We start from the raw sequence: 121,456 nt of genomic DNA on the forward strand, positions 1-121,456 counted from the left end.
AAGTTAGGATAAAGAAAGGGTAGTTTAGGATTTAATTGAATTTGAGGATGGAAAGATAAGTATTTAAACACATTAGGATGAACACCTAAATAAGTAAGGTAAAAAGGATGGCTAATTAAATTCCCCAAAAAAAAAACAAAGTGTGAATTTTTTTCCTCTTTTTGTGTAGAAAGCGTTCGAATCGAATGAGTTGTTAGAATATAAATTTGTGTTGAGGATTGAAAAGAATACATAAATTCGTGTTGGGATCATTAAGATATACGTATTACTCCCTCCGTCCCTTTTTTAGAGTCCAGTATTTCATTTTGGGCTGTCCTTTAATAAGTGTCTATTTTGTAAAGTTAGTGGGTAAAAGTTGGTGTATTGTCTATTTTATCCCTAAAAGTAGATTTCTTTTTAAAAAGTAAGTGAGTAAAAGTGTAATGATGATGGGTAAGTAGGGAAAGTGGAGAAAAAAGTTGATGTGAAAGATATAATGATGATGTCTTTTTAATAAGTTGAAATTACGAAGTAGGACACTTAAAAAAGGACGGAGGGAGTAGTTCAGATTGATTCTTTTTGAAATTAAAATTGAGCTTGACTATTTCTAAAAATTTGTTAAGCTTTAGAACTAATTTCCGCTAAATAATTTAAGATGTTTATTAAAAACTTAAGTAACTGGAAATGAATTTGTGATTGACTAGATTGAAACTTATTTGTGATTGACTTATCTCGTAAAGAAGTTATGTACGAACATATTTTTCGAATTTGTTGAGTTTTCTAATTGAACTTGAACACTTTGTTATTCGCCTCATTAGAGTATTTCATCGATCCTCAAATTTGAAGAATAAGTTCCTTCCGAATCATTTAATGTTGAATAACTTTTTCCTTTAATGAAATTTTTACTTTTGAAATTCATGTCTACCACGTAAATCATTATAGCGCGAAAAACAGAGATCGTATTTAGAAAAAATCTCAATAAAGTTAGTAAAACTAAAACCCAAAGAAAATTAGTCATTTGTCTTAAGTCACTATTTAAAAATATTTTTTGTCCTCTAAAATATTAGCTCCCTGTCCATAACTAACAAGTGAAACTTTCTTTAAATTCGAAAAAAAGAAATGTGAGAAACTAACTTTTTTAAAAAAAAAAACCTCATACTGATCGAAACTTTAAGATTTGATCATCAAATACCTTTTATATGTATTTTTTACCATAAAATTATTTCAACAAAGTCCTACTTTTGAATTCTCAAGTATTTGGTAAGTTCTTGAAGGACTCGATGGAGGTAGATTTGGGCTCCATTTGTTTGAGCGTAAAATATTTTATCTATTTTTTGGTGTTTGGTTGCATAAAAAATTAGGAAAATATTTTACATGTAAAACATTTTTCATTAATTGGATGAAAATTACTTACCCTTAAATTTTCCGTAAGTTATTTTCCGAAATGAACCATCTATTTTCTACTGCAATTCTCACTACTCAATTTCCTCGATCGTCAATCCTGAGCCATGTTCAATTCCAATATTCTCAAATCTCTCCACTGTTTAAGCCCCCTTCTCTCTCTCTACATTATTTTGTTGATTTTTGAAATATTTTTCAAATACCAACTAAATACCGAAAAATAGAAGTTTGAAGTTTGTTTTCTAAAAAGCCATTTTACATGACACCGAAACAAACGGAGCCCTAATTGTAGGCCCGTTGCTTAAGTTTCATTCTGATACTGGATTTTCCAACTCTAAAATCATCTTGAAGAAAGGTAGTAAAAATAAAGTCAGATCAAATTTGAAAGCCAAATCAACAAAGTAGGGCTGCTCGCGGTCTGGTTTGGTTCGGATTTCTAAGAATTCGAGGACCGAACCGCTAGTCACGATTTTTACAAAATGAAATCTGTGTCCGGACCAAAAGTCCTACGGTCCGGTTCCAATCCAATCCGTGACTCACGGATCGGTTACGGTTTTGTCCACGGATTTTAGCGAAAATAAAGCTCAAGCAAATATCCTACACCAAAATGAAAGAAGGTTACACTCAGAATTAAGTTTAATACCACCAGAAAGTATTTGTTACATAAACTACCAAAGGTCTACTTTAGAAATCAGATTCAAAAGAATCTAAATACTAGTAGATTGTATCATTATAGTACAGAACATAAAACCAAACAAAAAAGAAAAAAAAAACAACGGGGGACAACTATAACACCAAAGAGATAGAATTGTATCTTCCATCCAAATGCAATGCACGGCAACAATTTAACATTAAAATACTAAAATTGGTGGAAAAAAGTTTTAACATTCCGAACTATTAATTATATAAATAATATATGTGTGTGTGTCTATATATATATATATATATATATATATATATATATATATATATATATATACATATTTATTTATTTATTTATTTATTTAAAATAAATATCTCACGGTCCGGTTCGGTTAATCCACAGTTTTGTAATGAAAATTCGTGGACCGAACCGCGAGCCACAGTTTTCTAATTTTTCAATCCGTATCCGGACTATTAATCCACGGACAAAATCCAAAAGGTACGGATCGGTTCGGTCCGGACCGGTTTCGCGGTTCACCGAATTTTTTGAGCAGCCCTAAACAAAAGGCACTTTTTCACTAGTAATGTAGGGCATCAGTTGATCGGGATCTTGACCGTGGGTCGGTTTTAGTTCTGTCATCCGCTGCTCCGCGCGCCCGCCATCGGACTTGCAACAAGTCACTAGGGCTGTGGAAGCCCAGTGACCCTCCAACAATCAAGTTAGATCTAGAGATGGTGAATAGGTCTAGGGTTATGGTAGAATATCATACCTCTCTAAGTTAGAGTCTCTTTGTATTTATAGACCTTACTTTGCTTGGAGTATGCTCGGGTGATGTCATAGGCGATGTATGGAATAAGGCGGTTTACGGAGCACACGGCCACATCAGCCCCAATGACGATCCTCGTGCTGTAACTATCTTGACTTACGTCATGGTGACGCGTATGCCCGAGGGTCCACCGAGGAGGGAGATCGTATTCGAGACACTATGCACGATCACTTCGTGATGTACCAAGTAGCATCTCACCAGGTGCCCGAGACCTCTAAGGACATTGCTTGGAGCTATGCGCTAAGGGGCACCAGGGGCCAATCGGAGGCACGCAGCGGTGACTGCCTCGGGGTCGGCCCGAGCCCGCTTGTTCCAAGCCACTACAAGTAGTAAACTTGTTGCATCATTTTCGATACAATTATAAATGACTTTTCAAATTGCACATCATCAGATAATATTTATGATAAGTGCATTAACTAATTAGATCTGAACCAGGGCCGACCCAAGGGTTTTTAGTGCTCAAGGTCAACAAAAAAAGTGTGCCCTTAAAGAGTTAATACTTAACAATTTTTACAGCAACAATCACAATACTATAAAGCCAAACAAATATAAAGTTCTACTAATCATTACATACGAACACAAAAATGCAAAGTCTCCAAATAGACAAATACATATTGTCTCAAGAACGCATGAGTATCACTTGAATATTACTCATCTTTCATTTCTAGAAGCAAAAGTATCAATTAAATTTGTATAATCCACCTCTTTCACCAAGTCATTTTTAATTGATAACATGGCTAACTCATTTAGTCTTTCTTGTGACATGGTTGATCGAAGGTAATTTTTGATTAACTTCAACTTTGAAAAGCTTCTTTCTCCCGTGGCAACACTAACCGATATAGTTAAAAGCACTATATACGCATTCCATGCATTTGGGAAAGAGTCTGCCATAAGTTTGATAAAACTAAGCACTTCAATTGGTTTCTGCACTCCTCTTGGCAATACTTGTTTCAAGCATTTCAACTCCACATATAAATCTCTCCCATCAATATCAGAAACCCTGCCATGTTTTAAAATTTCTTTAAGGTTGGTATAATGATTTTTCAAGCATTCATCACTCGAACTCACCTTTTCCAAATCAAACAAGAAATCGAAATTTTTCTCATACACTTCAAATTTTTTGAACCTATTTTTGAAGAAAGAAAGAGCTTTATCCACAATTACCAAGAAGTAATTCACTTTCATTGATTCTTCAGCAGAGTGTGTCACCTCGTCCCTAACATCTTCATCAAATTGCTTCTTTCTTTGAATGATGCGCTTTTCAACAAACTTAGGTTCAATCCTCATTTCATTCACCATTTCGGTAGCATCAACCATTGCCTCCGCAAAAACCAACTTTTCTGTAGTTCTCAAAATAATCAATAAGGCCTTTTAACTTCTCGATAGCAAAGTCTATGTACATGTCTTCACTTTGAAAAAACTTGCTCACGATGTTAACAGCAAACAACAACTTGTACCAAATAACCATGGCAAACAAGAACTCAAAATTCTCAAGTTCGTTCTTTGCAAGGGATTTAACTTCACTTTGTGCTATCGACTTTGTCGTGTCATTCACCAAGTCTACCAAAGCATCTCTTAGTTTTGAGAGATGTATCTTATCGGCTTGATGCTTTCAATGCAACTTTCCCAATGTGTTTGTGACAATGGCTTAAGCATGAGACCTTTCACATCTTTCAAATTGTCTTTTAAAATTGCCCACCGTGGGATTGGAGAGGAAAACAACACATATAGATGTTGTACCACTCCGAAAAATATTTTTGCTTTAGGATTAGAGTTGGCCATATCACAAAGAACAAGATTGAGACTATGGCAACCACATGGCGTATAGAATGCTCTTGGATTTACTTCAAGTACCCTTGTTTGCACACCATTATTTTTCCCTTTCATGTCAGAGCCATTATCATAACATTGTCCCCTTAAGTCACCAATATTAAGCTGAAGGCTAACTAATACTTCTTGAAGTGCACAAAATAGTCTCAATCCCGTCGTGTCATCCACGTTCAAAAATTTTAAAAAGAACTCATTCACACTCACCTCTATTGCACTTGTTGTAATATCCACAAATCGTATGACAAGGGACATTTGTTCTTCATGACTTACATCTGAGGTACAATCAAGTATAACTGAATAATATTTAGCGTTTTTTATTGTTGCAACAATTTTACTCTTCACTTCCGCCGCTAACATCTATATCAACTCGTTCTGGATTTTGTGACTAAGATAATGGTTATGAATCTCACCCTTTTCAATTCGCCTCAAGTGCTCTTGCATTACTAGATCAAATTTTCCCATCATTTGAATAAAACATAAAAAATTCTCATTATTCCTTTGGTAAGACTTCTCATTTTCTCCACAAAATGGTAGATTATTCTGCGCAAGTGATTCCACAAGAGCAATTTGTCTCAGTAATACCCCTCTCCAATGTTCCCTCTCTTTAATAACTCGTTCTTGAACACTTTTGTCAATTATTTGATTCTTCTGAAATCTTCTCTCCTACTCAATCCATTTGTTCATCCAAGTGAGGTGCTCCCAATTAGTTTCATGACCTTTAAGCCTATCACCAATATTTTTCCAGTCTTGAAATCCATCATTAGTCAATCGAGTCTTGTTTCCTTCATTCTTAAATAATTTACAACAAAAGCAAAATACTTTATTCAAAGCCTTCGAGTATACTAGCCATTTTTTATCATGTTTCTCTCCATTGGGTAAATGGCGAATATAGTGCACAGAAGAGAAATGTCTACTCTTCTCATTGTCATCCTTAGGAAAAGTAACATCACCATTTTTTCTTACGGGACATCTTTGAACCAATAAGTCCCTTAATTTTTGATCCATGTTATCTCAATTACATGGATCATCAATGTTCATAAGAGTGCATTCAACATTCAAGTCTTCATTTTGATTGACATCCCTCGAACTTTCATTGTTGCTCTCATTAATACATTGATAGGCTTCCTCACTCCCCAAATCCCCACATTCTTCTTCTACTTGTTCTTCATTCACCAAGTTTTCAGCGACATCAATCACCCAATTTTCGTGTTCTTCGACTGAGCTTTGTACATTTTCGTTACTTGAAAAGAACTTTTTAATAGCCCATTTTTGAGAATTTATTAATGCTTCTATCTTTTGCTTCTTTATTCTTTTCTAGATAGTCAACTAAATCAGCACAAAACTAAGCACCACCAGCCAGGGTTCTGCATTTAACAACATAAGTACAAATCTAAGCACCACCAGCTAGGGCTCTGCATTTTACAACATATGTACAAATCTAAGCACCACCAGCCAGGGCTCTCCATAATAAGAGAATACTTATGAATTTGAAGCCTTGCAAGTTGCAAGCGAATGGAAGAGATATACTCTAAGACTCCACTATGTGTATTATACTAGTATATACTAGACTTGCATTTCAATTTCGAATAAGCTTAAACACAAATCAAGTGGAGAATAAAAAAAGCCCTAATATCACTATCACTACTCAACTGAACTTAATTAAAGAGAGTCTCACTTCTCATAAGCAATATTAAATTACAGACTTCAACATTTAAGCAATATAAAATAACCAACAAACCAACTGTTGAAAGCTCCGACCAGAAAAAAAATTACCTCGAAGTCTCGAACACAGTGCCCTTCCCCCTTCGCTTGGTGAAAGTGACATCACCAACAGACCAAGTCTTCAATTTCAGGGTAAAACGTGGGAGAATCGTTTGTTCGTTCGAACGAATCGTTCTTCGAATCTTCGTTCTTCGTTCTAATCGTTGTTTGTTCGAATCGTTCGCTCTGCGTTCTTTGTTTTTTCTTCAGTTTATTTTTTTGTTTTGTTTTGGGCAAATGGGCAAAACGTGAGATGGTGAGAAGAGAAGGGTTTGAATTAAATGGACCATTTAGATCTCTTATTTACAAAAGTGCCACCGAGTGTGATAGGCTCGTAAATGTTCACATATGTGCCCCCTAATTTATCCTTGCTAAGTCCGTTTATATTGTTACTCCGAAACTTAATGCTTAATTTTTGTATTGTAGGTATTTTGAAGAATATATTGGAATACATTCCTAGTAATGGTTAGAGCTACAAGGATTGGGCCTTAAAAATGTTCTTACTATGCACATGATCGTGGAGCGCGTTATTTGTAGCAGAACAATACAAGTTATCCATGTTTTTGGTGGGCCCAAAGGGCTACTACTCATTACTTTATATTTGACTTAGTCTTTGACCTGGCAAGAGTATGAGACCCAATGGGCATGGCCCATGGCTTTGACGAAAAGCAAAGGAATAGGGTTTTGTATTTTAAAAGGAGTACAGCAGCATATATAAAAAGGGGAGCTGCGGTATATATTTTTTTCCCAACAGATTTTACTTCTGGAGGAACGAACAAAAGGAAGGAGGCTGCGGTGATACCTTCTTGGGTCTCACGCACAACTTTATTTCGAGCTGATAGAAAAAGAAAAAGAACGGGGGCTACGATCAGGAGGATTTGGTTCCGAATATTGGTTATTTTTTTTCCGAGTTTTCTTCTTTGAAGTTTTCAATGTTTTGTTCAAGTATTCAAGCATTCGATAACTAGTTTCAATATTTATTCTTAATTAAAGTTATTCATTGGTATTCAATTAGTTGTTATCTTCCGTTTATTTTCTTTCTCCGGTTAAAAAAAAACATGATTAATTCTAGGGTTTTATTCTTTTTATTTTTAATAATGAGTGAGTAATTTTTCTGAGGTCTGGTCGTTGGGTAAAGGCGCACCGCGACCCAATTAGGATTCATCTTGCAGCTCTTCCGTTCATTAATTTAATTAAATAATTTTAGTTGGTGAAAACGTTGGACGAATCTGAGGCATTGCCGGGACTCATGTGAGCGGGAACGGGGGACCAAAACCTGTTCACTGCTGTGTACGGGATCGGCGACTTTAGGATTCGCATCCTTCGGAGTTTCCAATTCTCCCCAAAAATTTAACCATTTTTAGAACCTTGAAAAGTGAGTGAATTCTGATTGGGTAGCGAGCGTCGGATTCCCTACGACCGTGCATCTCTTTTTTATCATTTGAGCAAGTTATCTGTTAGTATTAGTTAATTAATCAATTAAAAGACAAGGGGTGGCTACCTAAGAGCTAATTTTAATACTACAATCCGAGGTTCCACAGCACACACTTCACCGTTCTTAGTGGATTCGACTCCGGTCTTACCAGGTATTGTACTACATCGGTCTCAGCCCTACGTTTGGGGCAACCCATTATTTTAGGTTTAGGAATCGGTCAAGCAAGTGTTTTTTGGGACCTTATTGGATCTGTGTGGGCCACAACCGGTTTTAGCTTAGAATGGGTCTCTCTTTTTTTTCTTTTTATTTTCCTTCTATTGGGCCAAAAAAGACTTCTACTCAAACCCAAATAGAAAAATTAGTAAAGTGCCCCTAAAATTTGACCATTTTAGAATGCCCAAAGTCCAGGCCTCTTGGGATTGGGCCAGCCCTAATCTGAACCACCAAAATTAGAGACAACTCCACCAGCGGCGACATCCACGACAACAATTATGACTGATGATGATTTTGCCAACCAAGAATATTCCATTGAAAATAGAATCACAAAGTATGTTTGACTTCTCCTTCAAGGTATAGATATGGAGTTTTTTACACACTTTTTGGGACCCGAGGGTGCTGTAGTGCACCCCCTTATTATACAAGTAGTGCGGTCAATTCGATCGTCCATCTCAGCAATGGACGGCTCGGATTTTCATCCGAACAATAGACATGTAGAATTTGTAGAAGTTCAAATTATATCCAAGCTGTCCGTGCCGAGATGGACGGTCGGATCAGCCACACTACACGATGTAGTGAAGAAGGTGTACTACAACCCCTCCCATTCTCACTTTTTCTTTTCTTTTCTTTTTTTATTTTATTTTATTATTTTTTTTTTTTTTTTTTTTGGGGGGTGGGTGGGGGGGAATGATCTTTTACAAATCCATAAGATCCTTTCATTTTGTTTACTCTTTGTTTCACATCATTTGGCTATTCATTCATTTTATGTTCTTCTTTCTTTTATGGATTTTTATGTTCTATTTTGTGAGAGGTTTGCAAATATGTCTGATCAAATTGTTGGTGATGATAAGAGAAATTTTGATTGGAAGCCAATTAGCTAAAATTTAGCATGCTATTTGATTTAAAAGACAAGGCACATGAGTTCTATAACAGGTATGGAGGGAGAGTTGGGTTTAGTGTAAGAAATGATAATGCTTACAAGAATAAGCATACCAATGAATTAATTTCAAGGAATGTTAGATTTATTCCATTTTTGTTGACTAGCATATTTTATTTGTGTTAAAAAGTTTTGGATTACTTCGACTATCAAATATATCGGAGTATTTGTTTAGATCCATTTGGTTAGTGATCACCATTTTGTAATGGGTTATTTTGATGCACCTAATTTTATTAGTATATAGTCTTGTTAAGTATGGGCTGGTGTTATATGTTTAATTTGGGTGGGGGGGTTCTTCCCGACCGGTCCTATGGGAGTGGACTTCTTCCCTTCAAGTCCTAGCGCACAAATAAAAAAGGATGCATAGCTTACTAGGTCCTGGCCATATTTTGTTGTGCGCTTGTTTATTGTGAAGTTGTAAGGAAGAGAGAGACGTGTGGAATGGGAACCTAGAAAATTAGGGTTATTTTCTCATTAACGTGAGATATGTATACAACACAATAAACTAATTGTACTATGGTCCTAGAGAATGAAACTAGTTACACAATAGAACAAATAATACACTAATTACAAATATACCCGTAATCTAACACTCCCCCTCAAGTTGGTGCGAAGATATCTATTAAGCCCAACTTGAACACAATAGGGTGAAAACTCTTGCTACCAAGCCCTTTTGTGAATATGTTAGCTAACTAATTTTCAGACCTCACAAACGGCATACATATCAAACCCTCGTTCAGCTTCTCCTTGATGAAGTGTCTGTCAATCTCTATATGCTTCGTTCTGTCATGCTGAATAGGATTATGAGCAATGTTAATGGCAGCTTTATTATCACAGTAGAGTTTCATAGGACCATTATCAGAAATTTCCAAATCACGTAATAAGGTTTGGAGCCACAAGAGCTCACAAACATCATGTGCCATAGCTCTATATTCAACTTCTGCACTAAACCTAGCAACCATAGATTGCTTCTTACTTCACCAAGTAACCAAATTGCCCCCGAGAAAGGTACAGTAGCCAGAAGTAGATCGTCTATCATCCACAGAACCAGTCCAGTCGGCATCTGTAAATGCTTCTAACCGTAGGTGACCATGATTGGAGAACAGAATTTCTTTCATGATTGGAGAACAGAATTTCTTTCCCTGGAGCTGATTTGAGATACCTTAAGATATGATAAACTGCATCCAGATGTGAAGTATGAAGGTCATGCATAAACTGACTAATAACACCCACTGCATAAGTAACATCCGGTCGGGTGTGAGCTAAGTATATCAGTCGACCTACAAGTCGTTGATACCTCTCCTTATCAGTACGCTCCCCCACATTTCCATTAAGATGATGATTCACCTCAATAGGAGAAATTACAGGTCTACAACCCAACATACCTGTTTCTTCTAAAAGATCAAGTATATACTTCCGTTGGGAGATAAAAATACCTCTATCAGACCTTACCACTTCCATTCCAAGAAAGTATCTCGGTGGTCCCAAATCCTTAATTTCAAATTCTTGAACCAGACTTGACTTAAGATTGAGAATCTCAGTCATATCATTGTCTATCATTATTATATCATCAACATAAACAATAAGGACAACAATCTTACCAGCACCTCCCTTGACGAACATAGTATGATCTGCATGGCTCTGTTTATAACCAAATCTCAACATAGCCTTTGAAAAACTGTCAAACCAAGCTCTAGGTGATTGCTTCAACCCACAAAAAGCGTTCTTAAATTTGCACACCTTTCCCTCAGTCTCAGAAGAAGAAAAACTTGGTGGTACATCCATATACACCTCCTCCTCTTACTCTCCATAAAGGAATGCATTTTTCACATCAAACTGGTGAAGAGGCCAATTCAAATTGGTAGCACAAGAAAGCAGAGCTCGCACACTGTTCTTCTTTGCTACTAGAGCAAACATCTCCTTGTAGTCAATACCAGAGGTTTGAGTAAAACCCTTGGCAACAAGTCTTGTCTTGTACCTCTCAACTGTACCGTCAACATTTTGCTTGACAGTGAAAACCCACTTGCCTCCTACTGATTTTTTTCCCTCTGGGAGTGACACCAGCTCCCAAGTGCCATTCTTTTTCAAAGCCGTCATCTCCTCTACCATAGCTCATTTCCACTCAGGTATCATGAATGCATCCTGCCAATTCTGTGGGATAGATATAGAAGAAAGAGACGAAACAAAGGCATGATACAAAGGAGGTAAACAATCATAAGAGACATACTGGGAAATGGGATGTTGAGTACATGACCTAACACCTTTCCAAAGAGTAATAGAAAGATTATCAGAATGAATAATAGGAGGCTCAATAGGAGAAGATTCATTACCCGATGAGTCAACTGAGGAGTCCGGAACTAAAGCAGGGGATGGTGATTGGCAAGGTGGCAGTGCACTTGAAGATTTATGTTTGCCTTTCTTTTGATATGTTGCCAAGGTGGCAGGCCATTCACCAGGTCTACACCTGTTTCCATCCACTCATCCACCAATGTCCTGTTTTGCACTACCAACAGACACTAGTTGCACTCCAGACTTCTCCTTCTCCCCCTCACTACGAAAAGGTAGTGATAGAGACCATGATTCTTGATTCGGAGATGTAAACACCTCTTCCTCCCTCATCTTTTCTTGACTAACATGCTGCTCCCCCTGAAGAAATGGAGTGGAGGAAGAGTAAAAGGGCTCGATTTTCCAAAAAGTGATATCCATAGAGACAAAAAACTTCCAAGAGTGAGGATCATAACATTTATAGCCCTTATGGGTAGGAGAATACCCAACAAACACACATTTATGGGCTTTAGGACCTAACTTTCCACCCGAAGGATGAGGAGCATGAACAAAACATACACAACCAAAAACTCTAGGCGGAAGGGTCAGGACATGAGAACTGTTAAGGAGACACTCAATAGGAGTTTTAAAGTGGAGAATACTGGATGGCATACGGTTAATAAGATAAGTTGCAGTCATAATCGCTTCTCTCTATAAATATTTGGGAACATTCATGGTGAACAAAAGAGAGCGAGCAACCTCAGCAAGATGACGATTTTTGCGTTCAACAACTCCATTTTGTTGTGCAGTGTCAACACAAGTTTTATGAAAAAGAATACCATTTTCATCCAGAAAAGCCCTAAATTCCTATCGATATACTCAGTGTCATTGTCACTACGGAGAATTTTGATATTCGTGTCAAATTAAGTACGCACCATTGCATGAAAAGATTTAAAATAAGAAAAGACTTCACTTTTTGACTTAAGTAAATATACCCAAGTAACACGAGAATAACAGTCAATAAAAGTGACAAACCACCGAAAACCTTTAAGAGAGATAACAGAGAAAGAACCCCAAATATCAGAATGAATAACCATAAAAAAAGAGACACTTCGTCTATTAATAGGTGCATAAAATGAACGTTTATGTTTTCCAAACTCACAAGCTTCACAAAAAAACTGACTCCTAGAATAATGCTTAATTAAAGTAGGAAAAAGTTTCTCTAAAATCCCAAAAGATGGATGACCCAATCTACGGGGCCATTGATGTAACATAGAAAGAGCTGAACTCGTATCTGCTTGCACAGCAAAACCACATGACATAGGTGAACGAGGTGCAGACTCCAAAAAATAGAGGCCATCTTGTGCTTTACCACTGCCAATCACTTTGCCCGTGTCCAGTTCCTGAAAAACACAATGAGTAAGGAAAAAGGTCACTGAACAATTTGCAGAACGAGTAAGACTACTAACGGACAAAAGGTTAGTGGCAAAGTTTGAAATATGTAGAACGGAAGAGAAGGAAATAGAGGGAGAATAACGAACGAAACATTTCCTTGAAATAGCAGAGAATGATCCATCTGCTTTTATGACCTTATCCTTACCATAACAAGTAGAGTAAGAATCAAATACAGAGGAACAACCTGTCATATGATTTGAAGCACCAGAATCTATAATCCAAGGAATCGCAGAAGAGGCAGTAAATGCACTAGTCGAAATACTTGTGTGAGCAAAATAGGATGAAGTGGACCTGCTGTAGAAGTAGGAGCTATAGTAGATGGACAATTAGCCCGAGCCATTAGGCGCCCGAGAGCTTGCATCTCCCCTTGAGAAAAACCACTAACATGATCAGAAGACGCCTGAACCCCAGTACTGAACCCAGAATCAGGCAAAGTAGCAACCCATGTAGACTCCGAAACATGAGTTTGGACCTGAGAACCCATGGGACCACGACTGCGACCACCACGTCCACCCTCTTGCCCACGAAAGGGACGACCATGTAATTTTCAACAAAAATCCCTGGTATGACCGGTGTTATGACAATGATCACACCGGAGTGACTCACGATCAATATGCCCACTGCTAGCACCAGACTGTGATTTACCACTCTGTGGAAACAAGCCCACCACTAGAATCAAACTGACCCTGAGGAATGGCAACCAAGGCAGAACGATTAGAAGTAGGAGTATTCACCATAGCACCCCTCCTACTAAACAATGGCATAGGCCTCTCTGGAAGACGAAAACGAAACACAACCCAACACTTGCATTCTAATCGGATTATATTCCACATCAAGACCAGCAAAAAAGTCATAAACACGCTCTTTCTCTATCCTCTTCAGCTAATTAGCAGCATCAACAGCACAAACAGCCTGAAACCCCTGATAATAATCAAATTCCTGCCATGCTCCACTCAAATCAGCAAAATACACAGCGACGGATCGATGATTTTGTTCCAATGTACGTAATCTTTTCCTCAACTCAAAACACTATGCATCAACCTTGCTGAGAATAGGTTTGGGCTGCAGTAGTTCAAATCTGATGTGGAGTATCAAGAAACAGAAAAGTATGGCGAATATCAGCTCTCATAAAGTTAAACAACCAGGTCATGACTAACGATTTCTGAGATTTAAACTTTTTGAGTTCAACCGCCTCAACAGCTGGAGTAACAGGGCTCTCAATGAACTCTAACATCCCTTTGGCCTCAATTGCCAAAGTAAAAGTACGAGACCAAATCAAATAGTTGGTACCATCCAACTTAATGTGGCAAATATCCAGAGAATAGTTATCCATAGTCCCTACACAACTCAACTCGTCCTTTCCACTAGCAAAAGCCTCTTTTTTATCCTCTGACATTGTGACAGAAAACTCCGCCTTGTTTGTGCTTAGAGTTTTATCTTTATTTTTCAGCCAGTCCCAAGCCCGGATAAAGGAGGAGGATTGTGTGTTAGGTAGCTGACAGCCAGCACGTAAAAAAAAACTCATCAGATCTTTATGACATGAATCCGAATATGATTACGAGACATGCTAGGGCATTCCCTTTAAGCGACGTGTTGTGCCTGCCTTCGGGTGCTTCAAAAAATGAGTAAGGGGCGCCACACCGGTGTCCGGGTGTAGTGATAAGTGAGCAAGGGTTCTTGCGTGTGCCTAGACGAGCGCAGGTAAAGAAGCTAGCTAGCCCAGGACTATAGGATTCGTTTAGCAACTTGCAACTTGGAATATAGGGACATTAACGGGTAAGACTAAGGAGCTAGTTGACACCATGCTTAGGACGAGGACTAGTATAACTTGCCTTTAGGAGACTAAGTGGGTAGGGGAGAAAGCTAGGGAGATAGAGGACACATATTATAAGTTTTACTATATGAGTAAGGATAAACATAAAAATGGGGTAGGTATCGTAATAGATAAACACTTGAAAGATTCGGTAGTTACAATAACGAGAAAAGGAGAATGGATTATTTCAGTTAAGCTTGTGATCGGAGAGAGTATAGTTAATATTATTAGTACTTACGTATCCCTAGTAGGCCTGGATGATCTTATTAAAGAGCAATTCTGGGAGCAAATGGATGACGTGGTTCAAGCGATACCTTTTGGGGAGAAGCTATTTATACGAGGGGATTTCAATGGTCATGTGGGAGTGCATAAGCAAGGGTATGAGAAGGTGCATGGTGGCTTTGGATTTGGTGACCTTAACGAAGGTGGTAGGAGGATTTTAGATTTCGCGGTAGCTTTTGACCTTATAGTTGAAAATACTCTCTATAGGAAGCAAAAGGAGCATTTAATTACCTTTAAGAGTGGAGCCAATGGAAGCCAAATCGACTATTTTCTTGCTAGAGGTGCAAACCGCTTGACATGTAAGGATTGTAAGGTTATTCTCGAAGAGTGTCTAGTGGCACAACATAGACTTTGGGTGTTAGATATTTGTCTTAAGGGTAATAATAGAAGGAGAAAGGAAACTAGATGCCCACGGACTAAATGGTAGGGCCTAAGAGGGGAGAAACTAGAGGTATTCAAGGAAAGAATGTCTCAAGAAGTACAGTGGGGAGTGGAAGGCGATAGTGACAATATGTGGAATACGATAGCTGATGATATTAGAAGAATATCGAAAGAAGTTCTTGGCGAGTTGAAGGGAAAATGTCCAATTTCTAAGGAGACATTGTGGTGGAATGCCTAGGTTCAAACCATGGTAAAAGCAAAGAATGAGTGCTTTAAAAAGTGGCAAAAGGACGGGAATGTGGAAATTTTTCAAGGTTATAAACAAGCTAGCAAGAAAGCTAAGAAAGCCGTTAGTGATGCTAAGTTGAAAGCCTATGAGAACTTCAACGCTAGACTCCATAGTAAAGATGCAGAAAAGATTATTTATAAACTTGCTAAGTTACGAGAAAGGAAAGCTAGAGGCGTTTCTCAAGTTAAGTGTATAAAATGTATTGATTCGGTGGTGTTGATGAAAGACGAGGTGATCAAGGATAAATGAAAGTCATATTTCGATAAGTTGTTAGACAAGAAACATGAATGAGGCTTTGGTGGAGGGAAGTGTATGTACCTGGCGAGAACATAGAATATGAGTTTTATCGGAAAATTACAAAAGTTTGAAATGGTTAAAGCTTTGAAAAGGATGAAACTGGGTAAGGCCATAGGACCAGATGGTATCCCTATTGAAGTGTGGAAAAGTCTAGGTGACTTGGGGGTGACTTGGTTGACAAAGTTGTTCAACAAGATTATTATGACTAGGAAGATGCCTGATGAATGGAGAATGAGCACCTTAGTACCTATCTATAAGAATAAAGGGGATATTCAAAGCTACAACAACTATAAAGGTATTAAATTGATGAGTCATACGATGAAGTTGTGGGAAAGAGTTATTGAGCATCACTTGAGGATGGTGACTACGGTGTTAGAGAAACAGTTTGGGTTCATGCCTGGAAGATCAACCATGGAAGCTATCTACCTATTAAAGAGATTTGCAGAAAAACACAGAGTAATGAAGAAGGATCTCCATATGGTTTTCATAGACTTAGAGAAGACTTATGATAAGGTGCCTAGGAACATCATATGGTGGGTTCTGGAGAGAAAAGGAGTGACCAAAGGGTATATCGAGGTGATTAGAGATATGTATGAAGGTGTCGTCACTACCATTAGATCACCAGCAGGGGAAACAAATGAATTTTCAATCACCGTAAGATTGCATTAAGGGTCAGCCCTGAGCCCATACCTCTTTGCCTTAGTTATGGATGAATTGACTAGATAATTTCAAGAGGATATTCCACCGTATATGATGTTTGTAGATGACATTGTCATCGTAGATGAAACTACTAGAGGTGTTAATACAAAACTATAAATTTGGAGGGAAGCATTAGAGTCAAAGGGTTTTCGGATAAGTATGAGTAAAATTGAGTATGTGGTGTGCAAGTTTAGTGGTACCAGTAATGCGCATGAAAAAAGAGTGATGATCCAAGACTAGGAGATACCAAAGAGCGATCATTTTAGATATTTAGGCTCAATTATTAGTAGAGATGGAGAGATTGCTGATGATGTGACCCATAGGATCCAAATGGGGTGGCTCAAGTAGAGAAGCGTTATTGATGTACTATGTGACAAGAGGGTACCCACAAAATTGAAGAAAATTTTTTATGGAACTGCCATAAGACCAGCGATACTTTATGGGATAGAATGTTGACATATTAAGAAATAACATGTGAGCAAGATGAGTGTAGCGAAAATGAGAATGTTGAGGTGGATATGTGGTAAGACTAGACGAGACGAGATTAGAAATGAGACAGTTCGTGAAATGGTAAGTGTAGCACCTATAGGGGAGAAGTTGAGAGAAAATAGACTAAGGTGGTTTGGGCATATTTACCGTAGACCAGAAGATGCAGTAGTTAAAAGAGCGGATATGATAGATCTAGGTAGTAATGTTACGGGGAATGGTAGGCCTAAATTGACATTAGATGCTGTAGTGCACAAAGATATGAGTATAATGGGTTTGTGTGAACAAGTGGCCCTTGACAAAACTCAATGGAGGAAATGGATTCATGTAGCTGACCCCAAGTGATTGGGACGTAAGGCTCGGTTTGGTTTATTGAGACAGTAGAACAACTCCAAAATAAACAATAAATCAAATTCCCAGCAGCTTTAGATCTCCAAAAAAAAGAATAAACAAAGATTCCAATAGCCCTTGTAGTTCAAACACCAATTGAATACCTCTGGAGCACCTTCGGATCTGACTGAATACCTTCAAAAAACCTTACCCAGTCCAAACCGACTCCAATCCGAGGGCAATCAGCCCAAACCCAACTCCAACTTATACAAACCTAACTCCAAACTGTGTATATTGACCTTTTCCAAACCAAAAAGCCACGAAATCACAGGGGTCAGCCACCACGAAGGCCGCCAGAAGGTTACCTTAGAGTCGCGAAGATCGCCGGAGGCTAGGTAATGGTTGGCAATGGTCGGCAATGGTTGCTGGACGCTAGGAGATGATTGTTGACAATTGCAAGATGTTGGGCAATGGTCAAGAGAAGCTGTTGGCAGTTAGAATGAAGGTAACGAGGAGCAATAATATGATGTTGGATCCATATGCTTTGATACCATGTGAAGTTGTAAGGAAGAGAGAGACGTGTGGAATGGGAACCTAGAAAATTAGGGTTATTTTCTCATTAACGTGAGATATGTATACATTACAATAAACTAATTGCACTATGGTCCTAGAGAATGAAACTAGTTACACAATAGAATAAATAATACACTAATTACAAATACTCCCGTAATCTAACATTTATTATGGCATTATAGGTGCTAGAATCTAAGATATTTTGACCCAATCTTAGTAGACACAATGTCTTGAGCAGACACATGGATCTTGTGAAAATTGATGTGATGATCACCTTTTGTATATTTTCCACACCACACTTTCATACTACCATCTATGTCATGGGTTGTAAGTGTTTTGTTGTGTCCTTTGCATCTAGTTGATGCATTGATTTACATGACCGGATACTTATGTACCCCTTATGGATACAGGAATGGTTTTGGGTGCTGACTCACGTTTGATAGTCTATGTTTATTAGCCAATTCGGATATATGTTTGCATATATCATTATAAAGCATTTTTGTGTCATACATAATGACATATGTTGTCCAAGTGGGAGAATGTTAGATTTATTCCAATTTTGTGGACTAGCATATTTCATTTGTGTTAAAAGGTTCCGGATTACTCCGATTATCAAATATATTGGAGCATTTGTTTAGACCCATTTGGTTTGTGATCACCATTTTGTAATGGGTTATTTTGATGCACCTAATTTTATTAGTATATAGTTTTGTTAAGTGTGGGCTGTGTTGGGAAATCGGAGCGTCGCGCTCAAACTCACAACGAACAAAAAAACACTTCAGGATCTTGGGATACTATCGTCACAGAAAACAAACCAGAGAAAATGAAGAGAAAGAACAGAAAAAATAGATCACACGGATATACGAGGTTCGACAACTTGCCTACGTCCCCGGGAGCCACACCAGTCCACTATGAACGAAAGAAAACGAAAGATTACAAGTCTTTTCCTTCCTCTTTGAGAAAAGTTTTCTCTTGCACTTTCTCTCATTAGAAACCCTCTCTAGAAATTTTCTTTCTGTATAGCTTCTCTAGCAAACTGCTCAAAAAATAATGAATACAACAACTAATATTTATAGGCAAATCCTAAGTGATAGCTGGACCCGACCAACCAACTTGGACCGCGGCCCACGGCCCATCTCAGCCGCGAGCCTGACCGCGCGCCTACCTGCCGCGAAACTTTCCGCGCTGGTCGCGGACCACTTGCCACGGAACCCTCCGCGTAGGTCGCGAACCTCTGTTGCTGAAAGTTGTCTGCATCCCCAACAGGCTGGTGCTATATGTTTAATTTGGACCCATAATGGGCTGAGCCATTTTATTAGGCACAAGAGGAGATCCTACTCTCATCCTATATATATGTGTTTGGCCCACTGAAACACATAACTCCAAAACACTAGGAGAGTGTAGTTCTTCCCACCTCTCTCTCTCCCTTTCAAAGAAAGGGAACGACGTTGCACAAGTCGTGCTTTTGGTCCAATTGATCCACAAAGAAAGGTTAGCTGTTGCACTTGAGGAACATGGCTTCTTCATCTCTAACAGGTATGAGATTAGGATTAAGTTTATTTCACATGCCATGGATTGGAGCAAGATATTAGGGTTTGTTACATTACTATGTAAATCTAACATCTTTGTATGTTACAAGAGGGCGTTCACCTTCCTGACAAGCGAGATCCTTTTAGTATTCAACCGAGGCATGAAACAAGAATTGGACGTTGTGAGGCTTGCGACTTGCAAGAACTGGTTGTGAGGGTCACGACTTCGTATCAAATTCAATAGGTCTTGTAGCAAATACTTGGTTATGTGTTTAATGAGGAGCACAACCTTGTTCTTGCAATATCAGAGTGCACATATATATATATATATATATATATATATATCTGTGTGTGTGTGTGTGTGTTGCGATCTTGCCGAAGAATATTCGTTGCATGTACAAGCAATTGAAGTAGAATTGGCTGAACAATCTAGCTAGGATTTCTCGTGGGCCTGCGTATGAGCTCAGTAGAGTAGACAAGCTGGTGGAAGGGGTTCTCTTGTGTTCTTAAAATTGGATCAGAAAATTAAAATTACATTCGATCTAGGAGAGGAAAAGCTTTAATTAGCATATGGGGAAGCTAGTAGTATATTTTGAACTACTTTCAAAGAGCCATGGAGAATCCATCTTCTTCTTTTTTTTTTTTTCCAGGCAATCCAGTATTCCAGTTAGATAATGAGGAGCAAAAAACTACTAATTAATTAGGAAAATCATTCAATGCCTCAGGGCATTGCCACGTGGTGTCCTACCTCATCTTCTCACCAACATTTGTGTGGCCCCATTACAAACTGTATAAAACCGACACAAATGTGTTTTGGGGAGAGAGATAGGGCACCACTTGCCAATCATCATTGCCTTTGGGGTGCTAAATAATTCCAATTTCAGCTAATAGTAGCTGGTGCACATGCTATTTATAGAAATGAGAGAGAAATCCTGTTTGGCCACAAATAAAAGAAAAGAAAAGAAAAGAAAAGAAACGAGAATAATCACAGTCCCGTAGAATAATGGCAAAGTCGTAGCGTAACGGGTGGGGGAAGTCTTTCGTGAGAGACTCGTGACTAGGGAGGGAAGTTTCCAGATATAAACAAACAAAAAAAAACACGCCGCGTGATTGCATTTTCCATTTGCTATAGAGAGAACTGATCGAGAAGACCTTTTGTTCATGGGAAATTCCACTCTCTTTCGCCCTACACGCGCTTATTTACGCAAGTTCCAGCATACAAACACCAACCCTTTTCTCTTTACATCCTGTTTCTTTGTTTTCTGTGTAGGCGGAGAAATTTTCAGAAAATACTCTAAGGCTGCGTTCTTATGAACTTAACTTAACTTAAATTTAAGAATTTATTTTTATTTGATTTTTTTTTGCATTTTTTAGTTTTGTATCAAACTTTTTTGAGTTATTGATTCGTTTCGGGAATTGGAAAATTAATTTTTTTTTGCTAAAAAGTGGTCATTTTTCAAAATACTTGGGTAAAAGTAAAAAAATTTATTTTTCCGATTCCTCTAATCGAGACGAATCAATAATCTGCAAAAGTTTAACGCAAAAATAAAATGTAAAAAAAATTCAAATAAAGACAAAACTTTCAGATTTAAATTAAATTTAAGTTAAGTTCACACTACAAGAAAAATTGCATTGGGTGACGAATGAAAATCATCACAAATTGTATGTTTTTCGTCACAAATAATATAGGTGACGAAAAAAAATTTGTCGACTAAAGGTTGTCGAGGATTCCTACCTGGTGACGAAATCTATTTTTTGTCACCTATAGTGCCTTTTGGTGACGAAAAATGACTTGGTGACGAAATTTTCTTCGTCACCTATTGTGCTTTGTTGATGACAAAAAATTTCATCACAAATTATTCCCTTTGGCTCGTCAAAGGTGACCCATCGGTGACGAAATTTTTCATCGCGAAAGACATTGTTATATGTGAAAAAAATCTCACTTTCTTGCTCCTGCGGGGTTTCGAACCCGAGTCTCCTAAGTTTTGCACGCAAGCTTTAACCAACTACACCACACAAACTTTTCAGCATATGTTCGAAATATCTAATATATAACACATACATTGAACATTAAAATATATTTTGAACGGCATTTTGAACTATTAAACATTAAAATTAGCAATTTTAATAAACATGAAAGTCGTAGCTCTTTATGTTATTGTTCAAACCCAATTTAAATTATCTCAATCGGAGTTCTGAGCAAAGAGTTATGCCCGAAATATATTTGGTGACAAAGCGTAATTCATAAATTTCATTACCAAAGGATAAATTTTTCGTCACTGAAAACGTAAAAAGAAGACGAAAATATTTTTCGTCGCCAAATTGGTTCATTTGGCGACAAAATATTTTTTCCGTCACCGAATAGTTATCTTTGGTGACAAAAAATAATTTCGTCTTCTTTTTTACTCTTTTGGCGACGAAAATTTTATTTCGTCGCCAAATAGGAGCCTTTGGTGACAAAAATATCTTTTTCGTCGCTAAATAGTTATAATTGGTGACAAAATAATTTCGTCAAGGAAGTTATCAAAATAGTGACGAATTTATTTTTTTGTCGCCAAATATACTCATTTAGCGACGAAATTAAATTTTGTCGCCACTTTTTCGTCACTAAACATACTTTTTCTTGTAGTGTCATAAGAACACAGCCTAAAACAAAAACAGAGAAGAGAAGAGAGATCTTTGACTCCAGTCATCTCAAAATTTAGTCCGAAATCAACCCATTTTCATCACTTGTTTCTCTTTTCTCTGAATTGGGGATTTAGGGCGTGTTTCGATGTGGTGAAAAGAAAATGATATGAATGGAAGAGACTAGAAGCAAATTTGTTAGAAATGTCGGCTATTTTCCCTTCACTTTGAAAAATTATTCAATGCCCTCGTGGCGCATCATGTAGCGATGCCTAAAACTCTTTCTCCACTACATATTTGTACAATCCTCACCACAAAGTGTGTGAAATCCACATAAATATGCGGTAGAGAAGCATTCGGTGGTGGTGTCCCAGGGCCAAGAAATATTTTCATTGGAAATTTTGAACCATGGACATTACTCAGGACCAGGTTAATTAGGTAGCCCAACGGGTGGAGCTTCAAACCTTCGATCACAAGCCCTACCCATAGAGATCGGGTGGGGCCTACGCCCGGGCTGGTGATGTTTACGAGCTAAGTAATTCCTCGATTTTGATTTATGGACTGTGAATTATAGATTCGGGATTTATATTGAGATTTCGTAAAAGTGTTTCAATGATTTTTGAAGAATAGATTTTGTAAAAAGGTTTTGTGAGTGAAAGTAAAACTAGATCCCAAAAACTCCTTCAGATGTGATTTTTGAATTATGCATTCGCTAATTTGTTTCTGATAATATATTCGTATAGAATTAATTTCATGATCGGGGCCAAACACCCAAAATGTGAAGTATGTGCAAAATCCAGAAGAAAAAAAAAGGAGGGGGCCAAACATTCCAAATTACAAACCATAGTCTAAATAGAAATGCTATTTTTTTCCCCACCCACTACTCAGTTTCAGCTTTCAACTCTAAGAGCATCCCCAATGGGGATGTATTTTAGAAGTGGATGAATAGTTATTTTAGATGTAAAAAGTGGTTAAAAGTTAGTTGGATGTAAAATAGAACACATCCCTTTCCAATGGTGAGATGTAAAAAAGGGATGGATAATTAACTAATTTTCCCTCCTCCTTAATTTTTCCCAACTTTCTTAACCCTAATTCAAATACTACTTCAATTGAAAAATAATTTTGATATCCGGTAATCGAGGACTTACAAAAAAAAAATACTTTCGTCCCAATTTCTTTTTTTTTACTTCTCATCCAATTCAATTACACTATTTACTTTCGAGAAAATTTTTGTTGTGTAAAATTCTATTCAAAAAACACATTTATAGGTAAAAAAAAAAAAAATTACCGTTGGTGTGTCATTTTGTGATCCGTTGGCTAAGCCAACGGTGATCCTCATAATAAAAATAAATAAAAAACCCCAACGGTTGGATCAAAACAGACGCAACTTTACTCTTTCTTTTTCTTTCTCTCTCTCTCTCTCTCTCTCTTTCTCTCTATACGAACAGATGAGAAGAAAAATCCCCCTGAACCCAATTACTTTACTCTCTCTCTCTCTCCTTCTACAAATCACCATCACCGTCGCTATCTCTTCTCTGGTTCTACGACCAGCCCGTCTCTCTCTCTAGTTCGTAGAACCCCCCCCCCCCCCCCCCCCCCCCCCCCCTCTGTGAACCGAAGGGAAATCACAGCCGGAAGGGCACAGCAACCGAGGGTTTCAGAAGGGCACAGCCGGCAGCATGCATCTGCGCCGTCCATGGATCATCAAGAATCAGGGTCGGAAACGATGATCTCCGGATTCCGGCGAGTTCTACAAAATTCCGACGTGTTCTTCCAATTTCCGACGAAATCAGGTAACCTTCGGCTGTCCAAAATTCTAGTAGAATTAGTTGGGTGATAACCTGTCAATTATAGCTGTTGTCAAATGGGGATGGAAATATCCATCCCCTTTTCCATCTCAGCCATTTTACATCTCTGAAATTGCTATTTTACATCCCCATTGGAGCAAGTTTTTTTAACATCTGGGTTGTATTATGACTATAGCACCTGGTTTACATCCCCATTGGGGATGCTCTAAGAGCATCCACAGTGGAATAAGCAAAATAAAAAATTGTTAAAGTTAGCAATGTTGGATCAAAAAAATGCTTAGAGCATCGGCAGTGGAATAATCAAAACATGTCACATTAGATTTTGATTATTCGTTTAGAGGTTGCTAAAGTTAACGATGTCAAATCTCACATTGATTATTTTTTGCCCATAATCAAAACCAATGGACCCTCCAAACTTTTTCTTTTCATTTCACGCATTTTTTAAAAAAATCCTGTTTTTGAAGGAAAAAAAAACAGTTTATGTTAGAAACAGTTCAAAAAAAATAGTTTTTCGAAACAAAAAATAGTTTTTCAAAACACACACACTTTGTTCACTTAAAAATTATAAATACAATTTTGAGAAATTTTGAAAGAATTGTATTTACACAAATAATTTTGAAATTTTAAAAACTATAAATACAGTTTTTTAAAAACAGATTTTGTGTAAAAAACAGTTTTCTATAAAAGAGTTTTGAAATTTCAAAAATAGTTTTTTGAAAAACACACTTTATTTACTTACTGTTTTTAAAATTTTTGAAAAAATTATTTTTTGTAAAAAAAAAAAAAAGTTTCTGAAAAAAAATCTGAAAGTTAGTTTTTTAAAATTATTTTTTGAAAATATTGTTGTGAGAGAGAGAGAGAGAGAGAGAGAAGATTTTTTTGTAATGTTGGTGTACTTCATTGAGAGATAAAATTTGGTTATTGACAAAATATTGATAGCTTTTATTATTGAAGAGCCAAAATTTGATGAATTGTTAAGAGGTTGCTAGGTTCCAATGTAAACATTTTTTTGATCCAACATTGCTAACTTAATTTTGTTCCCTTTTCCAAATTGGAGTAAATCAATGCTGCTGATTTTGCCACTTCCTTTTTTGTTAACGCCACTCTCCTGCAAGTGTATTTTTGCACAAAAAATACATGTAATGCCCCGATTTTTCAAATATTTTTCAGAGGCATTAAATATTAATATAAGAAAAAGTTTGCTTTATTAATGACGAAAACAGATAATTTGTCATAAGAAATTGTTTTTTACAACCGAATGTGGAAATACTAAATTTGACTGTGGTATTGAATTTTGACAAAACTCAGAGCTAATTCCTAAGCTTGATACGGATCCCAAGCATACACTAGCTCAGTCTCCATCTCCATATTCACTTTAGATAGTACTGCCCTCCTTCAGGGTCCTGAGTCTCCACCTGATTTTGTAAAATCTGACACGAATGCTAGACAATTCGTGCCTGAGTGAAAGAGTTCACTCCGTAGTATAATCCAACCCAATCACCCCCCTTACATTACAGCTAGCAAGTAACAATATATTATCAATGCAAAAAAAAATAAAGTAGAAGTAGCTCACATAAACCTATTCATTACTGACCAATAGCCTAAGGGAAAGCTAGTCATGCCCGGACCATAACTAGGGTTTGCCTGCCTTAATCACCACATCAAAATCACCACCGGACTCCCACCAATTCTATCATCACAAAATATCACTGGACCACCCGCCAGGTTTTATTATCGCAAAATCTCACTGGACCAACCGTCAAGTTTTATCATCGCAAAACATCTCTGGCCTATCCGCCAGGTTTTATCAAGTACAAAACATCTCTGGACTACCCACCAGGTTTTATTATCACAAAACATCACTGGACTACCTGCCAGGTTTAATCATCACTGGACAACCAGCCAGTTTCAAATCACATTACTAGACTACCCGCCAGTTTCAAATCACTTCACACAATCTGCCTGCAGACATCTTCTAACATCTCTTTCTTCCAAATAACTATTGCCTAATAACATCTAGGTGAAATCCTATTTGTGAACCACCCCATGTATTAAGGGTCCAATCTACCACAATAAATCAAGAGTCGGAGAAATAAACAAATAATCAAAGTGATAATTGAAATAAATAATGAGCGGAACAATCACGTAATTTTTTATGAATGGGCCGTTGCCCTTAATCTTGTATGGCCAATAAGTTAAGTTCAATGTAGGAAAATTTATCTAATAAAAGTTTTACAAAGAAAAATAAATCTAGGCTTGTTTTTATAAATCTATATTGATTAATAACTAAATTGATTGCAAAAAAATAGATAAACATGTTAAATAATTGACATGACCTTAATGGGAGTTCTTACGGTCCTACGCAACATGATGGAGTGTCAAAAATCGGGTCCGGATGGTCGCGAGATTATTTTAAATGAAGATATTACCAAAAATTACCGAAAGTAAAATAATTAGATAATAAACAATCTAATAAATAAAATATGTGGAGGTTAACAAGCTAGGTTTTATCCTAGGAGTGTAAAGAGTCTAAAAAAAATTATTCGGGCATTAATAACATGGTTTATAAGGTCGCAAAGTCATTTCAATTGAATACTTTATAAAATAAATAAAAAATAGATAATTAAATTAAAAAAATTTGAAATTAACAAGATATCATCTATAAAGTGCGACGAGTCTAGGAAAAATAGTTTGGGTGTCAAAAATGTTGTTCGAATGGTCGCAAAGTCAATTCGAACCATTTTTAATGAAAACCAAACGTAGTTTGCGGCCGTAAGGGTTGACTTGGTCAACCTTGCAGTGGGAGCTTCTACCGCCACATTTTCTCTGGACCTTGTGGCCCGCACCTCGCGGCTGTGAGGTTGAAACTGTTTTTTTTTTTTTTTTGTTCGTTTGCTTCGGTTTTGATGCATGGGACAATGGGTGTAACGACCCGGATTTTTGACCTAATTTTTTTTCCTAAATATAATATATTATTAGAATTATTTTCCTTAATGCAATTCTTTTTTTTAAATGCAATTATGCATGTAATATATACATGCATTCTTTTTAAATTTTTTCTACACACATATGCGTGCATGCACACTCCTTCTTCTCCCTCACCTCAAACTCCTTCCGTCTCTCCATCTCCTACTCAGTCTCTACTTCCTCCCTAACCCTAAAATCAAGTCCAATTCGTCCATTCCAAATCCCATGAACCCAACCCCATTAAATTCACTTTTATCCTCTTCCACCAAAATTCTCCTATAAATACCCCACCCCATTGACCCACGAAAATACCACGATATTTCCCACACTCCACCGACCAGAAAAGAAGAGAAAAACAGAAGAAATCCAAGCTCCAATCAATGGAGTTTTAGAGAGAGAAAGTTAGAGTAAGAAAAGTAGGTTCATAGCTACGTTTAACCGAAACCCAATTCTCCCGTTCCAATCACTTCCTACAACTCCAAGCATCCCTAAACGTCATCCAATTCGGCCCCAAGGTTCCCCCTCGACAAAACCCGAAGTCATCTTCTCCAAATTCAAAGTTTCGGTTTTTGATCTAATTCTACCAACTCGAGATATTATAATCCTATTCAACCTCTTCTCCAAGTATATTAAGTGGTTATATGCTTAACTCATTGTCCCGAACAAAAAAATATAGTGCACGGCGCGTTTTCTGTCGTGTCCATCTATTTGGTACTCCCTCCGTCCCATTTTTATTGTCCATTTTCGTTTTTCGTGTCATTCTTTCAACGCTTATATCTCTCAATCTACAATGTTTTTCATAATTTTGAAAACTTTGTATTATATATCTAATCGAGAACTATCAAACAAGATCCATATTGCATATTTTTGGAGATTCATATTGGAAGATATAAGCGTTGAAAGAACGGCACGAAAAACAAAAATAGACAATAAAAATAGGACGGATGGAGTATTATTTTTGAGCCTGACACTTTAATTGTAATTATTGACGAAGAAGATGACCCTTATGCTATTTATTTTACAATCATTTTGATATTATTATTATAAAAAACTACTAATGTGATATTATTTTCTTACAGTGTAATATCATATTAGTATAAAATATATTAGTTATATCAGTTTAATTTATCTGGTAGATTGAGTTATTTTTAAATATTTCGAAACAACTTCGCGACCTCCCGAACACCATTTTTGACACTCGGACTATTTTTTCTAGACTTTTCACACCTCAAAGATCATAACTTGTTAAGATCATATTTTTTTTATTTAATTACCTATTTATTAAATTATTTATTAGTTATCTTTCAAAGTTTACAAACAAAAAATCTTTGCGACTTTCCAAACGACGTTTTAACACCCAAACTAATTTTCCTAGACTCCTTGCATCTCAAAGATGATATCTTGTTAATTTATTTTTTTTAATTTACTATTTATTGTTGTTTTTAAAGTGTTCCAATTAAAATTACCTTACGACCATATAAACCATATTATTAATACCCGAGTAATTTTATTTAGACTCCTTACATTCCAAAGATGAAACTTTATTAACCTCGTCCTATTTTATTTATTAAATAATTTATTATCCATTTATTTTACTTTCGACAACTTTTGTTAATATCTTTATTTAAAATAATTCCGCGACCCTCCGAACCCAACTTTTGACACTCAACTGGTTGCATAGGACCTCTAGGACTCTTATTAAGGTCATGTTAATTATTCTAATATTTTTACCTTATTAATGTATTTAATTAGTTTTTAATCAATCTAATTACTTATAAATAATTAATGAGAGCCTAGAAAAGTATTTTTTTTAAATTCTTTTAAAAAGGTTCTTACTTATTATCATCATGGCCATACAAGACTAAGGCCAACGGCTCATTCAAAAAAGGTTGAGTGATTGCTTTGCTTGTAATTTGTTTTAATTATTATTCGTTTTAATTGCATATTGCACCGATACTTGATTCGAAATGCTAGATTGGACCCTAGAGACATGGGGTGGTATGCGAATAGAATTCACCTAGATGATATTAGGTAATTGATGAATTGGAAAGTTTTATTTTAGATTGTCTGCAGGCGTGATTTTGAGATGTGATGGAATTTGTGATGAGATTGAAACTGGCGAGTGTCTAGTGATGAATTGATAGACTGACGTGTGTCCAGCGATGATTGTGAAGTGATTGTGAAGTAGTATATAAGATAGGCGAACCCTAGTTGTGATTCAGGCATGATAAGCTTTCCCCTTGTTGTAGTTATTGGGGTGCACACTCGGTATATAACTTAGGTGTACCTGCGACAGCAAAGGGAAGTGACCTCATAGGACCGAGCATGGCTAGCGGTTGGGGAGGAAAGATCTCGTGGAGAAATCTTAGATTTCACATCAAGTTATGGATAGTAATGAACTGGCTTATGTGAAAGATATCTGTTTGGCTTCTTCGATTCAACATTATCTTGTTACCTGCTAATTGTAAAGTAAGAGGGGTAGTTGGGTTGGATTATTCTACTGGGTGATTTATCACTCATGGATACGTCTGTATCCTGGCAAATCATTTGCTTCGGCAATCAATTTGCCAGAGGGCGCAGGATTCAATGGAGATGATTCAAAGATGGTGCAGTTCGACACGAAAAGAATATCAAGAACGAAGATCGAGTATGCTTCGGATTTGTATCAAGTCTAGAGTCAACTCTGAAGTTAATGTATTTTGAATCAGTAAATTTATCTTGTGACTGTAATAGCTAAACTTTATTTTGAAAAATTATATTTATTTAGCAAATTTTCTTAAATTTTATTTTATATTGCTTCCGGAAAATCGGAGCGTTACAATGGGGGAACCTTGGTTAGGCTTAAAAACACTTCAATATACTTAGAGAAGAGTTAGATAGGATTATAATATCTTGGTTTGATCGAATTTGTTCAAGAATCGAAACTTTGTTTTTGGAGAAGATGACTTCAGGTTCTTTGATCCGGTGACCTTGGGATCGAATTGAGGCTTGCTTGGGGATGATTTTGGTTGTAGGAAGTGATTGGGATGGTTGAATTGGGTTTTGGTTGGGTCTAGGCACGAAATCCACTTTCTCTCTCTAGAACTCCATTGATTGGAGCTCAGTTTGACCACGGTTATCTTTTTTTGGCTCAGTGGAGCGTGGGGGGAATGGTGGTGTGCTCGTGGGTCAATGGGGAGGGGCTTATATAGGTGAATTTAGGAGAGGTTGGATAAGAACGAATTTAATGGAGGTTGGGTTCTTTGGATTTGGAATGGATGAATTTGGGCTTGGTTTTAAGATCAGGGAGGAAGTAGGAAGTGGATAGGAGGGAATTGAATTCGGATTTTCTTGGGTATGAAGGAATTTTATTTTTTTTGGTTTGTGTGAGGGAATGAATATAGTTTTTCTTGAAGGGGAAGGAAGAGGAAGAGAGAGTGAGCTATGGGAGAGGGAGAAAAAGAGACTGCAGGAGAGAGAGGCTAAACGAGAGAGAGATGCATGCATGCATGCCGTGTGCATGCATGTATATATGTACATATATATTATATGTGAAAAATAATTAGAAACTAATATGAATTCTTTTAATAAAATTAATGTTATTATTATTATAGCAAAAAAAAAAGGGTCGAAAATCCGAGTCGTTACAATACACTTGCAGGGGAGTGGCGTTAACAAAAAAGGGCGTGGCAAAATGATTTCCCTAAATCAATTGATTGACCCTGTTCAATAATGTAAATGTTTTGAAACGTTTCCGAAATGTTTCTCTGTTCCATTTTCCAATTGATTTTCCCATTTTCAATTGATTTAATTTCTACAACTCATCACCACGTCTCTCTCTCTTTCTGATTCAAATGCAGCACCTTTCGGAAGTTACCACAACCATCGCCACCAGCACCATCGTACAACACCACAAACCACCGTTGTCAGCAACAACAGCCACAAGTCCTTCATCGTCAGTCATTTTCTCAATTAGGTTTTTTTCTTTATAGATTTTTTTCTCAACTGTAATTTTTTGGGTGCTTTTGTAGTAATCTGCAGAGAATGTTTGATTCACTTAAAAATACCCCAAAATAAGTATTGATATGATAAGTTCAACCTTTTCTTCTGGGGATTGCATTGTTCTATTTTGAGTAGAGTTATGTTGGTTTCATTAGAGATTTATTTTGACCATAATATTTATTCAGAGCATTCCTCTCTCATTTACTCATCCGTGTTTACCAATGTTGGCTCCTCCCCAATTGGAGCCACAGACCACAGCTCCGAATAAACAATAACTACTGTGGTATCTATAGCAATTTTGACTTATTCGTTGAATCCCACGTTCTCTCTATTTATCTCACTGTTTGTCTAATTATGAGTTTTGTTTCATTTTCTTTTTAGTTTGGAAGGCACTCTACTGATGGTGGGAAAACTTTTTCATGTAAGTTATTAAAGAGGGTTAATAACTCTTACGAAAAGGTTATATCCTTACCCTTTTTTTCGGTAGGCAAGTTTCACGACCTCTCTGCATTGATTTACCTTTGGTAGAGTGCACAGATTTAGCGACGGCGTTATCCGTGAGGTTTGTGCCTGAGTTCTCTAACTCCCTCACTCAATCCCTCTCTATGACAGCGTTGTCCATGGAAAAATCACTCACACTAGATCGATCCATTTGTATACGTCGTATACTCGTATAATACCTCACTGTTATATACTCCATTAATTTTCTTGAACTCAAATCTAAATGCAAAATATACAAGTAAAAAAGTGACTTTTCGGATTTTTACTACCCTTCGAGACTTTTTGTTATCTTTAACTCATATTGTTGTGCCGATTAAAAAAAATGCTAAATACACATTCTATTCTTCGTCTACCAGAAATGAATGGAATCTCTTAGTTTGGTGATATTTGCTTATGTCCTGCTTCTTGGGTGGTACTTTAGACATAATTCTTTTGCAAGTGTGTTGGGCTTTTCATGAATGAAAATAAGTTTCCCTTTGATAAAAAGTAAAAAACTACAATCATGAGTTGTGTTGAGAAGGGCCAGATATGTATCTGGATTCACATTACTCTCCAAAATGATATGGTTTCAAAAACAAAAAAGGAAATGGAAAAGGAGGTATTATAACCAACGACCTACATCCCAAATTTTATTTTTGATCTGTTTCGTTTTACTACCTGTTAGTATTCCCATGACATATTTGCTTATGTTTGAAGTATTTTTACTACAACTTTTATACATTTTTAAAGGGTATTTTGAATTGATGTATGCCACGATTATTTATGTAGTTGATTAGATAAACTATGTTTAAACATATTTAACTGTTAGTCAGCTTGGTTGGCGAGGTGGTCAGCAACATTCATTTAATATATGGAATTTTTTTCAAGTACTATTATGCATTATGTAGTCGCCGTGAAAAAAGTTCATGCATGTTAACCCCAATACAACTTAGGATCGATGTATAGCACAGGTTATTGTGTATTTTGAATTTTGCGAATGGGGTCTTGGCCTTCAAGAATTTAGAGGGACAAAAGTGAATAATTTGTTGAATACTAAAATTGAGCCGTGCCTTCAGACACGAACATGCACTAGTATATATATATAGTTTCTGCAGAAATTGAAGTATTTTACTTCAAAGAAAACTTGAATGGGCGGTCGTCAAATTATATTGAAATAGTTTGACAGGCGAATGCTTTAATTTTTAAATAAAGAAACTACAATAATTCTAAATATTTTAGACTGTGGATAGGGCGGTTGCTCAGACTCATCATTTTCTCGATCCATCTTTGTTCGCAAGGTTGACTTTGAGATAGTGAAAGAAAAAGTCTTCCTACCACAAATTAATCTCGTTTTTGGTAAGTACTTCCTCCGTCCTAACTTAATTGTCCTTTTTTAAAATTCGTGTCACTTTTCGATTGATTATATCTTGTAATTTAAAATATTTTAGGTGATTTTGAAAATATTGTATTATAGAACAAATCAAGATCTATCAAACAAGATCCATATTAGATATAAAATTCATTACCAATTTAAAGATATAATTAGTTTTCTTATCCAGTTAGGATAAAATTGAGACAAGTAAAATTAGAACAGAGGGAGTATAAGTATTATTATTTAGGTGGATGAAATCACAAAACTAACTCGAAAGCGTCATGACAACTCTCCCTATGTTTAGACGGCAGGAATCACGGATCACCAATGGATTCCTCATTCTTTAGGAATCAATCATTCCCAACTATAGAATATACTCCTACTTGCCTCGGTATTTTATTTTAACCATTTGATAAGGCAGTAATGCATTTTTCTTTTTTGTCTTAAACACCCTTCTCGGTATTTTGCATCCGCACCAGAAAATCATTAAGGCCTCGTTTGATTCGCGGACTGAAAATGATGGGATTAATAGTACTGGGATTAATAGTCCCTGGATTATTTGTCTTGGATTAATTTCATCCCTAATTTCACCCAATCCCATGTTTGATTCGTGTGGGATTAAATATGGGATAAGAAATAGGATTTTTTCTTAAAAAAATTTCAAAAACATTTTTCGAAAAAATAAATTTTTGAAAAAGAAACATTTTAAAACAAATTTTTTTGTGAAACATTTTTATTACAAAACAATTTGGAATTTTTTTTTCTTTTTTGAACTAATTTTTGAAAAAAAAATTTCTTTAAAAAGTTGAAAATCAATTTTCTGAAAGAAAAAAAAACTAGTTTATGAAACTTTTTTTTGAAGAAAAAGGTTTTTTGAAACCATTTTTCAAACAAAATAGTTTTTGAAATCATTTTTTGAGAAAAGAAAGTTTTAAAAAACATTTTTCGTATTTTTTTAACAAAAATAATTTCTGAAAACATTCTTGAAAAACATGAAAGTTTTGAAAATATTTTTTTTAAAATTTTTTTGTAAAACATTTTTGAAAAATAAGAAAGTTTTGAAAAATATACATTTTAAAAAAAAAGTTTTTTCAAAACAATTTCTGAAATTAATATTTTTTTTAAAAAAATTTAAAAACATTTTCTGAAATTAAAATTAAAGAAAATAATTCTGAAAATACTTTTTGAAATCAATCTCAATATCATCGAAATATTGTTGAAAACAATTCCTCATTTGTTAATCCTACGTAATCCCACCTCCCCCCCTAGGATTATTTAGTACCCCCCATATAGGGATAAAATTATTCCTGGGATTAATAATCCCGACAGTCATTTCGGGAACCAAACATGGGATAACTCAGGATTAAGTACATTTAGTCCTATCCCAGGCAGTTAATCCGCGAATCAAACGAGGCCTAAAAGTATTTGTAATTCGTAATGCTTGCTTCTTTGCTCAAGGTTTTTTTTTTTTTCCTTTTCTTTTTTAGCAACTGAAATCCAAGTTGTGGTTTTATAATGTATAAGCTAGCTATGTGAGTGATTTTAATTAGGAGAAGTTTAGAAACTTGTTTGTTGCAATGCAGCGTGAAAATTACAAGAATTTCATTTATTTATTGAGAATTTGTATTGCAGGATTTCAAAAGGAAAAAAGGGGTCAAGCTCCAGTCCAGTACAAGTTACTATCCAGTCCGTGCTAGTCGCGCATTTTCCGGTTCACATGGGTCTCGTTCAATGATTGGAACCGTTCATATTATAGAACCACTCCAAAAATTATGTCCATCGCATATCGTTCAATACACGTTTGTGATCTATTTATTTTGGAAAAAAATACATGTCCACACTGAATTGAAATCCTTTCATCTATTTGACCAAAATATAAATGAGTTCCGATCATGTATTGAATGATATCTGATAGACATGATTAAAGATATACTGTACTTACGCGGAAAGGCACCCTCAATCCATTGGGAATACCGTGAAAGAAACGCGCTAACATGACGCGTGAAGAACTCCCGTCACACGGCCAGTTAAAAAACAAGGAAAGAAGGACTCTAAACCTTAAACCCGATGACTTCGTCTTCGGTCTGTAGCAAAGGTGAAACCAAAACACAACTCCCCCAAACCCCAATCTCTCTCTCTCTAAAATTCAACCCAATTACTCAACCCTCCGGACAAACCCCATCCAACAATGCCCAACCCATCGCCACCCGATCCGACCCCCACAAACCCTAATGACCCCGCCGCCGGAGAATTCGACCCCCTCCCAATCCCACCCCTCGACCCCACCTTCTTCTCCTCTGACGCCTTCGCCGGACCCTTCGACGCCGTCGACTATCTCGACGATTTTGACTTCAACTTCGACAATTTCGATCTCCCCTCCGATACCGAGGAGTTCCTCAATTACCCTCTACCCTCCCCGGTCGACCCGATCGATTCGGACCCGCCAGGTTTCTCCGCCGATCCGGTATCCGACGTTACTTCCGGTAGGTCGTGTGAATTCTCTGGGGATCGGTGCTCGGATGTTGCCAAGTTTTTGAACCTTTCGTCTGTGGAGTGTTCGCAGGAGTCTGGAAACAAGGGGTGAGTTTTTATAATTATCTGGCTATAGTTATAGGAATTAGACTTTACTCTGAATCCATATTGGTGGAGTTTAATGGTGATGCAGTGTGACGGGGCAATATTCCCTGGCGGAGGTGCAGGGAGGTGACAGGGTACCTCCATTTGGGGCCTGGTCTTCCTAACTGTTTTTTTTTTTTCTGTATTATTTGATTTTCTTAATTTTTCATTTAGCTTCCTTTGTAATTTTTTCCATTATTCATTTGTCAGGACGATAAGAATCAAAAAAGTATAAGAAAGGGTCGGACAAAATTGAAAAAAGTTCATGTAGGACAAAAAAGACGGTTGGTATTTTTCAATGTGTAATTTTGTTTTTTTTAGCTGGTAAATTTTACTTTTCGGACTCTTTCTCGTCGAGATTAATAGCCTATCCAAAAATTTTAAGGTGAATCTAACCAAAATTTGGAAAGGTTGAAATTAATTTCTAAAAATAAATTTAGGAAGAATGGAGATGTTATGTGAAAATACTTGATGTGAATTGCTGAATCTCAATGTCAGCTTTATTGGTCTGAGCAAGATGCTGTGTTTTTCGAAATTTGTAGTTGAATTTCACAATTCAGGAAAAAGGGAGTTTTTGGGTGGTATTCGGCTTATTCTTTAGTTACTTACCGTGTCAAATACCGGGTTGGATTTTGTAGGGTTTTGGATTGTCCATCACCAGAGTTGGAAACTCAACACCGGGAAGTTTCTGGGCCGGAGTCGTCTCAGGGTTCTGGCAATTCTGGATCTGCTGCGTCGGAAACTCTGAGTTATCCGTCACCAGATTCGGGTAATTCACCAACTTCTGCTAGCAACTCGAAAAATGGTTTTGGTGATCAGAAGATTAAACTGGAGGAAGAGGGCAACAATTGCTTGTTGAAAAGGAAAAAAGCGAGTGAAGATGTGAACTCTGAGTTGAGGACGAGCAAGTACCGTCGGTCAAACGCTGTGGGGAATGCCGACCCACCTTCTGGTATGGATTCAACTGGTGATGACGAAGATAAAAAGAAGGCGAGGTTGATGAGAAACCGCGAAAGCGCCCAGCTTTCTAGGCAGAGGAAGAAGCATTATGTGGAGGAGCTTGAGGATAAGGTGAGATCAATGCATTCCACTATTCAAGATTTGAACTCTAAGATTTCGTACATAATGGCTGAAAACGTGAGTTTGAGGCAGCAGTTGAGTGGTGGTGCCATGTGCCCACCACCCCCCGTGCCGCCTCCGGGCATGTACCCGCATATGCATATGGCACCCATGGGCTATCCATGGATGGCTTGTCCTCCTTATGTTGTGAAACCACAAGGTTCTCAAGTTCCATTGGTCCCAATACCGAGATTGAAACCACAGCAACCTGCTTCAGCGCCAAGAGCTAAGAAGGTTGAGAGTAATAAGAAGGGTGAGGGTAGAACTAAGAAGGTTGCAAGTGTTAGTTTCCTGGGTTTGTTGTTCTTTATCCTCTTCTTCGGTGGATTGGTACCAATGGTGAATGTGAAATTCGGAGTAATGCAGGGAAGGGTTTCTGGTGGGTCAGATTATTTGGGCAGTAGGTTTTATGAAACGCAACGCGGGAGGGTTTTGACTGTTAATGGCCACCTAAATGGTTCTGACCGAAATGTAGGAATTGGACCAACCAATGGGATGTTCAGTGGTGCAAGGGGTCACCTTGGGAGAGCCAAGGCAAATGTTGTGAAGCCAGGAAATTCTAGTGAGCCTCTTGTTGCCTCGTTGTATGTTCCAAGGAACGACAAACTTGTGAAGATTGATGGCAACTTGATTATTCATTCTGTCATGGCAAGTGAAAAGGCCATGGCATCTCATCAAGATCAGGGAATGAAGAATAGTAAAGAGACTGGACTGGTAGTTCCTGGGAATATGCCTCCAGCTATCCCTCTTGGAGGAAGGAATAATGGGAGACATCCCAACGTATACATGAGTCCATCTGAACAGCGTAGGGCTCTTGGTCCTGGTTCTGCAGATACAGAGAATTTGAAGTCAGCAGCGGCTGATGGTAAACTGCAACAGTGGTTCAAGGAAGGTCTTGCAGGTAATGATTGCTCACTCTCACAGTATTATTCGACTGGTTTTCTTTTGTCCATTTGGGAAATTGGCTTAACTGAGAGGTGTAAGTATTTACCTGTAATGTCGGAATCATCCTGGTGTTCTCATTCTAAGCCATGCTTGTTGAGTGTTGACGATTATGCAAATGACTGCGGGCTACTTGGATATGTGTTTACTTTTGGACATCTAGAACAATCTAGGGGTCCGGGTTGTTTTCGGTTTAAGAGGCCATGAATAATGATATTCTATTTTCCCCTTGATCCACATTCTTTGGTTGCCTTCCTTCTCCATTAGCCTTCCTTTAACTTGAATGAAGTCATACCTTAGGCCACATGGTTCATGGTTATCATTGTCCTTCATTTGACAAGATGTAAGATGACAGTTGGTCCCCACTCTAGCTTCCCATGAATGTATCACTTGCATCCACATTCACACACATAGACACCCGAACATGCATTATCGTTCGGCCCATAGTTAGATTTTATATGGTTTCTCAAGAGTCCAATTTGATACCGAAATTGGCTGGCCTTGTATCGGACCTTAACTATCAGTAACCTAGCTTATGTCAAGGCTGCTAAATATATGACTTGTAACAGTTTCTGCAACAACATTCAAAAAGTAAAATAAGTTGCATGCGTTTTTCTAGTGTTTTGTGTTCAATTCCTACTTGTGAAAATCAAAATAGTGTTGTAATTAGAGATATTTCGCATGAGATACATTATGGTTGGTTTTGCGGCATTACTGTCTGGTCACTGTACCCAAAACCTACATTCAAGTTAACATATGTTTCTTATGCTGCTTGTAAAGAGACTCCTCTTTTTTTACCCCCTCTTTCAGGAACTGATGGAAAAGACTTCGTCTTATGTTACTTTTTTTTTTCTTTTTTTTTTTTGAAAAAGATCCCTATCTAATTTCTAAATATTACAATGATTGTGCATGTGGCATACTGCTACACTTTTTTCTGTGCCATTTACCCATTTAGGGCACGTTTTAGTTAACAAAGGTCGTAACTATGCCTTTTATTGTTTACCAAAACTACTTGGTGAGTATTTATCGTTTCCTATGAGTCTATCATTTAGGGCACGTTTTAGTTAACGAAGGTCGTAACTATGCCTTTTATTGTTTACCGAAACTACTTGGTAAGTATTTATCATTTACTATGAGTCTATGACAACATTGGCAAGCAATATTTACGTGTTGCACTTTTGGATGAAATCTGGTCTTGAGTGTTGGACGGGGAAGATTAATGGGACAATACAGTTTATTTCATTGTACGATACAGGTAACATTGTTTACAAGGTCAAAATCCGTTTTACCTACCTGTGTTTTGCCGCATTTTATCAGAGTACAAAAGAAGTTGAGTCAAAGTCAAACTCATAAGCAAAAATACCATCTTAACCTTCTCTCTCTCTCTCTCTCTCTCTCTCTCTCGATTTTCCTCGATTACTGGGCTCCTCGGCAAATCAGAACTTAAGACGGGTCAGACCTCGGCGCCTAAATCACACTGGAGGTGGGTTGTGGCGTTGATGGCCATAGTTGCGTTCAATGATGGAGCGCGAAGAACTCCACAGCACGTCTGTGTGTATGTATTCATGGATTTTTGCTTTTTTGGCATATATGTCGGTATGTCTCAGTTTATGTTTTTGTATATATGCGACGAGAATGAAAACGAAGAAAATAACAGGGTATTATGGCTGTTTTCTGTATTCCGTTAACAGAGTTACAATTTTGCTTTAGTCCCAAACCATAAGAGGATCATTTTGCATATTTCCAAGTGATAAGGCGTAAGTCGCACATGAGGCAATGGATTTTGCCCTATTATACAATGTGTACAATGAAAATTATCTTATTACTTTGTCCAAGCTTTTGCAAATATGACTTTCTGAGATTTGATAATAGACATGTAGCAATGAGTAGTGGATCCTCAAATTTTGCATTTACTTGGGTAAAAATTATCTGCATGTAATAATTCACTCCATTTATTAGACACTATTAGCATGATTATGTTTAGGCGCGTGTGCGGGGGGGGGGGGGGGGGGTGTGAATGTTTTTTTGATGTTATTTCTATTCTAGTTTCAGTAGTTCAAATAAAAACCAGTTTTGTATTTAGCGTTGGTTTTTTGTATCTGTCAAAATAGTGTTTAGAAGGATTTAGTATGTGATAATCCATGTTCTGCGCAGGGCCAATGTTAACTTCTGGTATGTGCACTGAAGTTTTCCAGTTTGACGTCTCACCATCGCCAGGAGCCATAGTTGCTGCCGCCTCAGTCATGAACATTTCTGCTACACATCCCCAGAATTCTACGCACCCCATTTTGAAGGGACGGAACAGAAGGATCCTCCATGGTGTCCCCATTCCCCTTGGTGCTGCTGGATCTCACAACGACTCCACTAAAGAACACCGGGATAGAAATCCAGGCAAAGAAGATAGCTTCCGTGGGAACAAGTCTCGTTCGTCTATGGTAGTATCTGTGCTTGTTGACCCAAGGGAGGCTGGCGATGGTGAAGGTGATGGTGTGATGGGACCAAAGTCGCTCTCTAGGATTTTCGTCGTCGTTCTAATAGACAGTGTTAAATACGTCACATATTCGTGCATGCTTCCGTTGAAGGGTTCCGGTGCTCTCATTTAGTGTGACATCTAAAGGATGTGAAACGATGGACTGAAACAGTATCCATAACGGGATCCAGTTTTGCACATAGATAAGGTTTCTGTAGTTCTTATAGAAGTAACAAAACAATATCCCTTCATGTCTCTGGCTTTATGAAACTGCCATGAGTTTTGACCAAGATGGACTAAGTTATCAAGGCAATACAAACATGGACTTCATTGTCACTCCATGTGGAGGTGTCTTAACTTTTTACTCAGCTGTTATTTTATAAAATGATCATGAAATATTTTGGACTTTTACTAGTGGCAAGGTAAGGACACGAACTTCACGGTGGCATCACAAATTGTTTTTATAACTTGGTCTCGGGCCCGTGGACTTATTAATTCTGGGACGTATTCTACCTTCCACTAGTAGGGGTTCATTTTAATATACTCGCTTATTACCTTTCAACTATTGCGTGGTCATGGTGAGCAAGGAATCCTCTATCTCCTTATCTCGATGCCTCTGTCCAAATCAAACACTGCTCTGCGCAAGTGTGGTAAGTTTTGAAGGCATTGGAGTGAAATTCAGAAATGTGACCTGCTGTACATTTACAAAAATTGGTGCCCTTGTCAGCTTAATAAAATATCTGGAGTAGTTTTGGGATAGCCGAAGTAGATTTGGGCCTTTCGGCCTTTTAAATTAGACCACAAGCAACTTGAAATGGTGTCTCGGTAACAAAAGGTATTGATCAAAAGTATTTTCATTTTGGACTTTTACTCAAACTTCAGGGTCCTGATTTTTACACAAAATTTGAAAGCTTAAAGAATAATGGCTTCCCGGGCTTTAGCTCAAGGTGATCCTACATTCCTACTTGACGTCGTCCTCTACAATCATGCAATCAAAAGAATTGATTTTATTGAAAAATCGATGTCTTACTCCATAACTTTGAGGGAACAAGAGAACAATAACTGGACAAACGGTCCGGGCCTAGGCAAATTGAACCTTCGCTACTTGTATTCATTCTCAATTTCTCGATAAAAGGCCCTTTCGAAGAACATCAAAGAAATTTTCTTTTTCCTTCGGTTTATATTTGATCTTTCCAAACCTGCTTTTGCGGAAGCGGGGGCTGCTGCGCCTATGCATCACCGTTTCAAGCAAAAATTTGAACATTATCTCATGACTTTAATCCTTTTTCAAAACACACCATGTTTCATGATTGTGGGGGGCCTATTTTGTGTCCCAAAAAATGATTCAAACCGCAAATTATCTTTATAATATTTTTCTCTGAGCTCTTGTAAAAAAATTAGCTCAATTCCATATCTGTAAAGGTTTTTTCAGCATTCGTGAAGACTATGAATTCTGAAAAAGCCATAGACTAACAACCAAACACTCAATTTTAGATTATGGATTGATTAATTTTTGTTGGGATCCATTTCGGGTACCACAAAGATAACCGCTCATTTCATTGGTTCCTTGGGAAAAAAAAAGCTCAATTCAATATCACTAAATTTTCAGAAGTCATGGGCCCCAACGGATGCTTAAAAAACCTTTATAGATATCGAATTGAGCTAATTTTTTACAAGAATCCATAGAAAATATTGCAAGAGTAATTTGGGGTTTTTGAATCATTTTTTTGGGACCCGAAATTGGCCCCACAAAATCATGGAACATCGTGTGGTGTGAAGGGTTAAGCACAATGCCAACATAGGAGCACAAGATGAACCAAAATGGCCAAAAACACTTCTTTTGAACGTAATTCAGCTTCAATGCCAAAAGTGCCTCACATTGGTGAAAAGAAGTGAAACCCCATACTTATTACAACAATCTACTGCATCTCCGTCTGTAATGCTTCCTCCAGGCTCTGCCGATGGGCAAACAAATTCCAAATTAGATATGGAAAGAAACCATCATGTGATTTGATTAGCAATAAGTGATTCCCAGTATGTAGTACTATAGCTACTTTAAGACATGAACTAATAATATACACCAAATGGAAAGAATGCATCACTAGCCAAAGCTGCTCCCATGACTTCGTCTCCTGCTTTCCTTAAAGCAATACTCAAACTCTCCAAGCGATTTGGTTGTCCACTTCCCATACCCAACATACAGTTTTCCTGCACAGTTATGACTACCGTAAAATGCTATTTTACGGCCTCAAATTCCACATGAAACAGTTTTCTTTAACGCGGAGTCAAGAAAAGTGCTAACCTTAGCAATTACAATGGCGTTGCTCTTGACATGCTTCACGCATAGCCATGCAAATTTCGCATCAGAAAGCTCATTCTCTTGCGGAGTCTTCTCAGAAACTAAATTAAATTCTATATCTTCTGGTGTTAAATCATCTGAATCCTGAGCTAGCCAACCCCCACCAACTTGTCTCAGAGAAAGCTTTCCTTTCTTATTCTTGCTTGCCTCAAGGATTCTCAAAGTCTTTGACTTTCGGCAGAGGATCTCAATTCCCTTTCTCACCGTCTGTCGGACTTCTAAACTCTCGTATTTCCTTTGCAAGATCCTTCAAATATTGCAAAAGGGAAATTAGTTTCTTTTCGAGAAAAGGAATCCATGATAAAAGAGTAAACTTCTCCTTGTGTTGGCTTCTTTAAGAAATCAAAGCCCACCAGTTATTGTATTATATTAAGGCATAGGGAAAAGCTTCTACAGGTCATTGATGAAACAAGAAGTTCCACAGAAAATAATGCTAGGCTCATGCTTTTTCGTGGAATACAGTAGTTATTTAAACTTGATGAGATGCAAAGTGATTTCCAGCCGTAACATACTTGTGAAGATCGAACTTTGGATGTAACTCGACGGATGTAGCTCGACAAACAAGAACACAATACAAATATAAATCAATGAAAAACAGAACCAGTTTTTTTTTTTATCTGCTAAAAACAGAGCAGAACCAGTTTACCTCATCAACTTCAATGTTGAAGGCCTATGTAGCACCGACATTCCAAAAGGGCGCCGTGTCCACGTATTGGACGCGGGGACACAGCGGGGACACGCCCAAATACGTATTGGATACGCCACGTGGCGTGTCCAATAATTTTTATTAGTTTTTGATAGGGGTCACGTGGGGGACACGGCTGGGGGTCAAAATATAATAATATATATTTTTAATTTTGAGGGGTTAATATGAAATTATTCAAAAATGTTTGGGTTAAACTGTAATTATGCCTTTATTTGGACCATGGTAATCTTATACATTCATATAGGACATGTCTTCATCAACAAACATGGAAGAAAAGAAAAAATATATGCATATATGTATTTATATATATTTATTTATTTATTTATACACGTGGCGTGTCCCCCGCCGTGTCCGTGTCCCCATTTTTTTAGAATTGCCGTGTCCCGTGTCCCTGTCCGTGTCCGTGCTACATAGTTGAAGGCAACAATCCCACCAAATGCACTGACTTGGTCCGCTTTTACAGATAATTAGTAGGGTTCAATGATATCATCACATGAAGCAACACCAAAGGGATTTGTGTGTTTTACAATTATGCAAGTAGGTTTATTAAACTCGCCCACACAATTCCAAGCTGCATCAGCATCTAAATAGTTATTGTATGACATATCCTGCACCAACAATGGGAAAATGTGAGTGATTTTAATCCAACATCCATGAAACTCCCTCCATGTATGGAAGAGATGCACCTGTACTAGAACAACTACTGAGGACTGAGGAGCAACCAACAAAAGAGCTGATCCTTTATTTTCTTTTACAAAGTAGGGAGTAATGCCTCCGCAGATCTCTACTTTACAACAATAACAATTTACAAGAATAATGCAGAATATTGAAACTTTGCACCTTGTGCTAGTAGCGGTAAATCAGACAAATGAGCATAGGCAGCCTAAAGCAAAGGTATATGATTCGTATATGATTCCCATAACGCATATGATTCGCTAACTTAACCTTTAGTTACAAGTCAGAGTTAGATATACTTTTGTAGCAGCTGCTGAATTGGTCGTGTAGAAAAGAAAACTTCGTAACAACAATAACCCAGAGTATAGTTAACAGAAATTAAATATATCAATTTAATTTAACTACTAAACTAAATTATGTTTTCTTAAATAAATAAATATATATGTCTATCAATCTTGTCCATTTGCCATTCTGTTCAAAAGAATCAAAACCACCTTAGTAGGTCCAGCACTAATAAAAGAAGTTAGGAGAGACATTTTAACCAGCATTATACTAACAAACAGGGCACACGTACAGATTAATGGTAACAGCAACTACACGATCCTGTGTGAAACAAAGTTGAAGGTATGCCTACCCACTATCAAGACATGGAGTTAACTACCTTAACACACCCATACACTTAATAAGAATCTTGCAGATTATATTCTCTATTGGAACCTCAAACAAACATATCATTGGCCATAAAAACATATTGACAATGTAGATATGGCCTGGAAATCTTTAGATGATAAATTCTATTGGTATTGCTCACGCACCATCCCATGGTGTTGAATAGCAGTTGCAATCCCACCACCATTAACCTCAGATAGACTTTTATCAACATAAAATGCTGCCACTTGATGAGGATTTTCACCATAACGCAGAGAACATTTGAGGTAGAGAGGCACAGTTAAGCTGGAAGGGAAATCATCTTCCAACGTAGAGAACGAACAACAGCAATTCAGGGATTAAAGCATTAGGAAACCACATGAAATTGATTTTTTTTTATTTGATGACATAGAATTCCAACTGATAACTGACATCATTTCATCAACATGCAAATTTCTCATTCAATAGTTGCAGAGTGAAGCTAAAACAGAGTTGAAGTGCGTGCCTACAACAGTCTGCTTCCGCAGCCACTCTGAAACTGCAGAATCATAAGAAGCAACATGTTGAACAGCCTTGGCAGCGAGCTTCCTTCGAAACTGCTGGTCATCCTGGTTGCGTTGCAGAAATCCTAGGAGTTCAGGATAGTCTTTTGAATCAACCACAACCAAGACATCATTGTGATTCTGATCAACAGCCAGAGGTTGGTTACTTAGCTGGAGATAGAGGCACATTAACAATACCAATGGTCGTAACAGAGAAAATAATAACATACATATACAAGTACCGCAACAGGGTTATGTTTCTCGTGGTGTTTAACTGAGAAGCACCTGACACATCTATTAAGTTGCAACTCCAAGAGGAGTCAGACACTCGTCCCAAGTTCTGAGACTGGTTTACTATTTTGTTACTCCTGTACTTTTGGAATCAGACAAATGGTGACACACATGAAATAACTAAGACATAGATGAAACACATTATAAGTTATACAAATAATAATAATAAGTTGAGATATATAGTTAATATGATGTCAGGCTTGAGGGACAATTTCTCCCATAGAAGACATGGTTTATTTGATTTTTGGTGATAGAATGCAAGTACTGTGTACGATCTAGTGGTGTTCAAGTCATCATGTTTTGAGTTTGTTAATCTTAATTAGTGTTACCGTGCACATTTAAAGCTCTACGAGTAGAGTACACAGGTGACATTCCCTTAATGGCTCATGCACTTTTTATCTTTAAAAAAATTTACTAATCAAGAAAAGAGTATAGTTACCAATACATTTCATGTAAAACTTAACACATGCGTGTTTACTCGGCGTGACAGGATGCTTACACTGACACCATAGGATTCATGCAGGCATTGCCTGCAAAATTCAAAAAATCAATTGAAATAGATTCTCTACATGCTTAATATTAGAGTGGTCCAGAGGACAACATAAGCTTGCCAACATGACTAATGTTGGGTCAAGGATAGATAGAAGTGTAATGTCTAAGGATTTAAGATATTAGAGTTTAATGAAACAGTTATAGACGATAAGAAATGTGTGACTGTAATGCACGTTAGGTGTCACACTGTAATGCACGTTAGGTGTACAGAAACAACTGTAGAATCATGAATAATCAATAGTATGTTCCTCAAACATCAACCGTAACATTTGATTAAGAAGAATAACCTCTGCAGCAGCTCTAATCATGGCAGGACCACCAATATCAATGTTCTCAATTCCATCCTAACGCTATTCCTCCAGCAGAGGAAACTTTGTCATGGAAGGGATACAAGTTCACCACCACTACATCAAAGGTACCTGCAGGAGCACTGCCTTAGAAATAGCAAAGTAACAAACTAAAGTTAATAACAGCAAACTCTGGCCAAATTTGTTCCGTGAACTTGGTATAGCACCCGATAGGATGTACATCCTACTGCACATGGATTGGTTGAAAGCTCTTAGTATTACCAGGATATGAAATTCAAAGAATATCAAGATGACCCATATGAGGAATGATACAGTCAAACAATCACTGGCTAACTTATTTCCAGAGGACTTCCACTCCGTCCATCACTCATTATTGAAAGTTGCCCACCCAGTTATGATGGATTATTTCACCTTATCCTCATATGTCACTCCCAATAATCAAAGTTACTAGGGATTTGATTATCAGTTCAAATGCCACCAATGCTTCAGGGTACTGCACTTCCATAAACGTGAAGTCTTGAACTTTTGATACTTACTTTCCTGCTTTAATATCCTAACATCTTTTTATCAATGAGCCTTGTTGTGAAAGTGTTCTACACCATCACTCTTAAGTCTAGAACGGCATAGTTGCTATTAATCCAATAGCTTTAAATTTTGATTTTACCCTTTGTGAGGGAATTTGCTCAATTGCCTGTACATAATTGAACTAATACTACCAGTTACTATGTCACAACTACTTTTATTGTCTATTTATGTTCCAAAAGGTATTTACATTCATACCAGATACCACCAATTGCTGAAAATACTTGTATGACAAACAAACTTCTTCAAACTACACCCATGGATAATCCCTCTAATTCCAATCTTTCCCTTTAACAACCAATTTTGATATAACTGAGATCAAAATATACTACTTAATTCCTACCCATGTTAGTGAAATTGTTATTCATGTGCCTTTATCGTTGCTTCCGCTTATTTTTCCTCTTTTCCATCACGTCTAATTTCCTGACTTCAATTTACGACTGCTGTCTATATCTTATGATTCACAATAAGTATCTTCAGATTCGACTTGTTCAAAGGATAAAACCGATTTCTGGATAAAATATCGAGAAGCACTTTATATCTTATGGAAGAAGATGATGAAGAAGGTGGCGAAGGTATGGAGGAAAATTTGGGAAGAGATACGTCTCTTGAAGCGTATCTTAAGCTTAAATAAATCTTCAATCCACATGTGATAGTAACATGATGTGTATCTTACAAATCAGCACATTCGGCGGTAAAACCAATATGTATCTCCAATCGTATCCCACATCAAAATTAAATTCTCTCGCAATGCTCTTACAATCCCTGTTGCGATACACAATACATTACAGGTGACACGGTGCAGGAGTAAAAGATTAATTTCTTTTGTAGTAAGTTGGACTTATATGTGGAGAATTCATATCGGTCTATCTTCTCCATAAATATCTATCCCTTGTTACCAAGCATCTTATGTAATTCATTGGTAGCCACCCAAATCTAACAACTTTAAAACAAGAAAATCATGGGCAAATCAGTTGAATGCTTAAAATCCTACATAGAAACCAAAAAGACGTATTAATACATTTAAATTGTGGATGAAGAGCAAACTTGATCATCAACAGTTCAACATACACTTGGTACTTTGCTTTCTTTATCAATTTTAAGTTTTCTCACTAGCAAATATGTTAAAAATATTATAAAAGATGCAAGTCAGGCAGGTATGGTTAAAATTTGGATTGGAAATACTTTTCTTACTAGATCATGTTATGTGGATTAATTCTTCAAATTCTGTATCATCAAAGCTTATTTTCTAGTTATGCTATACATTTTGCATTTCACAAAGGGTATACCGTATACCTATTTTTTTTACTTGTTAATTTACTTTTGTTAACTTATTTTTCGATATGCTATACCTATCTCAATAAAATATACACACCGGAATAAATGATACAAGACTGTATCCCATTTTGACAACCTATTTGTATATCCCATTTAGTGAGGAGCTGGGGCTTTTCTAGGAAGACATTGAGAAATAGATGATGTACTTGAAATCCTACAAAACGTTAAACAATTCTAACTAGTTAAACTTAGTCTACCATAATGTGGTTAATCTACCTAGCAAACTAGATGGTCAATTGATCAAAAGACATTGTACAGAAGGACCAATAATTCATTTTTATCATGCCTTGCTGATGAGCGATAAGTAATAGAGCTCACCAATTCCATGCTTGCTTAAAGCTTCCATGTGGTGCTTTTGGTCTCTTTGAGCAAGAATACCTCCATGTATGCTAGGATGCAATGTTTTTACATGACCATCAAGCTGTAATTAAATAGAGAAAAATAATGATCAAGGGAACAACAAGAAACCCTATATAAAGAATGCTGACTAGAACAACCTAGCATGCATCCGTCAATTTTAAGAAGTTGAACAGAAAAAGCTTTATACACATTTGATTGGACTTCGGAAAATGAATCATGGAAGAAACAAAATGATTCTTTTCAACAAGTTAAAGTTTGAAGTCTATAATTCAAAGAAAAATTACAAGAATAATACAACATTATACCAACTCCATTTGTCAACCTAACTAGAAACAGAATCGGAAAACAAAGTTTGCATGCAGAGATCAATGGAAAATGAACTATGTGCAGGATAAAAGAAATTGAACAAAAACCAGCTTACCATTTCTGGAAAACCAGTAAGCTGTTCCACCTTGGTGACAGAGACACCAGCATTCTGTAATGAAGATGCTGTCCCTCCAGGCTCCAGTTGAAACAATTGTGTACCTACATGGTTAAAAGAAACGTCATCGGTAAGCAGTGAACACAACTGCATGTGTGCTGCAGGATAGCCAACTGAATGAAGATGACATATCTATTTGCCAAAAAATAGCATCAAATAACTCTTTACTTTTCAATATTAGTATGATGTAAGATGCATCATACAGACCACCAAGAATAAGCCAAAAAGAACTATCACAGAATCTGCACTGCAGACATCTTTCAAGAAAGAAAGAAAAAGCTGACCTTTCTATTGAGGAACAAGAAAATCCCATGAAATGTTTTGAAAACTCACCCTAATTCCTGAAGCCCATTGCCAAGGAAAGCCAAATCCTTCTTGTCGGACAATGATATTAGTGCTTGTTTGCTGCCTGAATCAAGTGACCAATAACATCAGAGAAATTCTAGTGCGGAACAGAGGAATGATGAGAAAGAAAAAGGGAAAGCACCCACTGCACGAGATAACTGAATATGAAACCGTCAATGAAAGCTTAAGTTGTTAAAGAGAGGGGCAACATTGTTATTTACACCTTCAACAAACTTCAAAGACCACCTCAACCCACTACCTCTTTTCCCAATTAACCATGTTAATCGATGCCATTACCAGCAACATAGTTAACTAAAGCCCAACACATACTTAAACATGCACACAACACAAGCTTAAACATGCACTCATATTTTCTTACATATGTATTCATCTATACATACCTCTATAAATATGCACATATAAACACCCCCACACACGTAAATCGTGTTAGGCAAAAAAGATGGAAAGAGGAAGATCTTGAATGGAGATTAATCTTTAACGAAATCTGGGAGAAAAGAGGGGAGAAGAAGTCAAAGATGGCACTTTTATTCTCTTCTTGGCAGTGTTTTTAGGCAGTTAGACAAGGGCGGCTTCACTGTCACCTGAGAGGGCTCATGTGAACCCCCTTGGGTTCAACAAACGCACTAACTTTTGTATTATTTTTTTTTTACTATAATTGGGTTTTTCTTTAATACTATCGGCACTGGATCACTCATATCTAGCCAAAGTAAATAAAAATTGACTTAAACTTGTGAGCAAGAAGATAATATAACTCAACAAAACGAAATAAATTAGAGCCCAATACGTTTTCGACCAATAAATATGCCCATTTTTCATGAAGTTCCGTATACAAAAAATTTCTTCACGCTTTGCTAAACTAATTCTAGAGCAGCCCCTGAGTTTAGGGATAAGTAGCGTGAGCCAACCTCAAAACTGAGGTTCAGTGTTACCTTATAATAGTAGTAATATTAGACAATAGATTGAACCAACTCATCTCAGCATAATGGAACTTCTGAATCAACTTCATCTCCTACCTTAATCATTTCAAAACCATAACTTGGGAAACTTTTTAGACATAAATCCTCATAGAGAGGAAAAAGAGAAAAAAGTGTGACAACTACATTTTTGTCATGAGAGAGAAAGAAACACTACTACCAGAACCAGAGGCTTGAGAGTCAGCCATGAGAATTGAAACTGTATCAGCATCTGCCATAGCTTTATCTGGATAATACAACTTTGAGCCACATGACACTGTAAACTGAACCGACAAAAAAAGATTAGCAAGATATCAGGAAACCCAAATGGAAAAATTTATGAAATTAAAATGAGGTGCCTCAAATATATAAAGAAACCCAAATGCAAGAATGGTACCAGGTGAATGTTGTAACTCCTATGAAGAAGACGAGTTGGGATGTGAGCCGATTTGATAGCGGTGGTCGAAACGGCGGCGTTGGCAGAGGTGGTTGTGGTGGCGATGGAAGTCTGAAACCCCAACACCATGTTACAACTTCGTTACAGTGTTGGTTAGGGTTTAGACTCCCTGTCCCTGTCTGTTTTTGGAGTTAGGGTTTGGACTTCAATGAGAACATCGGCACTGTAGAGAGTTGATATACCTGAGAGAGAATCCCTGTTGCAAACTACTTGTCAACTCATTATGCCGTGTATAATTAGAAGTCAATTATTTTTAAAGTTAATACTAATATTTGTGCAAAAGATGGCTTATAATCAAATTTAATAACATTCTTATAAATAATTAAATTTTAGGTTTTGGATAACCAAAATTAGCAATATTTTTCAATAATCAAAATTTGTCGACTCCACATCACATAAGTTAACTAGTTTCAAAATTTGTATACACGCATGTTTCAATTGGTATTTTTTTTTTCTTCTTCGCAAACTCTATATCTTCTCCACTCTACCCACAAACTATTTATCTTTCTTTCCTTCCAAAAGTGAAGTTCAAATCTCTTGATCATCTACATTCAACTCATCGTTGCCGGATTAAGGTATTTCACTCTTCTTTCTTGTTTCTATATTTCCTCCCAAAAAAAATTCATAATAGAAGAAAAGGAAGTCACCAATTTTTTTCTAAAATTAAGGGAATGAATTGATATATTTTTGCCCAAAAAAAACGTAAATGAAGAGAAGTGAATGGCGAAAAACAAAAGGGGAGAGAAAGAGAGAGAGAGAAATTGTTGTGAACCTCTTATTTTAGTTATGGACTAGAAGTGACCATTGTGAACCTCAACATTAGTAAGCTTGGAAATCTCTTACATGAATAATCAAAAGTTGATGTGTTAACTTTTGGTTATCCATTTTTTATTATATCACTGTGTATGGCCTTATTACTTGTTCTTTGGAAATAACATCCTGCCACATATTCAGGAACGGAACTAGAATTTTATCCTAACAGTGGCGAAATATATATTAAAAAAATAAAAAGATGCATTACAATATTAATAGTCATCAGCTCCAGGAAAAATTAAAATAACATAACAAAAACTATAGTAAATAATATTTTTCAATTGCACAGGGAGTATGAAAAAAGACTAACTTTGATTTTGGACATCAATAATGTCACTCCTCAAATTTTTAATGTCACTTCCCAAATCCCTATATGGATTTCCCAAATTGATAAGTGCACTCCCTTTTAAGAGTGACATTATAAATTTTGGGAGTGGCATTATAATTAAATTTCCTTAATTTTTTAGATTAAGTTATTTTAGGGTTAGAATGTGGAGTTTTTTTTTTCTTAATTACACATCATCGTTTATATTATTTCACTTTGGCCGATTGAATTTAGTTTTAGAATATTTTTTTGGGTCTCCTTTCTTGAAAAAAAAATAGAAGATTTACAACTAGTATATAATAAAAATAACGAAAAAAAATCTAGCAGTGGCGAGACTATATAAGTTGGAGATAAATTTTTTTTTCACATGTAATAATTGCATTTTCTAAAAATCTTGTCGTAACGACCGTCGCCACTAAACTCCCCTGATCCCATCCTTGCATATATTTGGTGATTAGAACATTAAAAAAAGGTGATATTGATTTAGGCCACGTTTGTAACTTAAGGAGGAAAGGAAAAAAAAGGAAAAGTAAAATTTTTTCCCTCCTATTGTTGGGTTGGAAAAGAAAGAGCAAAGAAAGTAACAATTTTAAGTTTTGTGAATAGTAAATTTTACCTCCAATTTTCCTCTCAATTTCCTCCCCTTTAATTTCTTTTCCTTTCCTTTCTTTTCCTTAGGTTCCAAACAGAACTTTAGATGTGGATGATGTGTTGTGTGTTTCGAGGCAATGTTGGCCCCCTCCCGAGCCTAGTAATTTGATCAAACTCATTTATTTCCTTGAGTTCATTGAGTTAATTGTTCATGAAAAGGTTAGGATTCATCGAACGCTAAGATGTTACACAATTAGTCCACTTTTGTCTTTAATATATTGAACGGTTAGGATAATTTTGGTATTAGACTCTAAAACTTTAATGGCTAATACATTGATGTTCAATTCACTGGAATATGTTACATGAATTACGGAACGAGTGAAATTAAATGAATGACTCGTATTACGTAATTGGCCTCTGGTGGGCCTGAATGCTATCTCACAGACTATTGCACAAATATCTACCCCAAATCTAATGATATCTGGCCTTTATTGTGCTAACAAGTTTTATAACAAAGCATATATACAACTAGACAAGGTAATACATTAAAACACAGGCCAGCATTTGGTGGACAAAGATATTCACACACCTGTTAAAAATCATTTCTTAGGCCATCCACAGTGGTATAATCAAAAAAGGATAACCAAAAGTTGACACATCAGCTTTTGATTATTCACTTAAGAGGTTGCTAAGTTTAACAATGTTAAGCTTCACTATGGTCACTTTTAGTTCATAATCAAAATATGGGGTTCACTACAATTTCACTCTCTCTCCTTCTCTGTTTCTTGTCATTCACTTCCCTCTATTTACGTTTTTTATGGGTTAAAATATATCGATTCCTTCTCTTAATTTTGAAAAAAAAATCGATGACTTTCTTCCCTCATATTATGATTTTTCCTTTTTTTTTTCTTTTTTTGGAGGGGGGGTTAGAAACAGGAAAGAAGAGTGAAACACCTTAATCCGGCGACGATGTGTTGAATTGTAGATGATCGAGAGATATGATTTTCACTTTTGAAGGAAAAAAAAGAGAAATAGTTTGTTGGCGAAGTGAAAAAGATATAAAGTAGGCGAAAAAGCTTGGCTACATAAAAATTTTATTCTTCAATTTTATTTTTTAATTAAAAAAAAGAGTATGCGAAGAAGAGAAGAAGAAAATATTAGTTGAAACACGTGTATACAAATTTTGGAACTAGTTAACATATGTGGTGTAGGATCCACAAATTTTGATTATTGAAAAAGGTTGCTAGTTTTGATTATCCAAAGCCCAAAGTTTGATTATTTCTAAGGATGTTGTTAAGTTTGATTATACCATTGTGAGCAATCTTTTGCACCAATATTGTTAACTTTAAAAACAATTGGCATTTGATTATACCACTGTGGATGGCCTTATGAGGCAAGTGTTTTATGTCACTAAATTAACCTACCATTTTTCCCCTCCAAGAACCTTATATAAATACCCCCTTTACTCTCTTCTTCACATATCAACCCCCTTTCACAATAGCACTCACTTCATTTTCAGTATATACCCTGTGCCAGTTTCTTAAACCATGCTTTCAGCATCACCAAATCTTGTTACCATGATGCTAGTCATCGCAATTTCCATGGCTATGTTAGTCTCACCCGCGCAAGCCCGAGTCCAACCCCAAGCCCAAACGAACGTCCAAGCCCAAGTCCAATTCGTGTTACCGGACCCACTCCAATGCTGGGCCTCCATCAAAAAGGCCATAGGGTGTTCTAATGAGGTTGAGGATTTAATTTTGAGTGGCGAGATTACAAGTACTACTGCAATTAGCCCGATTTGTTGCACAGCTTTAGCTGACCTTGGGCAAAATTGCTGGTCTAAGCTATTTCCTTTGAACCCCTTTTTGCCAGCGGCGGTCGGAAGTTATTGTGCTGCGGTCAATGGAGGTGTTGACGTTGCGCCGGGACCCACAGAGAGTGGTGCAGAACCGACCGCTGCAACCAATGGAGGTGTTGACATTGTGCCAGGACCTGCAGAGAGCGGTGCAGAGATGGGCTCGGACTCCGTAGCCAAGTCTTTTTTTTGGGGTGCTTAGCTAACTTCAAGTCAAATCATTGGGGCCTTTTTTTTTTCAAGAAAACGTTATGTTTGCATCTTAAAAGTGAATGAATGCTCATTTATCGGTATTGAGTGATGAATTACAAGCTTTTTATTTTTATTATATCAGACATTTTATGTAGTTTATAGTTTATCTTATATCGGTCATGTCACATGACAAGACCCGACGGCAATATTCATATCGCTAGGACCCTTCGACCAATGACATTGCGGATAGATATTCATCCACCCTAACGCTTTAGTCAGTTATTAGGAGTTTCATACAACAACCATCGGACACTTACTATACTAAGCAAGTGGTCGGTAGAAATCATCATGTGTTATTGCATTTAATCATTAACAATTAGTACATACAAACACCATATAGAGCAAATGACTTTTAAATGTATGACATAAGTACGAAAAGATTTTATTTTTTGAATTATATCTAAGACCACCTTCAACAGCCACAAATCTTGTCCAAATACCATAGACATAATAATAGCTCCATTTTACGAAATCTATATGTTGTTGAGGAGGCATGATCCTTTGTGTTGAAATTCCTATTCCTCTGTGCCTAGGGGTTTCCCGGCTATTGGTTTTAAAACATTAAAAAAAAAGAGAGCACACAATCCAACATTCGAAAACCCCTCGGCAGAGGGGTTTTCGGGACAGAAGAGATCGGACCCAATTGTTGAGATGCATCATCTTACATATCAAATTTATGTCACTAATGCGATTAAACACTTTCTATTATTTTTGTGCGTCTACATAGCACTGAATCAAATTTGATTTTTATTTGAAGTGCATCAAATGACGATTGAACGACAAATATTATATAGAGTGTATATATATATATATATATATATATATATATATATATATATATATATATAAAGTAATCTTGAAAAAAGTGAGTTCTACAATGGGAAAAATTGAAGAAAAGTATAAAATACTATTAATTATCTGAGGTGCCAATTAAATTGCAAGGATGTTTGTGGAAAGTTAGATTATAAATTTCTCCCAATGACTTCTCTCTTTTTTTAACGGAAAAAAAAATTTCATTAATCTTGAAATTGTTACAAGACAATTTCCCACGACGACTAACTTGTATATAGCAGAAGCAATTTACGAAAGAATATTTCATACATGTTTTCCTCACATATAGAAAATAAAAAGAATTTATGTTCTCATTTTTCATTTTTCATACATGTTTTCCTCGCATATAGAAAATAAAAAGAATTTATGTTCTCATTTTTCATTTTTCTTTTTCCTTTCCTCTCCCTTCAATTCTCATCAATCCATATACCAAGCTGGTTTGATGAATCGGTTTCAGTCGAATAATTATGATTTGCAAACAAGAACAAAGGACATGCCGATAAAAAAAATACTAAAAACTAAGGACAAAAACAGGTGTGGTGTCAACCGACATCCATCTGATCCATAATTCAGTCAGTTTGTGGTGGTATAACGACTTGGATTTTCGACCGGATTTTTTTTATAATAGCTTTAATAATAATAATAGAATTATTTTTCTTGATTATATTTTTCAATTATGCATGCAATATATACATGCATGCATTTCTTATACCTCTCTCCCTCCCTCCTGCAGCCTTTCTCTTCCTCCCATAGCTCTCTTTCTCCAGCCTTAACTCTCTCTCTCTCTCTCTCTCTCTCTCTCTTCCTTACCCTCCAAGAAAAACCAAATCCAACCCCCTTGCCCAAACTGAAAAATTCCTTTATCACCAAGGAAAAATCCGAATTCAATTCACTCCTATCCAATCCCTGCCACCCCTTTGACCCCAAAAACAGGTCCAATTCGTCCATTCCAAGTACCATGGAGCTAACCTCCATTAAATGCCATCTTATCACCTTATTCAAAATTCTCTTATAAATACCTCACCACTTCACCCACAAGCACACCCTTGCGACCACCACCCTCCTCTGAGTTAGAATAGAGAAAAAATAACAGAAGAAAACGAAGCTCCTATCCATGGATTTTTAGAGAGAGAGAGAAATGGGTTTCCTAGTTACGACCTACCGAAACCCAAACCGATCATTCAAATCACCTTCTACAACTCCTAGCATCACCAAACAACCCTCAATTTGATCCCAAGGTCCCCCCTCGACCAAACCCGAAGTCACCTTCCTCAATTTCGAAAATTTCGATTTCAATCCAATTCGATCAACCCGAGGTATTATAATCCATTCCAACCTCTCCTCTACGTATATTAAGTGTTTTTAGGCCTAACCCATAGTCACACTTGGACCCATGCATCGAAACCATGAAGAAAAACAAAAAAATCCGAAACTGCCTTTGACCTTGCGACCGCAAGGTTCGAGCCGCAAGAACCAGGTTCGACCTTGCAGCAGAAGGTCTAACCGCAAGGTTGACTAAGTCCAACCTTGCGGCAGGAACAATTTTGGTTCGAAAGCATTTTACGACCTTCCAAATTTGGTTTTTGACACCCAGACTATTTTTCCTAGACTTTTCACACCTCAAAGATCATGACTTGTTAATATTATATATTTTTTATTTTATTCTCTATTTATTATATATATTTTTTACTTGTTTTCATTCAAAGTTTACAAACGAAAAATCTTTTTGATCTTTCCAAGAACGTTTTTACCACCCAAACTATTTTTCCTAGACTTCTCGCATCTCAAAGATGATATTGTGATGGGATGAAAACAATTGATGCTTGGAAGAGCACTAGATTGCAACGGCTACTCGTGCCTTTCCACCGGAACCCTAGTTCGTCGATGGAACCCTAATCTGCAAAACAGACAAGGGGTGAGCACACCTTTGCCTCTCGTGGCAAAGGCCCTCCGATGCCTAAGTTAGTATCACGTACTAGCAGAAAAACCCTAATTATCAATAGGAAAATAATATGAATGTCGTGTATTGTGTACCTTTTATCTCCAGGTTTACCTCGTATTTATAGATTCATAGATGTTTGCTGCCCAAGCATCCCTGTTGCTCTAGGATTCTTATCTCATATAGGAAACCCGGGATATCTAAGACTCTCGTTCCCTTATCAAGTCATTAAAAGAGTCCTTCCAGGACTCTTTTTTCATAGCTGGCCGAACATCCCATTTTTATTGGGTATCTTTCCCAGATCCTACATTCTCGGGATCTTTATGCCTTAACAGAACATCACTGTTTCTGGACCCTTCCAGAGTGATCTCCTTACTCCAACACTTGATTGGGGCTCTTTCGTTGTTCGGCTATCTCTTTGCCGAACATATTGCCTGGACCAGTTGCTTCATATATAACTGGTCCTTTTGTTAACTATTTGGACAAATGTTATCTCATGTCTTTACTCTTATCTATCGAACAGACTAATTGGAGTAATGACTTTTCATGCCATTAGCCCATATCGCCGAACAGACTACTTCGCACAGTGATTTCTCTTATCGTATTTATTCCTTGATCCCACGTACTACATGTTCGGGCCCTATTTGTATCTGTTCGGAAATACCTCCCTATAGATATCTTGCTAATTTCATATTTTTTATTAAATTTACTATGTATTATTATTTTTAAAGTGTTTCTAATCAAAATTACTTTACGACCTTATAAATTATGTTATTAATGCCCGAATAATTTTTTTTAGACTCTTTACACTCCTAAGTTGAAACTTTGTTAATCTCAACATATTTTATTTATTAGATTATTTATTATCTATTTAATTTATTTCGACAACTTTTGTTAATATCTTTTCTTAAATATTTCCGCGACCCTCCGGATCCAACTTTTGATACTCGAACATATTGCATAGGACTGTAGGACTCATTTTAAGGTCATGCTACTTCACTCAATATTATCATCTACTTTTTTTGTATTTATCATGGTTATATATCTATTTTAAATTCTTAAATAAAACTAGTATAAGCCTAGGCTTACTAATTTTTGACCAAAATTAATATTTTCCTTCTTATTAATTAGACAAAAGTTTCTTGCTTAATTATTAACTTCTTGGCCATACAAGATTAAGGGCAACAGCCGATTCATAAAAAGTTATGTGATTGCATTGCTTGTTATTTGTTTTAATTATTATTTGATTAATTATCTATTGCACCGATACCATTGCTTGCTATTTGTTTTAATTATTATATTACACCGATACTTGATTTGAATGCTAGATTGGACCCTAGAGACATATGGTAGTATGCGAATAGAATTCACATAGACAATGCTAAGTCAATGGGAAAATGGTAAAGTGTTGAGATTGTGAAATTGTGGATTATGATTTGGCCATGGCTAAGGGTGACCTGTGGGGCCAGGTAATGTTAATGTGGTGACCCTAACGTATGGTACGCCATGGGAAGTTCCAAAGGGTAATCGTGTCCTTGCAGGGGCCAGCAAGGGGGGATTTCCCATGACACGGTCATAGTTAGTGGCTTAGGAATGGTGGCGACCCTAACATATGGTACGCCATGGGAAGTTCCAAAGGGTAATCGTGCCCCTTGCTATGGTATTAAGTGAATTCATGCGAAGTACATAACTTCGATGAACTCGTTTAGAACCCCGTGTGCAGGACAAGCAAGGGGGAGATTTTCCATGACACGGTCATAGTTAGTGGTTATGGGAGGAAAAGATCTCGTGGGTGGGATCTTAGATTTCACGTAAGGTTAATGGATAGTAACAAACTGGTTTATGTGTAAAATCTCTGTTTGACTTCTTCAATTCAATATTATCTTGTTACCTGCTAGCTGTAAAGTAGGAGGGGTAGTTGGGTTAGATTATTCTACCGGGTGATTTATCACTCACAGATACGTCTGTATCCTGACAAATCGGTTCCTTCGGCGATCAATTTGCCAGCGGCTGCAAGATTCAATGGTGGAATGGCTTTGAGACAGGAGGAATACTGGGAGTGGAGATCGAGTGTGCTTGGAATCTGTATCAAGACTAAAGTCACTCTGGAGTTTTTCAATAAAATTGTATTATTTTTAATGCCTCTAAAATTCTTTGAAAAATCGGGGCGTTACAAAATGGTATCAGAGCATAGGTTCAACACTTGGCCTTGGGTAGACCACATTCTGATAGAGTAAATCCGAGTAGCTAAATGTTTACCGTATCTATTACTCCTCTAAATCATGAGATATCCTACCTAAGTAAATCATATAAATATTTATTTACCTGTCGCAATTCAGACTCCGAGAAGTGATGAAATCGACATTGACTCCGATTAGAAGGAAGTGACAAAGGGACTGTTCCTTTTTATAATTGGTGGACGTATCAAACGAGACGAAGAACCCCAGTCCGAAGAAGGCAAGGAGACAAAATCTTGACAATAAAGGATAAGGAGGCTATTCAATAAATAGAGTATCTATCGAAAAAGAATTTCCTTTTTCAAGGCAGATAACGATCGAAAATAGATCAAATAGAGAAGGATTAGCGAAAGAACGTTATTACACTCACTCCTTTTGGAGAATTAGATATTTAGAAACCCTCAAGACCCTAAACCTAACCTCGTGGAGCAGTCGTTACAAGATTGGCACAAAAGGTCAACGGCATCATTCTCTACAGTCATTTTGTCGACCCCACCAGCAAGGACAATACGCGTAGCCGTGATTCCAATGACAACGTTGCCTACGTCAACGACAATGCTTACGTGAATCCCGAGCTCAATGCCAACTCAAACCTCAATGCAATATGGAGTATCAACAAGGATGTGCAACTCATATAAGTGATACCGCCACGACTACACCTACACTCCAACCTCAAGTTCCATATGCCTCTCGATGGATAGATTACAGTAGAAGGAGCCTTAGGCCTACGTTTGGCTTGTGATTCTAAGGTCACAAAAAGAATTGATTTCGACGTCAATGGACGGCTATTAGCCCACCGTGCTATTATCAAAAGTGATAAGAAAAGCGAAAAATTATTTTCAATTGAGGTCTTACCCATTTAAGGGGGGTAAACAAGACCTTTCTGCATCCAACACGCACAAAGCAAGGTTGCGTGATAAGCCCTCTAAATGGTTAGCGAGACTCAAGTTGAAAGAAACGGATTGTATGGAGTTGGGCCTTCCTCGCCTCATCTACAAATACGAGGACGTGTTCCCTGAGAAATTGCCAGGATTATTACCTCCAAGAGAAATGGATTTCACCATTGAGTCATAGCTCAGTACGGCACCAATTTCCATGGCCCCATGTCGGATGGCTCTGACAGAACTATGAAAGTTGAAAACACGACTGTAGGAACTTTTAAAAAGGGTTTTATTTGACCCTGTACTTCACTGTGGGGAGCCCAGCCTATTTGTCAAGAAGAAACACTCCGACTTTGAATCAACTACCGCTAACTCTCAACAAAGTCACGATCAAGAACAGATACCATATATTGGGAATAGACGACTGGTTCGACCAATTGAGAGGGTTGACTTATTCTAAAAGATTGATCTAAGATACGGATACCATTAAGAGATTGTGACATATCTAAGGATGACATTCCACACACTACGAGGTTGTAGTCATACCTTTCGGACTAACCAATGCCCTTGCCATTTTCATGTGTCTGATGAACCGGATTTTCACGCCGTACTTGGAGAAGTTTGTGATAGTGTTCATTGATGATATTCTTGTATACTCTCCAACGGAGAAAGAACACGAAGACCACTTGAGAATTGTCCTACAAGTACTCAGAGATAACATTTGTATGCAAAAGCTAGCAAGTGCGAATTTTGGATGAAAGAAGTCAAATTCCTAAGACACGTAGTGTCAGAGAAAGAAATCTTAGTTGATGACAGTAAGGTAGAAGCGGTCATGATTGGCAAAGACCCTCAACGGTGTTCGAGATTAGAAATCTCTTGGGATTAGCTAATTACTACAGAAGATTCATTCGAAATTTCTCCGTCTTGAAAAAATCGTTGATGTGACTGACCCAAAAAGAGGTTAAGTTCGAGTGGAACGAAGCATGTGAGAAATCGTTCCAAGAACTTAAGAAAAGACTAACCAGCACCCCTATACTAATCATTCCCGAACGAGACGTGGGGTATACAATGTACTGCGACGCATCCAAAGATGGATTGGGAGCTGTACTCATGCAAAATGGAAAGGTCGCTTACGGATCCCGACAATTGAGGCCGCATGAAAGGAACTATCCAACTCACGATTTGGAGCTGGCAGCAGTAGTGTTCACCCTAAAGTCTTGGCGGCATTATCTATACGGAGAGTAGTTCGAGGAAAGGCAAACGAGGTCATTGATGCACTGAGTCGCAAGAACTGAGGACAAGTGGTTATTTAGCTGTAAGAGAATGAAAGATGATGTAAACCATTAGCGGATTCAAGCTACAACCAACCGCAAAAGGTACAGGCACTTATCCCCTCGCCTTGGTCGTGACCCTCGCCTTACGCTAAGAAATTCTTTTGGCTCAAATTTTGACGAGGAATGTGATTTCATCGGCTATCAACTATCAATTGGAAGCGCAGAAGTCGGATGGGCAATCTACGTTGATAAGAATATTTGCTTCCAGGAAAGAAATTTTGTACCAGACATTGGTACCCTTCAGGAAGTAGTACTTCAGGAGTTTTATTATTCCAATTTCGTCGTCCACCTAGGGAGCACCAAAAAGTACCAAGATCTCTGCCGACAATACTGATGGGGCAAAATCAAGAAGGACGTGGCCGAATATGTTTCGACATATCTCACATGCCAACCAGTAAAAGCAGAACATCAGAAGCCCAGTGGGAACTACAACCATCACCTATACCGAATGGAAAATAGGAACGCATCACCTTGGCTTTTGTGGCAGGACTACCTCGGTCTCCACAATTGAACATTGTCATTTGGGTGTGATAGTTAACCGTTTGACTAAATTCACTCACTTTTTACCAATAAAGATGACAGAATTGATGGACACTTTCAGTCGACCTTATATTCAAGGGATCGTACAGTTACACGGCGCACCGTATCCATTGTATGCAATTGTGATTTGCGATTTACGTCTTTTTAGGATAGCCTGCAGAAAACTTTGAGAACCGATCTCCGTCTCAGCACTGCCTTCCATCCACAAACAGACGGAATTCTAAAAGGATGATCTAGATCTTAGAAGACATACTCCGTGCTTGTAAGGAAGCTGTGAGCGACATCTGCCTCTAGTCGAGTTTGCTTACAACAACAGCTATCAATCCAGCATGGAAATGGCACCATACGAAGCTTTGTATGAGTAACCCTGTCAATCGCCGGTTTGATTGGACTAAATTGGGAGAAGCGAGTCTATTAGGACCAAAGAGACAAAAAAAAAAAGTCAAGATTATTCGCCAAGCGACTTCTAGTTGTGCAGAATTGGCAAAAGAGCTACAGCAACAAAACGAGCAGACTGTTGGCATTTCAGACTGGGAAAAACATCGAACATAATGAAGGCACCACTTTCAAAGAACGACTAGGATCATAGTGAGAAGTGAATCCAAGGCAAAAACCATTCAACTCGTCCGAGTTCTTTGGCGGCATCGAGGAATCAACTTAAGAACGAACCGATACTATGCGCGCCGACTACCCAAATCTAATACGCCCTAATTTCGAGGATGAAATTATTTTAAGGGGGGTAGATTATAACAACCCGGATTTTCGACCGTATTTTTTTATAGTAGCTTTAATAATAATAATAGAATTATTTTTCTTAATTATATTTTTCAATTATGCATGCAATATATACATGCATGCATTTCTCATACCTCTCTCCCTCCCTCCTGCAGCCTCTCTCTTCCTCCCATAGCTCTATCTCTCTCCAGCCTTAACTCTCTCTCTCTCTTCCTTACCCTCCAAGAAAAACCAAATCTATCCCCCTTGCCCAAACCAAAAAATTCCTTCATCACCGAGGAAAAATCCGAATTCAATTCACTCCTATCCAATCCTTGCCACCCCTATGACCCCAAAAATAGTTCCAATTCGTTCATTCCAAGTACCATGAACCTAACCTCCATTAAATGCCATCTTATCACCTTATTCAAAATTCTCCCATAAATATCCCACCACTTCGACCCACAAGCACACCCTTGCGAACCACCACCCTCCTCTGAGTCAGAATAGAGAAAAAAAAAACAGAAGAAAACAAAGCTCCAATCCATGGATTTTAGAGAGAGAAAGAAATAGATAGAAAAGTGGGTTTCCTAGTTACGACCCACCGAAACCCAAATCGACCATTCAAATCACCTTCTACAACTCCTAGCATCACCAAACAACCATCAATTTGATCCCAAGGTCCCCCCTCGACCAAACCCGAAGTCACCTTCGTCAATTTCGAAAATTTCGATTTTAATCTAATTCGATCTACCCGAGGTATTATAATCCATTCCACCATCTCCTATACATATAATAAGTGTTTTTAGGCCTAACCCATAGTCCCACATGGACCCATGCATCGAAACTATGAAGAAAAACAAAAAAAATCCGAAACTGCCTTCGACCTTGCGACCGCAAGGTTCGGGCCACAAGAACCAGGTTCAACCTTGCGGCAGAAGATCTAACCGCAAGGTTGACTAAGTCCAACCTTGCGGCAGGAACAGTTTTGGTTCAAAAGCGTTTTGCGACCTTCCAAATTTGGTTTTTGACACCCGGACTATTTTTTTTAGACTTTTCACACCTCAAAGATCATAACTTGTTAATATCATATTTTTTTATTTTATTCTCTATTTATTATATATTTTTTAGTTGCTTTCATTCAAAGTTTACAAACGAAAAATCTTTGCGACCTTCCCAAGAACGTTTTTACCACCCAAACTATTTTTCTTAGACTTCTCGTATCTCAAAGATGATATCTTACTAATTTCATATTTTTTTTATTTAATTTACTATTTATTATTATTTTTAAAGTGTTTCCAATCAAAATTACTTTACGACCTTATAAACTATGTTATTAATGCCCGAATAATTTTTTTTAGACTCTTTACACTCCTAAAATAAAAACTTTGTTAATCTCAACATATTTTATTTATTAGATTATTTATTATCTATTTATTTTACTTTCGGCAACTTTCATGAATATCTTTTCTTAAATATTTCCGCGACCCTCCAGATCCAACTTTTGATACTCGAACATATTGCATAGGACTGTAGGACTCATTTTAAGGTCATGCTACTTCACTCAATATTATCATCTATTTTTTTGTACTTATCATGGTTATTTATCTATTTTAAATTCTTAAATAAAACTAATATAAGCCTAGGCTTACTAATTTTTGACCAAAATTAATATTTTCCTTCTTATTAATTAGACAAAAGTTTCTTGCTTAATTATTAACTTCTTGGCCATACAAGACTAAGGGCAACGACCGATTCATAAAAAGTTATGTGATTGCATTGCTTGTTATTTGTTTTAATTATTATTTGATTAATTATATATTGCACCGATACCATTGCTTGTTATTTGTTTTAATTATTATATTACACCGATACTTGATTTGAATGCTAGATTGGACTCTAGAGACATGGGGTGGTATGAGAATAGAATTCACATAGACGATGTTAAGTCAATGGGAAAATGGTAAAGTTGTGAGATTGTGGATTATGATTTGGCCATGGCTAGGGGTGACCTGCGGGGCCCGGTGATGTTATTGTGGTGACCCTAACGTATGGTACGCCATGGAAAGTTCCAAAGGGTAATCGTGCCCTTGCAGGGGCCAACAAGGGGGGATTTCCCATGACACGGTCATAGTTAGTGGCTTAGGAATGGTGGCGACCCTAACGTATGGTACGCCATGGGAAGTTCCAAAGGGTAATCGTGCCCCTTGCTATGGTCTTAAATGAATTCATGCGAAGTACATAACTTAGATGAACTCGTTTAGAACCCCGTGTGCAGGACAAGCAAGGGGGGGATTTTCCATGACACGGTCATAGTTAGTGGTTATGGGAGGAAAAGATCTCGTGGATGGGATCTTAGATTTCATGTAAGGTTAATGGATAGTAACAAACTGGTTTATGTGTAAAATCTCTGCTTGACTTCTTCGATTCAACATTATCTTGTTACCTGCTAGCTGTAAAGTAGGAGGGGTAGTTGGGTTGGATTATTCTACTGGTTGCTTCGGCGATTAATTTGCCAGCGACTGCAGGATTCAATGGTAGAGTGGCTTTGAGACAGGAGGAAAATCGGGAGTGGAGATCGAGTATCCTTGGAAACTGTATCAAGACTAGAGTCGTTCTACAGTTTTTCAATAAATTTGTATTATTTTTAATGCCTCCGAAATTCCTTGGAAAATCGGGGTGTTACAGGTGGTGTAGAAAGTTGAGGTGCCCCGATCTTAGGGGGATGATTTTATAGGCCCTTTAGGATTAAGAATACCCGTGGGCATTGGACTATTGGTGGTTATCTCCCTATAGATAGACCTTTTCCCATAGGGATAGGAGACGGTTACTAGGAGCCCTTGCCTGTTGAGAAGGACCCCTTTGGGGTGGTCTACTTAGTCACTGTGGTGAGGGATAGTGCTCAGCCTTTCATGATTCAAGTAGGGATTAGCCCAAGCCAGGTTGCTTTGGTCTATCTTTAGTTTATACCTATAAGACTTTTCTTTGAAAGGGTCTTTACATATCAATGTCTCCCCGCTTTCCGTCAAAATGATGTTGTTTCTCTATTTGGCTGAAATAAAAGACTTTAGACTGTAGAATGCCAAAAAAAAAAAAAAAAGCAACAAAGAAAAATGTTCGGAACTCCATATATTTGACTATAGATTGAATAAGTACGAAACAAAATTGTATTCTTTCTTAAATTACTTATTTTGGAATAGACCTTTCCCCATAGGGAGGAGACGGTTACAAGAAGCCCTTGCCTGTCGAGGAGGACCCCTTTGGGTTGGTCTACTTAGTCACCGTGGTGAGGGCCGTGCTTGGCCTTTCATGATTCAAGTAGGGATTAGCCAAGCCAGATTGCTTTGGTCCATCTTTGGTTTATTCCCATAAGACTTCTTTGAAAGGGTTTTTACATATCAATGTCTCCTCTCTTCCCGTCAGAATGATGTTGTTTCTCTATTTGGTTGAAATAAAAGACTTTAGACTATACAATGTCAAAAAAAAAAAGCAGCAAAGAAAAATGTTCAGAACTCCAAATATTTGACTGTAGATTGAATAAGTACGAAATTGTATTCCTTTTTAAATTACTGTACTTATTTTGGAATTTTATTACTAAAAGTTTCGCTAGTTACCATGAAATCCTTGATTAAAAAAACCCAAGAATTACGCCCTAACTAAACCCCATATATTAACGGTACCATTTGTAAATATTGCGAGCGTATGAGGATTATAGTCATATAAAATGTCAATTACTACTAGTGGGCGGAATGAATTCTTACATGGCATGGATAAAAATGATGATTATTTAAAATTTTCAATTACTAAGTTCTAGACAATCCTAGGCCACAAACTTAATTAACAATACTGTCGTTCAAACTAAAGACTTTTTTTTTGTTAGTAATTTTTTTATTTTTTCTGTAAACATTTAACTTTTTAGATGCTTCAGGAAAGTAAGATATAAGCACAAAATTGGTAAAAAAGGATTAAAAAATAAAAACACATGTTGCCCGATTTTGTAGTTATAGATACCCAATCAACTTGATATTTTAGAAAATAAAATGCTTTTGAGTTATGATGACAGCATTCGAATAAGGGAAAATGACGGTCAAGGACGTGTTTTAATAATTAACATTCGCTAAGTACATTTTCAGTATTAACAAATGTTTTCAGCATGTTCTTGGCGGTTATTAGTTATCAAAACACGTCTTGGGCCGTCATTTTCCCTTCGAATAATCATTTCGAGCTATACTTCAAGTCTTCAACTGCGTAATGCATTGCTACTGTAAGGGGCTCTGAATCCTCGAATTGAAACATCGAATATCGGACACTACAAAATATTAATATAGCTTAAAAATACCATAAAAAATGACTTGAGGGATACGTATACCTGTGGCTTTATAGACTTTCAAATGTCTAGGCTCCTCCGGTGGGGGAGATAATGAATGATTAAATTGAAAACTTTCGGACAATTAATGAATATATATATATATATATATATATATATATATATATATATATATATATATATATTTCCTTCCTGTAAATCCATAAATCATGGAATTTAATTGCCCAAGTAATGGATATGATCAATTTAATGAGCAATAGGAAATTTTTAATGTCTAACGAATGAAATCATTGGACTTGTATGCTTGTCCAGTTCAAAGGGGGAAAAAGTATAGTCTAGCCATTATTTCAAAATTTCGATTAAAAAGAGGTCATTATTTTCCATATTTGTTTTTTAGTTAGATACATTCGAGGATACCTATCTCAAAATAGTTCCTATTCACAGATTAATTAGTTCAAGTAAAACGGAAAAAAACTACTATTTGAATCTACTTTTTATTTTTGTATAGCCCAACTTAAAATCCCACTGAGAGCAATCTTGGAAAAATTGTGGAAAAATATTGATTTTTACAATAATTGCATTGCTTCTATACCAATATAATTTTCAATTTGTTATCACGTGTCGCATTTACAAGCCTTCTCACTAAAAGACTCTTTGCTTTAATATATAGTATAGACACATAGATACCATTAGGGCAACGGCGAAAATTAAAAGAAGCGAAAATTTAATGATATCCCCCATTATGTTCTAGGGTAAATTATGAATTCCCTTCCTATAGTTTGGTTTTTTTGGCAGATGTTCACCTTGAATTTTACTTATTACTAATACACCATCCTATGGTTTTGAAGTAAAGTGCTATCGTCACATTTTTCATCCCAACGCGGAAGGTGAAAAACACATGCCTATTATGAGACTGGATTAGGAAAAAAACTAAGGGGGTAAATGGTTACTTCATTTACTACTTTCATTATCATTTTTCTCATTTTGCATGTTTGGCATCCTCATTTTATAATCCATTTCTCAGAAAATGTGGCTGGCGGTTTTGAGGTTAGAGGACATAAGTCAAAAGGAGCCCAATAGGTCTTTTTTGTATTCTTGAATTTTCCCATTTCACGCTCAATTACAAAAACACCCTGATTCAAATTGGGATATTACAACAAATCCCAATTTTACATAACTGCTATCCACAAATCCCAAATTGGGATATGTGCAGAATGTAGCATTTTTGTACCTTTGTTCTTGTCTTAAATTTTCAATTTGTTTGAATTAGACATGGGTAACAGGTCGTGTCGGGTGGTGTCACAAACCATCCAACCCGAACTTGACCCATTTAGAATTCGTGTTTCTCAAATCGTATCATTTTCGTGTTTCGTGTCAGAAATGCTCAATCCTAACTGTTAACTTCACGTCCGGTTTGTGTCGTATTATCGTGTCCGTTGCCCAACTCTATATAGAATTACATATATACCATATATATATATACACACACAGTCAGTCTTAAAATGAGGGAGTCCTTATTTTAGTTAAAATGCGGACCTCCTCATTTTTCCCATTTTCCGATCGAATTTCGATGATCCGAGCCGCTCAATGTGTTCAGAACGTGATTTTAAAGGTACTTGTAATAAATCGGCAAAAAAATGGCTGGAAAGGGCTTCATCCGAACAGTTTTTGTTTAAACTGTTTGATAAAAAACAAACAAAAACTGCTCGGATGAAGTCCTTTTCGGTTATTTTTTTTGCTGATTTCTCGCGAGTACCCTTAAAATCACGTTCTGAACACATTGAGCGGCTCGGATCATCGAAATTCAATTAGGAAAAGGGAGGTCTGCATTTTATTAAAATGAGGTGGTCCTTACGGGAGACGGACTGTATATATATATACACACACACATAGGTTCGTGTTAATGGGTGACACAAATTAGTAACCGTGTTGGTCTTGTCAATTTCGTGTCTCGTGTGTTCAACCCAAATCCGACCCATTTAAAATTCGTGTTCCCGAGTCGTGTCATTTTCGTATTTTGTGTCAGAAATGTTCAACCCTAACCCGCTAACTTCGTATCCGATTCGTGTCGTGTTATCGCGTTTTGTGTCCATTGCCCCACTCTAGTTTGAATATGTGTTTAATAGGGTCCCAAATAAAGAGCAAGTATTTAATTTTGAGAGTTTTAGAGACAAAATTAAATTATGACCTTTTAGAATAATATGATCAGAAACTAATTAGGGCTAGCTCAGTTGGCCAAAACTCTTGTATCTCACTAGGATGTTAGAAGTTCGATCAGAGTATGTACTCTATACTTCATATCTAATTTGGCAAAAAAAGAAAGAATAACTCGTTCAAAAGAATTGAAAACTCCTGTTGCAAAATGCATTCTATACATATCGTCTAAACATTTTATCATATTCAAAACACATTTTGACTAAAAGTCAGAAAACTAAAAAATGAAAAATAAAAAACCAAAAAGTAAACTACAAAAGGTTTTGCTATTGTTAGCCCACTAGGCTGACGATAAGTACACTAAAAGACAAAGAAAATACATATTTCTGTATATTTTTTGCACCATTTAATACACATTCACACACTTATTATTGTCGGCCCAATATTTCTGTGTATTTTTTGCACCATTTAATACACATTCACACATTTATTATTGTCAGCCTATTGGGTTGATTTTAGAATTTACCAACTACAAAATACCCCTAAATAAGTGTAGATTTCGGTGTAAGAAGACAACACTACCCTTCTCCATCATTCTCCCAAACAGCACAACCCTCTGTCCAGCTCCTCCTCATCCCACCATCGCATACCGTCGACTCCTTTTCCGGCACCCCTTCCACTCTCCACTCTCCACCGTCGCACCTCCACCCGCCCACCGTCACAATCAGTCTCCTTCTCATCCGAAAAAATCAACAGTGCCCTACTTTCCTTTTTTTGGTAAGTAATATTGCCCGACTTATTTTTTGTCTTCTCACTAATCATTGCTTGCATTTTCTTCTGGTTCTTGTTTTTCCCTCTCTGTTTGGGTTCGATTTTTGATTGGGAAAGAACCAATGTACAAACCATTTGCGATTCAATTCGAATTCTGATTGGGATTGGAAGATTTGGGTTTCAGATCGGGTGTGCTGCCCAATTTCTGATCGGTAGAAATTGATTTGGGTATAATTTTTATTTCCATTTTGCATTAATTGAATTGATTTCTAAGATAGAAGTTGGGTGTCAAACTAATTCAATGTCCATTTGCTTTTAGTCTGGGTGTCATTGGAACTTGTAGAATTTTGGTTTGGGCTTTAGATTGGGGCATGTCTGATTGAAATTGGGTGTCAAACTAACTAAATTTCCATCTCTCTCTCTCTCTCTCTGAAGTCTTAACTACATTTTCGCAAATTATGAAAATTAAAACAGTAAACAAATAGGCTAACATATTTAAAAAAAAGTAATTGATTTTTGTTGTTGTTGTTGTTGTCAATTTACGTTTCCTAAGCAAGGAGAGAGAGAGAGAGAGAGAGAGAGAGAGAGAGAGAGAGAGAGAGAGAGAGAGAGAGAGAGAGAGAAGAGAAGACATGGATTGAGAGGTAATTTATCCCAAATTAAAATACAGGGGTATCGTCATTTAACTTTTTTTGTTAACGGGGAGTTAGAGATGCACTTTACTCCAAAACCACAATGAGTCAAATTGATCATTAGTAAGACTCAGGGAGATCATCTGTCAAATGGCCAAACCATAGGGAGCTAATTTGTACTTTGGCCTTTGTTCTATGGTAATGAATTTTCTTGTTCAATGATGAATAAAAGAGAGGAGCCTACAAAGAATAACTTAACAAAGGTAGTGATCTTGATTGATGTATGACCTCAGGAACCAATTCCAACCCGCAGATTATCGGCTGAGGTGTTTGTCCTCGTGAGTTAGATTTCTTCATTTTCTTTTAATGAATTGCAGTAGTTCCACCAAAGTGTTGGAGTTAGAGTTTTCCGTTGGATTTCGGATCCTCACCAGACACTTTGGTTTAGCCCCATTTGTTGGCCTTGGGCTCACCATGATGATTGAAGCTAATTACTTTTTACAGCTCGTTGAAAACATTAACCTCATCAATAATATGTTTTTTGGACCTCATCAATAATATGTTTTTTGGATACATAATACATTCATCATGAAGAAGAAAAAATATCAATATTAGATAGAAAGGCAGACATAGTAGTGTATTCCGACACTCTTGAGGAGGTCCATGTATTTATTTGAAACATTGAGGAGTACCATTGAAAACAAGCAGAAGCTTGAACCAAATACAGACGATAAAGAAAGGCCAAGAAAGTGACGGAAAATCTAACGGCATCCATATACTCTCCTCAACCAAATCCCCTGGGGATCAACCAAGTTAGGAATTTACCTGTCTCGCGTGACCTTGTTCGGCTCCATTTTACCGCAACCTTCAGTCCTTGTCGCAATCTAGGTTTGAATGCGTTTGATTTTCTTCTTTCATTTTTTGGGATTTACCTGTGGCATTTGGTCCATTGTTCTGATTTGAATATGGGTTTTGGGGTTCAATTTGAATGGTGTTTATAATAACTGGTAACCCATTATATCGCTAATTGAATGTGCAGATGAAATGGGGTGTAATCACCATTTTCCTACTAGTGACAAGGCATTCGGTTCTTTCGGCAAGTGTTTTCCAAGAAATGAATCGATAAATTTCCCAGAACATGAATTGTCTTTCGATTTTTGTTCTTGGCAAGTGATAAAAATAGATATATGTGTGCTATTACTGTACAGATACATGAAGAGAGGAGACATTGATCTCTCTCTCTCTCTCTCTCCTATGTTTCTCACCCTCACTTTTTTCTCGAAATTTCTGACCAGATAGTTCACAAGGAAAGTTGTTTTCGTTTTCGATCTACAATTTCAACTAAGTTTTGCGATTTGATTCCGATTTTGTAGGATTTGATTAGTGAACTTTTGAGCTACAGAGATTTTCCTTCTTTTGTAAATTCATCTCCTGTGTTGTTTTGGGTTTTTCTTCAATCAGGTGTTACAACTGACAAACTTCAAAGTGGGAGTTCCGGTTAAGGTTTGCTTGTTTCATTGGTTATACTAGTTGGCTCTATCTTGTATAATGACCTGATGTATTTGATATCTATCATTATTTTGTTATATTCAAGACTTCATGTTGATCTAGCATGGAATTTTTTTTGCTATTTCCATAAACATGTTATTTTGGTGGTTTCGTCATATTTGTAATTTTCGTTTCGTCATATTTGTAATTTTCGTGTCAACTAAACACTAGAAAGGAAAACAATTTCTTGTCACAACTGAACACTGCAAAACAAGTTATTTTTTAGAAAAAGTTTTCCATGGAAAAGATTTTTTGAAATCGTATTTTGCCTGAAACAAATGGAGTGTTAGACACCCATATGTGTTCATGATATTTCCGAAAAGGGTCTAAATTTTCATTGTTTCTTTCTATTTCAGTACTTCAGTTATATGATAGAACTACTCTTTTGTCTGGTTCAATGGATTTGTTTGCCTGTCCATATGTAGGTAATTGGAATGATGAGTGCAAAACCCAAGAGGAGAATTGTAGCAGAGAATGGGGATGCAACCGGTGAGGACTTGGTCCTCGCAACTTTGATTGGGAATGGAGAGGATCTGGGTCCTATGGTCAAGCATGCCTTCGAGACGGGGAGGCCTGAAACCCTCCTTCACCAACTCAAGATTGTAGCCAAGAAGAAGGAAGTTGAAATTGAGGAACTCTGTAAGCTCCATTATGAGGAATTCATTCTTGCAGTCGATGAGCTCCGTGGTGTGCTGGTCGATGCTGAGGAGCTTAAGAGTGAACTTGCTAGCGATAATTTTCGTGTACAAGAGGTTGGGACTGCTCTTCTTCTCAAACTTGAGGATCTCCTCGAATCTTACTCAATTAAGAAGAATGTAGCTGAAGCCATTCAAATGTCGAGAAATTGTGTTCAAGTGTTGGATCTATGCGTCAAGTGTAACAGTCACATTTCTGAAGGTCGGTTTTACCCTGCTCTAAAAACCATTGATCTGATTGAGAAGAATTATTTACTGAATATTCCTGTCAAGGCTCTTAGGGTACTTATCGAGAAGAGAGTACCGGTAATAAAATTACACATTGAGAAAAAGGTCACCAGTCTAGTTAATGAATGGCTAGTTCACATCAGGAGCACTGCAAAGGATATCGGACAAACGGCGATAGGATATGCCGCTTCAGCTAGGCAGAGAGACGAGGACATGCTAGCTCGACAGAGAAAAGCTGAGGAACAGAGTTGTTCAGGGTTTGGAGATATTATATACACTTTAGATGTCGAAGATATTGACGAAGATTCTATTCTGAAGTTTGATCTTACACCCCTTTACCGGGCATATCACATACATGCTTGCCTAGGGCTTCAAGAGCAGTTTCGCGAGTACTATTACAAGAACCGATTCTTGCAGCTAAGTTCAGACTTGCAAATATCTTCAGCACTATCATTTCTTGAATCCCATCAAACCTTTCTAGCACAAATCGCTGGGTATTTTATAGTGGAGGATAGAGTCTTAAGGACTGCTGGCGGGCTATTGTTGCCTAATCAGGTTGAGACCATGTGGGAAACAGCTGTTGCTAAAGTGACCGCAGTGTTGGAGGAACAATTTTCACATATGGATTCTGCAAGCCATCTTCTCCTGGTCAAGGATTATTTGACTCTTCTTGGAACAACACTTAGACAATATGGTTACGAAGTGAGCCCAATTCTTGATACCCTGAACACTAGCCATGAAAAGTACCACAACCTTCTTTTGGCGGAGTGTAGGCAACAAATCACTGATGTCCTTTCCAATGATACATTTGAGCAAATGGTAATGAAAAAGGAGTCAGACTATCAAACAAATGTCCTGATGTTCCATCTTCAAGGCTCAGATATAATGCCTGCTTTCCCATATATTGCACCCTTCTCTTGCATGGTACCCGATTGCTGCCGCATTGTTAGATCATTCATAAAGGACTCGGTCAACTACTTGTCTTATGGGAACCAAATGAATGTCTTCAATTTTGTTAGGAAGTATTTGGATAAGCTCTTGATTGATGTTTTGAATGAAGCTATACTCAATACTATTCACAGTGGCACCACAGGTGTCTCTCAAGCAATGCAGATCGCTGCAAACATAGCTGTTCTCGAAAGAGCTTGCGATTTTTTCCTGCAACATGCAGCTCAGCAATGTGCGATTCCCATCCGATCGGTTGAAAGGCCCCAGGCTAGTTTAACGGCAAAGGTGGTACTTAAGACATCCAGAGATGCAGCTTATCTTGCTATGCTCAATCTGGTGAACTCCAAGTTGGATGAGTTTATGGCTCTTACCGAAAATGTGAATTGGACTCCGGATGATACGCCGCCAAACGCACATGACTACATAAATGAGGTGGTTATTTACCTTGACACTGTTATGTCAACCGCTCAGCAAATTCTACCGCTGGATGCTTTGTTTAAGGTTGGGAGTGGAGCTCTTGAGCATATTTCCAACTCCATTGTGGCTGCTTTTCTTAGTGATAGTGTGAAGAGGTTCAGCGCTAATGCAGTTATGGGAATCAACAATGATCTCAAGGCATTAGAATCTTTTGCGGACGAGAGGTTTCACAGTGCTGGATTGAGTGAGATATACAAGGAAGGTAGTTTTCGTGGGTGCTTGATTGAAGCAAGGCAATTGTTAAACCTTCTGTTGAGCAGTCAGCCTGAGAACTTCATGAATCCTGTTATAAGGGAGAAGAACTACAATACCTTAGACTACAAGAAGGTGGCTACTATATGTGAGAAGTTTAAGGATTCTCCAGACGGGCTCTTTGGAAGTCTTTCAAGCAGAAATACCAAACAAAGTTCTCGCAAGAAGTCAATGGACGTCCTGAAAAAAAGACTCAGGGATTTCAACTAAGACAGGTTGCAGATTCATTAGATTTTTTTTTGAAAGTTATTCATTAGATTAGGAGTTGCTGAACCTTTATTTCTTAATTTTTTATGATATGTAGGAGTCTTTGCTATTACTGCTGGATAAATTTAAGGTTTGTTAATATCACTTTTTGGTTTTTTTGTAAAATTTGTTACTATTGCATTTCGCAATTTGTTCTTGAGTTTTTTGAGTCAGTATGAAAGTTTCTTGTTTTAAATGCACAAACCTTATATTTAGATTGAGGTCAGACTTATAAGCTCAATGAAGGTGCCAGTGGCATTCAACTGAGTACTTCGAGCTTCAGGTACACAGCTGCTACATTAATTACGTTTGTAGTGATATGGTTACTCTCTAATCCGCTATGGTCTAAGCTTCTGTATATATGCCAACTGTTGCTTTATTACATTGTATTCTGGAAACAGATTTCCGGGTTTGATTTCATGATCTTTTGTCAGTCGAGGAACAAAAAACTGCAATCTGCAATTAAACTGGAACTCTGTCGCATTGGTTTGATCCATTCTAAAAGAGCAACAAGTATTTAATACTCAGACCTGCAGCTTTTGTCAATTGCGTCTAAAAGTATTGTTCATTATCGTTCTACTATTTGGTGCATACGGATTGATCCCTTTAACACTATTCTTATTTGGTGTTACTGTTGAATCGTACGCATTAACATTGATGACCCATTACCACATCCAAATGGTAATCCTCTAGTGCATCTTTTGTTGCTTTGGACAAGTTCTTGTTATATGTGATGTATTGCCATATTGAATTGAGGCCAAGGGTTGATTTTAATCACAACGTTTTACAATTGGAGTAGACATCTTGCACCTTGTCATTGGCTGTGCTTGTTCTATGAGGGGCATTTCTCTACATAATGCATGTAGGATTGTTGACACATGTAGTTTTGTTAGTTTAGAGCATCCACAGTGGTATAATCAAAACTAAAATGTTGCTAAGATTAACTACATTTGCTCAAAAAAGAGCTCACATTGGAATAATCAGATTTAGCAATCTCTTAACAACTCATCAAATTTTGGCCCTTGGATAATCAAAACTAGCAATTTTTTGCCAATAATCAAATTTAGTTGTCCCCATATTTCCTCAATCAAGTACACCATCATTACACAAAAACATTCTCTCTCTTCCATTTTCAACATATTTTAAAGAAAAATACTTTTAAAAAAAGTTATTATTTTTTTTGCAAAAACTTTTTTTTTTGCGAAAACTATTTTATTATTATTATTTTTTGCAAAAACAGTTTTTTTATTAAAACTTTTTTTTCAAAAACTGTTATTTTTTAAAAAAAAAACTTTTTTTTATTCAAAAACTGTTTTTTTTTTTTTAAATCAAAGTTTTCCAAAAACTATTTTCTCTTTTTCTAATAACCTGTTTTTATTAGTTTGAAACCTATTTAAATTTTTTTTTTCTATGTTCACAATTTTTAAATTTTTATAAATTAAAAATGTGATGTGACAAGTTTTGATTATTCAAATTTGATTGTACCATTGTAGACCTCTACATTGCTAGTTTTAGCAATCCCTTAAATGCATAACCAAAAGATGATGTGGCAACTTTTGATTATTAACTTTTGGTTATTCCACTGTAGATGCTCTTAAGCAAGTTGACATTTGGTATATGTGCCAGCTAAAGGAATCTGTTTCACTGAAATTTCTTCGTTAGGTTTAGCTGTTCAGTGAAGCTGAGCAGCCATTGGACAGTACCAATGACAGCAAAAGGATTGGTTAGTAAGGCAGGATTTATGGCACTCAAGTGTGTTTTTTCTAATAACATTATTAGAAAAACAGTGTTTACTAACAGGAATATGCTTACTAGGCGTCTGTGATAGGAATGATGACTACACTGGAGAGTTCTTTATTCCACTCAGCATACACACATAGTTGGATAGTACATATTTCATTTGTTTCTTCTTTACTGGAGTTACAGAAAACAGTGTTTCTTGATTTTCAAGGTAGTTGCTGGAAAGGAATATATGAAGACAACGGTTTATCTTCTGAAATCATGAGACACTCTACCCTTGTCTGCCCCCAGTGGAGTAAAATCTGCTTTAATGTGGATACTTCAAGGCTCTCATTGATCTCTTTCCTTTTCCGGCAAAAAATTCTTTGGTGAGTAGACATTAAACTCTTTGTCCCGATATATCTTTATGTGATAGTGAGTTTGTATTCTCCATGGAAGAGTGGAGATTCTGTCATCTTCATGTTTTCGAGATGGGTAGATTTAACAGTAAGGAAGAGTGATAACGGAAGTGCTAGCGGGAGGCAAGTCTTCAATTAACATTAGATCTTCTACTGAGGAAGTAAATGGATTTACTAATTTAACTACTCATATATCTCTTTGTAGTCTTGAAAGAATCCACTGCAGTTGTTCTGTAATTTTAGGGGGTCCAATTTACTAATTGCAAAATTAGCCTTTACTGTCAATGTGACCGTTATACTTCTAAGTGCGCATGTATTGTGATTTGGCTACACTAAATTTGAGGTTGTGAGATGCCTATGGTGGACCAATTCTTGTTAAACTCAAGTATTTTCCCTTTACTAATTCAAGGATACAAAACAATGTACTTTCGTAATTAGTAATCCCTTCTTTTGATGATATTTAATTCTAAATTTCTACATTTTCATACTTTGGATTTCTTTGGAATATTAAATTTGAAAATAAATATCAGGTTTCACACTTATTTTTTCTAAGATGTAAACCAATCCAAACCGAGCCTTGTGTCCCACTCAATTGGGGTTGGCTTACGCTACATGAATCCTATTTTTCCATTGAGCTCTGCCCAGAGCTACCTGGTCACCTAGATTTATTTTCTAAGATGTAGAATGTGAAATTGTTTTTATAGTATTATGAAATGACAACTTAATAACATGCTTGGAAAAAATGAAGCAGTGATAAAACTCTTGTATGTACATTCGATACATTAATTTATCGATTGTGAAGTAGGAGTTGGAAGTTGTGTCCAGTTGTATATGTGTCTCATGTATGGATTCATGCTCTTTAGTCATTTAGTTTAATTAGTTCTTGCATTTTGGAAAAGATTTTGTACGATCTTTTCTTCTGATTACCATCAATAACCTTCTTTTACTTATTGTTATGCATGGAATGGCTCAGGTAGGCGAAAGATTTAGTTTTAATGTTCTGAAGGAAAAGAGGGTTATGGTTAATGCTTTCTTGTCATTCAAAAGAAGCTCAACCTGGTTGTCAAGTTAGTTTTGGCTTTGGTTTGGTCTTCAAATGCTGAAATATACATGTTCTGGTGAAATTTTGGACGGGGTGGTGGTAACAACATCAGAGGGGGAAAATCTTAAGATTGATTAGTGGGATAAGCTGCCCCATTGTCACTTGAAGGTCACGGGTTCAATTCTTGGAAACAGCCTCTGTTTGATGGGGTAAGGATGTGCAATAAACCCTTCCCAGACCCTGTATAAGAAAGTACTTTTTTTAATTTTATGTATCCAAGAGAAGAAACTTTGAGCAAATTTAACGAACAATGTGATATGTCAAGTGTATTTCTGGTCTTTAGACCTATAATCACAGTTGATCATTGGTGGAAGCTAGGTTATAAATTTTGTTATTCATGTCCTTGCGACCAATATAAACTTTGAATTAGGGTTTTAAATAAAGGCCGTTGTGCATCTTAGTGACTGTTATGTAACGGGATTTTGGACCTCCGATACCGTTATTTACCTATTTAGTGGCCGATACTGTTCAATATAGGCTGACATATAGCCATATCACCAATACTGTTTCGTTTCTGGATACCGTGATTCAAAATCCTCCTGCTTGGAATAAAAGTGTGGAAATCTGTACAATTTATTCATTGAAATCCACCGTCGTTAGTTTTCTTAATGCCCTAGTCATCTATATCAGTTTTGCACCCCTTCCTTTATCCCCCCTTGGGGTTCAATTTCAGTTTATATAATCCATGTTCTTAGCTGCCATAATTCACTGTATTTTCTATGAAACAGTCTCATGCATATCTTTTGCGGCATTTGGTTTTTCTAGTTCACTTCCATTGGCTTGTCCATTATTGGCAGTCAGTTAGGGCTTACTTGTTTGTCCTCTTGGGAATTTTTTTATCTCGACAAGGAATGTTATGGCTGAACAAAACAAAATTTCTCCTTCTTTGTTTGCAATGCTTCAAGGTCAAGGTGGTATTTTATTGCCTATTTCATTCTGAATATGTAGGTGTTCTTCGTGGGACCATTTCACTTGACAGGTGATGTTTGGTCAAGTGCCATGCTGATAAAATCACCATTTCTTTGGAGTGGTCATCCATGATTTCTGTACATATGCGGTGCAGTGCTTGAAGTGTTTTGTGCACATGTAATGGTGTGTATTAGCAATTTTCGCATTTCTAGTTCTTTAAGCCGTTAAAAAATATAAAAATATTTGGTGTTTTTTTCAAAATTTTTTTTTTTTTTGTGAGAGCCAAAAGCGGAACAACTGTTTAGGTGTTTTGATGGGGTAGATCATTTGTGAGGGTGGAGGAACGTGTGGTAGATTGAAATATCAACTTTGGAGTCTATTGCGTTTTTTTGGTTGGCAATCGTCTAGAGAATCACTTCACTTCTAGTTTCTATTAATTTCAGTATTCTTTTTCACTACGTGCACTGAAATGGGTTCCGTCTGTGCTTCAAAGCAGTTTGAACGTTTGGTTTGCAGGCGATGTGAGGAAAGCTGCAGATTTTTTAGAAGGCAACAGGGTGGCTCATCCATGTTCTTTGCAAGTTAAATCTAGTATTCTGAAATCGTTCTTCTTTGAAGAAAAAAGGGATGCAAAATGCTGTGGAGATCAATCCAACATTTTGGAGCCGAACCAGATAAGGTATCTAGACCTATTGATGGTTTCCCAGGCTAGGAGCTATTGTTTCCAACGATGCCATTCCCATCAAGGAAAATAATGTAGTGTTTGTTTTTCTTGTTCTTGCATGGTTTTGGGCAGTATGGAGAGAGAGGGATTGCTTTACATCCTACTTACCAAAGCCTGTTGATAAGAGCTGTTTATCCAAGTTTAATGAAATTGAGATAGCCACGTAAACTGATTTTAGATTAGGACTTTCGATCTTGCTTTGGATTCTAGATACTAATATTCAGAACTTGTTTCTTCAGCTGTGAACCAGCTTCTACAAAGTCATATTTCGAGCCCATTTGCGAATCTGTAGAATCCATAATCTGGCTGGGAGGGATTTTTTCGCAAACGCTCCAAATTTACCTTGAAAATGCTAGAATCTAAAAGGCTATTTCCAGAATTTTAAGCAAACATGCATAATTGCATATGGTAGCATGTGTGTTGGTATTTCTGTTCCTTGCAAGAGACTGTAATCGCATAAGAGTCATCCACAACCAGAAAAACCCAATCCTTTGATTCTTATTCGGTGATGGGAATCGTTTTATTAACGCTCACTCATGCGTGGAGTGGCCCAAACTCTTCTCCACCACGCATTTTATTCCATGACCCAAGGGTACAACGTGGCAGGACCAGAGGCATTGAATAGTTTTCCTGCATGCATCAACAATGTCTCCCTCATGTGAGGATCTCCCAACAAAGTATGTCAACAGTTCATTTCGTTTCAGTTCTGATTTGGACAAAAAACCAAAACGAAACCCGAACATTATAAATGAAAACCGGAACCGTTAATGAAACCGTCGGGTTACTTTTTATATCTCCTGTAATCAAAATCATCCGGGACCTGTTCGATTTGATGTTTCTACGGACTTGGCGGTTAACCTGTTTAATAACCAATCTGATCCGAAATCATCTCGAACTTGTATTGACATTGAAGATTAAACCATTGAATTCAAACAGCTCAAAAGCATGAACTGCTACCAAGCCAAATGGCTCACAATCTCACAAGAACAAACAATAACCAAACTTAGGCAACACAGAATGTAGTAAATAGAAAAGTAAATCCAACTTAGTTCACAACACGATTAACGTAAGATAATTTAGGGAAGTAGTTTACCCACATAAAATTAAAACGCCATAGTGTTCAAACTCATATAGACAAGACAAGACAAAACGCCATTAAGGCACTTTTGTGAATATATAGCGGTTCGGTTTCGGATTCGATTACGGTTCAGGTTTCTGGGCGGTTATCATATACTAAAACCGAAGGAGCCAGTTTTTCTTATTTGTGAAATTTAAAAGGAAAACCGAAGCCGCAGTTATAAGATGGGGTAAACATCCTCCCCAACGGGTTGGTTGGATTCAAGTAACCACTGGTTGTCCCCTACGGGTTGGTTGGATTTCAAGTAACCATTGGTTGTCCCAAACGGGTTGGTTGGATTCAGGTAACCATTGGTTCGGATAAGAATGCCATTCCTAGTGATTAGATGACGCCAATGTCCGCTTGACCTTAGGCCCGGGTTAATTAAATTGGTAATTGGGTTGTAGATGAAGCGGCATCCACACCTGTGACAAATGCTCAAAAGAAACAAACAAACAGCCGATTAAATAATTAGATAGCCAGAGTTAGAAAAAGTATAATGAACCATCATAAACGTCAATGAATGGAAGTTTGGCAAAGCTTAAGAGCAACTAAAACCACACCAAGAACAGAATGCTTTCTATAAACCAAACATCCAAAAATAAGTCTGATCAAGTGCCTTCTTCAACTAATAAATAATAAATAAATTTTAATCGTCAACTGAATCAAATCGAGAGTTGCAAAAGATTTGGTGATAAATTCTGACAAAAGGTAAAGGTACGTATTTTTTCTGAGAAAAAATTTACATATATTTCATATATTGCTGCCCCCAAAACAAGTATTACATGTAATCATTGGACAACGTAGCCATTAGTGCGTATTAACAAAACTAGCGCATATGTATCCGTTCGATGTATGGGATAATAGAAAAGGTTTATAGTTTTTTTTTTTCGGTTTCCGTGTATCGATCGAACAGGAACAAATGCACTTTATTTTTTTTAGAATAGAATATCGTCGAACCATATGCAAGTTGGAACCGAAGCGTTATTTAAATTTTTGTAAAAAAGACTGATATCTCCTTTTGTGAATTAAAATTTTAAAGTGTAAACAGAATTAATTTAAATTAATTTACGATTTTGAAAATCTGTAGGATAAAATCACCTAATAATTCCTTGTGGTGCCCTAAGAATACCCAATTATATCTCTCTCCCCATGCTCTCTCTGTCAATTCCCCTTTTCTCTCAACCCCCATCTCTCAATTTTGCAAAAAAAAAAAAAATGGTAGGAATTTAGGATGGTGGATTTGGAGACTTTTGAGCTTACCTGAAAGGGACTGACTATTTACAACCACAAATTTTCTATACCACAAATTTTCTATTCATAACTTGTTTAAAATAAACAATTTTTGGACAAAAATGCCATTTAAAAAATGGACAAAAATGCCCTTAAGATTACTAAACACAACCCGCTCATCTTCCTCCCTCCCACCGGTTCCACCATAGCCACCCATCTTCCTCCCTCCCTCCCACTGGTTCCACCATAATCACCGGTTCTAAGCTCCGCCGCTGGTACTGATTGGTTTTCTGGCGAGGATGTGAGAGACATGGCATGCTCTTGTCGATAGATAGGACTACATATTTGGACAATTTTTCAGCAAGTAGGAGAGAATATTGTGCAGTGCTGGGGTTTATGTTAGGGCTCAATGGACGCAGAGGTGGAGAGTTTTCATTTCTCCGCTGACGAACCAGTCCTATCGCGCATTAGGAAAATGTGCGATGTTAATCGCGCATTCATGAAATGCGTTATATGGAGCATGACGCATTCTGAAAATGCGTTTTTACCTGGAAAAAAAAAATGACACATCTTTAAGATGCATTATAAAGTATTCAGGTATTAGAATCCGAACTTTTCCCACATTTTCAAGTTTCAAAATATGAAATTTTCTAAACTTTTAGAGAATGTGTATCCGAATGCTTGCAATATTTTTTTGAAGGAGGTGGTGATGGCGGGTCTGGTGTGGTCCAGTGCAAACCTTTTGTTAGGGAATCGCGCTAGCAGTGGTGGATCGGAAGAAGGGCTGTTGTTGGTGGTTGCATGGAGGTTGGTCGCAGAATTGAAGAAAGAGCGAGAGCAGATGTGAGAGAACGCCGACCTTTCGTGGTGTTGGTGTTGTGCTGGAAAAATGTTTTGGTGGTGAATGGTTGGGATTCTTGGGAATAAAACCGGTGGTGCAAGTGTGGCGTGGTGGTGGTTATGGAGGAAGAGAAGCAGGTGTGGCGTGGTGGTGGGGAGGAGTTCAAAATTAGGTTTGGATAGGAAAGGGTATTTTGGAAAGTTCATGGATATTTGTTAGGTTACATATAATAAATTGTTATAAGATATGTGGGTTGGGCTTAAAAAAGGCTATGTATAGAAAATTTGTAATTCCGACGGAAACACTCACAAAATAACCACACACAAGAAAAAAAACCCACCAAATTTACGTAGTTTGGCCCTAATTGCCTACTGAGAGAGTTTTCAACTCGACAAAAATAGAAGATTACATTGTGATGTGCACAAAATATGTATCCCACACCCATACCAAAGCCCGTCTTGCTCAAGCCGGTGCTTATTACTAGTATATTTTTCCTCACTCTCTTACACCTCTCTCTATTTTTTGCCCAACCAATCTCTCACACCTCTATAGTGTCCATCGTTTTTCGCCCGAAGCAACCCAAGCCCTAAGATCTCCTCTCTTCATTTAGGTTGCCTACAATTAAGGACTCTCAAACTTGCCAAAAATGATTTTGGCTATATTCCCTTTTTCAACAAAGACTCATTTCGGCATGAATAATTCCTTAACTAATTTGGTTTTGAATGATGTATAATTCCTTAATTAATTTGTATCCAAACAGCAGATTACTATCATGCTGGATTGAAAACAATGGAGGAGCATCCAAGTACAAATTATACCCGGGAACAAGAAGCGATTATCACCCCAAGTAGGTATGAGTCATGCTAGGAACAAAATTTAAAAATGTTACCGCGCACACAATTTTAAAATACAATCTTGGATACAGTTGCAGTTATGGCTGTTTCATGAATGTTGACTCACATACATTGAACGACTCTAGCACACAATTATACGTCGGGAAGTTGTGTTCCTAGACTTTTTAAATACGTTATGACCTCATCAAGTGCCAATAGAGAGCTCATCTAGAACTAAGTGCATTTCACACTAATAGTAGCATGTAGACAAACAAGAATGACAAGATATTCATTAATTATTCACATTTCAGAAAGCTAGCAAGCACAATTAACCAATATCAAACAGAATCGCAGAAAGATCATTCAGTTAACCAAAGAAAATTGCAACAAGAAAGCAAACCTGCAGACCATAGTCGAGCAACCCATCGTTTTCTCAACAAAAATCTTGCAACTGGGACACCTCGCCCACATCCTGTCCTCGGCAAGATTCATCAACATTATATCCTCTCTTCCTCTCTCATCCTCGTCCAGTTTCTGATACTCGGAGCACTCAATCCCCGGATGCCACGGAACCTTACACCGCGCACAAAACAGTCTGTTGCAGTTGGGACATTCTGCCTCCGCAATAGCGCCACCGCCATCGTCAATCATAAGGGCCGAGCAATCCTTGAAAGGACAGTAGAATTTCTCGGAGGCTATAAAAACAGACTCGCAGAGAGCACTGCCCCACTTATCAAACACCTCCGGCGGCAGGATCGGACGGCAGTGCTCTGGGTCCAATGCACCCTTGCTGCAATCCGAAACGGGGCAGGAGATGCGGGTGATGTTCTGGTCGAGCTTTGAGCGTACGTACTTGACCATGCAGTCGGAGCAGTAAGAGTGGGTGCAACCCATTACGGTGAACGACTCGGAGTTGGGTTTGGTCTCGATGCAGATTTCGCAGACGAAGGTAATAGTGGTGGTGGAAGGGGACGACTTGGAACCGGAAGACTCGCCGATTTCGAACCGGGTTTTCTTGCGGGAGGCTAATGAATATTGGAGGGGTTGGAGTTCATCATTTTCGTCGTTGGCATCGAGGTCGATGATGGTTCTCTTTTGCTGGGCACGGCCGGTTTGGAGGAGAAGAGACGCCTTTATCGCCTCCTGGAGATCGGTGTCATCGTCGGTAAGGTCGATTATCTCTACACGGTTGTTGATGCTCATTGTTGGGTTGTGACTTGGTTTTGGCTTTGATTCTGATTTGGGTGTGGAAGCGGACTTGTTCATTTCTAGATTAGGGTTACACGGTTGTCTTCAGGGTTTTTGAGAATATTGCATGGTGGAATTCTGGGGGGAGAAGAACGGAAAGGAGGGTAGGGCTTTGAGATATATTCTAGCCTTTTCATTTGCCAGAACAAGGAGTCTATGATTGTTGAGAATTTTTTCTGTGCCGGTTGGTATAATATTCCACGTGGTCGTTCGGCACATTCAGATCGTCCAATGCACTTTTGAACAGCGCAGATTGAAATCCTCTCTTCTCTCACCTCACCACTTTATCTCTCTTTTTTTTCTCTTCAAATCCGAGCCGTCCAAAATCACAATGGACGGCCCGAATGTGTAGAGTGGACACCATATGATACCCATCCGGCATTGAAAAAATCTTCATTAATGATTTTTGAATTTTGAAAAGTTTGTTATTGTGCCCTTGAAAAATGGTAAACTTATGATTAGATGAGTACTGTGATTGATTCAATCCATAGGAAATTAATGCCTCCCCGACCAAAAATTGGTTGTTAGTTCAAATATAAGATTACATTTCCTAATAAGTAGCCAGAACTCTTTCATTTTCAAATTTGAACCTATGGATGTCGTCCCCTATGCTGAACTGAAACATCACTTTCTAGACTCTGTTCACGTGGCATTAGTGATACCTTTTGACAGAGAAATTTTTTGGTACCGGGTGAGTACCACGTGGCCGTGTTTAAATCAGAATCAAAACCAACAAATAAACTCATTATCCATATTTTTTCGATTACATAGCACGTATATATTTCATGTTGATCTTGTAGGGGTTTCATAACCTAGAACTGTTAACTTTTAATTTATGAATGAATCGTCTTTTACCCAAACGAAAGAGAGAGAGAACGCACGATATGAAAGGAAAAGAACGATAGCGCTCTCTCCTGATCGATTCGATTTAAAGTGTAAAAGTTACACTCTTCCCCCCTTAAGAGCCCGTTCCAGAACATCTTCTTAAAAAATAAGTACTTATTTCACATTTTTAAACTAAAAAATAATGTAAATGAAAAATAATTTTTTGATTTTTTTGGTACCGTATTAAAGATCTCAATGAGATCTTTCAATCAAGATCCATAGTGGATATTTTTAGATTTCAATAAGCCTATCATTTTTGCGCTGAAAATTGCCTTCTTAAAAAATAAATACTTATTTCACGTTCCACGTTCCGGAACGGAGCCTAAGTATCAAGACACTATTCTACTTAGCGTGTTATAAACCCTCGCACAAAGATTGAAACCCAAAACTAAGTAAAAAAATTAATTCCAACTGTTTCTAACACCCATTACACAACGCGGCGGGACCTATGACACTCGGTCAATGCGCAACGAATTTGGGCACGGTCGATCAAATACCTTAACATGTGTATAAGCGCACATACATGCAAAAGAATAAAAATTAAAATTGTTAAGCACATAAAATTAAGTCAAGCGTGCATAATTTTCACACAATCACAGTGTTAACCTCTTTAATAAGTAAAATTAAACACGAATCTCTACCATTGCTGTATTTGAAGGTGAAGGAAAAGGCTTTGTAAAGCTTAAATCAAGGGATGGAAATCAGCATTTTAATTAGTGCCCAGATAAGTCTAGTTACTGCTGAAATTTTCAGCTCTGATTCTGTTGTTGGAAAACTGCGTATTTGTAATTCATTTGTGTGCTGATCTGGTTCTGCTGCATTTCTGCTGTGTTTTTGCGCACTTTAATGACTGTTTTGAGGTTGTATTTTTGTGTCGTTTTGCGCCCTTGTTTTTTCCAACTGGCTTGTAAACGACGTGGTGTCGACACCTGTGACAAATGCGCAAAAGAAACAAACAACCAATCGATTAAACAGATAGCCAGTGTTAGAAAAGTATAATGAACCAACATAATCGCTAGTTAATGGAAGTTAGGCAAAGTTAGCAGCAACTATAACAACACCAAGAACAGAATGCTTTAATTATATGAACCAGACATCCTATATACGTCTGATCAAGTACCAAATTAAATATAAACCGGCTATAGTTGTGTTTGGTGAAGGTTTTGAAGGAAAGATTTATTATAGTAATAAGTGAAGAGAGATAGATAGAGATATGTAGATTGAAGAGAAAACTTATTAAAAACTGTGCTGAGAGAAAATCTTGGGTTCGAACTGTTTGAAACCCCAAGTGCACAAAGAAAAGTGGCAGGATCATTCAAGGTAGAAACAAAAAACTTCGAGTAAACAACACCCCAAGTACTTAAACATTGAGAAGTGTTAGATGATGGATCTATTTGTATCTAGTGCAATTATGTGTCTTATCATGTAATTAGTTTAAGTATCTAGGACCATAGTGTAATTATTATACACCTTGTACATATATATTTTACGTTGAATGAAATTAACCCTAATGGGTTTTCTCCCTATTACGATTACCCTAAAATTGAACATGGTACCAAAGCGATAGAACCTGGGCGACCTACGACGTTCTTCTTGTTGCGCGTGAACAGTGTTCGTGAACAGTCGCGTGAATAGTGCTCGTGAATAGTACTCGCGTGAATAGTGCGCTTCAATCAAATTTGCTGCTGTCGCCGTCTTTTTTCTAGCCGATCGGATCTATTTTTTCTTCTCTCACGAAGTTTCAACATTGTTTTAGTCAGATTCGAAGGTATTCAGTTGATTTTTTTTGAGGTTCTAGGGCTTTTGAAACCTTTATTTATTATTTTTAGAGTTCTAAAGTTGCTGGGAACATTGTTTATTGTTTATTTGGCATTATTGTTCTGCTTTCAAGATGTCAGAAGAGAAAAAACAGGCTTCCGCTAGTGGCAATGATGAGTTGAGTCGTGTAGGGACTCTGGATAACTCTTCATTGGATATTTGTCCCATCAAACTGGATGGCATAAATTATTTACTTTGGTCTCGTACTTTTACATTAGCTATTGAAGCTAATGTCTGAGTTCATTGAAGGCCCTGTTACCGAGCCTACTACTGATGTTGAACTCAAGATGTTTAAGTCTCGTCGATCTTTAGCCATGACCTGGTTGTTTAATTCTATGAAGGCTGATATTCGTAGTCCTTTCTTGCTTCTTAACACTCCATATCAGATTTGGACTATTGCCAAACAGACTTATTCTCAGCAGGGCAATGATGCTCAGTGTTTTGAGTTGCGTAAGCGACTTCGTACTATGGATCAACACAATCGATCTGTTGCTGTTTACTTTGCTGATCTCAGTGGGGCTTGGCAAGAATTTGATTATTATCAGGGGTTTCAAGTAGTCTGTTCTGTTGATGCTGGTGCTTGGTTAAAAAGAATAGAGAAAGAACGTGTGTATGACTTTCTTGCTGGTCTTGATGTGGAGTATGATCCAATTAGAGTGCAGGTGTTGGGTCATGTTCCGTTTTCATCTTTAGGAGAGGCCTATGCCATTATTCAACAGGAGGAGAGCAGAAGGGGTGCTATGTTACAAGCTCCCTCTTCTGATCGTTCTGCATTGGTTGCTATTCCGCAGGGACAGTTTGGGTCTGGCAGTGGAAAGTCTCAGTATGGTACTACTAGCGGGACCATAGACCGTATATCACTCTAGTGTAATTATTGCCACAACACTAGACATACCAAGGATTTCTGTTGGAAGTTACATGGTCGTCCTTCCCGTGGGCGAGGCAGTGGACGTGGAGGCCGAGGTCGTGGTCCCGGGCGTTCTCAGGCTCAGGCACATGTTTCAGAGTTTACTATCTTGTCTGATTCTGGGTTCAGTACAGGAGTTCAGTCACCTTCTGAATCTGTTGGCGGTTTCTCCCAGGGGGAGATGCAAGCTCTCAGGCGTCTTATGGCTCGAGCTGATTCTTCCTCTACTATAGCTCCTACTTCCACAGCAGCTCCTACTGCATCCTATTTTGCTCATTCAGGTATTCCAGCTAGTGCATTTACTGCCTCATCCGGTATTTCTTGGATTATCGATTCTGGTGCTTCAGATCATATGACAGGTTGTTCCTCTGTTTTTGATTCCTATTCTACTTGTTCTGGTAAGGATAAGGTTCGAATTGCCGACGGGTCGTTTTCTGCTATTTCAGGAAAAAGTTTCGTTCGCTATTCTCCCTCTATCTCTCTTTCTTCAGTCCTCCATATTTCAAATTTTGCCACTAACCTTCTTTCAATTAGTAGTTTTACCCATTCTGCAAACTGTTCAGTGACATTTTTTCCTACTCACCGTATCTTTTAGGAACTGGAAACGGGGAAGGTGATTGGCAGTGGTAAAGCACATGGTGGTATCTATTATCTGGAGCATGAACCTCATCCATCTCAGCCGTCTTTATCATGTGGACAAGCTTTACGGGCAGATATGAGTTCCACTCTTTCTTTGTTACATTGGTAGTACCGTAGATTAGGTCATCCCTCGTTTGGGATATTAGAGAAACTCTTTCCTATTTTAGTTAAACATTGTCCTAGGGATCAGTTTTTTTGTGAAGCCTGTGAGTTTGGGAAACATAAACGCTCTTTTTATGCACCTATTAATAAACGAAGTGATTCTCCATTTATGGTTATCCACTCTGATGTTTGGGGTCCTTCTCCTGTTATTTCTTTAAAGGGCTATCGATGATTTGTTACTTTTATTGATTGTTATTCTCGTGCCACATGGGTGTACTTACTCCATTCAAAAAATGAAGTATTTTCCTGTTTCAAATCTTTTCATAAGATGATGTGCACTCAGTTTGATACAAATATTAAAATTCTTCGGAGTGATAATGTGACTGAGTATATTGATAAGATTTTTCGGACATATCTAGATAATAATGGTATTATTTTTCAGACGACTTGCGTTGACACTCCACAACAAAATGGAGTCGCAGAGCGTAAAAATCGTCATCTTGCTGAGGTGGCTCGATCCCTTTTGTTCACTATGAATGTTCTCAAATACTTATGGGGAGAAGCTATTTTAACTGCCACATATCTTATCAACCGTATGCCATCCAGTGTCCTTAATTTTAAAACACTCATTGAGTGCCTGCCAAGTAATTGTCGAGTTACGACTCTTCCACCTAGGGTGTTTGGTTGTGTGTGTTTTGTTCATGCCCCAAAACCTTCTGGGGGCAAGCTAGGACATAAAGCCCATAAGTGTATTTTTGTTGGATACTCTCCTACCCAAAAAGGCTATAAGTGTTACGATCCTTATTCGAGAAAGATGTTTGTCTCTATGGATGTTACCTTTTGGGAAACAGAGGTTTTTTATTCTCCCTCCAAACCATCTCTTCAGGGGGAACATTAGCAGGAGGAAGAGATGTTTACCTTTTATAATCATAGTGAGGGGGAGAAACTTTTCTATGATCATAGTGAGGGGGAAAAGGAAAACACTGGAGAGGAACCAATATTTGTTGAAAGGAAAACACATGATATTGGTGGTGACATTGAGGAACAATTACCTGCACGACAACGACTGCGGGGAGCTGGCTTACAGAGGTATGCTAGACGGAAAAATGGAAAGTCTTCATGTACGTTACCACCTTATCAATCACAATCACCCACTCCAGTTCCAGATTCCTCAGCTGACTCTTCTGGTAATGATTCTTCTCTTATTGAACCTCCTCCTATGGATCCTGACAATGTTCCTATTGCTATTCGAAAAGGTGTTAGATCTTGTACTCAACATCCTATCTCACAGTTTGTTTCTTATGACCGTTTGTCTCCTTCGTACCATGCCTTTGTCTCTTCTCTTTCCTCTATATCTATTCTACAGAATTGGCAAGATGCATTCAAGATACCTAAGTGAAAAGGAGCTATGGTAGAAGAGATGACAGCTTTGAAAAAGAATGACACCTGGGATCTAGTGTCACTTCCAGGAGGGAAGAAACCAGTGGGCTGTAAGTGGGTGTTCACTATTAAACAAAAGGCTGATGGTACAGTTGAGAGATACAAGGCAAGGCTAGTTGCCAAAGGTTTTACTCAAACTTATGGTATTGACTATGAGTAGATGTTTGCTCCGGTAGCGAAGATGAATTCTGTGTGAGCTCTCCTCTCGTGTGCTGCCCACTTGAATTGGCCTCTTCAACAGTTTGATGTGAAAAATGCATTCCTCCATGGTGATTTAGAGTAGGAAGTTTATATGGATATTCCACCAGGTTTCTTTTCTCCTGCAAGTGAAGGAAAGGTGTGTAGATTGAAGAAGGCACTTTATGGGCTGAAACAGTCACCTAGAGATTGGTTTGGTAGGTTTTCTAAAGCTATGTTAAGTTTTGGTTACAAGCAAAGCCATGCAGATCATACGATGTTCATCCGGCAAAGTAATGGTAAGATTGCTGTCCTTATTGTTTATGTTGATGACATAATAATGACAGGCAATGATGTGAGTGAGATTCATAACCTTAAGTCTCGTCTAGCTCAAGAGTTCAAGATTAAGGACTTGTGATCATTGAGATACTTTCTTGGAATGGAAGTAGCGAGGTCTGATAGAGGTATTTTTATTTCCCAACGCAAGTATATACTTGATTTTTTGGAAGAAACAGGTATGTTGGGCTGTAGACCTGCAGATTCTTCTATTGAGGCGAATCATCATCTTAGTGGAGATGTGGGGGAGCGTACTGATAAGGAAAGGTATCAGCGACTTGTGGGTCGACTAATATATTTGGCCCACACTCGACCAGATATTACTTATGCAGTAGGTGTTGTTAGTCAGTTTATGCATGATCCTCGTACATCACATCTAGATGCAGTTTATCGTATTTTGAGGTATCTGAAATCAGCTCCAGGAAAAGGAATTCTATTCTCTAATCATGGCCATTTGCGATTGGAGGCATTCACTGATCCTGACTGGACTGGTTCTGTGGATGATAGGCGTTCTACTTCTGGCTATTGCACTTTCCTTGGGGGTAATTTGATTACCTGGCGAAGTAAGAAGCAATCGGTAGTCGCTAGGTCTAGCGCAGAAGCTGAATATAGAGCTATGGCTCATGGTGTTTGCGAGCTCTTGTGGCTCCAAACTTTGTTACTTGATTTGAGATTTGCTTACAGTGTTCCAATGAAACTCTACTGCGACAATAAAGCTGCCATTAACATTGCTCATAATCCCGTTCAACATGACAGAACGAAGCACATAGAGATTGATCGACACTTTATCAAGGAAAAGTTGAATGAGGGTTTGATATGTATGCCATTTGTGAGATCTGGAGATCAGTTAGCTGATATATTCACAAAAGGGCTGGGTAGCAAGAGTTTTCATCCTATTGTGTTCAAGTTGGGCTTGATTGATATCTTCGCACCAACTTGAGGGGGAGTGTTAGATGATGGATCTATTTGTATCTAGTGCAATTATGTGTCTTATCATGTAATTAGTTTAAGTATCTAGGACCGTAATGTAATTATTATACAGCTTGTACATATATATTTTACGTTGAATGAAATTAACCCTAATGGATTTTCTCCCTATTACGATTACCCTAAAATTGAACAGCATATCCCAAATTGAATGATAACACCAGCTATCAAATCGATTGTTAAACATTTGATAATAAATTCTGAAAGAAGGTAAAGATGTGTATTTCTTTGAAAAGCTAGATATAGTTTATATACATGCATGTCACATACTATAAGCAATATCATGCTCTGCTGATCCCCTAAAACAAAGGACTATTATTAGAACGGTCTTTCTATTGTCAGCCCAATGGGTTGACAATAAGCACATAAGAGAATAAGAAAAACACATATTTTTATATATATTTTTTACACTTTTTAATATATATTCACACTTCTTATTGTCAGCCCAATGGGCTGATTTTAGATTTTTTCCATTAATAGAATTACTAAGCCGTCATTGAGATTTTTGTTTTCGATGTTCTAATTAGTTGTTGCGAACTATTAACCCCTGAATCTCATCCAAGCTAATAAAAACACTCACAAAATAACCACGAACACACGTAAGAAAGAGAAAACCAAGTTTATGCGGTTCGACCGAGAGAGAGAGTGTGTGTGTTTTCACCACGACAAAAGTAGGTAATCACATTGGCCTTGTTCGTTTGGTAACTTTGGGTATTTTAGTTTTGGTGGTGGATGAAGAGAGAAATAAGATAATGATTGGAGGATAAATAATGAGTTAAGAGAGATAGAAAGAGAAATGAAATTAATAATTAAAAAAATAGGGTAATGATTGAAGAAAGATATAGGGTAATGATTGAAAAATAAAATTAAAACAAAGTAAAATTTGGAAACTGTCAACTTTATAGGATCGAAAGCTCATAAATCACATAAGACTTACACGTACGATTGAAGCGTAGCGGAATTGAATTGCTTCAAGTTTTTCACGATCTAAGACCCGCTCTACAAGCACCGATTACGTTCACGAACACCGTTTTCTCTTCGCGCCGGGTAGAGGAGACTACTAGAGTCTACTCTTGATATCCACACCGCAAATCCTAGGGTTCTTTGATGGAAACCCTAGAGAGAGAAGATATTTGACAGGAGAATTTTTCTCTTGGAAAATGAGAGATGGAACTCTAACTCTTTTGTATTGTGCGTATCTCCAAATATCTGCAGGACTATATTTATAGATTAAAGTCCAAGAGTTCAAAGTCTTCTAATAGATGGAGGAGATCTATTATCTTTGAACTCTCCTAACAGATAAAGATTAGAAGTTGTCTCATCCTTCTAACCAGCTCATTCACATAACTCATGTGGACGACCCATGTGGGTTGGGTCCGGTCCGAACCGACCCATTTTTCTAACATCGAACAAGGCCATTGTGTTGTGGACAAAATACGTATCCCATACCCCTACCAAAGCCCCTCTTACTCAGGGGTTGTTGATTTCTCGCTCACTCCAGTCCTTAAGTATATATTTCCTCTCATACATCTCTATTTTTCACCTAACCAATGTCTCACACCCCTGTCACTTAACTAGTGGTATATTTATAGTGTCCATCGTCTTGTGCCCGAAAAAACTCGAAGAAACCCAAGCTCCGAGATAAGGGGCATAACTTGGATTCACTGATAGTGGGGTCAATTATCTATTGTATATAAATTTTTTTGTACTTGATAATCGGCAAAAAGGTAAACGAAAAGGAGAAGAAAAAAAATGAATTAACAAAAAAGATTTAAGAAGACAACTACCGATGTTGTATACAATTCATGGGGAACACTACAAATATGAAGTTCTTTTTTGCATTCCTCAAATTGTTAACCTTAGAGTGCTGTTAACAATTTAGAGAATGCGAAAATCACTCCGATATTTCATTTACAATAGATCTCCAAATATTACACTGAAATGCCATACAAAAAGTAGACAAGTGGATATCTCAAAACAAAAAGGGATATCTATTTATAACATAAGATTACAATTTCAAAAGGGTCATAATTTTCGCACTCTCGTTTTTGATAAGTCCACTCATTTTCTTGTGTTTTAGTGAAAACAAAAAGTCTATTGGCACAGCAAATCTGTGCACAGATTGTGCACAGATTTCTATGTGGGGCCCACTAAGGGTCCCACACAAGTGATCCGAGCTGTTTATTATGTTTAAAACATTTTTTCAAGGGCCTCCGCAAAAAATCAGCTTAATCCGATACCTATAAGTATGTATTTGATTTAATTGTCTAACTTTTCATTCTCTAAAAACTTGAATGAAAAGTTAGATGATTAAATCAAGCATTTATAGGTATCGAATTGAGCTGATTTTTCGCGGAGGATTTTGAAAAAATGTTTTAAACATAATGAACGGCTTGAATCACTTGTGTGGGACTCTTAGTGGGCCCCACATAGAAATCTGTGCACAATCTGAGCACAGATTTGCTGTGCCAGTAGACTGGTTCTAATGAAAAACACACATAAAAGCTTCACTAAAAGACAAAAATTGAAGTGCTTTTATAAAAAAAGAGGATGTGAAAAATATTGTCATCCAAAAATACACAACAAAAAGAGAAATTATAAAATTATTCAATGCCCCTGAGACATGATTGAGCGCAAACTTGGATCACACAAATGTAAGAGGTCAACTCCCAAATGCGCAGACCTCACATAAATATAAAATATGTGATCCAGATTCGTGTTTAACCTATTCAGGGCATGAAATAACTTCACAAAAAAGTCACATGGCCGAGTTCTTTTGAACTTAACTCAAATTTAACTTAAATCTGAGAAATTTGTCCTTATTTGAATTTTTTCGTATTTGTTAATTTTGCGCCAAACTTTTGTGAAATATTTATTTGTCTTGACTTTTTTTTTTGAGGTTAAAAAGTAGTTATTTTTTAAAATACTTGGGTAAAAGTAAAAAAAAATTTACTTTTCCGATTCCTCTCGTCAAGAGAATCAATAATCCATAAAAGTTTGACGCAAAATTAACAAGTGCAAAAAAAATTCAAATAAAGACAACACTATCAGATTTAAGTTAAATTTAAGTTAAGTCCAAAAGAACGCAATCTTAATCCATTTTGCCCAAAGTCTATGTCTTTTATATTGAGAGAGAGAAAATTATCCAAAAATTCTGGACAATTATTGTACTTATGGGGCAAGAACCAAAGGTATAGAATTTATGGGACAATTATATTATCCTTGGGGCAACAACCACGTGTTCAAAAGTTTGTGGGGTAAAATTACCAAAATTGTCCGTATACATATTTAGGAAAATTCTAACACTACATCTATTTACACACCGATATTCACAACAAGGGTGGGACCCATACACACTGTGTTTATGTATGCGGGCTCTACCTTTATTGTAAGTGTGAATGTGTGATTGAGTGTGTAAATGAATGCGATGGTAGAATGATTGTTTATTATCTGGTGGGTTTCTCAACTAAGTAGACACCCTTGCGCGCATACATAAATCCACCCATGCCTGAGATCTCGTCAAGTCTTGGTTGCGGGCCTACAAGGTCTCTCAACTTGCCAAAACTCTTTTCCCAATTTTCCTTTTTCCAACCAGATTCCTTTCGGCATGAATGAATCCTTATTTAATTTGGTTTCCTTTACCAAGTCAATAAGCACAAGTCACCGATAACAATTTCTGGTGTTAATTTGTGTCTCTCGAGTCTGGTTTTTCTTTTTCTTTTTAGAGCAAAAACAACATTTTATTAATCCTTGAAATTAACAATATAGGATCAAAGATTAAAGGGAAATGCATAAAAAACATCACCCCAAAGAACAACCATCCCAACTAGGTTAGTATGGAGGCCTTGGACAATCACATGCCAACCAAACCCCGGAGGTAGAAGTGCTGGCGAGAGGCCAACACAACCAAAAGAAAGAGAAATATACAATGTAGTAAAGAAAATAATCTCCAAACAGGTAGAACAAAAACCTCCGAGATCCCATATTACATAGCAGATCCAATCTCAATTCTCACGTGAGCCAAGAGAGTACTTTTTTAGCCAAAACTAGTAGGCACAACAGCAGCTAGAAGATGACTTCAGATTTCAGAGAAGTATAATTTGAGTAACAAGAATGCAACAGTTGAGGTGACTTGAACTCATCACAGAATTGCAGCAGTAATTTCCATAACAGAATCCAAGTGTTTGTCTTCAATAACATAAATTTTCAGACTTCAGAATTTAGAAAACAGGCCTTGAGACAAGTTTACAAATGAATGCTCTGAATATTCAGAGCCACAAGATTAGCGTCCACAAGAAGACAGGACTCGAGTCTGGTTTTGTTTGTTTGTCAATTCCACACGAATAATATATATAGACAAACAAGAATGACTTCATATTCACGTTTCAGAAATTGCTAAAAAAAGATCTTCAATTAAGCAACTCAAAAAAAGAAAAAAGAAAAAAGAGAGAGATTAATAATCATATGTATGAGGAAAGCAAACACAATTGCAACAAGAAAGCAAACCTGCAGAACATATTGTTGCAGCCCCCCTTTTTCTCCACATAAGCCTTGCAATGGGGACACCTAGCCCACTTCTTCTTCTTAGCAAGTTTCAGCAACTTGATATCCTCTCTTTCTCTCTCATCCTCGTGCAGTTTCTGAAACTCCGAGCAATCAATCCCCTTATGCCACGGAACCTTGCACTGCGCGCAAAAATATCTGTTGCAGTATAGACACCCCGCCTTCGCAATAGCCTTACTTTCTCCATCGCCATCGCCATCATCATCGTCTATCATAAAGGCTGAGCAATCCTTATAAGGGCAGTAAAATTTCTTGGAGGCTACAAAGGCAGACTCACAGAGAGCACCGCCCCACTTATCAAACACCTCCGGTGGTAAAATTGCACGGCAGTGCTCCGGGTCCAATACACCCTTGTTGCAATCCGGAATAGGGCAGCGGATTTGGGTAAAGTTTTGTTCGAGTTTTGAGGATTCGAACTTGATCACACAATCGGAACAGTAAGAGTGAGTGCAACCCATCATTGCGAACGACTCCGAGTAGGGTTTTGTCTCGATGCAGATTTTGCAGACGAAGGTTTTCTTTTTTGAACGACGAAGCTTCTTTTGTTTTTTTTTCCCAGACGAAGGTATAATGGTGGTGGAAGGGGAGTTAGAAGACTCGCCCATTCCCACTCGGGTTTTCTTGCCGGAAGGTGATGATAAAGGAATTGAAACTTCATCATGGTGGTCGTAAGCATCACGGTCGATGATGGTTCTCTTTTTCCGACGGCGGGTTTGGGGAAGGTGAGACGCCATTATCGTCTCTTGGAGCTCTCTGTTATCGTTGGCAAGCTCGATTATCTCTGCGCGGTTGATGCGCATTGTCTTTTTATGACGTGGTTTTGGTTTTGAATTTGATTTGGGTGTGGAAGCGGCCTTGTTCATGTCTATTGCGTTTATACGTTGTTCTTCAATGTTTTGACAATTTGCATGGCTTGGTGGTGGCTTGGGTGAGGAGAGTATACATGTATAGTAGGGTTTTGAGATTCTTTTTTTCCGGTATATAGGGTTTTAGATTCTTGGCCTCTTCATTGCCTTGTTTCGGCAAAATTATGATTGTTGCCATGATTTGGAATTCTTGAAAGTTTGTTATTGTGCCCTTAAATGATGGTAACTTGTAATTAGATGACATGATTTATTTAGTCCATTGGAATTTAATGTATCCCCGGTAAAAAATGGGTTAATTCAACTATAAAATTCTATTTCGAAATTAGTAATTCATTACTTCTCTTTCATTTTCATATTCGAATATAAAATTAGTAAGAGCGATGATTGAAAGCGCAAGTGCACGACCTACTGATTCACTGAAGAATTATGTGACTATTGAAGGTTGACCAATCATTAAGCGTAGTCACTTTGAATTTTGTGTCGGCCTTTCACCCTTTTCAACTACTTATTGGTTCTCAGGAATTAGAATGAATCATGAAAGGTCTATATTCGATTTCACTAAGCAAAATAATTCTTTTTCAAGAACTTGATAACTTAAGGAAAAAAAAGAAGAAGCCCAAGTGAAAGAGAAATGCATCAAGATGACACATATTGCACCAATGAAAGCGATGTGTGGAACTAAAAGGGAGCCTGACTTTGTCCAACCATCTAAAAAGTGAGTGTTCATTACCCACTTTCTTATTGGTTACTATTAACAACATAAATCCCACTATTATCTTAAAAAGAGAGAAATAAAACTAAAAAATCTAAGATTTACTAATGTATTTGCTCGTCTTTTTGTTTTCCTTTCCTTAGCCTTATGCTTTGCTTCATATATACTTTGAGGCCTATATTTGGGCTTCCTCGATGTATCATTTGTCAAGTTATGAATAAATTTTTTTGCCAATCAAAAAAAAAAAAATCTAAGATTTGCCGAGCAAAATAAAAAAAAAAACTTTTCATCGGAATCGATATCTTGCAACTCTTAAAATTGCACTCTCAAATCTATTGAAAATGTTGAAACGAGTGTAATCCATTGAAAGTGGACTAGATCTTTGGAAGAACACTAATGATGGCGATGTTGATCCAACTTACTTTAAAAGTTTAGTTGGAAGAAGTTTCCAGTATCTCACTTGCACTAGGCTAGACATATATACTTTATCGTGTTGAGTTGGTTAGTAGATACATGGAAGTATGCACTGAATCAATCACATTTCAATGCGGCGAAGAGAATTATTTGTTACATCAAAAGTACACTCAATAACGGCTTGTTTTACTCTTGTTGTGATGATTTTAAATTTATTGGCTATTCTGCTAGTGATTGGATAGGAAATTTAGATGAAAGGAAAAGTACTTCGGGCTTCGCTTTTTTTTATTTTTATTTTTATACAAATGTCGTTTTTACTTAGTCTTCTAAGAAGCAACCCATTGTTACTTTGTCCACTTGTGAAGCGAAGTATGTGGCCGCTAACTCTGCTGTTTGTCATGCTATTAGGTTGAGAAATTTGTTGGAGAACTTGGGATATCCACAAGTAAATCTCACGAAGGTACATGCATATGCATATTGATAATAGATCGCCAATCTCCTTGGCATAGAATCTAGCATTTCATGAAAGGAGCAATCATATTGACACTCATTTCCACTTCATCCGGGAGCATGTGAAGCAAAAGGAAGTGGAGATTGAAGTTGTCGATATTTTCACAAAGCTTATGATCAAGTTGTCTATATTTTCACGAAGCTTTTGAAGCATGACGTGTTTGGGAGATTCAAGTTGATGCTTGGCATGAAGACTTTTGGAGATTGGTTTTAAGGGAGGATGTGAGAAATTTTTAAACCCAATTTGGGTATTTTGATTGTCTTACTTTTTGGGGGCATTGTTGTAATTTCTTTATATCTTTTATACTTAGTAAGTAATATGTGAAGTGCGTGTCTTGAAACTTGTACCGAAATATTTATATCATTGTAAAAAATTTAAAAGGGGGTCTTTGTTCTTTGTAAGAAGTAGAAAACTGTTGGGGTGCTTAGTTAGATTTTGAATGAAATTGGACAAGAGAAGTAAGTTGTAAAGAAAAGAAGGGATGATTGATGCAGTTGTACAAAGGAGTCAAAGGCTTTATAGAAGTGCTTTTCATTACTTCACAAAAATGAGTACAACTTAGCTCTATTTATAGAGCCCTAGCTTTTCCCATTTCTAGAATAGTCTAATTAAAATTCATGTGCTTAATTACAAAACATCTCTTATGCTTTTTCTAGAATTATCTAGTCATACTCATGTGCATAAATACAAATATCTTCTAATGTAATTATTACTTCTATACACTTTTAATTATTTTAAACTTAGATATTTAAATACTTATTCTACATTATTCTAGAAGATTTACAAATTACTTTTTCTAACAAAAATGCTGTAAGAAGAAAAAGAAGAAGGAAAAAGTGGGTCTTCGTCTAGCCCTATGTTTCAGTATTTGAAAGTGAAGAAAAAGGCTATGTAAAGCTTAAATCAAGGGAAGGAAATCAACATTTTAGTGCCCAACCCAGATAAGTCTAGTTACTGTTGAATTTTTCTACTCTGTTCACTGCATATTTGTCGTTTATTTGTGTGTTGAACTGCTGATAATCAGATCTGGTTCTGCTGCGTTTTTGCTGTGTTGTTGCGCACTTTGAAGACTGTTTGAGGTTCGACTATTTGTGCGCCGTTTTGCGACCTTGTTTTTACCCTAATAGTTTGCTTGTAAGAGAATAAGCATCCACACCTGTGAGAAATGTGCAAAAGAGACAAACCATCAACCGATTAAATAGATAACAAGCGTTAGAAAAGTATAATGAACTATAGACACCCCAAACTAGGCTTCCAGATTAGTTTACTTACGGTTTCTGATTCCCCAATGATGAAACGGATCAAGAACACCTCGGAAATGTCAAGTGTTTGAGCTTTGAGTGTTTGCAAAACCCTTGAACCTAACCTAATCCTAAGCCACTTCAAAAAGCAAAAAACCCTATTGACATGCGTTGGTTGAGAAACAATGCACGCGGATCAAGCTGCCAGATGTGGTCAACAGTCAAAGCTTGACCGTTGACCCACACGCGGGTTGGTTTGGCATGCGTGCGCCAGTATGGCACCAATGCGCGCAGGTCAAACGGACAAGTGGTGGTCAACAGTCAAAACTTGACCGTTGACCCATGCGTGCCAAGGCGCAACCCGCGTGCGCCAGAGTGCCACTAGCGCGGGCCGTTCAAAACCTGTTCCCATCACCTTTATGGGCTGGTAAGCTTAACCACCAAGCAACCTTCGCCAGGCCTCGTAGACTGACTGAGCTCTTTTCTTTGCACCATATCTACCGCCATCCCTCTCTATATATACCCTCATATTTAATCCATTTCAAGGGTTACCAAAAATATAACCCTAGCAAGGGGTTACAACATTTAACAAGCCCTAATCCTCAAGAACGACATTCCTTGTTCTTCCATCTCAACATTTTCAAACACCTTAAATCCTATTTTCAACCCCAAACCTTAAAACTCAAGTACTCTTTCAAACTCATTTTAGGTATAGCTTACCTACTGTTTTCTGTTCTGATCCCTGAGGGGGGCTGGCAGGGTCAAGAATGGTAATTAATTTTCAGTCCTGACCCCAAAATTGACAAGGTTTCAAAAACCGTCCTAGTAGGAACCAACGCGCGTCGGTCCCATTCTCGTGCGCGCCACTCTATGGCTGCGCGGGCAGGATTGTGTGAGATTGGTTTCCTACCGTTTTATGCATTTTCTTGTATATAGATCATTGTTAAGCATGTAAATAACCAGTTTACTGATTTCCTTTGTTAGAAATGCTAGTTGTATTTCAATCTGCATATCTGGGGCTGTGGAGTACTCTTGGGATTATTCTAGATATGTTCTAGAACCTAAAAACATATAAACCAAACACTGGTTAAATGGTATGATGCGCGCACCGGAGTGCAACACGCACGTGCCGGAGTGCCATACACGCGCGCCAATCTGTCTCTGACCAGTGAGTGGCCTTGCACGAGTAACTTGGCCTTAGGCCGTTATTTTGTCTCCACACTGTTTATGGGGTGTTTTGTTCATTTGTAGGGCTTTTCAGCCATTAAATTGTATATTATAACTGATTGGTTTATCTTGGGTGTGTATTGGTCTTTCTAGAGCCCAAAGGAAGATAAAAATAGAGCCTGTAAGAAAGGCACATCCGTGTGCGCGTGTTGCATTTCGGCGTGCGCGTGTTGGAACTGCGTGCAGTGGCTTTGGTCAGTGCAAGCAAGTTCTTTCTTGCGCATGTCAAATTTGGAACAGTGCACTGAGTTTGCTCTTCTAAACAGAACCTGATTTTATCCTATTTACTGCTTTTGCATCCATGCTATTCTATCACATCCTGCAAAATATTACAGCTTTAATGATGAGCACCTGATTATGCAAATAGAGGGTGCGCTAGTTATTTAGTTTTATTTTATTTTATCGCTTAAACTTAGTTGTTTTGATTACTTTCTACTCGTCAGGTGTATTGATTTTGTTTTGTAGAAAATCCCCTAATAACAAAGTTTTAAGACCCGATGGCTAAGGCAAGGTGACCCGACGGCTCGCTAAGGCCAGACATGGCCAAGGTAGAGAGCAAGACCAAGAGCTGGAGATAATTGATTCGGCATCGGTAGGACATGACAGGAGCCATCGGTACCGAAGTGATCAAGCACAGGAGTTTAAGTTTCTCGGGATCGGTAGGAGACTATTTACTCCATCGGTACCGAGGGGCTTTCATGGGATCAGTTCAACTTAAGTGGCTCGGCATCGATGGACCATTCCAACTTCAATCGATACCGAGCAATCCATGCCCAACTCCTAACTGTCTCGGCATCGATTGGAAGGAATTCTTTCCATCGGTATCGAGGCCATTAGCACAACAGCTTAAGGCCTTCGCAATCGATGCTGAGAGTCTTGGAGGGTAATTTTGAAGCATCTTTTGAAGAATATTCTGGGGGTACCTTGGAAGTAGAATAGATTTTGATTGCATCATTTTTAGATCTAGATCTAGATTTTGGAATTGTTCTTGGTTGTTCTTCAATTTTTCAGCTTTGAATCTTTATATTTCTGTCTTAATTAGTTAGTTTTTGTTACTCTCATCTTCATTAAAGTTGTAGCAAATCCCTCGATCTATCGTTTAATCTAATTTTCTTCTAGCTTTGTTATTTCAATTATGCTAAGTAGATTTTTGCTTACTCTTATCTCAATAGATATGTGTGAGTAGTTTTTCAAGGTTAGGTCATGGGGTGATTAGCATCTCATGACTCGAGCAAAAATTACATTTTTTTCACCAATAAAGTTTGAATTTTTGGTTCGATCATCGATGTGGGGTTCGGGTTTATTTGTCAAATCGTTAAGGTGTTAATCTCCTTGATCATGTGTAGGTAAGAGTATCGCCTACTTACCACACATGATGCTTGGAGCTCTGTCGCACGAGATATTTGCTAAATAAATTCTAGAGCTAGCTTGGTAATCGAACCATCATTTTCCGGTTTGGGAATCTTAATTGAGTATCTTAAACCGTGTAATTGGGTGAAAAATGTAATTCAACTCGAGTCATGGGTGTTAGTAATTCCTAGATCTAACCTGTTTTTATCCTAGTTTATTTGCTTTTTAATTTAGCCCTTTTTCTTTCCACCGCAAATGTAAAACCAAGTTGGCTGTCTAAAAGCTGAAAATCCGTGCTTACATCTATAAATCCAGCAAAGCCATATTAATTATTCTCGTGGGTACGATCCCGGTCTTCTGAATTATTATGCTTCAATTGGACGCTTATACCCTACGCTTGGGGTGATCTTATTTGATATAGCGACGAACGAAGCATTTAATCCCCGTTAAACTGTTCCCCCACCCTAAATAGCTAAAGCATTGATTAATTAAACAGAATCGCAAATATTTTCGCAAATGCCTAAGTAGAGATTGATCTCCGAATTAGGTGAGAGGGGTGCCTTAAAATCTTTCCCCTCTCGTAACCTGGCTCCCGAATCCAGATATGATTATAACGGACTGGTTCCTTCACTCTTCCAAATCAAATAGCGCAACAAGTGCTTCGAAATACGGTTTCTTGAATGTCAGACCTTCAAAATCAAAGTGGCGACTGTATTCCGAGTGCTTGCCATCCGTGCTCGCGCTCCCTCGACTATGGGCCCTGCTTTGGAAAGGAATGAAATCCTTCCTAAGGGCATGCTGCCCACATGAACCAACATAATCGATCGTCAGTTAGTGGAAGTTAGGCAAAGTTAAGAGTAACTAAAACAACACCAAGAATAGAAAGCTTTATTTATAGGAGTATTAACCAAACATCCTGTATACGTCTGATTAAGTACCAAATTGAATATAAACCCTATGGTTGTGTTTGGTGAAGGTTTTGACTTTTGAAAGAAAGATTTATTATAATAATAAGTGGAGAGAAATAGAGAGAGGTAGCTAGATTGAAGAGAAAATTTATTGAAAACTGTGCTGAGAGATAGGCTTAGGATTTGGAACCCCAAGTGAACAAAGAAAAGTGGCAGTTGGACTGTTCAAGTAGAAACAAAAAACTTTGAGTAAACATCACCCCAGGCCAAGGCATGGAATTACGTCAACTCCCAAGTGTGTATACACCATCTAAACATGTGATTCAGGTTCATGCTCAGCCGCTCTGGGCATGGAATAACTTTAGAAAAAAGTCACAGTCAATCTATTTTGCCTAAAGTTGATGTCTTTCTTATAGAGAGAGTGTGTTACTTAAAAATTCTTGGCAAGTATTTTACTTATTATGGGACTATTATACTATTTTCTTTGGGCAAGAACCACATGTTCAAAAGATCTTTGGGCAAAATTACCAAAAATGTCTGAAAACATATGTATTCTCTGGTGACTGGTGGGGTTTCCAACTCAGTGGTGTCAATAAACTCCCCTTCCTATACATAAATGGGAAAATTGCATATAAGCCGAGAAAGGGGTAAATAATGCCCAAGTGATGGAGAGGTTTTTTCGAAATTGCATAAATATGAAATGGAGGAAAAAAAATTCCCCATACATGAAACAGAGGAAAAAATATTCTCCATACATGGAGTCCGAATCTGGAACTCCTAAGTTGCCCCCTCTATGAATTTAAGTTGCCCCTTTTATGGACCTAAATTGCCCATTCTATGAATCTAAATTGCCCCTTCTATGAACTTCCCGGGTATTCAATTTCTTGAGTATTTCTTCAATATCCTTACAATTTTTATTATTTTTTGAGAAATTTGGGATCTTGGTTATTTGTAGATTTGCATGAAACGGACCAACTGAAATTTTCCATGCATGAAACGGAGGAAAAAAAATTTCCAAAACATGAAATCGATTTGTAGTCAAATATGAGTTTAAACCTAAGTTGCCCTTTTATGAATTTAAGTTGTCCCTTCTATGGACCTGAGTTGTCCCTTTTATGAACCTAAGTTGTCCCTTCTATGAACTTCCTAAGTATTTAATTTTTTGAGCTAGCATTTCTTTAATTTCCTTACCATTTCTTTTATTTTCTGAGAAATTTGAGATCTAGGTTACTTGCTGATTTGAGTTTTTAAAGTATTTTGAGATTAATGTATTTTGGGTAATTTTTTAGAAAGAGAAATGATAGAGAAAATAAGATGTATATTTTCTAGCATCCACTTTATATTTTTGCTTTTAGATTCTAGGAATTGCCACTTGAAATTTATTGTTTGGTTTTACTTGAAAATGTGAAGAAGTTATGCTACTAGCTAATTAAGAGACAACTTAGATTCATAGAAGGGACAACTTAGGTCCATAGAAGTGGCAACTTAAATTCATAAAAGGGGCAACTTAGGTTCAAACTCAGATTTAACTACAAACCGACTTCATGTTTTGGAAATTTTTTTTTCCTCCGTTTCATGCATGGAGAATTTCAGTTGGTCCATTTCATGTAAATCTTCAAATAATCCATATTTCAAATTTCTCAGAAAATAATAGAAATGGTAAGGAGATTGAAAAAATGCTCAAGAAATTGAATACCCAGAAAATTCATAGAAGGGACAACTTAAGTTCATAAAAGGAGCAACTTAAGTCCATAGAAGGGGTAATTTAAATTCATAAAAAAGGCAATTTAGAAAACCCAGATTCGAGCTCCATGTATGGGGAATATTTTTTCCTCCGTTTCATGTATGAGGAATTTTTTTTCCTCTGTTCCATATTTATGCAATTTCGAAAAAACCTCTCCATCACTTGGGCATTATTTACCCCTTTCTCCACTGATATGCAATTTCCCCTACATAAATCCGCCCATGACTAGGAGTGGAGCTATGTTGGGGTCTGGGGGCCCCCGGCCAACCCAACCCTGACTCTCCAAGCGTTCGAGTTTTAAAATTTTATTATATATATATATATATATATATATATATATATATATATATATATATATATATATATATATATATATATATATATATATATATATATATATCGGGGCGGTTCAATGGACAACTATTTAGACACCTAAAAAAACACCTCATAGTTTTCGATCAAATTTTGATAATCTGAACCGCTTAATGTGATCAGAACGTGATTTTAAGGCTACTTGCAAGAAATCAACAAAAAAAAAGATCGAAAAGGGCTTGATCTGAGCAGTTTTTAGCTTAGATTTAATGAACGGTTCAATTAAAAACTGCTTAAAACAAGCACTTTCAGGTCATTTTTTTTTTGCTAATTTCTCGCGGGCACCCTTAAAATCTTATTCTGCACACATTGAACGGTTCGGATCATAAAAATTTGATCGGGAACTATGTGATTGAGATTTGAGGTGTTTTTTTAGGTGTCTAAATAGTTGTCCATTGAACCGCCCCGTGTGTGATTTTGAATATTATTGATAATCAGTCATATATAGCTAATTATAATATTAATAATTTTGATTTAATTTGATAAAAAATAAGCACGTGATATTTGAAGTAGTCTAAAAAAAATTATAATAATTGTTATATTTTAACTGCATTATGCTAGAATTATTTTAATATACAAATAAACCTTATGATAGTAATAAATATACGTTTTGATAATAAATATATCTCTATTAAGCCGGCTCCACCCGAAATCAATATCCTGGCTATGCCGATGTCCAGAGATCTCGTCTCCCATTAAATCTTGATTGCGCTCCCATTAAGTCTTGGTGGCAAGCCTACAAGGACACTCAACTTCCAAAAATCTTTTGCCAATTTTCCTTTTTCAACAAGATTCCTTCCGGCATGAATAAATCCTTAATCTGGTTTCCTTTACCAAGTCAATAAGCATAAGCCATCGATAACAATACTAAACATTTTATTAATCCTTGAAACAATAGAGGATCAAAGATTGAAGGGAAATGAATAAAAGACATCATAACCAAAGAACGAGAATTAAGTTATTCACGGAAGTGGCTCAATTTCGGCGATTCAAAATTGTTTTGAACAATTCGGATTAAAAACAATCTATTACCGGTAATACTCTATTACCGGTAATAAATTATTTTAATCCGGAGCCGAGATTGAGCTCCATACTAACGAGCTTCATGAATAAGTTATTCTCAGAAACCATCTCAACTAGGTTGGCGCAAAAGCTTTGGACAACCAATGCCAACCAAACCCTAGAAGAATAGGCGCTGGCAACCGAAAGAAAGAGAAAGATACATAGATGTATAAAGAAAATAATCTCCAAACAGGTACATCGAAAACCTTTGAGATCCCATATTGATTACAAAGCAGAACCAATCTCAAGTACGTGAGCCAAGAGAGAGTACTCTTTAGCCCTTAACCTATCGCAACAAGTGTGCAGTAGTTGACTTGATCAACTCATCACGTACAGAATTGCAGCAGTAATTTCCATTACATATATAATCCTAGTGTTTGTCTTCAATAACAGATTTGCAGACTTCATAATTTAGAAAACAGAACTTGAGAGACAAGTTTACAAATGAATCCTCCGAATATCCGCAGCCACATGCAAGATTAGCATCCACAAGAATAGTAGTACATAGATAAACAAGAATGACTTGATATTTGCATTTCAGAAATTGCAAAAAGATCATTCAATTAACCAAACAAAAAAAGAAAAAGAAAAGAAACTAATATGATGAGGAAAGCAAACACAATTGCAAGAAGAAAGCAAACCTGCATTTCATACTGTTGCAGCCCCCGTTTTTCTGGATATAAGCCTTGCATTGGGGACACCTCGGCCATTTCTTCTTCTTAGCAAGATTCATCAACATGATATCCTCTCTTTCTCTCTCATCCTCGTGCAGTTTCTGAAACTCCGAGCAGTCAATCCCCTGATGCCACAGAACCTAGCACTGCACGCAAAAGTATCTGTTGCAGTATGGACACTCCACCTGCGCAATAGCCTCACCTTCCCCATCACCATCGTCATCGTCTATCATAAAGGCTGAGCAATCCTTATAAGGGCAATAAAATTTCTTGGAGGCTACAAAGGCAGACTCACGGAGAGCACTGCCCCACTTATCAAACACCTCCGGTGGTAAAATCGCACGGCAGTGCTCCGGGTCCAATACACCCTTGTTGCAATCCGTAATAGGGCAGCAGACTTGGGTAATGTTTTGGTCGAGTTTTGAGGATACGTACTTGGTCACACAATCGGAACAGTAAGAGTGAGTGCAACCCATTATTGCGAATGACTCCGAGTAGAGTTTAGTCTCCATGTAGATTTCGCAGATGAACATAACGGCTGTGGAAGGGGAGTTAGAAGACTCGCCAATTTCTACTCGGGTTTTCTTGCAGGAAGGTGATGAATAAAGGAGTCGAACTTCATCATGGACGTCGTAAGCATCAAGGTCAACGATGGTTCTCTTTTTCCGGGTTTTGGGAAGGTGAGATGCCATTGTCATCTCTTGGAGCTCTCTGTTTTCGTCGGTTAAATCGATTATCTCGACGTGGTTGATGCGCATTGTTTTTTTGTGACTTGGTTTTGGTTTTGATTTTAATTTTGATTTGGGTGTGGAAGCGGCCTTGTTCATGTCGTTTATATGTTCTTCTTCAGTGTTTTGAGTCTTTTGACAATGCGTGGCTTGATGGTGGCTTGGGTTAATTAGGAGGGTATAGAAGGGTTTTGAGATTCCTTTTTTTCGGTATAGGGTTTTAGATTCTTGGCCACTTCTTTGGTTTGGGTTTTAGATATGCATCAAGATGACACATATTGTACCAATGAAAGGGGTGTGCGAACATGAAGGAGGTATTTTGTTCAACCACCTAAAAGTGAGTGTAGATTACCAATTTTTTTTATTGGTTACTATTAAAAACATAGATCACACTATTTTATCATAAAAATAGAGAAATATAATAAAACTAAAAATCTAAGATTTAGATTACCCATTTTTTTTTATTGGTTACTATTAACAACATAGATCACACTATTATCATAAAAAGAGAGAAATATAATAAAACTAAAAATCTAAGATTTACTTAATTAATTACTTTTGATTGGAATCGATACATCTTCCAACTCTTAAAAGAGATAAAATTGCACTCTCAAATCTATTGAAAATGTTGAAACCAAACACAACGTACCAAAAGTAAGTACGTAGACTACTAGGAGTATTCCAGAACTCGAGCTTTTATTTTATCTTTAAGGAGTATTATACAGCATCATTTAGGCTCTGTTTGGAACTCAGGAAAAAGAAATGAATATGAAAGAATTTTTCCTCCTATTGTTTGGTTGTAAAGAAAGAGAGAAGAAAATAAAGATTTTGAGCGTAGTGAACAATAAATTTTTCCTCTCATTTTCCTCTCATTTTCCTTCTCTTTTATTTCCCTTTCCTTTCTTTTCCTTTCCATAAGTTCCAAACAGAGCCTAAATATATATATTTTTTGTCTACCATACTATATTATGTGTATCCTAGGGGAACTTTATTTATTTATTTTTTCAAAAGTACAAATGTGCATCAACTGAAAGGGTTGGCTTGCTGGTTAAACCTTTCGATTTAGAGGCTTATTCAGTTCTAAGATTTTATGTACGAAAAAAATATGGTGTTTGGATCGAGCACCTACACATATCGGATGCCGCTGATTCTCACTTGGGCTCCCTCGTTTTTTTTATAGAATTTTTGGACGGCTTGGATCGGCCTTCCGGTGACCGGAGTTGGCCTGGCGCGGCCGTTGATCCATTTTCGATATGATACCCGTCGATACCAATAGCACTACTTGAAATATGCACATTTTAGTGTCTAGCAAGGTGTGCACCTCCTAAAAAAGAACAATTTCCCTGCGCAAAGAAGGCAATGAAGGGGCCAGAAGGGGGAATTACTGGACAATGGGAGGTGGGGCAAACATTTTGCAACTCATGGAAAAGTTTTCATAAAATTGCTCTAGAAATAAAAGGAAGAAAAATAATTGAGAATACATGGAAAGGGCCAAGCAAAATGTCTAATATACCCCCACACGTCCCAAACCCTAACCCAAATCAATTTCTCCTCTTTTCTCCCTTTTCCCTCCCCGCCGCCAAACCAGAGAGAGCAGTGGCTGCTTTTGGCTAGGCCGTGAGAGCAGCCGGAACGATGACGGAGAAGACGACGGGGACAGTGGCGTACGGAGAGTTTGAGGCCAAACCCAGATCTTTTCTCGCCTTGAACACCACTGAGTGGACTGGCGATTTGGGGCCGAAGGCTAAGCTCCGTTTGGAACCTATAGAAAAGAAAAGAAAGGAAAGGAAAAGAAAAAGGAAAGAAAATAGGAGGGAAAATTTCCTATTCACTGAACTTAAAACTTTTATTTTCTTCTTTCTTTTTCTTCCAATCAAACAATGAAAGGGAAATTTTTTTAATTTAATTTTATTTTCCTTTCCTTTCCATAAGTTTCAAATACAGCCTAAGTGAATCATCTCTTTCTCCCCGTGGTCTTGGATTAGGAGGAGGCCCATGATTTTCGAGGCATTTTCTAGGTCCAGGTTCTGGATCCTCGAGAGCACAATTCTTGTTGCTCATATGTATTCATGTCTTTGGTTTTTGGGCGCAAGAGAAGTGGAAGAAAGCCCCCCGATTTTCTTTACCACAGACCATACCTAACAGCTAGAGAGAGAGTTTGAGTGAGTATCTTCTCACTCCTGTTCCTGCAAAATAAAAAAATACACGAAAAAGAAAGTAAGGGAGAAGGGGAAAAGAGAGTTGGAAAAAGGAGCAGACCCCTTTCTTTTTTTTAGTTGGGTTTCTTTGTAAAGCGGTCAAGGATGGGATAGGGGGGTCTAGTGGCGGCGATCGCTACGACAAAAATTTAAAAAAATGCAATTATTATATATATAAAAAAAATTATGCCCAACTTATATAGTCTCGCCACCACTAAATTTTTTTAGTGTATATTTTGCCACTGCTAGAATAAAATTCTGGTTCCGTCCTCGAAAGGGGTGCCATTAGAAGTAGAAAGCAGAGGTAGAGGCAGTATTTTCCACCAAAAAGAAAGCAAAAGGAAAAGAAAAGAAAAGAGGTTGAGGTGAGAGGTCAGTTCTCTTCTTTTTTCCGAAATTTAAAGGTAGGGCTTTTGTGCACAACTGACAATGTATTTTGGTTGTAGAAATGTTAATAATGCTTATGAATCTAAGTTGTACATTGTATGAACTTAAGTTACTCTGTGTATGAATTTAAGTTGTTTTAATTTAAATTGTTTCGTATATGAACATAAATTGCCTCTTAAGTTGCTTTGTGTATGAACATAAGTTATCCCGTGTATAAACCTAAATTGCTCCTTAAATTGCCCCGTGTATGAATCTAAATTATCCCGTATATGAATCTAAATTGCACCTGATTAAAGACAAGAGGGATATGAAAGTGTAACAATTTTAGAAAAGAAATATTTTTGTCTTCGCTCGGGCCAGAAACCCTTTTCGAGTCAAAAAACCCAGAATCAGAGGAGAGGAACATCCCCCTTTGTGTCATCGCAGAAGACGAATCGAAAATAAAATCCCAAATCGAACATGAACAAGGACGCTCCTCCCACCCCCAAAACCAGAATCAAGGAACCTCTTCTAGACACACCAATGGCCACCAACCGCGCAGGAACAACAATCGACATTCCCGACGACGTGTCGATACTCTGCGCAACGCCACCCGACGATGTGATCTCCGTGGAGCACTACTCCGACGACGGCCTAGACCTCCAGCTCGCGATAATGGCCTCTCTCCTCCCATAAACCCGCGGCCGTCAGAAGAAGACAGGAATTATCGACCTCGACGACCCGACGGACGACGACGACGAAGTTCAGTTCCTTTATTCATCAGATTCCTTCGAACGAACCCACTCGGTCATCGAACCCGGCGAGTCTTCTAACTCCCCTTCCACCACTGTTACTGTTACCTTCGCATGTGAAATCTGCACCGAGACCAAACACTTCTCCGAGTCATTCACCGGAATGGGTTGCTCTCATTCTTACTGTTCCGATTGCATTGTCAAGTACGTATGCTCAAAGCTTGACCAAAACATAACCCATGTCCCCTGCCCTGATTCGGGTTGCGACAAGGGTGTACTGGACCCGGACCACTGCAGTCGGATCCTTCCGCCGGATGTGTCTGATAGGTGGGGCAGTGCTCTCTGTGAGTCCGTGATTCTAACCTCGGAGAAATTTTACTGCCCTTTCAAGGATTGCTCGGCCCTTATGATTGACGACGGCGGTGGCAATGGAGGAGGAGGTGGGGGTGGGTGTGGTGAGGCTATTGCGGAGGCGGAGTGTCCCAACTGCAATCGATTGTTTTGTGCGCGGTGTAAGGTTCCGTGGCATCCGGGGATTGAGTGCTCGGAGTATCAGAAACTGAACAAGGATGAGAGAGGGAGAGAGGATATCATGTTGATGAAGCTTGCCAAGGACAAGAAGTGGACGAGGTGTCCCAAGTGCATGATATATGTTGAGAAAACCGAGGGTTGCTTGTTTATCCTCTGCAGGTTTGGTTTCTCGCTGCGAATGTGTTTGCTTTTTTCATCATATATAACCTTGTTTTCATATGTTTTGTTAATTGAAATGATGTTTTTGCGAATCTGTTTGATATGGTGAATTGTGCTTGCTTTCTGAAATGGGAATATGAAAGCCATTCTCGTTTGGCTATGTTCTACTATTGATGTAGAATGCTCTTGATTTTAGATAACATCTATTGGCACTTCATGAGGTTATAATGCACTAGAGGTGACAATTGGCTCTTGTTCCTGTACTTGGGTCTTTGTACTTGGATGCTCCTCCATGTTTTCAATCCAACATTATAGTACTTTGTTGGGATACTGAAAACTCTCGTTTTTGACACACGTACGCCGAGCAAGGCGCAGATGCATTTACAGGCGTTGGTTGGTTGAGTGCGGGCATGCCAAGACTTGTAGCGCCTAACTTCGGATGGAGATTGCCGTGAATCGTGACTTCCAACTTGTAAGGCAATTGTGTGTGACCTGAAGGGTAATGAATAATGATCACAAGGAGGTTCGTGGTTTGCCACACAGTTGTGGACTTAGAATTTCCTAGTCGTATAGGAAATGGAACGTAAATGGTAAATTTTATTATACTGGGATAATAAAGTGGTACAAGAAAATTAAAATTCAGACTACTTAAAGAAGTAAGTTCGAATGGGGTTTGAGTACGAGGTACTCGATAGTCTACTTTGCTGAAAGTAGGAAAGTGTTTTGAAGCGCTGGGCTTTGATTGGTGTTAGACCCCTTTTTCTTCTTTGATTTTGCTATATATAGGCAAAGAAGTGAGCTGGTTTAGGCCTGAATCTGAATTTCTGCTTGCACCACAGGCCGACAAGTGTCCCATAATTTCCCTTTTTTGCTGCGTGAGTGGACAGTTATCAAAAACTAAGAGCAGTTACCAAGATCATGGGTTCATTTGATAACTACCACACTCCGTCATTTTGTGCTACTGCTTGACATGTGGCCCATTGGCTGAGTCAATAGCCTTTGAACTTAGAAGGAAAATAACTGCCTCCAGAATAACTACAACAACAACATAATAGAACTCATCTAGTCCCCAATCATTGGGGGTATGGGTGGGGAATGATTGGAGACAGACATAACTTTTGGCAATATATGCACAAAGTGGCTGCCTCCAGAATAACCCTTAATCCATGGGCCTTGCTCTTGATCCAGATTGGCTCCATCCTCCATGGGCCGTGTCTTCTATGGGATGTGTTTGGTTATTGGGCCCAAATGTAATAGAAAATCCATGGCCCAATAAACTTAACAACCAACAATCGCATAACTTCGGCCCAATTTAATTAAAAAATAATTAAATGGCCCTCCAATGCTAGTCCTAGATTTGGTGCCAAAAATGGATATAAACAGATACAAAATCGAATTTTGCCATACAATTTAAATCCAGTTTTCCGGTGATTTATGTCTGAAAGAAAAGAAAACACTTGCAGAACCAAGACAGAGAACTGAAGGGACAAATTAAAATACCAAAAGAAAATCAGACCCAAGAAAAATACTACACAAGAAGTTATGAACATGGAAAGCAAAGATCACAATGAGGAGTCAGTATGCTACTGATACCCATGGCTTCGTTCTTTAATGATCAGATAGAAGAATAATAGGGTGCCGACCACCACCACATCTTGATGTTGTTTAGAATCTCCTCCAATTGAAACCATTCTGGTATCCCACCATCAAGCTGTGTTTGGATCTTGGTAAGCAGCGACTTGTGGTGTTTTTGAGTGGTGTTTATTTTTTGTTTTCCGTTTAGCTTTGTTGGTAGTTTTAGGAGTAAAGTTGAATGGTCCAGTGAGGGAAACAATTCAAGCCTTGTTGCGACGGATGTAACCTAACCATGGGACGTTGACAAAGTTTTTATCCGGCATTGCCAAGAGGTTTTCTGCTTGGTAGAACTGGACATCCCTGCTCATTTCATGCATAGTCGCTTGAATGCAATGTGGAAAGAACCAGAGATATGAGGGGTTGGGAGAAGGAAATTTCACTGCAGGGCCCAATAGTTTGATTCTGCGGCATTTTCTTGTTGGCTACCCATCAAACACTTGTTTTATGGGGCAGTAGTGTATAATTTTATCAGTTATAGTATTTGATATGTGTAGGAAACATCTTCTCGGAAATACATATCTTAAACAGATTCAGAAATATTACCAAATCTTAAGACTCTCAATTTGTTTCAATTCATGAATCACAAAAACGTAATTTTGGTCATCGATTTGACAACTATGGTTATATCCTTACTCGGGATGCTTTATGGTCTTGTTTCGAATGATCCTGCCATGTTTTCCTTGAAGAAAAAAATTGCTGTTTTCTTTAGGGAGGCACATGATCGGACTTAATTTGATCATGCGGTTCATATAACCAGTTCTGTTATTGATGTAGTTGTAGTTGTTTTTTTACCTTTGCCAGACTCCATTGCGGTATCCCAATGATCATTACACTTTCTAACTCATGTTATCTGCTTAATTTTGCTTCTCTCTTTTTCCCTTTCCCCGAGGATTGATCACAGGTGTGGACATTCTTTTTGTTACAACTGTGGAGCTTTCATGATACAGCACTACTGCGATATATGTAAGCATTGAGCACGCTTTCAATCTTTTGTCAGTAGCGAGTAAAGGGACTTCTACTTTTTGGCTTGAAGAGGGATCAAGAGCGGGCTCCTTCAGCCAGGCAACATGCACAGTCTCAAGTACAAGAGCGGGTTGTATCCTCTTCAACGTCTCTACACTTGTTTGCCTTATTTTGTTCTCTTCCCAAGTCGTCACACATGCCTTTCTATCTACCCTTTTAAGAAGACCATGCGAATATACTAGCTTAGGGGACTGGGCTAATTAGGTCATTATAATCCAAGATGCGAATTGACAAATAGGAATTATGGTTTTTGGAGGTGTTTGAAATGTGAACACTTCGTACCTCAGTTCCTATAAGGGAGACAAACTTCCTGATAAATATGGTTACAATTTAGGGTTTTGTCTTGTCTAGCTACTTGTGCTCTACTGGATTTCTTGCAATACTTTCACTTCTTTAGAGGCAACGGATCCATTTAGCTGACCTCGTGTGATTGGGATTTGAAGGGCAATACTTTCACCTCTTTAGTTGGTGGTTTGATTTTCACCTTTTGTACATCGCTGTTACTATTGGCTAGAGACGGCACAGCCCGTTTAGATTCGTGCCAACTGTGCTTTGTGCTGTACCGTGCTAACCGTTTATTTAATTCTGCCGTGCCGTTTTTTAATCATGTTGTGCCGTGCTGACACCGTTTACTTAATCGTGTTGTGCCGTGTCATATTGTTTTTTAATCGTATCGCACTGTTCTGTTTTTTAATCGTGTTGCCAACCGACTTTTGTCCAAAAAAATTCTTGCAACTCTGAAATCTTCCACAGAGTAGATCCTTATGTTGAATTTAGATTTCATTCGTGGCAACTCTGTTTTTTAAAAATAAATTTGCAAAGAGAGAGAGAGAGAACAGATGCTAAATCTAGGGGCACCGGATCCCTGTCCGAGCTTGCTTGTCCCACTCCCCTGTCCCCGTCCTCTCCTTGCACCACGTATCCACCATTACTTGCCCACTTAAACTCTAACTACTCCCTTTCACAATTTAAGCGTAATTATTAAACATTTTTTTAAAATTTGGTTTTGGTAAAAATTAAGTGTTCAAATTTCAATCTGTTCGATCCGGTGGAAAGGTTTTAGTTTTTCGATCATTTTATCATAAATGATCATAATTAAGTTTTGACTCTAAAGCTTTCGTTGATTAGCTCTACGAGATATTTGATTCTACGACTTTCTTAGGGCTAATCAACGAGAGCCCTAGAGTTAAAATTTAATTATGGTCATTTAGGATAAAATAATCAGAAAACTAAAATTTTTCCATCGGTTCAAACGGATTGAAATTTGGAACTCTTAATTTTATAATCATATTTTTTAATATATAACTCTCTAAAGAGGTTAAAAAATAAAGTGTTCCAAATTTCAATCTGTTTGCACCGGGAAAAGATTTTAGTGTTTTGATCATTTTATTCTAAATGATCATAATTAAGTTTTGACTCTAGGGCGCTCGTTGATTAGCCTTAAGAGATATTTGATTTAACGACTTTTTTAGGGCTAATTAACGAGAACCCCTAGAGTCAAAATTTAATTATGACCATTTAGGATAAAATAATCAGAAAACTAAAATATTTCCCTGATTCAAACAGATTGGAATTTGGAACACTTAATGGTGGATACGAGGTGCAAGGAGAGGACGGGGACAGGCAAGCTCGGACAGGGGATCTGGTGCCAAATCTAGGGTGAGTGAGAGAGAGAGACGTGGCTTTGGGGTGTTTGTGTGGGATCAGCCGACTCAGCCCAAGATTTTGCTTGTCTTTTGGCCCATGGTTTTGAGCTTTTATACTGTGTGGTATTTACTTGGTTAAATTGTTTTTGCATTTTTAGGTAGGGAAATGATTTTGCCAATCATTTTTTTTTGTTAATGTTACTCTTCTGTAAGTATATTTTTGCACAAAAAATATATTTGCAGAGGAGTGACGTTAACAAAAAAAAAGAGTGACAAAATCAGCAGCCTTTAGGTAATGGTTTAAGTAAATACTTCTTTCGTCCCTTTTTAAGGGTCAGGGGTTCTGCTGTGCCTTTTGAGGGATAGCACCTGCTGTCCTGGCCGAGCGGGGCTTGCTCCGGTTTTGCTCCAATAATTAGAAATGTTCACTTCATAGAGTTCGTTGAGTAGAACAGTTATGCAAAAAATCAACTCGATAGGATATCATTAAGTACAATATCAAAACATTTTTATCTTGATAGGAATGGATTCGAAACACTAAATCAAATCCATTGGAACCCATTATTGGCAAGTTGTAAGTGTTCTGATCAAGCACTTAATGATTTCGGTTGAGCTGATTTTTTTGTAAAGTTCTACTCGATGAGCTCTACGAAGTAAACGTTTTTAATCATCAGAGCGAGACTGGAGCAGGCTCCGCTCGGCCAGGATAGTTGAGTGCCTGAGTCCCTTCCTTTTTAAGTGTTCAGTTTCGTAACTCCAATTTATTAAGGAGACATTATCGTTATACCTTTTTACATCAACTTTCACTTTCCCTTCTTTTCTCTATGAAAATATCATCATTATATTAGATTTTATCTCATAACTTTACAAAATGAACACTTATTAAGGAACAACCTAAAATGAAATACTAGATTTTAAAAAGGGGATGAAGGGAGTATTAGGTTTGTATTTAAGTATGTATCGTAATTAGCTAGTACTCTGTACTACTTTTAGTTTTTTTTTTTAAATGAATGACACAGCGAGTCAGCTTATTTAATAAAATTAAAAAATTAGCATTTGTATCAACTTTTATTCGTTATAACTAACTTACTGTACTTACCTGGAGATATTATCATTATACTTTTATTCACTAACTTTTTAAAATTGAATGGCAAAATGTATTAAGTTTTACCCACTAACTTTATAAAATGGATACTTATTAAAAGACAATACAAAATGGAATATTGGACTTTTAAAAAGTTGGATACTTATTAAAAGACAATACAAAATGGAATATTGGACTTTTAAAAAGAGAAGGAGGGAGTAATGTTTAATAAATTCGGTTTACCATAAGGTGGGGGACAATAGCATATCCCCAAATATTAATATTGAGAACATGTTCTGAGCATTGATATTAAGAGTATCCACAATACTACAATCAAAAGTAAAATATTTTTAAAAGTTAACAATGTTGGTGTAAAATATAGAATGTTATGATTAAACTTAACAACATCCTTACAAATAATTAAATTTTGGGTTTTGAATAACCAAAATTAGCAATCTTTTGACAACAACTAAATTTAATAGACCTTACATATTCTCAATCAAATACATCAATTATTATTCAAAAATATTCTATTTCTCTTCTCTTTTCCTCTCTCTTTCTTTTCGAACAATATTTTCAGAAAAAAAAATTGTTTTACTAAAAAATTATATTTTTTAGAAAATAATAGTAGTTTGAAAAGATGATGTAACAAGTTTTGACTATCCAAATTTGACTATGTCATTGTAGATATCTACATTGTTAACTTTAACAATTTCTTAAATGAATAATTAAAAGCTGATATGGTAACTTTTAGTTATCAATTTTTGATTATATCATCGTTGATACCCTAATACTTACAAAATAGTACTAACAAATGGTCCAAGTGACCCATTTTTGTTTGTCGACCCCAGTTGCCAGCTACCACCGGAAATCCAAAGAAAACAACGAATTATGTTTGGATTGGGGGAACCTAAAAGTCAGAATTCTGTGCTCCACAGAAGAAAGAAATTGGCCTTTTCGTTTCAGTATCATTTGGCAGTTCATGGCAGATGATATGCTTTCTTTCTACTCAGTTTTACTGCTTCAGTAAACAAGACGACTAGTCTTTTTCTTTCCAAGTCGAGTTTTCGTAAGCTGGTGCGTCACCTAATTTCGCTCAATTTGTGCAAATTATCATCCCATGGCCCTGTATATTCCTCAAGTCTATCTCGTTCGCCGACCTGTTTGGCTCTGTTTGGTTGCAAACCAATAACCAAATCAATACTTACCGTTCTAAAATTTCAGGATTCAAAACCCAACAGTGAAACCATTTTTTCCTTCTTTGTAATCCTTTTTTTTTTTTTACCGGCAAAAATAATTTCACACGAATTAATATCCTTCTTTGTAATCCTACACATGCTTATTTGTAGTGTGTGTTGTGAGTGGTGATGAATTGAAAGTGGTAGATAACCGAGGGGGGCATGAGGCAGACCAGAGAGTGAGAAAGAGAGGATTCCCCTTTTGGAGTCAGTTATTGAAACAGTATATTCATTTCGCGGAGAAAACATTCTAGCCGAACCATGTATATTTTTTGGTACTTGTGTCATGCATGTGAATGATCTCCGATTCCCTGCAGAAAAAAAATATTGGTGAGCCCCGAGTGGTAGCAGCGAGGGCTCAAACATCATTGAGCAAGGGTTCGAGTAGAGAGTGTGGTTTTATGCATTTTATCCATTTCACATGTTTTTATTTATTTATTATTCTATAGTGAAATATCGATCTCTCGCCTATGGACGTAGGCAACTGTGGTCGAACCAACTGTTTATCTTCTTATTTTTCTGTTATCTCTTATGAGTGTTTTCCTTAGTTCGGATCGGATATCCAATTTTACGGATTTGGATTCGGATTACCACTATCGGATTTATGAAGTTCAGATTCGAGCCTTATCAGATTCGGAGTCAATCGGATCCATTGACAAGCCTAACTTGTGGTAATAACCTCAACAATCAACATGGTGAACGATGGCAAAAGTTATGCGGTCCAGTACCACCGCAAAATGAAAAATACAAGTGGGCAAACCTGAGGGCTTTGATACCATATAGTATATGTTACATTTCCAGGGGACTAGGGGATTGTATTGAACTACTTGTTTCTTAAACATTACAATCAAGGCGTTAATTGGAAACCGAATTACAAAATAATTCCAACTCAATTATAGAGAATCGAAAATATAAATTTTGTCAGTGTGGGCTAATTAAGGTCAAAGTTTGTTCGCTAAGTGTGTAATGTTTATGGGTGGGTTAATATTCTTTTGATCCATCATGTGAAAGGAAAGATTTAGATTAGAACCATTCGGCTAACTTTAGATTAAATAGTAAGGGAAAAATATACTAATTGAAGAGTATATACGTACGTAGTAGACAAATGAAATACTAAATACATTCACTTCTCATGACAATGCCATCTCTGTATCTTTTTCTCCCTTCTGTAAAGCACTTCAAAAATCACGATTCGAAAAGGAACTAGCTGGTCTTATTTAGATTCCTTCCTGGACGTACTTTGAGAATTGAGACTGTTACTTTTTAGACATCATTAAGAGCATCAGCCACGTCAGAAATTATGTTGATTGAACATTGTTTTATTGACTTGAAAATGCATGTATCATTGGGAAAAAAAATTATTGCAAACTGGATCAAAATTCATTTTTCTCAAGGCTAGATATGTTCCAAGAACATATTAAATAACATTCGATCAACATGATTTTTGTTGTGAAGTTTTCAACGAGGTCTAAAAATTGATGGAACATATTAAATAACATTCGATCAACATGATTTTTGTTGTGAAGTTTTCAACGAGGTCTAAAAATTGATCCGTCCCGATTATTGAAATTGGCCATGTAATGCCACATAATTGGGCTAGATAGGACAGGTCAGTCTCTTCGAGAGACTTGATAGGAATGAGGATGCAATACCATACACGAATGGGGAAGACCGTATTGATCAGTCGAGTAGGAGAGAACTGGTTCTATTTGAATAAAAAAAAATTCTCTTTAGCCCCACATCTTTTAACACCCGTTTAGAAAATTTAATCTGTTAATTTACATTTTACACTTATCTCCTCAATAGAATTCCGAACTTTCACAATACCTCGAATCTAATTGCTATGAAGTTTTCCAGAAAAATAATGGCAGCCCCAAAGTAGTGTTGGAATTCACCCATGTGGGTGATGCAGGCTGAAGATGGTGGCTGGGCAAAGAAGTCAAAAACGGATTGGCTTGATCAGCCATTGATGACTTTTGAGCCTCACCCGTGAAGAGCATT

At 37.4% G+C, this 121,456-nt stretch overlaps 8 protein-coding genes, 1 long non-coding RNA gene and 1 pseudogene across 19 annotated transcripts; 5 read left to right on the plus strand and 5 right to left on the minus strand.

The window, feature by feature from the left end:
* Positions 1-3,500: 3,500 nt before the first annotated feature.
* Positions 3,501-4,148, minus strand: LOC131323746 (uncharacterized). Its single transcript, XM_058355591.1, has one exon. The coding sequence runs from the start codon at positions 4,146-4,148 to the stop codon at positions 3,501-3,503; it is 648 nt and encodes a 215-aa protein (XP_058211574.1).
* A 10,501-nt stretch (positions 4,149-14,649) lies between these two features.
* LOC131323748 (uncharacterized) lies at positions 14,650-15,462 on the plus strand. The gene is made up of 2 exons (XM_058355592.1): positions 14,650-15,156; positions 15,271-15,462. Exons 1-2 carry the CDS (start codon positions 14,650-14,652, stop codon positions 15,460-15,462), a joined length of 699 nt encoding a protein of 232 aa, XP_058211575.1.
* A 19,257-nt stretch (positions 15,463-34,719) lies between these two features.
* On the plus strand, positions 34,720-40,146 carry LOC131322233 (bZIP transcription factor 17). Its single transcript, XM_058353487.1, has 3 exons — positions 34,720-35,240; positions 35,915-37,296; positions 39,492-40,146. The coding sequence occupies exons 1-3, from the start codon at positions 34,849-34,851 to the stop codon at positions 39,938-39,940; spliced, it is 2,223 nt and encodes a 740-aa protein (XP_058209470.1). The 5' UTR covers positions 34,720-34,848; the 3' UTR covers positions 39,941-40,146.
* LOC131322234 (uncharacterized) lies at positions 37,303-38,777 on the plus strand. The gene is made up of 2 exons (XR_009198766.1): positions 37,303-38,313; positions 38,411-38,777. It is a non-coding gene; the product is annotated as an uncharacterized LOC131322234 (long non-coding RNA).
* A 1,483-nt stretch (positions 40,147-41,629) lies between the features above and the next one.
* Positions 41,630-50,309, minus strand: LOC131322235 (uncharacterized; annotated as a pseudogene).
* Positions 50,310-69,763: 19,454 nt separating this feature from the next.
* LOC131322236 (exocyst complex component SEC15A-like) lies at positions 69,764-80,070 on the plus strand. 11 transcript variants are annotated; one of them, XR_009198774.1, is made up of 6 exons: positions 69,764-69,995; positions 72,595-74,984; positions 75,074-75,106; positions 76,967-77,123; positions 79,204-79,347; positions 79,681-80,070. XR_009198774.1 is itself a non-coding variant. In XM_058353489.1 (3 exons), the coding sequence occupies exon 2, from the start codon at positions 72,604-72,606 to the stop codon at positions 74,977-74,979; it is 2,376 nt and encodes a 791-aa protein (XP_058209472.1). In that variant the 5' UTR covers positions 69,764-69,995; positions 72,595-72,603; the 3' UTR covers positions 74,980-74,984; positions 79,681-80,070. The 11 variants fall into 11 exon arrangements, 2 of the variants coding, with proteins under 2 accessions (XP_058209472.1, XP_058209471.1); XR_009198773.1 differs by lacking the exons at positions 69,764-69,995; positions 75,074-75,106 and adding exons at positions 71,943-72,124; positions 78,127-78,404; XR_009198775.1 differs by having other exon boundaries at positions 69,764-71,509; positions 72,595-75,106.
* A 978-nt stretch (positions 80,071-81,048) lies between these two features.
* On the minus strand, positions 81,049-85,316 carry LOC131322238 (E3 ubiquitin-protein ligase RSL1-like). The gene is made up of 2 exons (XM_058353491.1): positions 84,313-85,316; positions 81,049-81,430 (listed from the first exon to the last, which is right to left on the minus strand). The coding sequence occupies exons 1-2, from the start codon at positions 85,176-85,178 to the stop codon at positions 81,184-81,186; spliced, it is 1,113 nt and encodes a 370-aa protein (XP_058209474.1). The 5' UTR covers positions 85,179-85,316; the 3' UTR covers positions 81,049-81,183.
* An 11,595-nt stretch (positions 85,317-96,911) lies between these two features.
* Positions 96,912-97,914, minus strand: LOC131323749 (E3 ubiquitin-protein ligase RSL1-like). The gene has a single exon (XM_058355593.1). The coding sequence runs from the start codon at positions 97,875-97,877 to the stop codon at positions 96,912-96,914; it is 966 nt and encodes a 321-aa protein (XP_058211576.1). The 5' UTR covers positions 97,878-97,914.
* Positions 97,915-107,791: 9,877 nt separating this feature from the next.
* LOC131323750 (uncharacterized) lies at positions 107,792-108,853 on the minus strand. The gene is made up of 3 exons (XM_058355595.1): positions 108,281-108,853; positions 108,076-108,220; positions 107,792-107,943 (listed from the first exon to the last, which is right to left on the minus strand). Exons 1-3 carry the CDS (start codon positions 108,851-108,853, stop codon positions 107,792-107,794), a joined length of 870 nt encoding a protein of 289 aa, XP_058211578.1.
* A 3,230-nt stretch (positions 108,854-112,083) lies between these two features.
* Positions 112,084-115,883, plus strand: LOC131323751 (E3 ubiquitin-protein ligase RSL1-like; the record flags this gene model as incomplete). Its single annotated transcript, XM_058355596.1, has 2 exons — positions 112,084-112,829; positions 115,366-115,883. Coding segments are annotated over 2 exons (819 nt in total), but the record flags the coding sequence as incomplete, so codon positions are not given.
* Positions 115,884-121,456: the final 5,573 nt, after the last annotated feature.

The sequence above is a fragment of the Rhododendron vialii genome, chromosome 4a (genome assembly GCF_030253575.1).
Source record: "Rhododendron vialii isolate Sample 1 chromosome 4a, ASM3025357v1".
In the NCBI taxonomy this organism is placed as follows: domain Eukaryota; kingdom Viridiplantae; phylum Streptophyta; class Magnoliopsida; order Ericales; family Ericaceae; genus Rhododendron; species Rhododendron vialii.

Coding starts and splice junctions, on each gene's coding strand:
- LOC131323746 (XM_058355591.1), bottom strand. CDS start 4,148: ATGGTGAATGAAATGAGGATTGAACCTAAGTTTGTTGAAAAGCGCATC.
- LOC131322236 (XM_058353489.1), top strand. CDS start 72,604: ATGATGAGTGCAAAACCCAAGAGGAGAATTGTAGCAGAGAATGGGGAT.
- LOC131323748 (XM_058355592.1), top strand. CDS start 14,650: ATGAGTAAGGATAAACATAAAAATGGGGTAGGTATCGTAATAGATAAA. Junction 15,157..15,270: donor TGACATGTAAGGATTGTAAG/GTTATTCTCGAA, acceptor ACTAAATGGTAG/GGCCTAAGAGGGGAGAAACT.
- LOC131323749 (XM_058355593.1), bottom strand. CDS start 97,877: ATGAACAAGGCCGCTTCCACACCCAAATCAAATTCAAAACCAAAACCA.
- LOC131322233 (XM_058353487.1), top strand. CDS start 34,849: ATGCCCAACCCATCGCCACCCGATCCGACCCCCACAAACCCTAATGAC. Junction 35,241..35,914: donor CAGGAGTCTGGAAACAAGGG/GTGAGTTTTTAT, acceptor TGGATTTTGTAG/GGTTTTGGATTGTCCATCAC. Junction 37,297..39,491: donor GTTCAAGGAAGGTCTTGCAG/GTAATGATTGCT, acceptor TGTTCTGCGCAG/GGCCAATGTTAACTTCTGGT.
- LOC131323750 (XM_058355595.1), bottom strand. CDS start 108,853: ATGCGCATCAACCACGTCGAGATAATCGATTTAACCGACGAAAACAGA. Junction 108,221..108,280: donor AAGGTGAGGCTATTGCGCAG/GTGGAGTGTCCA, acceptor CTGTGGCATCAG/GGGATTGACTGCTCGGAGTT. Junction 107,944..108,075: donor GAAAAACGGGGGCTGCAACA/GTATGAAATGCA, acceptor GCAAATATCAAG/TCATTCTTGTTTATCTATGT.
- LOC131322238 (XM_058353491.1), bottom strand. CDS start 85,178: ATGAACAAGTCCGCTTCCACACCCAAATCAGAATCAAAGCCAAAACCA. Junction 81,431..84,312: donor TGCTCGACTATGGTCTGCAG/GTTTGCTTTCTT, acceptor CATTTGTCACAG/GTGTGGATGCCGCTTCATCT.